Consider the following 129,053-nt stretch of genomic DNA (forward strand, 5'->3'; position numbering starts at 1 on the left):
TTGCCGGCATGCCAAGCTTCGAAGCGATCTAAGTACTCTTCAAAACCGCCTTGGCCTTCATACAAACACTGCCAAATATGTTGGTCACTTCTTTGACAGCCGCAGCGCTCACAAGTTGCCTCCCAATATTCCCTATCTTCCCACCTTACGCCTTCGACGCAGTCAAACTCCGCAAAGCGCTGGTCAATTTCCTTCTTCTGGCGCGTTAACTTCCTTTGGGTTTCCTTTGGGCAACATCGTGCGGCAACGTCGCCGTGCTCCTCGCAAGCCACGCTTAGCAGGTCGTAATTACCGCGGCATCGATGTCGGTGCCATTCATCGTTCTTATCCTCCTCGCATCGCTCACATACGTTCTTTAGACAAACGCGGTTTTCTACGTGGTAATCCAACATTTGCGCGCTGCTAAAGAGGCGATTACACTCCTTACAACGCCTTTCGCGTGCCTTCTTAGCGCATACCTTTTTTTCAACGTGGTATTTTAACATTTGCTTCGAGCTGAACTCCTTGTTGCAGTGCACGCACTCCATATATAATAAGGATTTAATAACCACTATAAGGGATACCGCATGAAGTCCTCAACGGCCAGAAACTATTCCAAAGAGTGTCTCAGAATGTTGACGTTTAGGTTAAATCTTTGTTAAGGATACCTGGAAACTATTCCAAAGAGTGTCTCAGAATGTTAACAATAAGGTTAAATCTTTGTTAAGGATGCCTGGAAAGCCCGTAATGGTTAGTAGGCGGCTTAAAATAGTAAAGTAGGGTTTGCGCAAAGAGTCTCAAATCCCATTCTTATTTTTATTTATTATTATTAAGAATAATTAAGGATATTTAATAATAATAAATAAAAATAAGGACCCCCTTTAAAGGGCGCTTGCAGGATTCAAAATAGTAAAGCTAAGACACTCTTTGGAATAGTTTCCAGGTATCCTTAACAAAGATTTAACCTTATTGTTAACATTCTACGGGGGATATCGCATGAAGTCCTTAACGGACTCTTTTGCCCAACCGGCCATCGTCAACAGCGCGCCAAACCGTTCTGCGCGCTTCAGGCCGCACATTTCATCGTACAGTTCCTGCACGCGCTCTTTTAACCGATCTATCTCCTCCCTTTGCATTTCTATGGTGTCTCTTTTATCCTTTGCGTCGCCGGCAATCCTTCTTACTGCGTCCACTGGGTCCATCGTATATATAATGGATCCGAACCATATTCCCTGCAATGCTCTGATAGTAGGACCAACCGGCTGCGGATAGACCCAATTCGTAGTGGAGCAGCTATTAGGACCCTTTAGATACCGTTTCGACTACATCGTGCTATTATGCCCCACCTACGTGAATAACCGCACCTGGACGGGCATAGGAGTGAACGATGACGACTTCTTCGTAGATATCTTAGACCCTAACGAGTTATCCAGCCATTTGAAGTTCTGGCACAAGCAATTCCCTAAAGATACACAGACTTTACTCATATTGGATGACATTGCCTGTGGGGACGACGTAAAAAGACGCACCTCCGAATTAGTGAAGCTCGCCTTCAGCGGTAGGCATGACAATATCAGCGTTTGGTTGCTCTCGCAGCAGCTTACCAGCGTCTCTAAGCCCTTCAGGGAAAACATAGGTTCACTTGTCGTATTTTATACTCCGAGCAAGTCTGACCTGGAAACCATCTTAAGCGACTACGGCGGTGAGATATCCAAGGAACAGTTACACGAATACATGCGGCACCTAAAAACGCACCAACATTCCAAGATGATCTTCTCTTTGAGGTTTCCGTATTCCATTAACATATATGGACATTGAGCAGCTCTTAGATGAAGTCCCCACGCAGTTAGATGAAAGTAACCTCAAGGAACAACTCAACATCCTTGTGTCATCTGGGAAGTGCAAAGAAATGATAGGCAAGGAACTTACCCATGAGCAGGTTAATAAGTTGTCGGAAGAGGAAGTCAAAAAGTTCCATAAGAGGTATGAGGCTGCCCTTGCAAGTAAAACCACGGACGCCGTAGCAGACTCCGCTATCCGACTTGCCACTAAATTGCTTGGACTTGCACTGCCCATAGACGACGTGGAGCAACTGCGGAAGGACATAAGCGAGGACTATGTTATCGCCCAAGAACTTAAGATAACCTGTGGGTGGTTGTCTTTGAAGTGCGGTAAGTTAATGGCAGTCGCCTCTGCGGCACTTCACGTAGCTCAGCACGTTGACTTGAAGGAACTTACGATGTCTTGGAAGGACTTCAAAAAGGACAGAGAAGTCGAAAAGGTCTTCCAGGCAGCACTTGCTGAGGTACCTGATCAAGTCGCCTCAAGTACTTAGTCAAGTCGTTGTCAAGTCACCTCAAGTACTTAGTCAAGTCGTTGTCAAGTCACCTCAAGTACTTAGTCAAGTCGTTGTCAAGTCATTGTCAAGTCGTCATTAGGTTACTTGTCAAGTCCTTCAAGTCCCTTAATATAAGATGAGTGGCACCGAAGAACAACCACCCGTAGAAGATACCAAGATTACCAAGGCTAAATCTCCGGGCAGAGTCGCTGCCGGAAAGAAGCTCGCGGAGATGAACAGGAAAAACAAAGCCAAAAAGGAAGAAAAGGTGGAGGAAAAAGAAGAGGAATCCTTTATTAATCCGGGATACGTCATTGGCGCGTTAGGAGTCGCTATAGCAGCAGGCAGCCTCTACTTACAATGGCGGGCAACGAAAAAGGTAGAACCACCAACATATCGCGCACCTGTGGAACCGGCTGTTAGAAAAAGTAAGATCCCTGAAATGGAGTAATAACCTTCTCGCTTTGTAATATAATGTCAACCGCGTTATTGAAAACTGTTGAAGAAGCAGCTATCATTACTTCCATCGTTGCGGGTATTGGTTGGGTAGGTAAGAAAGTGCTCAAAGAAGACTTTACTGAAGACCCAAGCAAGAGCTTCGCTAATTTTGCTAAAATGACCGCTGCCGTAGGCGGGGCTATCATGGCAAAGAATTACCTACAGAAGGAAAAGTACATTCCTAATGTATAAATGGCTAGCGTGGTCGCAGGTGGAGTTATTGCAGCTTTAGCATTCACTGGAGCTAATTATGGTGGTCAGTATTTGGATAGATTAGTCAGAGGCGACAAAAGCGGAGATTTAGCCGCCGAAAGGAAGAGACACGACTTAGCGCTGGAGAAATATCAGCGAGACGTGGCAGCTTGGAATGAAAAAAGACAAGCTTACAGGGATTGGTTGGATAAGAACTACCAAGACAAGATGCAGGCGGATAAGAACTTCGAAAACACGGACTACGCCTTTAAGCTCTATGCGCAAGCACACCCCGCGGCATTAACGGGGTTAAAAAGGCCTCAGTTTAAGAATTACTATCAGCCTTCTAAGAAACAAAAAGACAATGAGTTGGTCTTCGTAGGAGTCGCAGGGCTGGCCGGAGGCGTAGCTTTGGCGTATCTAATATAATGATCGTCTTTTTGGAAAGCGACAAGAATGACTTTACCACTTATCTGAATCCCCCCATTAAAGCCCATAAAGTTCGGTTGGTTAGTTGCTCTTTGTACAATTCTTGGTATAATTTAGTCAATGCCTTGGTCACTGAGCATAAAGGCGGCGGCAATTATCAAGGCGTATTGCTGCCCGATGGACATTACACACCAATCACCCTTGCTAAGGAATTAGCAAAACACGGTTATACGCTCACCACAGGATTGCCGCACGAAATGACCTTCAAACATAATATGCCAAACTATTCAGTAACTTTTGGAAAGTCTGACCCATTGGGATCTTTATTATGTGCCTCGGGCAAGACAATTACCGACACAGCCATACCCGTGAAATGGAAAGTCGCATCCTCTTACGAAGTCTATTGCGACTTGGTCCATAGTTACAACAATGGAGAAAAGTCTTCTCTTATGTCCAAGTTTCTGCCCAAAGGTAATCCATTTGACCCAGTAGAATACACTCCCATTTCTTTGAGCTATGACTTGTCTAATTTGGTAGAAAGCATAAACATCACCATTAAAGTGGACGGAGAGACGGTGGATTTCAACGGGCGAAAGATCAATCTCGTCCTGGAATTCATATAATGGGCCGCGTAGAGGACAAACTCAAGAGGATTTACTATGGGCCTGAAGGCTATTGGAAAGGAGCGTCGGCCATCAAGAAACTCGCGACCGCGGCCAGGGTATCAGATGAAACGGCTAAGAACTGGCTAAGAAAACAAACCCTCTGGCAGGTTTATCGTCCCGTGCCCAAGTACATTCCCAGGCCCAGCTTTACCGTAAATACCCCCAATGAAGTTCATCAGGCGGATTTGCTTTTCTTGCCGCACGACAAGGTGAGAAAGAAGACATATAGATACGCTTTGATCGTAGTTGATATCGCAAGCAGATACAAGGACGCCGAACCCATAACCAGCAAGGATTCTGGGGAAGTCGCAGAAGCCCTGAGTAGGATTTATAAGCGCGTTTTGAAATGGCCCAAGCTGCTGCAAGTGGATGCGGGGAAAGAGTTCATGGGCGTGGTTACTAAGACCCTGAAAGACCACGACACTAAGATTAGGAGAGCCGAAGCTGAGTACCACAGGGGTCAGAGCATCGTCGAAAGATTCAATAAGACCCTGGCCGAGCGTCTCTTTGGGTACCAGTATTGGAAAGAGCTGGAAGATCCCTCCAAACGCAACAGGGAATGGACTCAGAGGCTCCCCCAGGTTATCGCGGCTTTGAATACCGAGGCGGCCAGGGCTACGGGGATGAAACCCAAGGATGCCATAAAAAAGAAACACGTGGAACACAAGTCCTATGTCAGAAGTTCGAGGGCGGTCGGACTGAAGGAAAAAAAGCTACCCCGCGACATAGTGGTCAGATACCTCTATCAGCCGGGGGAACTCGAAGGTGGCAGTAAGAGAGCCACGGATCCTAACTGGTCCCTGGAAACGTATGAGATTTCGAAGTCCGTCACCAAGGAAGGGCAACCCGTGTTGTATTACCTAAATGGCCCAAGTCGCGGATTTGTCATGGAAGAGCTGCTCATAGTCCCCAAAGACTCAGAGTAGCGCAGCACCACGCGCCCGATTGCACTCTAGGCATGTCAGCCTTACGTTGCCTCTGCAATGCCCGCGTTTATTATTTATGCCATCCACGGAGAACTGCTGATCGTCATTCGGGTCAAACCTCCATAGTAGAGGTATGTTACACTTGGCACACCGCGCCCCTTTCTTATAGACGTCGTCCACGCATAGGTCGAACGTCATATCTTTTTCTTCGTCGTGCCGCTTGTAGCGAAGGAGTTTCTTCGTAATGTTCTCTTTGGCTACGTCCTCTGGGGTGCGGTCGTAGCGCAGTTGCGGACCCCAGGCTCTTTTTAACTGCTTGGCATATTCTACGCGGCTTACGGCAGTGTAGATAAGGTTGCTCCAACACAGCCGCTGGTCTATGATCCATAAGGTTTCTTTTATGGTAAGCCCTTGCGCGCTGTGGACTGTCATGCAATAGCCTAAGCGCCAATCTGGATGGGAGGTTATTTTTTCCACCTTTTCTATGGGTACCCAGGCTTTGTCATGCGTTACCGCGTTCTGCAGTTGGATGTCGGTACCAGGTACCCAGACGTCTCTTTTTTGCATGCGGGTGTCGTGGGGTTTATAACAAACAGGTACGGGATGCGTAGGGAAGCGCTCTCGGTGTATATTGAGTAAGTCTTTCTTTATGCGAGACTGTGCTGCGCGTTTGCTGCTCAGCACCAGATCCTTTGGATGCCATGCGTAAAGGAAGTCCTCGTATTTCTTCGCTCGTACCCTCTTGCGTAGTATCTTGTTTTGTTCCGCGTCACTAAGGCCCCGAAGTTCTGCTTTCAGGTTTCTTATTTGATCCTTACTGCGGTAGTCGGTGTTAATTTCTTCGGAGTGGTCTACCATTTCTTTTAACCATTTATGGGGCATCTCTCCGGTTATTGGAGGAGGCTGGCAAGGATCTCCGGCGAATATCACTTGACACTTTCCACGGAGGAATTCTACAAATTCCTGCAGGATTTCTAAAGGAACGGTGCAAATCTCATCCCAAAGTATCACCGGGGGTATGTCGTGGATGGCTTCTGGTACCCACTTTTGACCATTCCAGCGGAAGAAGCTGTGGTAGGTCTGCGCGTCGTAACCCATCTCCGTTAATTCTCTTTCCAGACGGTGCGTTGGCGTTAACACCTTTATTTTTGGAAAGAGTTCCAAAACCCTGGTAGTTTTACCACTGCCTCCCGTTCCGTAAAGGTAAGAGAAGCGTTGGTAAGAGATTGGGTCCGCAACCGACGGTAGAGGCTCCCCGGTTGGTTCCACGCTACCGTAAAGATGTTCTCCGTGATATTCTACACGGCCTCTCCATGCTTTTATCTCCTCATCTTTGACGCGCCATTGGCCACTTTCTGCGAGTTCGTCGGCAGTGTAGAACTCCTGCATCTTCTCTAACACTTCTGGCTTTACATACAAGGAATCCGTGGCTACGCGTGGGATGTCCTCTTTGTCAAACCGTAGCAGCATCGCAAGTAGGTTAATGTGCGCATAGGCTAACATACTGGCACGCAGATGGTAATACTGCGGTCTGTGGTCTTGGTAATAACACAGCGCATTCCATTTCTGTTCTTTTTGGCCTTCTATGAAGTAGTCCCATTTCTCTACGGATACCATCGTTCCTTGGTCATGCGCGCGTTTGATGAGGAAGTTTAACTCACCGACGTCTGTTATTAGGCGCCGTTGCATGTGTTTTTCTCCTTCTTTTGCGCCCTGGGTAAATTTGCCTATGACAATTCGGGCGGTTGGGTTGTGCTCTGGGAGCCACTTCGTGTAGGCGCTATGGCAAAGTATGGCTTCATGCGCTGTGTATTTCAGGAGTTTACGCTCTTCAAAGAACTTTAACAATGGCACTGGTATCCATTCTTTCTCTTGTAGATGCTTCCCGTACCACGCGTAAATTATGGGATGTAAGTCTTTTGCTAACTCCCAGGTGGTCAGTCTGACGAATCCTGTTGCTGGGGCGTCGTAGTGGCCGTCTAACGCAACGCGAAAGAATTGGGAGTCTGGATGTCCGTAACGGTCATAATACTCCTTACAATCCCCAAGGCCTTTGAAACTGGCGGGGTAACAGTGTTTCATATCTAAGGAGACGTATTGGTCTTCGTTGTACTCCATATTCCAAAGACCACCGTGACCGTGTTCTACACAGGCTTTGGAGATATCTTTGAACTCCTTTGGGGTAGGTTTCCAGCCATTTCTCTTTTTGGCAGCTAAGAAGTCCAAGCTGCGGGAGCTGAGCACTTCGTCTGAAAAGTCTTCCCCTAAAGTCTCACATGCACTTTTAATGCGTTGATGTTCCACTTCTGGTCGGTATAAAGTACCATCTTGAGTCATGAACTGACACCCCTCCGCGTCCATTAACCAAATAGAATTCTCATAAACTAATCCTGTTAATGGCGACTCCTTATAGACCTTTGTCTCCATCTTCCTTGGGAACCTTAACTCCCTCCATGCGTGTGCGTTGTGTTGGTAAATTACGATAGGAGCACCTCTGCCTCCATACTTCTTCGTTCCTGGGTAAATAAAACCGTCGGTTATGCCTTTCACATGTATGCGCCTTTCTAACGCGGTTTCTAACTTTTTGATGTTTTCGATGGTTCCTCCAGTCTTACGAGTAGAATGCTCCCATTTCCTGATGGCTTCTCTTCTCTTTGGCGTAAGCTTACCACCCCGAGAGGAATCCTCGAAGAACTCCCTAACCAGCTTCCCAACGCAGTTACCAGGATGGCGCATTGGTCTTAACTTTTTAACATCCGGCTTCTTGATTTCATATGCGCCATAGATGACCACGGTAACCGGGTAAGCGACCTCATAGAACAACATGTCTATTCCCTCCAATGCTCCCGGTCGCGTGTGCTTGTTTAAAACGAACAGGTTCTGCTTACCAGACGCTCTGATAGGATTACGACCCTTTTCTATTATCCATTCGCCGTCTAAGTACTTTACGAATGTCAACTCCAAACGGTAATCGCCGGCTGGCATTCTGTTGATTATCTTTTCAGCCATTTTGTAATTCATGGTTTTGTCTGTCTTTCCCTCCATAAATGTAGCGAAGACAAAGTCAGCGTCTGAGTTATCCATCACCTGATTTCCGAGCTTGCGCACAGTCTTGTTTTGAATGTCGTTGATGGTGGCCATGTATATCTAAGGAATATTTTAACCTCCGTTTGCGATACCAAAATAACTTTAGGGCTTGGTAAAATACCCGTAAATCTGCTGTACCCATCTTCGTAAATCCGCGAGTTAAACCCGTATATCTTTGGCATCGATCGCGAGTCCCCCTACCTGCTGCTTATCGTATGGATACCATCATCACACATCCACCTCTTACCGTCAAATGCAGACAGTGACACCTTCTCCTGTGTAACGTTGTGTATTTGATGTCCGTAGCTGCGCAGGCTGTTCATTTTATGTCGCTGTTCCTTACGCGTACGCAGGACCTTTAAGTAGGACTCGTGGGTTATGTCCTTCTTAACCACGTATTTTTTTACGCCTTTAGCTTTCTTTTCTACACCGTCCAGCTTCAGCACGCTGTACATCTTGGGTTTCAGGCCCACGTATTCCACGATGGGTTTTCCTTTCATCTCATCCTTCATTTTCCCGATTACTTTCTTGTTTTTAGGGGAGTAAAGGAAGTGGTCGCGTGGGTAATCGCTGGTGTCGTATTCATCGATGTCGGGAACACAGTCTTCGTAAATGTCTTCCGTCTGCACCTCTAGTATCAAGGAATCGGTGTCGGTGTATAAGAGGCGGCACTTATCACCGTATTTCGGTTTTAGCTTGTCGTAGTAAAACTCATACATGAGCAGCTTTGATAGGTCTAACACTGCAAACCCCGTGTATACAGGTTTATTCAGGAATAGATTCGCTTTCTTCATGTGAATCACGTAGAAGTTTAACATTTCTACGTATCTAACGAATCCAGGCTGTGACACGTATGCTTCTGCTTCCTCTCTGGTGCTGGCTATCTTTATGCTTACGCGCTTGCGGATGTTCTCCATTGTCTTACCAAATACGCTATTGTTCATTAGTTTAAACAGGTTCTTTTCGAAGTCATTCTTTGCCTGCGTACGTTTTTGTGTGTTAAAGTCAATGTAGGAGCGCATCCATGGTTCCTGCGTGAACTTCAAAACGCGGTGAATCTTCTTCACGCGTAAGCCGTGGCGCACATAGAACTGCAGGTTGCGGTAATGCACCACGTACTTTCGCTTGTCCATCAGGTTCATCGTTAGCTTCCTGTAGGGTTTGTAGCCAGGACACATTTCCCTCTGCAGCGGACTCAGCTGCTTAAATGGTATTTCTATTGCTTCTGGTGCTAATGGGAACTCATTGTGCGCGTCGTGCAAGTGCTCTGGGTATTCCAGGTCCACCTCCAGCACGTAACCTTTGTCGTCTTCTTTACCTACGTTTAGGTAAAACTCTATGGGCTTTATGTTGTCCCATTCGAAGTCGCGTACAGGTAAGTACTGCGACATTGCCCAACCGTAGAGGTTGTTTGCGTCTAAGTAGAAGATGTATGTGGTTGGCTTCTCCGGGTCGTACTCCACCGTGGGATTGTTCGCTTTTGCGTAACGTCTGCTGGGTCCGCAAACACCGCCGCGGATACCGTCTTCCATAAAGCGGTACATGTCGTATTCCGTTAGGAGATCCAATTGCGCGTTTGTCTTCTTTAGCAGCGCACTCCAACTAAGCCCAGGAGCCGTGTAGAAGTTCGCTGGATCCAACCCGTAGTATTCTATTGCCATCTTTCGAAAGCTTTGGAAAACATCTGCGAGCAGCACTACGTCTGAACGTAGGTAGATGTCGTGGTATTCTCCCATATTCTCACAGGAGTACTTTTCCCACACATCTAACGCATGCTGGTACTCCTCGTCCTTTATACCAGACTCGTTTAGGGTGCTGTAGAATCTCTCTTTGGGTGGTAGGGGTTCTTCGAATCGCTCCCAGGAGTCCATGTATTCGTATGGGTAGACTCCTTTCCTTTCCGCGCCGTATTGACTGGAAATGGGGAACTCCGTGTTGTATTTAACCAAGTTTGCTAAGGAGTCCGCCATGAACTGCTGCGAGTCTAAGAACTTTAGCTTGCCCACAGTTACGGACATGTACCTTTCTTTGTTGTTGGGTATACACTTTACTTCTGAGCCGTCTGTTCCTTGTAGTAGCAAATGGGAGTCGTAACCCCTTAAATTGTGAAAGAATACGGGTATTTCCATTTCTGGGTCTACTTTGAAGTTTATATTGCATTTCCAATGAGCCGCTCCTCTGTATTTACCCGTGATGTGGCAGTGATCTCTAACCTTATCCACATAGAAATCCTCAACAAATGCTTTGTGGCAGTGAATGCAATGCGTGGAGGGCTTTCCCGGCTTCTCACCCTTCTTAGCATACTTCCCGCATTTAAAATGAGCTTCTCCTAAATACTTTCCATCTTCATCCCACGCTTTCTTGGCTCGTCTTCCAAACTGGAGAAGCGTATGTTGACAAATGTGGCATTTCTTTGCCTTGGTAAAAGCCTCCTGGTTCTCTTTGGTAAATACCATCTTCTTTGGGTGTCTTAATTGTTCTCTTATCTCTTCCTCCTCTTCTCGCAATGCTTTTAGAAACTCATTAGCTGCGTTCTTACCTCGGTAAATTACAGGAGGGTCGGCCTTACCGTCTGATCTGACTACTATGTAACCAAAGGAGCAGATCTCGTGTAATCCCACCTTATTCGTAGCACCACTTTTCTGCTCTTCCTTAGTTATCAACGCTTCAAAGTCTGCATATATCACGTAAGGCACCTGCATCTGCTTTTGATGGTCTGAGTAGGATAGGTTCTTATCTGTAGGCATCTGGATCCGTTGCGCCACTTCTTCGACTCCGCGACATATTTCGTCGTGATCCTTTAGAGCTTTAACGCTGGTAAAGGATAGCAAACAACAGTCGCAGAAGTATTTCTTACCTTTGTGCTTGGTGTGTCTGTAAAATAGTCTGCTAATATGTTTAACCCACGAATAATGTCCGCCGTGGTAGAAAAGGTGTATTCGTTCTCCTTTACTCTTTGACAACACTAGTGGTACTATCGTTTGGTCTCTGACTCCGTAAACGTTAATTGCTAAATCGTTTATTTCCTCAAATATGGGGATGTCTATCAACTGCATAGGAAATTCCACACCATCCCACTCTAAATCGTCTGTGGGATACTTACTTATCCTACATGGATCCTTATCTACTGGATACAGTGCGGATCGTATTGCCCACATAAAGCATCTGTTGTCGTCATTCTTTACGTTCACTATGGCTTTCTTCCTTTCTACCCACGTTGGTAGGGGCACGTAACTTCCTCCTCGTATTGGTACGTACCTTGCCATGCTAACCTCCATACCTTCTACCTCCTCCACTGTCCAACCTGATCCTTCTTTCGCGTAGTTAGACAGCGACTCCATTATTGCTTCTAAGGCTTCGCTGAGTGACCTATCCAAATTCGTGGACTCTAATATGACCAGTGACTTTGATCGCAACATTGCTGTCGTCGTTACCTCATCTTTTGACAAACTTACTTCTACCATTATACTCGCTTTCAGGGCTCCTAATTCTTCTATGCCTTTTCGAAGCGTTCTCTTGACCTTCCTTTCTGACTGACGCCAAAACTGTCTAACGTCAATCTCACCGTTGCCGGGTATTGACACCGTTTCGAAATTGCTTTGGGATTCCATCTATATAATAGGAAATATCTTATACCTAATTCCAGACCCTTTTCAGATCGTCGTAGTCATACTCACAATCCTGACAATGCCAAAACAATTTAACCTTAGTCTCAAACTTCTTACCACATCCACAATCATAGCTGCTCATACATTTCGTCTTCATCTTCAAATGCTTCTTCAAGTCCACTTCTTTCTTAAAAGTTCTCTTACAATCTTCGCACTCCATATATAGACTAACATATTTTACATAAACACGGGATGCGGGTAATCGCGGTACGAATCGAGGGGGGTACTTTAGACGGGTAATCCTCTGGTGGTCGTTGCGCTGGAACCCCCATCCCCTATACTACTCAATCATGACTCAACGATATTATCACATTGATTATAGAATGACACCTTTCATAGAATTATTATAAATAGAGCTAAATCATGTAATTAGTTCATATCATAAAGGTCCCGAAGACCTTACCTAAAGCGGCTTTGCCCATAACACTATTATTCAGTAGAATTTATTATTTAAAGGTATTCATCAAGTGCCCTTTAACGGGAATATTCATATGATTAGGTTTGTAAAAACTGAAGCGCAGTGTATTTTATGTCCTATTGTTTATAAATTCCAAATATCATCTGAAAATCATGCATCCAAAATTGTGATGCTTTCTGGTTACTTACCTTTACAATCTACATGAGGCTTTAGGTGAACACTTGTGAAATGATCCTTCAATTTGCAGAGTTTGGAAGGTTGTTTTGAATCCGTGCAAAGTGGGCAATGAAACAGCTTTCCATTACACTGACATTCTTTCCCTTTATTACATCGACGAAAAGACAAAGCTATATCGCTAACGCTTGTTCGTATTGAACAACGGAGATATGCTAAAAATAGGAAGGAACGATGTATCACAGTTTGCCTACAAACAACTGAAATAACACTGATCAAATGTTACTCACAAGGTCGTCATGATCATGGTTGCCTTCACCATCCTCCATACTTATGCGTGACTAGACCAACGAAACATGCCGATTTAGTGTGAAGCTGTTATCTAAATCAGCTTAATACCAGGACCAGTATTTGGAAACCAACTTAAACAAGACTAAAATTGTTCTATCTTGCTGCGGTCCGAATAACAGGAGTAAGTGACAGACCGTGTTTTATATTATTTTGTAAATAGTGTAACGGGACCGAGAAATGGCTAGCAAAGACTCGAGACAGCTTCACTCAAGAGGCCCATAAGCTTGTTCTGCGAACCCCCAACTGAATAGCACGATTATATGTAGTTCGCTCTCGTGAGGAGTGTCGATGACATGTTCAAATAGGAACTAATTGATTATCACATAAGGTCACGTAAACTAACTTACGAGAACAAGGTGGTTATAATGTCAATTGTCAACCATCAGTCAGATTTCTGTCAACATGATCTACAAAACAAGGTTTCAAGTGAACACAACACAATAGACGCATCGTTTCAATTCAATAAAGTTATGTTTATTGCATGTCGATAAGAGGCTTCAAAAGTGACATAGTAAAACTGTGTTCTTTACTAATGGTAACCACAGTGATCCCCTTTGACCTTTCACATAAAAATCATTAATTTTACACTTTGGCCTTAATGTACGTTATAGGAGCAAGGATGGTGTAGTTGGTCAGGGACGGCCCCCCCCCCCTCCCCCCTCCCACGAAATTTCGTGGGGGGACCAAAATATTCAGTCAAACAAAACTGCGGTCATTATCACATAACGTTGAATATAATATTTCAGTGCCCCCCTCCCCTCCCCAAAGATTTTCAGCTCCCGCTGTCCCTATTGATTAGGTCTTCGATTCAGTGACCACACAGATAGGCCAACAGATAGTATAACCTAAATTTTAACAAATTACTATGAATTATAGACCAAAATGTTCAGGAAAGCCCGGGGTTTTCAGATCTACTTCTGTTTTTTTTTGACAGGTTCTGTTTTATTTCAAGGAGAGACGATTTTCTAGCTTGACCACGGTTATGTCATGCATTTTCTCTTGTAAAATACATCCAATAGCGTACATTCAACTCAAAAAGTACGGTGGTTTTTTTTCAATAGAATTGAATCTAATCCATATAATACAGTCCATAAGGTCCGTGAATAGTTAAATTAACTGAATCCACTTCTGTTTTTTGCCTAGATAGTCATTAAAGATTAAAAACCGTGTTTTTGAGACATGAACTTTATGGCGATAATGTTATCTCAACAAGTCACGTGATATGTGACGTCATACACCTAAAGTCGTCGGGGTGAATGACAGGGCACGTGACTACATCCCTGCCAAGTTTCGTAATCACAGGTTGTATTGCCGCGGAGAAACTGGGACAGGGGCCACCAGACGTGGGGCCACCAGACGTTGATGGAACGTGCCAAGCTTACTTGAACTAGTCACCCATCTTGGGTTTGGCCGAAAAAGGACTGGAAATGTGTAGGGAGGGGAGCGTGGTTTGTCACCACAGGAAACCCGCGAACGACAACAATTGTTTGATACGTATTTAGCAAATATGTCCTTGAGCCCTAATGGGCTATGAGTCAATAGCTCATTAGGCAGAAGGCCCGCGGATTGGTTATTTACTAATATTGTCTCATAGGCCATTAGAGCGAGAGCACTAATTGTTAGTCAAATCCAACTAGTCAGTCAAATATATGTATACATACAACCCAAATGGTCTATTGACTCATAGGCCATGAGGGTGAGAGCACTAATTGTTAGTCAAATCCAACTAGTAGGTCTAATATATGTATACATACAACCCAAATGGGCTATTGTCTCATAGGCCATGAGGGTGGGAGCACTAATTGTTTTAGTCAATTCCAACTAGTAGGTCTAATATATGTATACATACAACCCAAATGGTCTATTCACTCATAGGCCATAAGGACGAGAGCACTAATTGTTAGTCACATCCAACTAGTAGGTCTAATATATGTATACATACAACCCAAATGGGCTATTGTCTCATAGGCCATGAGGGTGGGAGCACTAATTGTTTTAGTCAATTCCAACTAGTAGGTCTAATATATGTATACATACAACCCAAATGGTCTATTCACTCATAGGCCATAAGGACGAGAGCACTAATTGTTAGTCACATCCAACTAGTAGGTCTAATATATATATACATACAACCCAAATGGTCTATTCACTCATAGGCCATAAGGACGAGAGCACTAATTGTTAGTCAAATCATACTAGTAGGTCTAATATATGTATACATACAACCCAAATGGGCTATTCACTCATAGGCCATAAGGACGAGAGCACTAATTGTTAGTCAAATCCAACTAGTAGGTCAAATATATGTATACATACAACCCAAATGGGCTATTCACTCATAGGCCATAAGGACGAGAGGACTCATTGTTTTAGTCAAATCCAACTAGTAGGTCTAATATATGTATACATACAACCCAAATGGGCTGTTGACTCATAGGACATGCATGTATGTCCAGAATACACGAACTGATACGGATGCAATCTCGTACCCAGAGCCCTTATTTCTTACTGCGCATGCTCGACGAAATAATTGGGCTCTGGAAAACTCCAAACCGGAAGACCCAGATTCTGGGTTTCTCGCACATGCGCATTATGACAGACTAGGTAAATTCAAAATGGCGGACGATGTTCAACGAGCATGTGAATTTGCCCTTGGAAAATTAGGTTTAGAAGATAGTTTTCAATCAAATTAACTCCGAAAATACCTAATGGATGGACATCAATACAATTCCCATTAAAAAACCGGCAAAACTTTGAAAAATCCGGCCCTACACGCTTTTTTGGTGTACTTAATTCGAGACGCCATCTTGTTTATTTTCCCTAGTACTGTAATTTTTACTTCCGGTGTCTTCCTTTGTTCTCGAGAACCAATCACAGCACAAAGCTTATGTCAGAATGTTTTTATTGTATACTTATACCCTTATGTCATTATCAAATCATGAAGATATATTTCATTACTTCGTTCGCATCTGTGTGTGTCACATAATCTAAAATATATGTCCTACACTTATTACTAGTATGTCATAATTGCGCCGTTTTCAATACGCTTTAATGTGCTCGCTTTAAAAAATTTCAACAAACGATTACTTCTTTTATTACGGGGGTAAAATTCAGGTTTTCATTTAACATTTTAAATGTTTACAAACTCAATTTTCAAAAGAATTAAGAAAAAATCGTCTTACTGCCAAATAACCCGGTTTTTACATATAAATATGGTATCACTTTCTCGTAAACATATCTCAAACTTTCTCGTAAACATACTTCAAACTTTCTCGTAAACATATTTCAAACTTTCTCGTAAACATATCTCAAACTTTCTCGTAAGCATATCTCAAACTTTCTCGTAAACATATCTCAAACTTTCTCGTAAGCATATCTCAAACTTCCTCGTAAACATATCTCAAACTTTCTCGTAAACATATCTCAAACTTTCTCGTAAACATATCTCAAACTTTCTCGTAAACATATCTCAAACTTTCTCGTAAACATATCTCAAACTTTCTCGTAAACATATATCAAACTTTCTCGTAAACATATCTCAAACTTTCTCGTAAACATATATCAAACTTTCTCGTAAACATATATCAAACTTTCTCGTAAACATATCTCAAACTTTCTCGTAAACATATATCAAACTTTCTCGTAAACATATCTCAAGCTTTCTCGTAAACATATCTCAAACTTTCTCGTAAACATATTTCAAACTTTCTCGTAAACATATATCAAACTTTCTCGTAAACATATTTCAAACTTTCTCGTAAACATATCTCAAACTTTCTCGTAAACATATCTCAAACTTTCTCGTAAACATATTTCAAACTTTCTCGTAAACATATTTCAAACTTTCTCGTAAACATATCTCAAACTTTCTCGTAAACATATTTCAAACTTTCTCGTAAACATATCTCAAACTTTCTCCTAAGCATATCTCAAACTTTCTCGTAAACATATATCAAACTTTCTCGTAAACATATATCAAACTTTCTCGTAAACATATCTCAAACTTCAAAGCCTGCGTTTTAAAACAAGTCAATATTAGCCCCCATTCTAGCCTCATTAATTCACTGCTGGATAAATTTTTTTTTATATCCAATGTCAATCCACATATTCCTTACCGTACTGTCATTCATATTTTTCCTTTGTTTGTTGTTGTTGTTGCATGTATGGACTAATGTCTGATGTTGAGTTTAAGATTGAGTGAATGATTTCTCAAAGTTTGGTGTTTTTTTCCAAAAATGACTGGGAACCTTGCCACGAAAAGCTTTCTTAATTGCCGTGTCCATTAAATCAATATTAATTCTGAAACCATAGCCTTGTAAGTCCTCTTTTGTCTTTAAGAAGACCTTGCTATGTAAAAATAAGGCAGTTATCCACCTTCAGCTCGTGGCTATGTGTGTATTCGCCTCGGGCTTTGCCCTCGGTGAATAATTATATCACACAACCCCTTATTCAGGCCACTAACCCTCACTTATTTTTTTTTCCTTCTTTCTCAATTCTTTCTTGCATCATTTGTTTTTTTTTTGCATAACATTTTCAATAATAGTACTTTTGCTCAAAAATTGGAGAGGTCTCTCTGGGTAACATACAAAGTAATTTTGAGAAAAATGGAACAGTTTCTATGAGAGCAAAAAGAAGAAAACTATAAAAAAAGCAATATACACCTAGTTGCAAGAAGGTTGTCATAGGTAGACTGTGTGAACAGTCCCACTTTTCCCTCCTAATTCTGTGAGCACATACACAGGAATCCCAACAGACAACTGCTCACAGAATTCAAGGGAAAAGTAGGGCTGTTCGCAGTCTATGTCATAGGAAGAAATAACAGTAATTTAGTGAGAAACGAATAGATTAAAAAGCCGTAAGAAAATCACTGGAGCTGAACTCTTTCTTTCTTTTTTTTTTCTTAATATATTCCTTTCTCACTATATATAAATAATTACAAAAGTTCTTTCTCTCTATGACAACCTTGCAACTAGATGTGTATATATTTATAAAACCATTAATAATTCATGAGGAAAACACAACAGAAATCACTACCGTGAAGAGTGTTGTAAATCTGATACAAAACTGTGTTCATTTGCAGAAACTTTAAGTTGGATTTTCTTGGCCAGATTCACTTTAATTTTGAAAACTTTAGTGAAACACAAAGGAACTAACCTAGGCGTTTGATAAGTCATATACAGTATTCATGTCCGTGTTGTATCATGCAGATATACAATCACTTGGCTACGTCTCAAGGTCGTATATCTGATACAACACGGACATGAATACTGTATATATTACTTACAAAAAAACGAAAAAAATGTGTCTCATTAAGTATGTACACTTTAGCACAGGGTAACCAATTCTATTTTTCACCAAACGTACCAACTGTACCAATGGTAATACATTTGGTGAGGGGACCCTGTCTTCGTAGGCTACAGCTACTTTGGCATTGGGATACAAAGACAGGGCCCCCTTCACCAAATGTATTACCATTGGTACAGTTGGTACGTTTGGTGAAAAATAGAATTGGTTACCCTGTGATAATAAGTGTGCATACATAATGATACACGAAGACAGGGCCCCCTTCACCAAATGTATTACCATTGGTACAGTTGGTACGTTTGGTGATTATTTATTGATCATGTCTTTTACCATCCGTATCAGTTCGTCTATTTTGGACAACCCTCAGGTTTCAAGTCGAGGTTGAACTTGATGAATAAAAGAATCAAGTTCAATCTCGACTTCAAACAAACCATTTTTTCGTGAGGCGTGGTCAGTCAAGCGAATTCGGGATAGGTCTATTAGAGTTAAATCTAATGTTTTGGTTTTCGGAGCCGGCACTTTTCATTACTAGCAGGATATAACTTATGGCTTAATACCGCCTCATCCAAACAAAACGCCATTAAGTGGTTATCACCGAGCCAACTGAAAGTCTAACCATTTGTAGATGTAATTACATAAGTACAAAGGCAGCACTTAGCCTCCTTCGCAGGCTACTCGCTAAGGTTTTTGTTGGTTTGGTTTTTGTTGCTGTTCGAGAGGGTTGGGTTTCCTGTGGTGAAAAGGAGGTTGGTCAATTCTCAGCCAACACAGGAAGTCCAGTACAGGAAAGAGAGAGAAGAGAGAAAACTAGACGCCTGCGGAAGAGACTAGGCAGCAATTTCTATTCAGTCATTTTAAGACCCTGAGTGTTGGTTCGGCTGCCAAAGTGTGAAGGAAAAAATACTAGGAAATAACCAAATAACTAGTTAGCATCTGAAATATGTGTCAATAATTATAAATATAAAATGTAAAATGTTGTCTTTTCCAATTAAACACAGAATATGTAATTTCGATTTGAACCCATTTACAGATTCTTTACTTTTTCCTTTAAAGTTAGGTATTACAGAGTACTTTCAACAACAAAAAAAAAAAAAAGGAAATAAAAACGGGGTTACCCGACTTAGCTTTAGAGCTTAGATAGATTAAAAGACATTCCCAGTTCTTAAGATACTATTTTCGCAGACGCCAGAAAAATGTCGAATCCCAGCTCCCTTTTTACCCCTCCAGGACTAGCCAGCGTAGCGGCTCTTGGGGGACTGGAGAGGAAAAGGGGAGGGGAAAACTTGGGTTTGTTTCCAATTAGAATGCAGTATGTGATCGATGGTGTTCAAACGGCAGTTTTAAAGCGTGAGCGGGTCATGTTACATACTGCATTCTGATTGGAAACAAACCCAAGTTTGTCGGGGAAGGGGAATTTGTTTCGAGCGTGGTATCACGTTCGGCCAATCAGAATGCAGTATGTAACATGACCAGCTCACGCTTTACAACTGCCGTTTGAACACCATCGATCACACGCTGTAGAAGAAATAAAATATTCGACTTGAAGCCAGGATTTTTCTGGAAATATTTGGTGTGGTGGCATTCAGAATATATGTCATAATAGAGAAATTATCGTTCCTTTGACATGTTGCATTTTTATTGCGGTTGAAAGGGGGAGAGAAAATGTTTTTAAAGGTTTTCTAACGTGATGTAGTCGATATCGGGTGATAAGTCTCCAGCCTTCCCATTATTTAGGTAGAGAAGAGTGGATTTGAAAAAAAACACTAAACGGACTCAAATCGCGGTTAAAATTCGCCAGAAGACTGAACAAAGTAAAAGCAACAACTGTAACAAGTTTTGAAGCAAATTGTTGAGTGGAAGATTTAATTTTCGTAACTTTATCATAACTCCCATACATTACCTTACAAACCATTCACAGGAACCTTGTTTGGGCTGCCTGTGCTTACAACATGTTCATACATTTCACGTGACTCTACGTTTTGACATTTAATTAGCATATCCCGCGAATTCGCGACAAGTACATCAAAATTTTAAAGTTTCTGGAATTTCAAGATTTAGGGTTTCATATTTATCTGTTGCGCAGCAACCTCCCAAACATCTCAAAAATTACAAAGAAATGTAAGGTACGGTTACTGGGGACGCTTGTCTCCAGCTAGTAAACAAAATTTCTTTGTAATTTTTGATGCTTATAATTTAGCTGTTATTTAGCCAATCAAAGCCAAACTACAGAAACCTGTTAATTTTGACGTGCTCTTACTCTTTATGGAAATGTATATCTATAATCTTCCTAATATTGTCCGCCATTCTCAAGTATCCCTATACGTTGATGATACAGTCTTGTACTATTTCTCCTCCTCAGTTCCTGACATAGAAGATATAAGCTTAATGAAGATCTCAAGCTGGTTGGTAATTGGTTTAAGATCAATCATTTGACCCTGAATGCAACCAAAACTAAAGCCATGCTGTTTGGAAGCAAGAGAAAGACCAACATCTCCACCATCTCCATACAGGTCCACCTCAAAGACATCGGGAGAGTTCAAGAATTCAAGTACCTTGGTGTGGTCTTTTACAGCAATATGACTTGGTCTGCTCATGCTGAAAAACAGATGACCAAAATCAACAAACGCCTTGGTCTCTTGAAGCGAATCAAACATCTTTTGCCTAAATTCACTAGACTCTTGTACTTCAACAGCTTGGTCCTACCGCTTTTTGATTATGGTGATATTGTTTGGGGAGATAAAGATAATATCACGCTTATGAAATTTCTTCAAACCCTGCGCAACAAAGCGGCCAAGATCATACTGGATCGTCCTCCACCCTCCTCAGCATCTGATGCTCGGAAAGAACGTAATTGGATGGAATTCAGTAAGCTCAGATACTACCATCGATGTTTACATATATTCAAATGTAAAAACAGATTATCATCATCAAATCTAAAGCTGATTAAGCTCAATGAGCATGGCTACAACACGAGGCATGGAAGCCGGCTTCGCTTACCACGACCCAAAACTAACTGGGAAAAGCAAACATTGCAGTATAGTCAAGCAATGAAAGAATGGAACAATCTGAGTGACACACTTAAACAGTGTTCTAAGATTAGCCATTTTAATCATTTTGTTTTATGGCTTGCTTTTTAGTAGTATAGGGAATGGGGGTTCCAGCGCAATCTCAACACGGGCAAGACCCGTGTCAAAAATCCACCTACGGAAACAACCCACTCCAAGTGTGGTTGGGGGCAACAGCGCAAATATGTTAGTCTATATATGGAGTGCGAAGAATGTAAAGAGTTTGTTTATGATTTCTGTGTAAAGTGCTTGAAACCCAAGTTTGTACCTACTAAACCAAATAAGTATATTTGTTGTGGTAAGAAAATGCAAATAGAAGACGACACGTCAGCACAGTGTTACGAGTGCGGTAAAAATATTCGTAATGCCGTGCCTTGTGCTACCAGGGAACAATATTATTCCAACGGAGGTCGTAAGAAGACGCCATACAAAAGAATAAAATACTTCAGGGACTGGATGAGTCATATCCAAGGTTATCGACCGGTATATTTAGACAACGAAGTAAAGAAGAAAATCATAGACCATTTAGAAGAGCCAACCCCGCAAAGTCTACGGAAAACGCTGAAAAAATTAAAACTAGGGAAATATTACAAAGCTATTCCCTATCTTTTGTCTGAAATTACCGGTAAGTCTATTCCCGAGGTTTCTGATATGACAAAAGCCGAGTGGATGTTTTGTCGGCTGGATAAGGATATTCCTTATTACCCTGACGTAATCTACGAAATATTTCACGAAATCGACCCCAACCACCCCCTCTTAGGATGGATTCCAAGAAGATAGTGAATCTTATGGCATAAGATGAGAAATTACGCGTAATAATTCGCCAAATAAGGTCATGCAAATAATTTATATTACGCGTAATAATTCGCTAAATAATTTATATTACGCGTAATAATTTACTAAATAAGGTCATGCCGTGTATTATGGTATAAATCTTATGCCATAAGATTACGCGTAATTTCCAGACTGTCGTTCGATATGTAAACGAAATCCTGTCACGCTCTTTTCAAAGCAGATGTTTACTGAGCAAGCTTTCTTTGAAGCTCTTCTTTCGCTTCTTGGTAGATCTTTTTGCGAGATTCCTCGGAAAGATCTTTTACGACTGTTTTTTTATTCCTTATGTCCGACTTTAGTTTCTCGTATTTGTCTTCTTCAGCTAAGATAAGCGAGAATTCTGCGTTGTCTATCTTTCTGTCACGCAAAGCCTTTGAGACAAGGTCAATGATCGTATTTACTTTAGCCCTTGACAGAGCTATTGTCGTGTCATGCTTGGATATTTTGCTTGACAACTGTTTCATAACGCCTGTTGTAACAGCCGAAATAATACCGCAGACGGCGCCGACGCTAGCCAAAGGAACTCCAACGATTATTCCCGGTCCAGTAAGCGAAGTAGCAACGCCAGAGCCTGTTAACGCCACGGACATGGAGCCGGAAGTTATCGCGATTTTATGTAATATGCTTCGGGCTCTAGCATACTTTTTCCTGACCTCCTCATAGTGCTTCGTTTGACCCTCTAAGTAAGCGAGGATTAGATTTGCCTTATTCAAGCGGAAGTTCTCGGCATTCAATTCATTGGGTTTTGTAGGTAAATCAGGATAGAGTGGAGGTGCTGATGGTATAACATCCATTATATATACTAATGTACGACGCTTTTGGGAATGATATACAGGAGCAGCCACATCACGACAACAGGGATTACTGGAATTGGAGGGCCTTCAGGAAGATGTTTCCGCACGCGGATGCTAGTAAGTTCGAAAGAAGGCCCGATGGTATTTACTATAACGGCTCCAGAATGTACAGTAATGAGGATTTGAAACCTACGCTGGTTAATCAGATAGACGATCAACTGAAGAATTCTGGTTATGTTGAACATAAGCCTAAGCCAACATATGTTGAACATAAGCCCGTGCAAGGTTGGTCAAAGGAATTATTGCTGGGTACCAGTACTTATCCGATACCCGCAGTTTCATTTGATAAACACCCAAGCTTGGACCTAACGCTGAACATGCGGATCTCTAACAAGCATTCCTTTCCGTTAAAGGTGCGAGATATCTTCAAAAACGTACCCATTGTTCATACCACCGCTAAGGAATCTCATGAATGGTTAAGTGGTCCTAACATGCGTTATTGGCCGCAGCAACTAAACTTTGCAGTTTGGTGTGCCACTAGCGGCTGTGGGGTAAGCGCAAACTTGATGAAGAATTCAATATTTATGTTTCATTTTCACTTCACGGTTAGGAGAATACTACATGAGATGGGCGTTACTGCATTACCGGGAGATGCTGCGTTTTATCCTAGAGATAACAAATACGACGTTCCAGCCTATAACAGGCTTTGTAAGGAGTTCGGTGTTGTAGGGAAGGATTTTAGATGCACTACCGGTGCTAACAATGGTTTGGGACATATTTGGGCTTATTGGGGGATTGGTGGGCATGTGCTAAGTGATAAGGAAGTTCATGCGCTGCAGTTGCGATGGGACACGGGATATCACAAAGAAACTCACGACAGTAGCACCTTCTTTGAACCAAATACCAAAACCACTAAGGAAGTCAGAGACGGACCTATGTTCAAAGATGAGGGCGGTAAGTATGCAGGGGCCAATCCACTGATTATTAAGATTACCAACGACGAGCAAACGAAGCAATACTTTAATTTCATACCCCCAGAAGGTAAAGGACTAACCAAAGCCGGCCTTGCCCGTTTGAACCGCAGCATAGAAGCTTACGTGTATTCCATCCTTGGAGCTCAGGTAAACACCCGATCCAGCATAGTGGGAAATACGGGCGCCGCAGAAGAAACGCGAGCCGAAGCTTTGATTCTATTCGAAAGTTCGATTTTGGAGGGCGACATTAGCAAGGGCGTACAGCGTTACCAACTAGCTATACAAAATTCTAAGGCCCGACTGGACTATGCCGTAGCCCCGGGTTGTTGGTTAATGCCCAGTAATTTATCTATAAATACTGGCTCTGTAGTAGGATACAACAACAAACTTCAACGAGCTACCAAGGACATGAAGTTTGGGGTGAACGACGTGAACTCTGACACTCTTAGGAACATTCCTCACTTCGTGGAGAAGCCAAAAAAGGAACACGCAGAAAAACCCGAACCAAAGAAGAAGCCCCAAAAGAAGGTCCTGCCTACGATACCCGAGGAATATGACCATAACTTACTAAAGGCCGGCGTAGCAGCTGCAAGCGTTGGTCTAAGCTATTATATATGGCGATGAACAACCCCTACGTAACTGGAGTAGATTGTGTTTATACGACTTACACAGGCGAGAAAAAATACACCCAGGCATCTTGGGTTGATGTCACGGGCATGTCCGTGAATTTGAATTACTCAGGAAAGAAATTGATATTATGCAGCATTTCTTTGGGGGCCGTTAGCAGTGCGAATGTAGGATTTCGTTTCTGTGACGACAATGGAGTATTGCAACCCATGCGCGCGAAGACAAACAACAGGGAGCCTACGCATTTCTCAGTAGAGCCGCCAACGAATAGCTCTGAGAATCTTTCCGTTTGGACTTTCCACATGGTTGCTGATTGCCACGGGAAGGTAAAGCTGCAGATAAGAGTAGATGACACCGGGAGTGTTTGCATAAATAGCATAGAAAATCAAAGGAATACTGTCTATAACCACATGACCATCAGCACTTTGACGGTAATGAGCCTCTAGAAGGGAACTTGTTCCCTGTAATATATGAATCCATACGTGAGGGAAACGCGTTATACCCACCGCTTAGATGAAGAGGGATATGACAACGGCGCTTGGCATGACGTTGGACTGTGGGTTGAGGTTGGGGGCACTGCATTGGTCATTTGCACTATTAGCATTAATGCAAATACGCATGCGAATGTGGGGTTTAGGCTTATCGATGAGAATAATAAGCCCCTGCTTCCTTATCGAACTTCAACGAACACCAGGAAAGTTACCCATTTTTCGATGGAGCCCTACACTGGATCCACTGAAGACCTAACGCCAGTGACTTTTCATATGCTAGCCAATTGTAAATATGCTAAGTTGCAAGTCACTTCTGATGACGGCAAGTTTGGGATAAATCGCATAGGTCGCAGGCCCGCTAATGCAGCCTGGAGTCATAAGCCCATTTCTACCATGAGTGTGTTGCCGTTGGTTCCAAATTACCAGGGCGGTGCTAATACCGTCTTTCATTATCCTCAAAGCAGGACACCGTCCGATGAGAAGGATAAGATCAAGCCTTCATCTTCTTCAGGAGGACCACCCCAATAGCGACGACCAAGATCCAGATGTTATTCCCTACAAACTTTAACAGTTCTCCGCCGGCCCTAAGTGCCAGACCAAGAACACTACCAAGCAGCCCAGGAAGACCGGCTGCCATCTTTTTTCCCAAGTCCGTTAGTCCATTGCCTAATTTCTTTACGCCTGCGCCTGTAGCCTTAAGCGCGGATAGGATAACTCCTACTACGCTTGAAATAGCGACCGCAAATGCCAGCGGAATGCCATACTTCAAAAGGGCTCTTTTTACCTTTTCCTTGGTAGTAAGCCCCAATTCTCTTTCCAGGTTGTCCTTTTGCGCCTGTAATTCCGCAACTCTTTCCTGAAGGGTTTCTACTTCCTTTTGAGCTGCTTCCCTTTCCTCTTCGGGGCGAGTTTGGTCATTGAGTATTTCCTGCTTTTCGGATATGTTTTTTTCTAGGTCTTCGATGGCCTGAGTTCTTTGCTGGATTTGATCTTCTTTAATGTTGATTTCGGCAGCTAACTGCCGCCGCTCCACCAAAGAACCCTCTATGGTGGCACGTAAGTCCTTGGCTTCTTCCTTGCTTATATCCAGGTCTTGCAGGGCGAGCTCGAAGGTCTTTTTGGGCTTGGTCTCTATCGCGTAGGGCATTGTCTCTTTGTTCTCTAAGTTCTAATATGCGTTGATTCTTGTCATCAACTTCTCTCTTTTGAGCATCGAGAAGTAGTTGGTTTTGCCGCATGTAATCTGCCTCCCTTTCCTCCATCGCTTGCTTTAGCTCTTCTACTTCCCTTATCACCTCAAGACCTTTTTGTTGCCGCTGCATTATGGCCTTAACTCTTTCGACGGCTTCGTCAATATTCTCACTATTTTCCCTCATTCTTTCGGGTAAGTTGGGCTCTCCTAATGCCTTTCTAAGGGTTGAAGGAATATTTTTATCTGCGTAGTATTTACCATTTATGTCCCTGATGACATATGGATGAGCATTAGACCTATTTAACCTTGCTACTACGACTTCCCTGCCCCATTCGTTATCCGCGTCAAACATTACTTGGACTTTGTTTGGATCCCAGTTTGGGAATTCTTCCTTGATCCTATCAAAGTCGTCCGGGGTTTCTTCCATGGATTCGCTCATTTGTTCCTGAACCTTACTAAGCCATGCAGCGCTGGGGGCTTCAGGAATGTCGCCGCCTGGACCTACTACGTAATCCATCTGCAAAAATTCTGGAATGGGTTTATATGGATTTTTTTGTGTGAACATACGATTTAACGTGGCCTTGACCCTCCTCCACCTACTACCAAACTTGTCTCTTAAGGCTGCGTCGTAAACTAGGGGGTCGGTATCCGCGCCTTTAGTCCATGCGTCGAATTCGTCGTCGTTAATATCTGCTTGACCTTCTTCGGTAAGGGGATCGAAATCCGTTCCTTCTACTTCCATTATATATGATAAGCTCAAAGTTAAACCCCAACATATTACCTAAGCAGGTTGGCGGACTGAAAGCAGAACGCACCTTTCACCGGGTCACCTTTACCCCCAGCAGCGCTAAGCCAGGGGAAACCCTGTACGTAGGCGTGCCCCGCCTAACGGATAACCTAGTGTTGGTTCCTGGCACCCTGGCGCTAAGGTTTGACCTAGCAATACAACCAAGCACTGCGGACGCGCGTCACGTTGTCAACGACCTTGGTCGCAACATTGTCTCAAAGATGCGGGTGAAGTTCGCAGGGGAATCCTTGCTGGACTTAAACAGGTATGATTTGTATACCACGTACAAAGACTTATGGTTGACTGCATTTGACCGCGCGCAAAGGATAGAGCAGGGAATCGCCAGTGATGCCATACGCAAGGTAAGAAGCGCAACCTCTGGCGCCTCAGGAGAAGACGAAATAAAGACGGCTTATGGTACTAAATATGTCGTTCCATTAGATTTCGAAATTATCACGAACCACGGTGCATACTACCCAAGGCAGCTAAGCGAACTACAGTTCGAAGTAACCCTAGCAGACACTACGAACATCCTACAGGGAAAGGACGTAAGTTCCTCAGCCGTCCACCCATACTCCGTTACTAACTTAGAGCTGCAGTATGAAACGGTATACAGCGAAGACTTAGCACGTAGCGCCGGTATGGAATACAGCTCCGGGAAGGCTTTCCTTTACGATCACGTCGTGATGTACAAGACGTTCAGCTTTACAAATAACGTCGAAGAGGTCATCAACCAAAGCATTAACCTTCCCAGGCGCAGCCTTACAGGGATAATGTTGCTGTTCGCAAAGACATACACGGCAGGATTGCGTGACTCCGAGGCGTTCTTTAATCCTAACATCACTAACGTAGGCGTTAGCATTAACGGAGTGCCTAATAAGGTTTACTCACAAGGGATAAAGCCCGCGGATATGTACCGGGAAGTCGCACGTAAGTTTGGCGACCAAATTAGCCCCGAGGAATTCTTTAAGGATAAGTATGCGCTGTGGATCGACATGCGCACGACGAACGACGAAGACCTACATGGACAGGGATTGCGGCTGGTAAATACCCAGGACGGCATTACGTTGGAGATCAAGCGCACCAAAGACGCCAGCGACACTACTAAGATCAACGCATATATCTTCGTAGTCTCAGACGCGCAACTGAGTGTAGAAATGAATCAGCTAAAGAGCGTTGCATATTGATGACTCATCCTTTTGATAAAAAATATCGTTGGTATATAATGCTTCGCGTATTTGAAAACAACGAAACTAAACTGCAATGCATAGTGCAAGGCGACAAGCTGTACTTTAAAGCAAAGTCAGTAGCAGGAGCCTTGGGCTACGCTAACTCTCGGGACGCAGTTAGAGCACACGTTTCAGAGGAAAACAAGGTAACACTGGGGTCTATAAAGGGTGTAGGGCTGACCGACACCCTTAATGCACAACCCAATGCTGTATACTTGACGGAGGAGGGCTTGTATGAATTAGTATTCGGGTCAGAGAAGGTAGCAGCTAAGGAGTTCAAAAAGTGGGTGTTAGGCGACGTCCTACCCACCCTCAGAAAGACAGGTAAATATGACATGGAGAAGCGATTCGACGGCTCAAACCCAATGAAGTTTAAGATAGAAACTGAGGCAGACATACACGACAGAACCGTACACAGGGTGCGTAGGTTTCACCCGCACGTAATCATAGTCCCAGGTCTTGGAGAACTGCAGGACACCGTAAGTAAGCGCATTAAAAGCTGGCGGAAAGGCTACCAGGCAGGTCAACCTGATCTGCTGATCCTTAACAATCACAACAAATACAATGGATTATGCATAGAATTGAAGACACCCAAAGGCACCGGCGTATTGTCCGAGAAACAAAAGGTAATGTTGGAACGATATGAAGAAAATGGATATTTAACCATCGTAAGCAATGATTATGATCTACTTTGCAGGGAAATAGATGAATATGTTGCCGGCATTCGCATTCCTTGTCCTTGGTGCATTAAGGCATTCAAAGGTCAAGACACTTTAAGCACGCACCTTAAAATATTTCATAGGTATAATGATTCTTAAACAAACATACTGGCGAGATCTGCTGCAAGGCGTTTCATACCGAATAAAAAACTACGTCGCATTCGAAGACATCGACCGTTTGAGGTTGGTCTTAGAACGCGACGGTCAGGAATACAGCCTTTGGGCGCCTGACTGTGTGAGATACATACTGCAGGGTGAAGAATATACACACCTACGCAGTCATGGTAAGGTAAACGGCCGATGGAAGTTTGACATCGAACGTAGAGCCGAAGCTAATCCATTGTGTGATTAATCAAGTATTGGTCTGCTTCGACGGACCTCATTTTTTCTGTTATCTGGTAAGCGGATACGGTAATCAAGGCTCCCCCTATGAATGCTGCGATTTGAGGAATCATATATCTTTCTCATTTTTCCAAGCCTTTCGTATCGCCAGGTAATGGTCTAAAGGCTTGGGACCGTCATACAGGCAACACCAAATATGCTGACCGCTGCGTTGACAGCCACATTTATCGCAGATGCCGTCCCAGTGTTCCCTATTCTCCCATTTTACTCCTTCGTAGTCGTCAAAGCATACGAAATCTTGGTCTATTTCCTTCTTACGTCGCGTGAGCGCCCGGCTGGTTTCAAGGGGGCAACATCGCTCTGCTAAATCGCCGTGGGTTTCACAGACAACTTCTTCGAGGTGGTAACGCCGGCAGCGGTATTTATGCCAGTTCTCTTCAAAGAGGGGTTCATCGCATCGGTGGCAATGGCCTTTAAGGCAGACTCTATGCTCGCGGTGATATCGTAAGGCCTGTACGGTGGACAATTCCTTACCGCAGTCGCCACAAACAGTGCTGATGGTCTTTTGACAGACTTTCTTGGAAAGGTGGTATTGTAATCGTTGCTTGGAGCTGAAAGTTCTATCACATTGCATGCACTTCATTATATAGGTCTTATTTTTTATTGTTAAATTGTTAAGATACGGTAAGAGACAATTACATAGATCTTATTCTTTATTGTTAAATTGTTAAGATACGTAGGTTTTATTAGTATGATGAAAGACATAAACCATTCTTTGCAGCATTTAACGATAATGAAAAATAGACTATCCTTAATGTCATTTTTACAGCATTTAACAAGATAACAATAATTATGAAGACCTAACCCTAGAGCATCCTGCAGGCCTTAACAAAATAACAATAAGAAATAAGGTCTATGCTAATTCCTTTGGTGGAAATCAGTAAGACCTTCTTTACGACCTTTTCATCGAGCATCTTCTAAAGTCCTTCGTGCTTTAGTATCCACCAAGCACCGATGCCCAACGAAATCTCCTTCGACGAATACCTTGTTACAATGACGACAGGCGTATTCTTTACGCGGCGTAGCGACTATACAGTCATCGGATGGTTCAGTAGGCTCCTTAGGAGGGAAAATGCAGTCGGTAGGTATTTCACACGTAATGCAGTCCATATATTGAAGGTCTTACAGCCAATCTAAGTGATGGTTTAACTCACTTTGGGTTTCGAATGCTTGTCCACACTCCATGCAAATGTAATCCATATATCTATGGGGGATATCGAATGAAGTCCTTAATGGACTCCTTAGCCCAGCCCGCCATTGTCCAGAGCGCAGCAAGCCTCTCTGCACGCTTCAGACCACACATTTCATCGTACAATTCCTGTACGCGCTCTTTTAACCGGTCTATCTCTTCCCTTTGCATTTCTATGGTGTCTCTTTTATCCTTTGCGTCGGCGGTAATCCTTCTTACTGCTTCCACTGGTTCCATCTATATATGAACCCAGATCACATGCCTTGTAACGCTCTGATAGTAGGACCCACCGGCTGCGGAAAGACCCAGTTCGTGGTAGAGCAGCTATTAGGACCCTTTAGATACCGCTTTGACTACATAGTGCTATTATGCCCCACCTACGTGAACAACCGCACCTGGACTGGTATAGGCGCGAACGATGACGACTTCTTCGTAGATATCTTAGACCCTAACGAGTTATCCAGCCATCTTAAGTTCTGGCACAAGCAATTCCCTAAAGATACACAGACTTTACTCATACTGGATGACATTGCCTGTGGGGACGACGTAAAAAAGCGCACCTCCGAATTAGTGAAGCTCGCCTTCAGCGGTAGACACGACAATATCAGCGTTTGGTTGCTCTCGCAGCAGCTTACCAGTGTCTCTAAACCCTTCAGGGAAAACATAGGCTCCCTGGTCGTATTTTATACTCCAAGTAAGTCTGACCTGGAAACCATCTTAAGCGACTACGGCGGTGAGATAAGCAAGGAACAGCTGCACGAATACATGCGGCATTTAAAAACGCACCAACATTCCAAAATGATCTTCTCTTTGAGGTTTCCGTATGACGTTAACATATATGGACATTGAGCAGCTCATAGATGAAGTCCCCACACAGTTAGATGAAAGTAACCTCAAGGAACAACTTAACATTCTTGTGTCTTCGGGGAAGTGTAAAGAAATGATAGGTAAGGAACTTACCCATGAGCAGGTTAATAAGCTGTCAGAAGAGGAGGTTAAGAAGTTCCATAAGAGGTACGAGGCTGCCCTTGCAAGTAAGACCACGGACGCCGTAGCAGACTCCGCTATCCGACTTGCCACTAAATTGCTTGGACTTGCACTGCCCATAGACGACGTGGAGCAACTACAGAAGGACATAAGAGATGACTATGTCATATCCCAAGAACTTAAGATAACCTGCGGGTGGTTGTCTTTGAAGTGCGGTAAGTTAATGGCAGTCGCCTCTGCGGCTTTGCACGTAGCTCAGCATGTCGACTTGAAGGAGGTACTAGGTTCCTTCGGAACATCTTGGAAGGACTTCAAGAAGGACAGAGAAGTCGAAAAGGTCTTCCAGGCGGCACTTGCTGATGATCAAGTCGCCTCAAGTACCTAGTCAAGTCGTTGTCAAGTCACCTCAAGTACTTAGTCAAGTCGTCCTTAAGTCATTCTCAAGTACTTAGTCAAGTCGTTGTCAAGTCGTCCTTAAGTCATTCTCAAGTACTTAGTCAAGTCGTTGTCAAGTCATTGCCAAGTCATTGTCAAGTCGTCATCAAGTTACTTGTCAAGTCCTTCAAGTCCCTTAATATAAGATGAGTGACACCGAAGAACAACCACCCGTAGAAGATACCAAGATTACCAAGCCTAAATCTGCAGGCAGAGTTGCCGCGGGAAAGAAGCTCGCGGAGATGAACAGAAAGAATAAAGCCAAAAAAGAAGAAAAGGTGGAGGACGAAAGCGAATCCTTTATCAATCCTGGGTACGTCATTGGCGCGTTAGGAGTCGCTATAGCAGCAGGCAGCCTCTACTTACAATGGCGGGCTACGAAGCCAAAAGTAAAGTGGGAGGCCGCAACATATCACGCACCTGTGGAGGTTAGAAAAAGTAAGATCCCTGAAATGGAATAACCTTCTCGCTTTGTAATATAATGTCGACCGCGTTGTTGAAAACTGTTGAAGAAGCAGCTATCATTACTTCTATTGTTGCGGGTATTGGTTGGGTAGGTAAGAAAGTGCTCAAAGAAGACTTTACTGAAGACCCAAGCAAGAGCTTCGCTAACTTTGCTAAGATGACCGCTGCCGTAGGCGGGGCTATCATGGTAAAGGATTATCTACGGAAGGAAAAGTACCTACCTAATGTATAATGGTTAGCTTAGTCGCAGGTGGAGTCATTGCAGCTTTAGCATTTACAGGAGCTAATTATGGCGGTAGATATCTGGATAAATTAGTTGGCGGTGATAAAAACGCAGAATCTAACGCCGAAAGGAAAAGACACGACTTAGCGCTGGAGAAATATCAAAGGGACGTGGAGGCTTGGAATAAGAAGAGACAAGCCTACAGGGATTGGTTGGACAAGAACTACCAAGACAAAATGCAGGCGGATAAGAACTTCGAAAACACAGACTACGCCTTCAAACTTTATGCGCAAGCACACCCAACAGTGGTGTTAAAGAAGCCTGACTTTAAGAATTACTACCAGCCTTCTAAGAAACAAAAAAATAGTGAGTTGGTCTTCGTAGGAGTCGCAGGGCTGGCAGGAGGCGTGGCCTTGGCGTATCTAATATAATGATCGTCTTTTTGGAAAGCGACAAGAATAACTTTACTACTTATCTGAATCCTCCCATCCGCGCGGAAAGGGTTCGGCTGGTTAGTTGCTCTTTGTACAATTCTTGGTATAATTTAATTAATGGCTTTGTCGTCGTGACTTCCGGCACCAAACCAAAAATACCAGATTCCCATTACACCCCCATAACACTGGCTAAGGAGCTAGCAAAGCATGGATATACTCTTACCACAGGATTACCCCATGAAATGACATTCAAGAAAAATAATGGGAGCGCTAATTTAAAGGACAGTTCATTGGTAGAACTCCTGGGCCTTACTAGTACCACGATAAATAGCGGCAGTACATATGATGTGAAATGGAAAGTCGCATCCTCTTATGAAGTCTATTGCGACTTGGTCCATAGTTACAATAATGGAGAAAAGTCTTCTCTTATGTCCAAGTTTCTGCCCCAAGGTAATCCATTTGACCCAGTAGAATACACTCCCATTTCTTTGAGCTATGACTTGTCTAATTTGGTAGAAAGCATAAACATCACCATTAAAGTGGACGGAAAGACGGTGGATTTTAACGGACGCAAGATCAATCTCGTCCTGGAATTCATATAATGGGCCGCGTAGAGGACAAACTCAAAAGGATTTACTATGGGCCTGAAGGCTATTGGAAAGGAGCGTCGGCCATCAAGAAACTCGCGACCGCGGCCAGGGTATCAGAAGAAACGGCTAAGAACTGGTTAAGAAAACAAACCCTCTGGCAGGTTTATCTTCCCGTGCCCAAGTACATTCCCAGGCCCAGCTTCACCGTAAATACCCCCAATGAAGTTCATCAGGCGGATTTGCTTTTCTTGCCGCACGATAAGGTGAGAAGAAAGACCTATAGGTACGCTTTGACCGTAGTCGATATCGCAAGCAGATACAAGGACGCCGAACCTATAACCAGCAAGGATTCTGGGGAAGTCGCAGAAGCCCTAGGTAGGGTTTATAAGCGCGTCTTGAAATGGCCTAAGCTGCTGCAAGTGGATGCGGGGACGGAGTTTATGGGCGTGGTTACCAAGACCCTGAAAGACCACGACACTAAGATTAGAAGAGCTAAAGCAGAGTACCACAGGGGTCAGAGCATTGTCGAAAGATTCAATAAAACCCTGGCCGAGCGTCTCTTTGGATACCAGTATTGGAAAGAGCTGGAAGATCCCTCCAAACGCAACAGGGAATGGACTCAGAGGCTCCCCCAGGTCGTCGCAGCTTCGAACAACGAGGCGGCCAGGGCTACGGGAATGAAACCCAGGGATGCCATAAAAAAGAAACACGTGGAACACAAGTCCTTCATCAGAAGTTCGAGGGCGGTCTTCCCCCATGAAAAGAAATTAGGTAATGTCACGGTTCGATATCTCTATGAGCCGGGTGAATTAGAAGGAGGATCCAAAAGAGCTACGGATCCTAATTGGTCTTTGGAAACTTACCAGATCCGAAGTGCGATAGCTAAGAAGGGTCAACCCATCTTGTATTATCTTTATGATGGTCCCACTCGTGGGTTCGTCAAAGAAGAACTGCTTATCGTGTGATGTCCGAATGCTATCGTATGCACTCCGTCATCACACATCCACCTCTTACCGTCAAATGCAGACAGTGACACCTTCTCCTGCGTGACGTTATGTATCTGATGACCATAGCTACGCAGGCTGTTCATCTTATGCCGCTGTTCCTTGCGTGTTCGTAATACGTTGAGGTAGGACTCGTGCGTAATGTCCTTCTTAACCACGTACTTTTTTACGCCTTTAGCTTTCTTTTCTACGCCGTCTAACTTTAGCACGCTGTACATCTTTGGTTTCAGACCCACGTATTCCACGATGGGTTTTCCTAACATTTCGTCTTTCATCTTCCCAATTACCTTCTTATTCTTCGCAGAGTAAAGGAAGTGCTCCTTCGGGTAATCGCTGGTGTCGTACTCGTCTATGTCGGGGAGGCAGTCTTTGTAAACGTCTTCCGTTTGCACTTCTAGAATTAGGGAGTCGGTGTCTGTGTACAGGAGGCGACAGCGGTCTCCGTACTTTGGCTTAAGCTTATCGTAGTAGAACTCGTACATAAGCAGCTTCGATAGATCCAGCACCGTAAAGCCTGTGTAAACGGGCTTGTTTAGTAAGAGGTTTGCCCTTTTCATGTGAATCACGTAGAAGTTCAGCATTTCTACGTATCTAACGAAGCCTGGCTGTGACACGTATGCTTCTGCTTCCTCTTTGGTGCTGACTATTTTTACGCTTACGCGCTTGCGGATGTTCTCCATTGTCTTTCCGAACACGCTGTTGTTCATCAGTTTGAAGAGGTTTTTCTCGAAGTCATTTTTCGCTGCGGTACGCTTTTGCGTGTTAAAGTCAATGTAGGGGCGCATCCAGGGTTCCTGCGTGAATTTTAGGACTCTGTGGATCTTCTCTACGCGCATTCCGTGTCGCACGTAGAACTGCAGGTTGCGGTAATGTACCACATACTTCTTCTTATCCATCAGGTTCATAGTTAGTTTCCTGTACGGTTTGTAACCAGGGCACATTTGCTTTTGCAGCGGACTTAGCTGCTTAAATGGTATCTCTATCGCTTCTGGTGCTAGGGGGAACTCATTGTGTTCGTCGTGCAGGCGCTCTGGGTACTCCAGATCCACTTCTAAAACGTAACCCTTGTCTTCCTCCTTTCCTACCTGCATGTAGAAGTCTATCGGCTTCACTGGATCCCATTCGAAGTCTCTCACAGGTAGGTACTGTGACATTGCCCAACCATAAAGGTTATTCGCATCCAGGTAGTAAATGTATGTGGTTGGTTTCTCTGGGTCGTGCTCTACTAAGGGGTTGTTTGCGCGGGCGTAACGTCGGCTGGGCCCGCATACGCCGCCACGAATACCGTCTTCCATAAACCGATACATGTCGTACTCCGTTAGGAGATCCAACTGCGCATTTGTCTTCTTTAACAAAGCACTCCAGCTGAGCCCAGGAGCCGTGTAGAAATTAGCGGGATCCAATCCGTAATATTCCATAGCCATCTTTCTGAAGCTTTGGAAAACATCTGCGAGCAGCACTACGTCAGACCTTAGGTAGATGTCGTGGTAGTCACCCATGTTCTCACAGGAGTACTTTTCCCACACGTCTAACGCATGCTGGTACTCCTCATCCTTTATACCAGACTCGTTTAGGGTGCTGTAGAAGCGATCTTTGGGTGGTAGGGGTTCTTTGAATCGATCCCAGGAGTCCATGTATTCGTATGGGTAGACTCCTTTCCTTTCCGCGCCGTATTGACTGGAAATGGGAAAGTTGGTGTTATACTTTACGAGGTTTGCTAAGGAGTCCGCCATAAACTGCTGCGAATCTAAGAACTTTAGCTTACCCACAGTTACGGACATGTAGCGCTCTTTGTTGTTGGGTATGCATTTGACGTCGGAGCCGTCTGTTCCTTGTAGTAGCAAATGGGAGTCGTAACCGCGGAGGTTGTGAAAGAACACCGGAATCTCCATGTCTGGATTTACTTTGAAGTTTATATTGCATTTCCAATGAGCCGCTCCTCTGTATTTACCCGTGATGTGGCAGTGATCCCTAACCTTATCCACATAGAAATCCTCAACAAATGCTTTGTGACAGTGAATGCAGTGCGTGGAGGGCTTTCCCGGCTTCTCACCTTTCTTAGCATACTTCCCGCATTTAAAATGAGCTTCTCCTAGATACTTTCCATCTTCATCCCACGCTTTCTTGGCTCGTCTTCCAAACTGAAGAAGCGTATGTTGGCAAATGTAGCATTTTTTTGCCTTGTTAAAAGCCTCCTGGTTCTCTTTGGTAAATTCCATCTTCTTTGGACATCTTAATTGTTCTCTAATCTCTCCCTCCTCTTCTCGCAATGCTTCTAGAAACTCATTAGCTGCGTTCTTACCTCGGTAAATCACAGGAGGGTTTGCTTTACCGTCTGATCTGACTACTATGTAACCAAAGGAGCAGATCTCGTGTAATCCTACCTTATTCGTGGCGCCACGTTTCTGCTCTTCCTTAGTTATCAACGCTTCGAAGTCTGCATATATCACGTAAGGCACTTGCATCTGCTTTTGATGGTCTGCGTATGAAAGCTCTTTGTTGGTGGGTATCTGGATCCGTTGCGCCACTTCTTCGACTCCGCGGCAGATCTCATCGTGTTTCTTTAGGGTATTTAAGGATGTAAATGGCAGCAAGCAGCAGTCACAGAAGTACTTTTTGCCTTTGTGCTTAGTATGTCTGTAGAATAGTCTGCTAATGTGTTTAACCCATGAGTAGTGTCCGCCGTGGTAGAATAAATGTACGCGCTCTCCTTTACTTTTTGACAGAACTAACGGTACTATCGTCTGCTCTCTGACTCCGTAAACGTTAATTGCTAGATCGTTTATTTCCTCAAATATGGGGATGTCTATCAACTGCATGGGAAATTCCACACCATCCCACTCTAAATCATCTGTGGGATACTTACTTGTCCTACAGGGATCCTTCTCTGCTGGATACAGTGCAGACCTGATTGCCCACATAAAGCATCGATTGTCTTCATTCTTCACGTTTACAATAGCCTTCTTCCTTTCTACCCACGTTGGTAGCGGTACGTAACTCCCCCCTCGTATGGGTACGTACCTGGCTATACTTATCTCTATTCCTTCAACCTCCTCTACTGTCCAACCCGATCCTTCTTTCGTGTAGTTAGACAGCGACTCCATTATTGCTTCTAAGGCTTCACTGAGTGACCTATCCAGATTCGTGGATTCTAATATCACTAACGACTTTGATCGCAACATTGCTGTCGTCATTACCTCGTCTTTTGATAAACTTACTTCTACCATTATGCTCGCTTTCAGGGCTCCTAATTCTTCTATACCTTTTCGGAGAGTCCTTTTAACCTTCCTTTCTGACTGACGCCAAAACTGTCTAACATCAATCTCACCGTTACCGGGTATTGGCACCGTGCTGAAGTTGCTTTGGGATTCCATCTATATAATAGGAAATATTTTATACCTAATACCAAGCACTTTTTAAGTCGTCGTAGTCGTACTCACAGTCCTGACAATGCCAAAACAATTTAACCTTAGTCTCAAACTTCTTACCACATCCACAATCATAACTGCTCATACACTTCGTCTTCATTTTCAAATGCTTTTTCAAATCCGCTTCTTTCTTAAAAGTTCTCTTACATTCTTCGCACTCCATATATAGACTAACATATTTGCGCTGTTGCCCCCAACCACACTTGGAGTGGGTTGTTTCCGTAGGTGGATTTTTGACACGGGTCTTGCCCGTGTTGAGATTGCGCTGGAACCCCCATTCCCTATACTACTTTTTTTCTTATTGGTTTGTTTTCTCTCTCTTCTACTATATAAACATCTCTCTCACTCTTACTTTCTATTGACTCCGACGAAGGACTAACGTCCGAAACGTCAGTTTCCATTTTCACTACGGTGTTAAACTTATAATTCTACGATAACTTGTTTCATTAGAAACACCGACGCAGTCCACGCTAGTGTTCACTAGCCATCATCTACATCTTTTTCTTGTTTTGTTCCTCGGTGAATCATTCAAAAAACGTCTCGTTGATTATGATTTAAAAAGGAAGAGAACTGACCTAACAGCTTCTACTGATATCCTAAATGGCGCATACAAACAAAGTAGGTTCGAAATTTTTTTTTTATTCACAAATATGACCTGCACATAATACATAATGAAATAATCATAGTACAGGGTGCAAAAATACAACCCAAGAAAGTTATGAAAACCTTAATTGCGCAAGATTAGTCTTCAAACGGAATAAAAGAAAGACAGACTTGAACAATGAAGTTTACATTCGAGTTGTTTAAGTTGTATGTTGCCTTAATAATTCTATGAATATGAGAGTTATAAAGTGTAGTTGTATCAGATTATTGTAATGAATTTACAGTAATATTGTAAATAAATAAAGTATTGAAGTAATAAATTGTTGTTGGTGGTGTTAAAAAAACCTGTTAAAAAACTAGTTTTTTAACCTGTTAAAAAACTGCTAACTGGTAATGCTGAAAGAAGAAATATGTATGTATAAGGACATTTGTCACTTATTCAAAATCCTTAGTCTAAACTTACTTATTGCGGTAACTACAAGTCAATCTTTGCTTTAGCTGCAAGATAGCAATAATTATTATTGTTATAAGGACCTGATTATAAGACATTGAAGTTCTTACATGTAAGGGTTAGACAAGTCTTTATATGGGATAGCCGTACTTTAATTTTATATCCCCCCCTTGTTGTTATATGTAATTCTTTTGCTCCAACCTGGCCATTCATAGAAGTATGAGAAATCCTCATTAATAGTGTAATGCAATATTGCAAACAGTAATCATAATGAACAAGAACTTTTACAAGTTATGGTCTACCCCAAAAAAGGATAGACCAAAGACGGGTATACAGAAGGGTGCCACTTGATATTGTTTCAACATTCATCCTATTGCCTAAAACATGATAAATCACTGACAGTAACAAAAATTTTGTAAGGAAGCACATACTTGTTTATTAATGAGTCCTTTTAGAGATAGTTTTTTTTTTTCCATTTTTAAATACAGCAGAAATTCTAAAGTTTTAGGGTTAGTACATATACATTATTCAGTATATATTGAAAGACACAATTGGCCATAGACAACGCGTCAATAGCAGACACAGTTATAACACTAGACTTGCAGCCAATTCAAACTTCTTTACCATATGCGAGAACTAATTATGGTTTATTCAATGTTATTATAACTTTGCTGCTACAAAATATTGGAATTCTTTGAGTGAACATTTAAAGAACTCGACTAAGAAAAATTTCAAGAAAAAACTTTTTAATGGTATATTTCTGTCATAAACAAGACACTCTAATGTAATTCTTTTACTTGCATTCTATTTATGAGCTCTCTTTATCTTATCTTTTGATTTTACCCCTTTGTCTCCCCACTCCTCTTTTTGTATTTTACTACTTTTTCAGTGCCTGACCTTAAAATGTAAATTTTCAAATTTTCAGCTAATTGCTTAAATCAGTATATCTGTCGCAATTAGCTCGTGCTTTTAACTTGGTAAATGTCTTTAGGTGCAATAATTTACAATAATACATAAAGTTAAAGATATATTTACCTAGTTAAAAACGCAAGCTAATTGCGACAAATAAACTGATTTAAAACATTGTTTGCGGTGCTCGTTCACAGTCTTACACTCTTTTTCATATGTGGTGTATATGGAAAACGCTAGTTTCCTGCATGTACTTTGATTAACATAGGATAGTAAAATTTGACCATATTAGCACTTTCCACTCTTTTATGAGTGACATCATTGAAACCATGCACTTGGCTGATTACAGTTAATCTGGTAAAAAGTTTTACTAAATGGCATGGGAAAAAAAAACATTTACTTCAAAAAGTTTGTTTGGGTGGCGTAGTGGTTTACCGCTCACCTCTCACCACTTTGGTCCGGTTTTCGAGCCCTGGCTCAGACTGGATTATATGTGAGTTGAGTTTGTTTGTTGTGTTGCTCTCTCTATTGCTACCAGGGTTTTCTCCGGGATCTCCTGTTTCCTCCCTGCGTACATGTGAGTTTGAGTGTTGTATGTTGTAAATATAGGATGTAGTGGTAGTGCATGTGGAGGGAACCTCACAGAAGAGCCCCTCATGGGGAGTGGTGGTTGTAAAATATAAGTTGTTTGTTATAGGTGTCTCCTTTGATTGGGTTTTCTCTGGATTCTCAGGTTTTTACTCCCTCCTTATAAACCTAGACATGATAAACTCACATTCAAATTCAATGAGTTGACCATGCCCAAATTTTGATCAGCCAAGAAATTGTTTCCCAGTTTCATTTGGAAGTTAGCCATGCCCGACTTTGATCAGCCCAGAGGTTGTTTGAGGGCTCGATTTTTGAGTTAGCTATGCCCTGACTTAGATCAGCCCAGAGGTTGTTTTAAGGTTGAGTCTGCCCTGCCATCCATAAGAATGTCCACATGCGACTCATTGGTGTGTCAAGTCTAAAAGAGGCATTTGGCCAGATAAGTGCCAATGTTGGACAGACAGACATTGTCTGCTGAAACGCTGGTGTATATTTTTTTAGCTTTTGATATTTATCGACAATATAACCCATGCAGGTTGATTGGGTTTTAGTTTGATTGGGTTTCCTCTGGATTCTCAGTTTTTTACTACCTCTTTATAAACCTAGACATGAAAATTCAAATTCAATGAGTTGACTGTGCCATGACTTAGATCAGCACAGAGATTGTTTCAGGGTTCAATTTGTGAGTTTATTAGCCATGCCCTGACTTTGATCAGCCCAGAGGTTGTTTTATGGTTGAATCTTTGAGTTGGCTGTGCCCTGACTTAGATTTGTCCAGAGGTTTTTTCAGGGTTCGACCTTTGACTAGGACACGCATAATGAGTGGCCACATGTGACTCATTGGTGTGTCCAGTCTAAAAGAGGCTGATTTGAACAATGTTGGACAGACATTGTCTGCTGAGAAGCTGGTATATCTCATGCCCCACGTTAAAAGGCAGGTTTGGATACCTGTGGGTGTGTGGCACTACCTGAAACTTATAGTGGCTCCACTGCTGGATACCACATGAACATCACCAGAAGTCTGCAAATGGTCTTCGCATAATCTTAGGTATAAAGAGAGGAATGAACGACTTGTTTCTCTATTATCTCCATTAGGGGATACTGATAATCTAAGTCTGTAACCACATAACCAGAAAAAAGGGCTTTGGAAGCTTGAGGTATAGGTATACTTCTTGCATGAAGAAGGGTAGTCAGGAATTGTCCATGTGTAACTATTGGCACTGCCAAGTTGATCTTTAAAAGTTTTCTGAGAAACAACGATAAACAATAATCATCAAAAATGAATAAAATAAGTTTTAACTTAAAGATATTATTAGTAATTCAGATTGATAAAAATCTACAGATAATACATTTTGTATGTCAAGTTCACACGCTATTGATGATTGACTAATTGATCTTAGCCAGTCAGAGGCAACTTACTGAGTACAATGTATATTTTAAAAAGAAATTTCAAAAGAAAAGGGGGATTTATTTCTATATTTATATACTTATCAAACCAATTCAGAAATTAATTTCATTTAAGGACAGACGAACTGTGATTCATTTTACAAAATATGAACAAGCAAAAATGCCGAGATTTGAATTCTATATCTTAGAAAATACTTGAAAAAATTAGGGAATGAAAGATTGTGAATGGCTGAGGTCAACTTAGGATCTCCTGCCTGATTGGCTACATTTATCACTCTATGAAGTGATTGGTTAGCTTTGTAAAAGTGGTCCTAGTTAGAGTGTCTGCACTGCAAACACAGTGAGAAAGAAAACGACCAAAGATTAACAGGGCCGTAACCAGAACTTTTACAGTGAGGGTGCACATTGAATATAATCGGACCATTGATTGTTTCTTTTAAGAAAGCAGAACCAAAACAAATAATAATAATAAAGGTAACCAAAAGATAGCAGAAACAAAAAAGGAGGGGTGGATGTGCAGACCTTAAGCTCTTATGGAGGATGCACGTGCTAACTGTGCTTCCCCCTAGTTACGGCCCTGATTAAGGTTACAAATCAATGTATTAATGCATAGGTACCTTTACATCAAACAAAGTAGACTTCAATGTCTTCAAATCCTCCTTGATTGCAACTACTCCATTTATCAACCTGTCACATCTCTGGGCAAAGCAAGACTTTAATTTGTAATGTGTGCTGTAAGCGAAGACATCTTATCCTGCAAAAGCAATTGATAATCATTTTAATATTTACTTGTGGTATTTTTCTCGACTTTTCGAAAGCCTTCAATCGATACAGTAAGACATCAGATACTATTGCAAAAACTTGAAAGATATGGCACACAAGGTATTTTCATTTCCCTGAGAATGGCCAAGTAGGCCAAAAGCTCGGAACATATGTATGAAGTCTATGGTTGATAAGACAAATTATCATGAATGTAACAAAAACCAACAAGGAACTATTTGCTTTAGATTGGTTTACAAATTATTTATCTAACAGGATGCAATACATGTATGTAAGAACAGAAGATGTGGAATCCTCCAAACAAGAAATGAAATGTGGAATTCCGCAGATATCTGCACTAGGGCCATTACTATTCCTCCTTTATAGAATAAATGGTCTACCAAATTGTTCTAGTCTGCTATCATTCAAAATATTTGAAGATGACACAATTATTCTTGCCTCCTCAAAAAATATTTCTCAACTACAAAAAACCCTAGTTAATACAGAATCAATTGAAGTATAAAAAAAATGGTGTGATACAAACAAATAATTATCCATCAATTTTAAAAAGACTAACTTTATGATAGAGTGCTCACACTAAATCCGTGAAACAAATACTAATTTTTAGCACTAAATAGTGATGATTAAACAATAGGAAACAAAGGATTCTGCATGAAAGAGTACTAATTAGTACTATTTCATGTTCATGGTTTTAGAGTGTGCACTCTAATACCAAAATCATCAAGAAAAAAATATGGAAATGTTGGCATAAAAATATCAAATCAATCTATTACAAAAACTGACCATATTACGACACCTTATCATGGAATTATCACATCTCCTATGTACCGTAAGGTCAAACATTTCAAGAAATACTGCTATAATCTCTAGATTAAGGTATTATCTACCCCTTGTACAGTTAAGAAAGTTATATGATGATCTTATATGCATGTACCCTTATCTTTCCTATGCTATTATAGCATGGGGCAGTGCTTATCAAACACATATCAAAAAGCTTCAAACAAAACAGAACCATCTTATAAGAATCATGTTCTTTGCCACACTTTATGGTCCAAATGCTGATAGTACTCTTACACTTCTTTTAAGAAGTGTAAGAGTAAAATCTATTAAAATCTATTAAAAAGTATTAAAATCTATTAGACATTCTTATCCTTCAAAATATCTATAAACTCCATATTCTTACATTCACTCATGACTGGCTTGGGAAAATCTTTATCTCCTGCTTTAATTTACTTCAAACTTCACTTTATTCTAACTTTTTATGTGTATTGAATCTATTTTAGTTTGCTACTTTCCCCCTTATAAGTTCTTATTTGAAAGTATTATATAGTTTCAAGATGCAGAATTATTCTCTTAACCTTTTTGGGTTGTTTTCTTCTGCTCCTCCCAGTTAAATTTCTTAATAGTGATGTAAAGTATAAAATTCTTATTCTGGGAAATAAAAAAACTTTGAAAACTTTGTTTTGAAGTGTATTCTATTTTTTTTTTAATTGATGTACCTCCCTATAACACTAGATATGCATCAAAACAATATTTACACAAACCAAAAGTTAAAATAAATACTGGAAAGAAAACAGTTTGTTATATAGCAACAGAATTAAGGAAAGATATTCCTAACCATTTAAAAAACCTTCATTTTTTAAAAAAAGTTAAAAACCATCTTTTGAGAGACCAATGAACATGAATTTTAATTCCTCATAAAAGTATTTATTATTTTTTTTCCTTCTTTTCTTAACACTGTAATATGTATTTCCTTAACTTATCTATTTATGTCCTTATAGTACACTCAACAAAATTACTCAACTCCGATTGGTCAAGAGGAGTACAATTATAGAGTTAATTGTACTTCGTAGGAGTACCAAATTAAGTCACTATGACAACACAGCCAAAACAACTTCAAAACAATTATTTTCTATCATTTTGAACATAAAAACATATAAATAAAATTTTAAAGCCGTAAGAATTAATCTTTTTTAGGCATTTCAGTTGCATGATGGACTGAAAATCGGCCGCCAAATTGACAAAGATGAAACGCGTCGCTTCACATTTTTTACTGAAATTTTGTTGAGTGAACTATAAACAAAGAATTGCACTATGGTTGGCCAAATGTTGCAAAATTCAACAGCATGTATATTTATATTCAACAAAATATAATTACATTCAACAATAAAATTGTGTTCAAATTCAACCTTCGTTATTCATATTCAACACTTATATTTGCATTCAACTACAAAATTGTGTTCAAATTCAACCTTCGTTATTCATATTCAACACTTATATTTGCATTCAACTACAAAATTGTGTTCAAATTCTACCTTCGTTATTTATGTTCAGCACATCATATCTATTCAACTTCAATGATACATATTTCTATTCAAGGCTGCCTTCGTTTATCTATACACATTATATAATTCGGCATGCAACAACAACTTGTATCCAACTTCAACCTTCGATTTATGTTCAAGACCAAGACCTAAATACTCGTTCAAGATTTCTTACGTAAGTTCCCGGACATGAACGCAAAGAAGAGATGAGCGAAGTTGCTAGGAATCTTAAGATTTTGTTTCACAGATGGTGTCGTAAATTGCAAGAACTCGAGCTAAGAAGCACCCCGAACTGTACACATTTAGCTGTCTACTCAGTTCAGCCACCCGAGAGATGTGAAAATACTGGACCAGGGAGACCTAAGTTCAAAATCGAAGAAGACACCCTACTGCAGTTCAGAAAGCTAGGCTTCACTTGGAAAGATATAGCTCGACTCTTACTCGTGTCACGTTGGACTCTATGGCGACGAGTACGAGAGCTTGGTATTGAGAAGAAAATTGGCTTTACTGATATCGAAAATGAATATTCGCCAATGTCCGGGAACTTACGTAAGAAGTCTTGAACGAGTATTTAGGTCTTGGTCTTGAACATAAATCGAAGGTTGAAGTTGGATACAAGTTGTTGTTGCATGCCGAATTATATAATGTGTATAGATAAACGAAGGCAGCCTTGAATAGAAATATGTATCATTGAAGTTGAATAGATATGATGTGCTGAACATAAATAACGAAGGTAGAATTTGAACACAATTTTGTAGTTGAATGCAAATATAAGTGTTGAATATGAATAACGAAGGTTGAATTTGAACACAATTTTGTAGTTGAATGCAAATATAAGTGTTGAATATGAATAACGAAGGTTGAATTTGAACACAATTTTGTAGTTGAATGCAAATATAAGTGTTGAATATGAATAACGAAGGTTGAATTTGAACACAATTTTATTGTTGAATGTAATTATATTTTGTTGAATATAAATATACATGCTGTTGAATTTTGCAACATTTGGCCAACCATATTGCACGATCTTCTCGTACAATTTAAAATTAATAGACACTCGTAATGTTTTGAAAGTTCTTTAATTGCACTCCGCTAAAGGCTCGCGCAATTAAAAGAACTTTCAAAACATTACTCGTGTCTATTAATTTCCAAATTGTGAGAGATCATGCGATTTCCTATACTAATTTCATTTTTTCTTTGTTTTCATTGTTTGTTACAATCCCATCCTTATATTTTCTATGCAATTATATACCTACTGAATTAATTTGTCGTGGCCTGATTACCAAAAAGTATCTTCAAATGGCTAGAGCCTAACTTCCCAGTTTATTTAGGTTCTAGGCATAATTTACATGCATCATAAAATTTATTAAACTTTAAAATTTTATGTAATTTATGATGGTAATTGAACTGAGTGGAGTGAAATTTGGACTGAAATCAAACGCCCGATTACAAAATCGCACAACCGCGTAGCCGTGATTTGCAATTGCAAGTTTGATTTCAGACCAAAATTGCACCCAACAAAGTTCAGTTACCATGCACTTAATCATATCCTTTTTGTGATCATACACAAGAAAAAGACACAAGAAAGAATGCAGAATAATCAATTTAATTTAGTAGAAGAACTAAATTTTTTTGTTGATTTTTTGTTTTATTTTGGTTTTATCTTATTGTTTAAAATTTTTTTTTTGTTTAAAAAAATTCGATTGCAGGATTTGGTAGTGATAGTAATAATAGTTCACTTTTTATAAATATAATTACAGTAATTGTAATAATAATTGTACAAAAATAAAAAAATTGGAATTGAACAAATTTCTCATAATACTGTACCTTAAATTTAGTTTGTAACTTGCTTGTTTCATAATTTGTATAAAACCTATTAGGCCATGTAAAGTCTTCTCTGCATCATGCCTATACAGTTTGCATGAGAACATGGTACTTGGTAGAAAGCACAAATCTCTTAGCATTTTTTAAGCTATTGCAGCTTGTGGTTCAAGTCATCACATACATCTTTTGTGACTCCCTCATCTATACAAATCATAAATAAGAATAATAATGTGAATAAAAGAAATGTAACTACAGGTATAAACATCAATATATTGTTATTCTGTTTAGCTACATGTGAACCAAACCCCAGTGTTCAATCTCTAAAACAACCTCTGGGCCTCTTAGTCAGGGCACGGCTAACTCACAGATTGAACCCTGAAACGACCTCTAGGCTGATCTAAGTCAGGGCACAGCTAACTCACAGATTGAACCCTGAAACAATCTCTGGGCTGATCTAAGTCAGGGCACAGCTAACTCACAGATTGAGAAGTGCATTCAAACCTTGGCAAAAAGACAAAAGGTGATTCAAGCCAGATGGGAGCTCACAGACCAATAACAACAAGTGTGCTGTAAGAATTAATTAGCATACAGCCAATCACAGTCTATTATATATAAGCATTCAACGACGCTGGGGGTCAGCACAAGGAATCCTGTGTGCTGTTTCGCTTGGCAATGGGCTATTAAGCCTAGGAATCCAGGAGTCCAGCAGAATAATCTGATTAGTCCAGATATTAAGTAATCCAAAAACTCTAGTAACGATTTTCACTAGCCCAGAGGAAAGATTTGCTATAAAAAATATTAATAATAATAAACTTATATTTTACAACCACCACTCCCCATGAGGGGCTCTTTCATGAGGTTACCTCCACACGCACTACCACTACATTCTATATTTACAACATACAACACTCAACTTATATGTTGCTTTTTATGGAGGAAGGAAACCGGAGATCCTGGAGAAAACCCTCGTGGCAATTAGGGAGAAAACAACACAACAAACGAACTCAACTCACATATGATCCAGTTTAAGCTGGGGCTCGAACCCGGACCACAGTGGTGAGAGGCGAGCGGTAAACCACTACGCCAACCATGCCACCCATATATAGTCCCAGACTAGTGGACCAGCATTAGTGTTGAGCAATGAAACAACTTCTGGGCTGATCAAAGTCAGGGCATGCATATGCTACCATTTACAGATGGAACCCTGAAACCTCAAGTCAGAAGAACATGCAGAAAAATCCTTGAGTAAAGGGGCATACTGTATGTAACCACTTCAACACACATGTGATGCCGAGACCAGGAATCAAAACTGAGACAGTTTCCTGTCAGTTACAAGAATAGTAGCCATGGAAACAGTACTGTAGTTCTCTCTATCAGTACTGTCTTAAGATACCAATAAGCTACACCTCACCTAGAAGGCAGGGGCTATTTCACCTTGTACTACAATTTATACTTAAAATATATACTTAGATACATTTCTGTAATGAACTTATACCCCTGACAAGAAACTCCAGAAATAATCACAACAGATCCTTTAAAATTCCTCTCGAGAAAAAAAACATTATATACAATACAGCTTTCTAACATAGACAAAACAATGGAACAATCTGAATTAGTCACAGCCCAAAATGTTAATGCATTTAAAAGTGGGGTCTGTAAATTAAAACCATGACTTTGAGATTGGCCTACCCAAGCACTTACGCCTCGAAGAGAGGGATGCTTGTAATTTGGTAAATATAAATAAATGTGAGGCCAATTAGGGGGGTTTGATTCCTGGACTGTCCATCCTATGAGAGGTTCTCTCCTGTGCTTGGAGGGTTTTTTCATGGTTCTATTGTTACCTACCTAAATATTTTCAACTTGCAAAATTCAAATTCAAATTCTATCAAGGTCAAAAGTGCAAACATGAACTCCTAAAACCTGGAGTCGACCTCATTTGAGGCTTATTAAAACATACAAAGACTTAACTGGTTAACACCCACCGCATTTGAAAAATATTTTAATCACGAGAAGGTTGGTGCGATTTTGTTTCTACTAATGTCCAGCATTTATGTATTATTAGTTACTACAACTACACTAGCTCAAACACTTAATGCAAATAATGTTTTATCATTGAACTATTCACTTTATATAGACTCGATACTGGGAATATTAAAACAGGGGTTATCTGTACTTTAAGATTGAATGACAATACAAATGCCCCTCCCCCTTCCCCCTCCAAACCTAGCAGTTAAAGATTAGATTGATGATGGCTCGATATCCTAACCCCTCTAAAAATGAATCCTCTGATAACAAACTGAAAAAGAAAGTCTTACTTACAAGTTTTCCTCTTTGCTTTTGATTCACCCTTCTCCTTATTCTCCTCATCTTGAGCAAAACAGTAGACGTAAAGATTATTCACGATGTTATAAACAGTCAGGTTGTGATCAGAGTGTTATCCAATGGACAATTCTTGCTCGTCTTCAGCCACAGTTCAATACACTCACTGCAGAATGTGTGACCATTTTTCCAACTCACAGGGTCTTGGGATACTCCATGGCTAGAAATAAAGTAAAAATAGAGTACATTTAGTGAATTTTGAGACGAGGTATTCAACTCTAGTCTCGTTTTGCTCACCATATTGGACAGTTTTCATCACATGAATTCACAAATTTCTCGAATTAAACCCCATTTTTCAAGCTGCTAGAGGTAGATATATATCTTATTGACCTATCTTGGAGTGAATTGAAGGTTTTTAGTGGATATATTTGGATGAAAGATGAAGGTTTTTGTGGACCTCACTGTTTTTTGAAATCCTGAATGCATTGCTCAGACTGAACTGTGGCGGGAAATCCCTTGCGCCTTTGCGTGCTCACTACTCACCAGGGAGGTGAGGGGACAATTTGTTCTTTCTTTCAAAACTTTAGAAATCTTTAAATATCAAGAGAATATGTATCTTAATAAAAACACCGAAAACCTTAGAGATTTTATTTTGATAGAAAAGTATGAAAGCATCAAAAGAGTCTTAAGATAGACAGTAATAACATTTAAAGAAAGACTACCTATGTTTAGTGTGAGCTGAGGTCTTACAGTAAGCACAGTTCTGGACAGAAATGCAAACAAGCATCATTTATCGGACTGAAGAACTAGTACCTATACTAAAAGCTATGACAACCATTTCTGACGATGAAATCACTACCTTTCAAGACCAATAAAAAAAGCACTACAGCAATGTTTAACACACGCAGCAAGGGAAAAGGCATCGAAAGTTAATTACTAATAAATAACGATTTGTAGAATAAACTGAATTCAAAACTAGATAGGTCTAACATGCATCCCATCCCCCCAAAGATATGCCACTGTATTTTAAGTGTCAAACAAACTAAGGCAGCACAGTCTGCCATAAAGGGAATGAATTCCTATGATTTTGGAGGGTGTTGCAGGCCATATTAGTGAAGACATCGTTCAAGGATGAACTCCAAAGTGAAAAAAAAGTGCTACAAGCAGTGATAATGGAAGTGATAGAGACAGTACATAGTTAACTAATTCATACACTGATGCTGTTTCAAAAGAGAGAAAATTAAAAGAAAATCACGACCAACAATAATCGATCATGCCAATATGCTAGAAATATTGTGTGGTCCTGCTGCAATACTGATTTTTCAATGTTTTTTTTCTACTTCGGTATTAAATGTCCAGACATTGCACGAAAAATAGTAAACCCCTCAAAAGCTTGTACACATTTTTGTGACTCCCCTTTGAGTTTGCATGCAGGAAAACTAATGGACATTCCTTCCCCAATTGAACCATATCTCACACCTCTATAATTAATGACCGGATCCTTATTTGTTGTTCTTTGCATCACTTACACATGAGTCAACTGGAGAAACAAGTTAACTACTATAGTAAAACAACGAGCTAACTACAAATTTGGTCCTTCTAACTACTATAGTGATGTTCATTGTTAAAAATGCGTAATGTTTCATGATTCAGGCAACCTGTGAAGTATGCCAAATACCACATATTTATAGAATATAAAGAAATAGACCACTGAAGAGTATTACTGTAAAATTATTCAAAGTTAAGTTGTGTTGCTTAGACGTCACACCCAAGACGGCATTTTATTGGCTGATGTATACGCGTGCGCATAGCAGCCCCTCCAACGTCTTCGCTAATTCAGAAGAACAAAGATGAAAAAAACAATGGTTTTTCTGAAGATTCTGCTCAGCGCATGCATTATCAGTAAATGTAAGTATATTTCAAGTACTTATCAAGCACTTGCTCTATATTCTTTTATATATTCTTGTATGCCACTCTATATTATCATGATTGGACACGAAGTAACATCGTGTTTCAAGCGCTACTTTACGAAAATTCGGTTAACGTTCAGACGCTGAATCTTCACGAGCATGTGTACTGATTTCCGTGGGAATACGTCAAGGGAGGAAATCAAGGTTAAAAGTATTTTTAATTCTTAATTCCAATCAGTAGTAATACTTGTACAGTATTTTACGTCTAACGGACGGCACACTGAACTAATTACAAAATGGCGGTTTCTTCAACGACATATCATCCCGTATTTCAAAAGCGTAATTTCGCATTATACAGTCAAATTAAAGTTTCGAAATCTTGAATTACTTAAAACCAAATATAAACTGGTCAAATTTAAAGACTGTAGAACATTTGGTTGTAGAATTATGGGCGAGTTGCGATCCAAGCCATGGCGGCCATCTCGCCTTCTTGTAAAACACGTGATAGAACACAGCATTACTACCACAGGCAGCCCATAACAAGGTTCCTGTGTATGGATGAGAATATGTGTGTATGGTTTATAAGGGAATGAATAGGAGTTATGATAAAGTTACGAAAATAAAATGTTTTACTCAACAATATGCCTCAAAATTTACTGCAGTTGTTAATTTAACTTTATTCAGACTTCTGGCGAAGTTTCAGCGCGATTTGAGGCCGTCTATTTATTTTTTTCTTTTTCAAAATTATTCAGGTAGAGAAGAGCGGGTTTTGAGAAAAAAACACTAAACGGCCTCAACACACATATTCTCATCCATACACAGGAACCTTGTTTGGGCTGCCTGTGCAGTACCAGGGTCTTCTCCCCGACGACCGCCATTTTGTTTTGGAGTCGGGCCGAGAGGGCCCTGGAAACGAGGTTGGGAGCTCGAGTCGATGGGCTGAGCTGATGGGGCTGATGGGTATTACCCATCAGCCCCGCGACTCGAGCTCCAGCATGGTCCGGCCCGACATCGGCAAGGCTTCGGCCCCGGCCAGGTTCGTCCCGATTTCACTCTGACTTAAGCCTTGTCGCTTTGCATGTTTAGTACTCTAGCCTCCGTCACCATTAACCGGGACTAATGGCGTACTGGCATGGGTCTTATTTCATGATCATCAAATAAATTTCAGCTGTATCTTAATAAACAGTATTAAATTAAATTTTATTAAATTTTCAGAATCTTATAATCTAGTAAGATTGCAGCCCGTGCATAAAATTTGGATGGAAAGCCTTGGCCCAAAAAAAATTATAACGCCGCTTAAAAATTCGATCCAAAATTTTAGCATATGAAACATCGCGCAGAAGATTCTGAAAATTTCAGAAAATTCGTACCTGAGGATGAGGAGAAAAAATTCCAAACACTAAAAATATCACTGTAGGTTTGATTTTTGGCCGTAATAGGCTAAACATTTAAATCTGTTAGAATCTAGGATAATCCAAGCACATTATATGAAAAATACAGTTTGACACATTTGTTTTGCGAAGCGAGCGAGAATAAAATTGTCCAAAATTCGCTCTGAATTAGTTTGGTTCCACAATAACTTAAACAACTTACAATAAATTTTGAACCTGATGGTGTACAGTATTAGATATAACGTACACAGTGACGTTACGTTGAGAACTCAAATTTTATTTCTCAACGAGGATTTTTAGTAACAAACATGTCGCTTCGATTCAATTGACGGAATAATTTTCTTGAATCAGTAAGCAATCCATGGCAAGGCTACATATGTTTCTTTCGAGCTTTTATGATTACAACGAAAATGTGAGCTAAAAACTGTAAATCACCTGCCTGTCTCTTCGGGAACAGAGGTCTTTGCTACTCGGCCGGCTTAGATCTTCCAAGAAGCAGATGATATGTAAAACTTAAGTTTTCATGGTCTAGTTTTTATCACAAAAAAATATCTGCTAGACTTACTTGGCGTTATAAATTTAATGATACGGAACGAATTTGTCTATGAGTCCCAGAAACTTCTTTCCAAAAACAAACCTTTTTCCCCCTTGTTTAGCGCAAGAACCGCATTGGGAGAAAAAACATCTAGGAATGATTTTTTATGCTAGTGTTTGCGGATTGGTTAGCAGGTGGCTGAGGAAAATCCACTGATTTCTTTCAATCAAACGGGAATTCAAAAGCTCATTGTCACAGTATTGTTTTAGAAAATTTAAAAACATTATTATTTCATAATAGCCGGGTTTTAGTATGAGTGAACCAAAGTACTGCACGTAACTTATCATGAGCACCAATTCTGAAACTCTTAATAAAGGCTATAAGCATTATATATATATTATTTACCTTGGTGTATTGTCGGGTGGAACTTCATATGGCACAAGTCGATCATCAGAATATTGCCAACTAAAAATATTCTAAAAATTTCAAAGTCCTAATAACGCCGCACTCAGTGAAGCAATGATATTAAAAATCATGGATTACATTTATGTAAATTTTTCTAATTGATATCGAGTATTTTTTTCTTTCTTACTGCATTAATAGCTTTTTTCATTCTATATAATTTCCATAACAGGATTTTGTTTTCTTTATTTTCTAGCCATGGATGTAAAGCGCTTTAGAATATTTTAATAACTTGAGCGCTTTATAAATTATATATTATTCATTATTATTATTTGCGAAAATAATAATATTTCTAAAATGGTCTCACTTCATTGGGTACAATGATTAGTTCCTGTTGGGTAGTTCTGTGGAACCAATCACTTCCATTTTTGGAAAGAATAATAGTACCATGCAACGACTTTAATAGAGTACCGAAGTGGTGACGTCACGAAATATTATTTTCACTGTATCATAATTTCGATCCTCGATTTCGATGCAGGAAATCAAGAAAGACGCTATAACACGACAAATTTTAGGAGAATTGGTTGAATAGCTATATGTAATTTCCACATACAAATCTATGTATTTTTGTTTAGGGCGAAAATACAGTGATTTGTATGAGGATATTATATATCCAAACGGCCATATCTCCGTGTTCGTTTTTAACCGATATTCTTGAAATTGGCTTGTTAACGTCTTTCTTGATGTTCTATCGAAATTGAGGATCAAAAATCGTCAAAAGCAAAATTTTGGTATTCGTGCCGTCACACTTCGGTTCCTATATTTAAACAAGCATATTCATTTGCATAAGTTGACATACGCGCAATGGGAAGTAACCTCAAGAACTAAACATTTCCGTCAAATCTTTGTTTGAAACTCGCAAGGGAGGATTCAGGGAAGGGATAGATTGAGTGTCAGTTCATCCTCCTTGTGAGTAAATATAATATGCAATTTCAGCATTATGCTAGGTGCGAGGCTGTTTGGAAAATACCACAAAAGATGTAACACTTTTTTACCCGAAGGCCTCGTAAATTATGAAAGGGGTCTACACCTAACTGAAAAAACGTAGTTGGGTTTGAGAAGGTCATATCATCGACGCTAAGACCGAAAAGGATTGTGGGTACTCCAAAATGTGTATTATATTTGTATATAGACATGTAATAATGCACAGTAGAGCAATGTCGGTCGACCTAGATTAACAACATGCCAAAGCCATGATGCATAAAATGTGCACAGAAAAGGAAAACTGCAAGCGTGAAATTAGCATAATTGTTTGTCTTCCCATGCTCCCCTTCGGTCTTAGCTTTAGTGATATAACCTTGTTTTAAACCATAGTCAATTAACTATGTTTAAACCCGACAACGTTTTTTTCAATAAGGTGTATAAAATCTAGTAAAAGCTGGATTTGGATATAATGGTTCCAATTGGCTTGCTACACATTGAGAGGATTTAATGAAAAAAATTATTCAGGAAAAAAAACTTTTAGTATTACTTCTGATTTGGTAAACTTGGAATCTGGAAAACCGCATGATCACCATAGAAGCGGTGATTATGGTCTCCGAGTCACTGGTCGCTCGACTAGTCACAACTCGAGAAACGCTATATTCAAGTCCAAAATTATACTAATTACTATTATTTTCATAGTTTTATTTTACTATTATTTAAGTATAACTTGTGATCTGGAAAACTTGGAAAACCGCATAATCGCCGCTCCAGCGGTGACTATCGTTTAAGAATCACTGTTCGCTCAACCAATCACAGCTCGAGAAAGTCTATATTAAGTCCATAATTATTACTTTTATGACCAAGTAAACAACACGTACGAGTTTCGTCTTTTCTGTAACTCAGTTTATTACCACAACGAAACGGCGAGAACTACGATAAGTAATCGATAGAAATATTTATTAATATGCCGCAAGGTTCTGTTCTAGGGCCTATTCTTTTCATATTGTATACCTCACCAATTGGTGACATTGTTCGTAGCTATGACGTAAATTTCCACTTATATGCCGATGACTCTCAATTGTATATTACCTTTTCCTCATCTTCTCTGTCCCAGCTTGATCTTGCAAAATCAAAGCTTGAAGCTTGTGTGGGTGAGATTGACAGATGGATGATGCAGAATAGCTTGAAGATGAATGGTGATGAGACTGAAGTGATTTTACTATCTTCTTCTTACCGTCCCAGGCCTGCTATTGACTCGATTGAAATCTCGGGTCATAATATTTCAATGGCCGCTAAAGCACGCAATATTGGCATTATATTTGATGAGAATATGTCTCTTGAACACCACATTGCATCAATGTGTAAATCCTGCTTTTTCCACTTAAGAAACATCTGTAAAATCAGGAAACACATTAGTGGTAAGGCCTGTGGAGACACTCATACATGCATTCATCTCTTCTAAATTAGATTTCTGCAACTCCTTTCTCTATGGTCTGCCTAAATCCTCTCTGCAAAAATTACAACTGGTACAGAATGCTGCAGCCAGAGTCCTTACATTCTCTCGCAAATCTGAACATATCACGCCTATTCTTTGTAGCCTTCATTGGCTACCTGTCGAACAGCGAATTCAATACAAGATCTTGCTCCTAACTTTCAAAATCTTAAATAACTGTGCACCATCCTATCTTTCCGACTTACTTACGTCTTATAAACCGCCAAGATCTTTAAGATCTTCTGGACTTAACCTCCTGTCAAAGCCCTCTTATAATCTTAAGTCCTATGGAAAGAGAGCTTTTTCTTGCGCAGCCCCTGAACTATGGAATTCACTTCCTTCAAATATTCGTCTGTGTACCTCTTTGTCTACTTTTAAACATTCACTGAAAACCTGGCTCTTCAAACAAGCATACCCTGATCTTTAAGATGTAGCCTGTATATAAGAATATGAACCAGAATTGTTTAATTATTTGATTTAATTTACTATAACTTTTCAACTTCATTCATTCACTCACTCATTCACTCACTCACTCATTCACTCATTCTTTCGTTCATCCATTTACTTATTTATGTATTTTCATTCATTCATTCACTCACTCACTCATTAACACTCACTCACTCATTCACTCATTCCTTCGTTCGTTCGTCCATTCCATTTACTTATTTATGTATTTTCATTCACCCACTCACTCATTAACACTCACTCACTCATTCATTCGTTCATTCATCCATTCCATTTACTTATTTATATAAATTGTTAGCATAAACTGTAGAGTAGTTGTAGATGGTTTTCTTAATTAGTTTTATGTATATTATTGTAAAGCGGTTTTGAACTATACGGAAACATCGCTATATAAAATAAAGTTTGATAGATGTGTTGATCATCACAGTGAATGAGCGATCTAAGCGAACGCTGTAAAGAAAGACTTGAAAAAGTGATTTCAAGCTTCAACGGGAATCGAACCCATGACCTCCGCGATGCCGGTGCGATGCTCTGCCAACTGAGCTATGAAGCCAATCATGTTGGCGAGCGGTCATTTTTGTTGGGTTCTTCAAGCCCCCATAAATAATGAGTGTGGAAATTGAATGGGCAGAACTGTGGTGGAATAATGATAGACAGTGAATGAGCGATCTAAGCGAACGCTGTAAAGAAAGACTTGAAAAAGTGATTTCAAGCTTCAACGGGAATCGAACCCATGACCTCCGCGATGCCGGTGCGATGCTCTGCCAACTGAGCTATGAAGCCAATCATGTTGGCGAGCGGTCATTTTTGGTTGGTTCTTCAAGCCCCCATCATTATTCCACCACAGTTCTGCCCATTCAATTTCCACACTTATTATTTATGGGGACGTGAAGAACCCAACAAAAATGACCGCTCGCCAACATGATTGGCTTCATAGCTCAGTTGGCAGAGCATCGCACCGGCATCGCGGAGGTCATGGGTTCGATTCCCGTTGAAGCTTGAAATCACTTTTTCAAGTCTTTCTTTACAGCGTTCGCTTAGATCGTTCATTCACTGTGATGATCAACACATCTATCATTATTCCACCACAGTTCTGCCCATTCAATTTCCACAAAATAAAGTTTATTATTATTATTATTATTATTATTATTATTATTATTATTATTATTATTATTATTATTATTATTATTAATTACACATGTGTAATTATACAATGTTGTTTTTCAATTGACTATAAGTATTTCTGTAATCTTACACTATATACACTGCAACTAGTGTAAAGTTCTGACTTAATCATTTCTTGGTTTATTTAGGACATAATTAACTGGGAACTTGATCGTATAAATGTAAAGTCCTAAAAATCCAACACGGTCACGCCACGTGTCTATCTAGACCATAATATTTCGCTATACACAGGGATCCCGACACTACAATCCCTCCTTCCTTAGAAAAGATTAAACTATATCAATAAACAACAAAATGTGAAATGTCTGATTGAACTACTAGACTTTAGTTGAAAAGTGTCACTTATATAAATGGTAGTCTTTCAAATATTCTGGTGACCTTCTCTCTCTCTTGGGTCTTGCTGGAGTACTAGGAACCTCCTGTTTCGTGCCTTGCGGCTGTAAAACAATCTCCGCACTAGTCCCTGTACCATAGTTCTCCTGTTGGGTCTCGATGCTCCCAAAACTAGGCTGAACGTGGACTGGGTCTTCACTATCACCATCTTTGAAGAACCTCTTTATCTCTGTGACATTCTTCCTGTAACTTCCTCTTTCAGGATTGGTTACTACCACCTCACTGCCGCTCTTGCTGGTAACTTCATATGGAATCTTTCCAAAAGTTGTAGACAGTTTGTTCTCTTTTCTTTTTTTTAACAAAACTGTATCACCTGCTACGATGTTGCTTTCTTGAGCTCCTCTTCTGGTATCAGCATAATCAGCTCTCTTTTGCTAGTTTTCTGTGTCCTTGTCTCTTGCTTCACTGTAGGCTGGTAGTGTTTCTTTTAACTCTGGTAACTTTGATCTCATTTCCCTATTGAAGAGTAGCTTGGCTGGTGTACTACCCGTACTGCTGTGAAGTGTTGTCCTGTAGGCCATGAGAAACTTTCTTAGCTCAGAATGCATGTTCTTCCCTTCTGCATGTGCAATCTTAAGTACTTTAAGTAGACTTCTATTCTGTCTCTCTACCTCACCGTTGGCTTGGGGCCACAAAGGTGTTGATGTTTTGTGGACTACCCCATTCTCAGCTAGATATGATGTAAACTGTTCCGACACGAATTGTGGACCATTGTCTGTCCTTAAGGTCATGGGTAGACCATGAGTACAGAAAATTTTATCTAGACTTTCGATGATCTTCGTTGCTGTAGTAGACTTCAATATGTCCACTTCAAAATATCTGCTGAAGTAGTCAACAACGACAAAAACATATTCACCTGCAGGGAGAGGACCCATCAAGTCTGCTGCCAGGTCCTGCCAAGGTTCGTTTGGAAAGGGTGTTGACTTCAAGGGTTCTGGTGGGGATGGTTGAGCAACTAGTTGGCATCCTTGACATACTTTACACTTGTCTTCAACCTCCTTGTCCATTCCTGCCCACCACACCTTGGTACGGAGTCTTTGCTTTGTCTTTACTACACCCTGGTGTTCTTCATGTGCAAGACTGAGGACTCTCTTTCTCAAATCCTTTGGTATTACTAACCTCGTCCCCCTTAGTATAAGCTTACCCAAAGGTAGACAGTTCATATCTTACTGCTTTGTATTGAGAGGGGACGTCATCCCACTCACCTGTGAGTATACATCTTCTCAACTGTGACATCTCAGGGTCTGATGCACACTCTTCCTCGATTTCTTCGAGGCTCATAGCAACTGGTGTTGCCATAGTAACAACGTGACGAATGTATTCCTCTGCATCTTTATCAATGCAGTGTCCCTTAATGTTTGTCAATCTCGACAGAGTGTCAGCAATGTTTTGCTTCCCTGGAATATACCTTACTGTGAACTTATAAGGCTGGAGCCTGAGAACCCATCTTTCAATCCTTGCTGGTGCTGCTGTTGTCCTGGCTGAGTAGATTATCTCCAGGGGTTTGTGGTCTGTCAAGAGTGTAAACTCAACTCCATAGAGATACATGTGGAATCTCTCACAGCCCCAAACAATGCCAAGAGCCTCCTTTTCCGTTTGCGAGTATCTTTGTTCTACATCTGTTAGGCTGCGGCTGGCATAAGCTACAACACGCTCTGTTCCACTCTTAACTTGGGTGAGTACAGCCCCAAGTCCTACTGGGCTGGCATCTGCGATCAGCTTGGTTTCTTCTGTATCTCTATCAAAATATGCTAGTGTGTTTGAGCCAGCTAAAGCCTCTTTAAGAGCATTGAATGCCACTTGTTGAGCTTTACCCCACTTGAAGGTTACTCCTTTCTTCGTTAGACTCCGGAGTGGCTCAGCAACCGTTGCAAGGTCTGGGATAAATCTAGCACTAAAGTTCACTAATCCTAGGAAGCTGCGTACTTCTTCAGCATCTTGTGGCTCTCGAGCATTAACTATTGCTTCAATCCTGGACTCTGTTGGGCCAATTCCTTTTCCAGAAAGCAAATACCCCATAAAGGTAAGTTCTGACATCCTGAATTCGCACTTTTCTCTGTTAAGGGTCAGCCCCTTGTTCCTGATGCAGTTCAGTGTCTCTCGTAGCCTTTTGTGATGTTCTTCAACTGAGCTCCCATACACAATTATATCATCATAAATGTTATCAGCACCTTCAGAGCCAGCTAGGACTTGTCTAATTATGTGATTGTATAATTCTGGTGCAGAGCTGATACCGAACATAAGTCTCTTATAGCGGTACAGTCCCTTGTGTGTAACGAAGGTGGTGATATCCCTGGAATTCTCGTCCAATTCAATTTGATGGAAGCCCCACTTCAGGTCTAGCTTGCTAAACACTTTACTGCCATTTAGGTTGTATAGAATTTCATCTACTGAAGGTATAGGGTGACGTTCCCTTACAATAGCCTCGTTCGCCTTTCTCATGTCTACACAAAGTCTAATGTCATCCCCTTTCTTTGGCACTACTACAACTGGATTTACCCATGGTGTTGGACCTGTAACTGGTTCAATAATATCAGCATCCACAAGTTCCTTGAGTTTCTTTTCCACTTTCAGTCTTACACCAAAAGGTACTGGTCTCTGCCGCTGGGCTACTGGTTTAACACTATCATCTATGTGGAGTTTGGCCTTGAAATCTCTGAGTTTTCCAACTCCCTCAAAGCACTCCTTGAACTCAGTAAATATAGAGGACTGCTCATCAACACTATTTATAACAATCTTTAGGACTTCCAGTTTTTCACAGGTTTCTCTACTCAATATTGGAATTGCTCTCTCTTTAACTACAACAAAACAAACAGTTATTGTCTTATCCTTGTAACAAAGTTCAGCTTCAAACTCACCAACAGTACTGAGGGGTTTTTCTGAACCATAAGAAAACAGCTTTCTATCAGACTTCTTTGCCTTGCAAACAATTCCTTCACTCTTGAGTTTCTCCCATGTTTGTCTGTCAATAACATTACATGTAGATCCAGAATCCAATAATACTCCTTCAAGTTGAATTCCCCCAATGACAATGTCAATCTTTAATTTGGTATCTCCTTGTCTGCTGTAGTGACTGCAAATGGATAATCTGGCTGCTCAGTTACTTGACGAACTCCTTTACCTCCTTGATTGGAAGTACCTTCCTTTGACTTGGTCTTGCAACAGTTTGCAAAATGTCCCGTTTGCTTACATTTATTGGGCATACCTTGTTTTTGGCTGGACAGTTAACATCTTTTGCCAAATGTCCTTGTCTTCCACATCTGTAGCACGAACCTTTACTCGGTTTCTCTTCCTCTTTCTTCTCTTTTGACCTGGGTGGTTGTTGTCCTGTTCCCCTTCCTTTGAATGGTTTCTTACCAATCCAATTTACATGGCTTGGGCCTTGGTCTGAAGGGTTGCACATATTCCTTGCCTGTCGTTTTACGGCCTCAAATGTTCTTGCTGTATCTTGTAATTCCTTCAGAGTGAGGGCCTGTCCCTTCTCAAGAAGTTTGCGTCCAAGCTCGTTCGAACGGCAAGTTGAAATTATTTGATCTCTGATCTGGTCATTGGTCTGGTCGGCGTAGTTACATGCTTCTGCCTTACGCTTTAATCGTACTACATACTGGTCGATGGTTTCTTCTTCTTTCTGGGTCATTTCCCGAAACTGGTGTCGCTCGTAAGGAATATTTACCTGAGTCACAAAGTAGTCGCTCAGGGCTTTCTCTGCCTTCGCGTAATCCTTCGGTCTTCCGGTATCTGGTAAAACGTAAAAAATATCTTGAACATCCGGTCCTGCTGAATGAAGAAGTAAAGCCCTACGTTGTATCTTGTTGTCATCTTTATCTGGAGCGATAATCAGCCCTTTTCCATCTGCATAAAGTTGAAAACTTCGAAGCCATCGCTTCCATTCCAGCGCCAAACTATTCGGGTCACTGTGTACATCAAACGGTTTTAATCCACCAATTTCTAGACTTGAAGATGCCATTTAAAAAAAAAAAATCCCAATTGAATGTTTATCATCCTCGCTCGTCGCCAATTGTAAAGTTCTGACTTAATCATTTCTTGGTTTATTTAGGACATAATTAACTGGGAACTTGATCGTATAAATGTAAAGTCCTAAAAATCCAACACGGTCACGCCACGTGTCTATCTAGACCATAATATTTCGCTATACACAGGGATCCCGACACTACAACTAGGATTAGCTTAGATTGGTGTTTGACCATCCTAAATTACCTATTTACAAACATAGCGACTTCGGCTATCTGGCAACTTACGATATAACTTATAAGACATTACTATTGAAACAATAACTAAACAATCTTGAGATTTGAGCCCACGATGTGCGCGCGCTCAAAAACCGCTGAAAAATCTACAAGATTTTATTGAAGAACTATACGCGTTTTGAGCTTTCAATGGGGCAAAGCAAAGCCTCAAATTTTGTACGGGACTCTATATTTTTTATAGCTCATTCGAAAAAACTCTTAAAAATCTAGGTGATATTAACATTTTAGGAAAAGTTGAAATCAGGAACACATGAAAAAATAGATTTTTGTAGGGATTTTTGTTCGACTTTATGAGATTTTTTAAGAGCACCGAAACTACAAAATACGACAAATCAATGTATTTTTTTGTCTTTTTGTCAAACATTTCCATGTATTATTGTAGAAGGATTAACTAGCCTTCGTTCGTGCAATCATATAGTCTGCAAATAACTATTATCTTATGTATCTTAATGTTTTTCTAATCACTTCCGGTGGCGCAATTTTTACTCTAAAAGCTAGTGCGTAGGCTTCTATTAAAAGCTGATTAGATAGATGCTAGATGTGTTTTGACCGTCACAATATGATGATACATAGTCACTTAAAGATTAAAGAATTTTGGCAACGAACCTAAGGTAGATTTCGAAAGAGGGTTGTCTAACTGTTGGACGACCGAAAAATCATAATTTCACAAAGAGAGTCATTCTGAAAACTTCAACCTACTTGCTGTGGAATGAACAAGGAAGGAAACTTTGGGAAATTGAGGACACTAGTGCAGAAGTTTAATCCAACGGTGTATGGAAGATCGAGCTTTGAGAACGTTGCAGGAGAACGATGTAAACAATAACACAGGAGCGCAGTCAGCATCGTAGTTGACTAGGATTCTTTTAAACGCTTTGCAACGTTCTCAAAGCTCGATCTTCCATACACCGTTGGATTAAACTTCTGCACTAGTGTCCTCAACTTCCCAAAGTTTCCTTCCTTGTTCATTCCACAGCAAGTAGGTTGAATTTTTCAGAATGACTCTCTTTGTGAAATTATGATTTTAAAAGATTTTTCAAATGATATGCGCAGTTTCATGTAGTGCGAAGTTTCACAGTTTGGCGATTTCTATGTTTCCTGGTGGTTGTTTGACATTCCTACCTAAGCACTGATTTGTGAGGCCTAGTGCCCCAATAACGATGCCCGGTATAGCATTCGTTTCCATTCCCCACATTTTTCTCACCAACTTCGATCTCAAGATCCTTATATACTTAAACAGTTTTCCAATTTGTTTCAAGCTCACATTCTTTTCTGATGAAATTGACATATCAACAAAGAAAGAAAATTTGTCTATGATCTTCTCCTTAACAATTATATACTGGTCTGTTTGCCGGTGTCGTCTTGCAGATCCCATAAGATTACCACTGTCCATTACTTTCCGGCTCTGGTTGGTGTTCATACTAACTGTTCGAAACTTGAAATTCATAGTGCTTACAGAGTTTCCAGTGGATGAAGTTGCCACGTCTGTCGTGTCCTTTTCTATGAATTCACTTCCTGCGAGTCGGTACTGGGCACCCAGCAACAATATGATGAATGGTTTTGTCATACTCGTTACACATTCTACATCCATAGTATCAACATATTTACTAAGGATGTGTTTTTCGTAGTATCTCGCAGGAGGCACTCGGTGTTGTGCGGCAATTATGAGTCCCTCCGATTCAGACTTTAGATCTGTTCCGCGCAGCCACTTGTGTGTGTTTTTGTTTGTTTGTTTGTTTATCGACATCCGATTTACTTGTTTGTCTTTTATATTGGCCATGCAGAGGTTTAAGTTTAAATCTTGTTCGTAGTTCTACTTGCAGATTATCTGTTAAGGCTTTTCCTTTGTTCTTTAGACTATTCTGGTGGGCTTTCATTTTCCTTTGATGTTATCCCTTGTAGGTTGGATCCCAGTTTTAATTTGTGCTGTCATAGTTAATCTATTAACTATGGTGCTGTCTTTGTATGTTGTGTACCTGCCCTAGTTATTCAAAATTTGGATTTCTTTTATCTATGTTTTGCAGGCTACGCGGTTCCAAGTTCACTTACTTATACCGAAGGCGACAACGCTACATTCAGTAAGCTCAACAACGCAAACGAGAGGATACGTCGTTTTGAATTCGGTGTTTGGTGGAATAGTAGCAATTGGATTCCATGCTTTGTCATAGCTATTAACGATACAGAAGTACTGTATAAGCCGTATAACGAAAGCGCTATATGCAAACCTTTCCTTTCTCGTCTGAAATTCCCAACAAAAGAAAACTTACAGGAAGGAAAATCGGCCACGGTATTGCAAGACATATCCTTGAATGACGAAAAGATCTACTACACTGCTGTTTGTCTTGAAGGAAAGCACGAAAATGAGGATCGTGTAATACAAGAGCTCATAGTATTGCCTAGTAAGTATGGCATGCTATGCTATGCTATGCTATGCTATGCTATGCTATGCTATGCTATGCTATGCTATGCTATGCTATGCTATGCTATGCTATGCTATGCTATGCTATGCTATGCTATGCTATGCTATGCTATGCTATGCTATGCTATGCTATGCTATGCTATGCTATGCTATGCTATGCTATGCTATGCTGCTTATAATTATAATGAGAGGCTAAGTTGACTAACTAACTTAATATCTTATTATCAGGGCAAGTGTCGGTAAACACACCAAAATCAACGATGGTCACCTTAAAAACTAACAGTAAGTATACTATTTCATGTACCGATAAATAAGTGTTATAAACAGAGACAAATATGACTAACAAACTTGTAATCTTTTGTTACAGGACCAACCACGGTCAATACAAAATCCAATAGTAAGTATGCCCTCTTCTTATAATAACAGAAATAAAATTATACATTTCTTTTTTCAGCAGAACTTAATCAAGAGAACAGCTCAGTTCGCCTCTAGGGAACGGGCTGCTTTTCAGGGACTACATCTGTTTCACTCAGCATAATTTCCATTGGATAAACAAGTTAAATATCGTATATACTTACATAGCTTTTTTAACCTTTTTTTCAATATCAGGCGCTGCAACGAAATTAGAGTACCAGAAGATTGTAGTACTTTTCAGCGTGTGCTTGGTGCTTTTGATGACACTGCCTTAAATTTAATCACAGGGCCGCAACATTTTTTCAGTGATAATTTAAAGTATCTAAGGTTAGGTAAGGTTAAAAAACAAGTCCGTCGAAAAGAGTCAGTTTAATATTCGGACGGGTTTCAAAACCCGTTTGTCTTTCCCCCGTACATATCAAACTTTCCACATAGAAAAGTTGTCGTTCCGCTCGAGCCGTTTCTTTTACCATATAAGGAATGTACTTACCATATTTGGAAATTGGAATATAATTTTTATCACTAAATAGGCGAATTTCTTGCTCAAAACTGCTCAAACTTACAGTAAATCGAGTGAAACATTACTAACTAGTCACCCATCTTGGTTTTGGCCGAAAAAGGACTGGAAATGTGTAGGGAGGGGAGCGTGGTTTGTCACCACAGGAAACCCGCGAACGACAACAATTGTTTGATACGTATTTAGCAAATATGTCCTTGAGCCCTAATGGGTAATGAGTCAATAGCTCATGAGGCAGAAGGCCCGCGGATTGGTTATTTACTAATATTGTCTCATAGGCCATTAGAGCGAGAGCACTAATTGTTAGTCAAATCCAACTAGTCAGTCAAATATATGTATACATACAACCCAAATGGTCTATTGACTCATAGGCCATGAGGGCGAGAGGACTAGTTGTTAGTCAAATCCAACTAGTCAGTCAAATATATGTATACATACAACCCAAATGGTCTATTGACTCATAGGCCATGAGGGCGAGAGGACTAATTGTTAGTCAAATCCAACTAGTCAGTCAAATATATGTATACATACAACCCAAATGGTCTATTGACTCATAGGCCATGAGGGCGAGAGGACTAATTGTTAGTCAAATCCAACTAGTCAGTCAAATATATGTATACATACAACTCAAATGGGCTATCGTCTCATAGGACATGAGGGCAAGAGGACTAGTTGTTTTAGTCAAATCCAACTAGTAGGTCTAATATATGTATACATACAACCCAAATGGGCTGTTGACTCATAGGACATGCATGTATGTCCAGAATACACCAACTGATACGGATGGTAAAAGCTGGTTTACCATCGGTACAGTTGGTGAAAGTAATTAATATGCAAGATTCACGAATTCATTATCAAAGTCATCAAAATTCAGATGCACACGTCAATCAGTTTAATTGGTCACCCTTTGGTAAAGCTTGCGTGTTCATATTAGAACTGGTCACCCTTTGGTAAAGCTTGCGTGTTCATATTAGAACTGGTCACCCTTTGGTAAATCTTGCGTGTTCATATTAGAACTGGTCACCCTTTGGTAAACATAAATATTCATAAGACACCAAACCACACATCACCCTGTTTCAAGGCTTACCAATGGTACCCTTGGTACAGTTGGTACCATTGGTGGTACCGTTCGTGCTTTCCCTTCATCTATACGCTCAACATTCTCAACAAATTCATCAACCTCGAATTTTTGAATGTTATATATGTGATTTTGTGGATGTTTAATAAAAAAGAACTGTCTGCGGTCGCCAAGAATCGAATATAACTATGTACTCGAGAACGATAAAATATACCTACCGTCGGCTCCCGTACGAAAACATTATTATGTGTGATACGCCGTTTTCAAATCACGAAGACACTACGAAAATATGCGAACGGATCCCGTAGTATAGAAACTAACATTATATGTAATGCGCCGTTTTCAAATCACGAAGACAGATCTAATCGCACGTCCTTGTTTATGGAAAGGGCTGTCGTCAGAAGACAGAAGGTGATATGTTAATTGAAGCTCGTTTACCACTTCACACCACAAAGCTTATGTCAGAATGTTTTTATATTAATACAAGGAAAACCTCATACTCTTATGTAATATTGTATACTTATACCCTTATGTCATTATCAAATCATGAAGATATATTTCATTACTTCGTTCGCATCTGTGTGTGTCACATAATCTAAAATATATGTTCTACACTTATTACTAGTATGTCATAATTGCGCCGTTTTCAATACGCTTTAATGTGCTCGCTTTAAAAAATTTCAACAAACGATTACTTCTTTTATTACGGGGGTAAAATTCAGGTTTTCATTTAACATTTTAAATGTTTACAACATTTTCAAAGGAATTAAGAAAAAATCGTCTTACTGCCAAATAACCCGGTGTTTACATATAAATATGGTATCACTTTCTCGTAAACATATATCAAACTTTCTCGTAAACATATCTCAAACTTTCTCGTAAACATATCTCAAACTTTCTCGTAAACATATATCAAACTTTCTCGTAAACATATCTCAAACTTTCTCGTAAACATATTTCAAACTTTCTCGTAAACATATCTCAAACTTCCTCGTAAACATATTTCAAACTTTCTCGTAAGCATATCTCAAACTTTCTCGTAAACATATTTCAAACTTTCTCGTAAACATATCTCAAACTTTCTCGTAAACATATTTCAAACTTTCTCGTAAACATATCTCAAACTTTCTCGTAAACATATCTCAAACTTTCTCGTAAACATATCTCAAACTTTCTCGTAAACATATCTCAAACTTTCTCGTAAACATATATCAAACTTTCTCGTAAACATATCTCAAACTTCAAAGCCTGCGTTTTAAAACAAGTCAATATTAGCCCCCATTCTAGCCTCATTAATTGACTGCTGGATAAATTTTTTTTCATATCCAATGTCAATCCACATATTCCTTACCGTACTGTCATTCATATTTTTCCTTTGTTTGTTGTTGTTGTTGCATGTATGGACTAATGTCTGATGTTGAGTTTAAGATTGAGTGAATGATTTCTCAAAGTTTGGTGTTTTTTTCCAAAAATGACTGGGAACCTTGCCACGAAAAGCTTTCTTAATTGCCGTGTCCATTAAATCAATATTAATTCTGAAACCATAGCCTTGTAAGTCCTCTTTTGTCTTTAAGAAGACCTTGCTATGTAAAAATAAGGCAGTTATCCACCTTCAGCTCGTGGCTATGTGTGTATTCGCCTCGGGCTTTGCCCTAGGTGAATAATTATATCACACAACCCCTTATTCAGGCCACTAACCCTCACTTATTTTTTTTTTCCTTCTTTCTCAATTCTTTCTTGCATCATTTGTTTTTTTTGCATAACATTTTCAATAATAGTACTTTTGCTCAAAAATTGGAGAGGTCTCTCTGGGTAACATACAAAGTAATTTTGAGAAAAATGGAACAGTTTCTATGAGAGCAAAAAGAAGAAAACTATAAAAAAAGCAATATACACCTAGTTGCAAGAAGGTTGTCATAGGTAGACTGTGTGAACAGTCCCACTTTTCCCTCCTAATTCTGTGAGCACATACACAGGAATCCCAACAGACAACTGCTCACAGAATTCAAGGGAAAAGTAGGGCTGTTCGCAGTCTATGTCATAGGAAGAAATAACAGTAATTTAGTGAGAAACGAATAGATTAAAAAGCCGTAAGAAAATCACTGGAGCTGAACTCTTTCTTTCTTTTTTTTTTTCTTAATATATTCCTTTCTCACTATATATAAATAATTACAAAAGTTCTTTCTCTCTATGACAACCTTGCAACTAGATGTGTATATATTTATAAAACCATTAATAATTCATGAGGAAAACACAACAGAAATCACTACCGTGAAGAGTGTTGTAAATCTGATACAAAACTGTGTTCATTTGCAGAAACTTTAAGTTGGATTTTCTTGGCCAGATTCACTTTAATTTTGAAAACTTTAGTGAAACACAAAGGAACTAACCTAGGCGTTTGATAAGTCATATACAGTATTCATGTCCGTGTTGTATCATGCAGATATACAATCACTTGGCTACGTCTCAAGGTCGTATATCTGATACAACACGGACATGAATACTGTATATATTACTTACAAAAAAACGAAAAAAATGTGTCTCATTAATTATGTACACTTTAGCACAGGATAACCAATTCTATTTTTCACCAAACGTACCAAGTGTACCAATGGTAATACATTTGGTGAGGGGACCCTGTCTTCGTAGGCTACAGCTACTTTAGCATTGGGATACAAAGACAGGGCCCCCTTCACCAAATGTATTACCATTGGTACAGTTGGTACGTTTGGTGAAAAATAGAATTGGTTACCCTGTGATAATAAGTGTGCATACATAATGATACACGAAGACAGGGCCCCCTTCACCAAATGTATTACCATTGGTACAGTTGGTACGTTTGGTGATTATTTATTGATCATGTCTTGTCATGAAAACCCAAATGTACCATTGGTAATATATTTGGTGATGGGAGGGTTCTAAATTTTTTATTTTTTCCAAGTCCTTTTTTACTTAATATTCTAAATGACGACGTCATTCATAACCACGTCATGTAAATATTTAGCATACACACATTAAACAAGTTAATGATATGCACAAATTTTGCATGTTAATTACTTTCACCAACTGTACCAATGGTAAACCAACTTTTACCATCCGTATCAGTTCGTCTATTTTGGACAACCCTCAGGTTTCAAGTCGAGGTTGAACTTGATGAATAAAAGAATCAAGTTCAATCTCGACTTCAAACAAACCATTGTTTCGTGAGGCGTGGTCAGTCAAGCGAATTCGGGATAGGTCTATTAGAGTTATGTTATTAATGTTTTGGTTTTCGGAGCCGGCACTTTTCGTTACTAGCAGGATATAACTTATGGCTTAATACCGCCTCATCCAAACAAAACGCCATTAAGTGGTTATCACCGAGCCAACTGAAAGTCTAACCATTTGTAGATGTAATTACGTAAGTACAAAGGCAGCACTTAGCCTCCTTCGCAGGCTACTCGCTAAGGTTTTTGTTGGTTTGGTTTTTGTTGCTGTTCGAGAGGGTTGGGTTTCCTGTGGTGAAAAGGAGGTTGGTCAATTCTCAGCCAACACAGGAAGTCCAGTACAGGAAAGAGAGAGAAGAGAGAAAACTAGACGCCTGCGGAAGAGACTAGGCAGCAATTTCTATTCAGTCATTTTAAGACCCTGAGTGTTGGTTCGGCTGCCAAAGTGTGAAGGAAAAAATACTAGGAAATAACCAAATAACTAGTTAGCATCTGAAATATGTGTCAATAATTATAAATATAAAATGTAAAATGTTGTCTTTTCCAATTAAACACAGAATATGTAATTTCGATTTGAACCCATTTACAGATTCTTTACTTTTTCCTTTAAAGTTAGGTATTACAGAGTACTTTCAACAACAAAAAAAAAACGAAATAAAAACGGGGTTACTCGACTTAGCTTTAGAGCTTAGATAGATTAAAAGACATTCCCAGTTCTTAAGATACTATTTTCGCAGACGCCAGAAAAATGTCGAATCCCAGCTCCCTTTTTACCCCTCCAGGACTAGCCAGCGTAGCGGCTCTTGGGGGACTGGAGAGGAAAAGGAGAGGGAAAAACTTGGGTTTGTTTCCAATTAGAATGCAGTATGTGATCGATGGTGTTCAAACGGCAGTTTTAAAGCGTGAGCGGGTCATGTTACATACTGCATTCTGATTGGAAACAAACCCAAGTTTGTCGGGGAAGGGAAATTTGTTTCGAGCGTGGTATCACGTTCGGCCAATCAGAATGCAGTATGTAACATGACCCGCTTCACGCTTTACAACTGCCGTTTGAACACCATCGATCACACGCTGTAGAAGAAATAAAATATTCGACTTGAAGCCAGGATTTTTCTGGAAATATTTGGTGTGGTGGCATTCAGAATACATGTTATAATAGAGAAATTATCGTTCCTTTGACATGTTGCATTTTTATTGCGGTTGAAAGGGGGAGAGAAAATGTTTTTAAAGGTTTTTTAAAGTGATGTAGTCGATATCGGGTGATAAGTCTCCAGCCTTCCCATTATTTAGGTAGAGAAGAGTGGATTTGAAAAAAAAAACACTAAACGGACTCAAATCGCGGTTAAAATTCGCCAGAAGACTGAACAAAGTAAAAGCAACAACTGTAACAAGTTTTGAAGCAAATTGTTGAGTGGAAGATTTTATTTTCGTAACTTTATCATAACTCCCATACATTACCTTACAAACCATTCACAGGAATCTTGTTTGGGCTGCCTGTGCTTACAACATGTTCATACATGTCACGTGACTCTACGTTTTGACATTTAATTAGCATATCCCGTGAATTCGCGACAAGTACATCAACATTTTAAAGTTTCTGGAATTTCAAGATTTAGGGTTTCATCTTATCTGTTGCGCAGCAACCTCCCAAACATCTCAAAAATTACAAAGAAATGTAAGGTACGGTTACTGGGGACGCTTGTCTCCAGCTAGTAAACAAAATTTCTTTGTAATTTTTGGTGTTTTTGATGCTTATAATTTAGCTGTTATTTAGCCAATCAAAGCCAAACTACAGAAACCTGTTAATTTTGACGTGCTCTTACTCTTTATGGAAATGTATATCTATAATCTTCCTAATATTGTCCGCCATTCTCAAGTATCCCTATACGCTGATGATACAGTCTTGTACTATTTCTCCTCCTCAGTTCCTGACATAGAAAATATAAGCTTAATGAAGATCTCAAGCTGGTTGGTGATTGGTTTAAGATCAATCATTTGACCCTGAATGCAACCAAAACTAAAGCCATGCTGTTTGGAAGCAAGAGAAAGACCAACATCTCCACCATCTCCATACAGGTCCACCTCAAAGACATCGGGAGAGTTCAAGAATTCAAGTACCTTGGTGTGGTCTTTTACAGCAATATGACTTGGTCTGCTCATGCTGAAAAACAGATGACCAAAATCAACAAACGCCTTGGTCTCTTGAAGCGAATCAAACATCTTTTGCCTAAATTCACTAGACTCTTGTACTTCAACAGCTTGGTCCTACCGCTTTTTGATTATGGTGATATTGTTTGGGGAGATAAAGATAATATCACGCTTATGAAATTTCTTCAAACCCTGCGCAACAAAGCGGCCAAGATCATACTGGATCGTCCTCCACCCTCCTCAGCATCTGATGCTCGGAAAGAACGTAATTGGATGGAATTCAGTAAGCTCAGATACTACCATCGATGTTTACATATATTCAAATGTAAAAACAGATTATCATCATCAAATCTAAAGCTGATTAAGCTCAATGAGCATGGCTACAACACGAGGCATGGAAGCGAGTTTGGTTTACCACGACCCAAAACTAACTGGGAAAAGCAAACATTGCAGTATAAAGCAATGAAAGAATGGAACAATCTGAGTGACACACTTAAACAGTGTTCTAAGATTAGCCATTTTAATCATTTTGTTTTATGGCTTGCTTTTTTCTTATTGGTTTGTTTTCTCTCTCTTCTACTATATAAACATCTCTCTCACTCTTACTTTCTATTGACTCCGACGAAGGACTAACGTCCGAAACGTCAGTTTCCATTTTCACTACGGTGTTAAACTTATAATTCTACGATAACTTGTTTCATTAGAAACACCGACGCAGTCCACGCTAGTGTTCACTAGCCATCATCTACATATTTTTCTTGTTTTGTTCCTCGGTGAATCATTCAAAAAAAGTCGCGTTGATTATGATTTAAAAAGGAAGAGAGTGACTGACCTAACAGCTTCTACTGATATCCTAAATGGCGCATACAAGGTTTTAATGATTGGTACAGCTTAGTTCGATGTTAAAAACTGTCATGAAACAAAGTAGGTTCGAATTATTTTTTTTTATTCACAAATATGACCTGCACATAATACATAATGAAATAATCATAGTACAGGGTGCAAAAATACAACCCAAGAAAGTTATGAAAACCTTAATTGCGCACGATTAGTCTTCAAACGGAATAAAAGAAAGACAGACTTGAACAATGAAGTTTACATTCGAGTTGTTTAAGTTGTCTGTTGCCTTAATAATTCTATGAATATGAGAGTTATAAAGTGTAGTTGTATCAGATTATTGTAATGAATTTACAGTAATATTGTAAATAAATAAAGTATTGAAGTAATAAATTGTTGTTGGTGGTGTTAAAAAAACCTGTTAAAAAACTAGTTTTTTAACCTGTTAAAAAACTGCTAACTGGCAATGCTGAAAGAAGAAATATGTATGTATAAGGACATTTGTCACTTATTCAAAATCCTTAGTCTAAACTTATTTATTGCGGTAACTACAAGTCAATCTTTGCTTTAGCTGCAAGATAGCAATAATTATTATTGTTATAAGGACCTGATTATAAGACATTGAAGTTCTTACATGTAAGGGTTAGACAAGTCTTTATATGGGATAGCCGTACTTTAATTTTATATCCCCCCCTTGTTGTTATATGTAATTCTTTTGCTCCAACCTGGCCATTCATAGAAGCATGAGAAATCCTCATTAATAGTGTAATGCAATATTGCAAACAGTAATCATAATGAACAAGAACTTTTACAAGTTATGGTCTACCCCAAAAAAGGATAGACCAAAGACGGGTATACAGAAGGGTGCCACTTGATATTGTTTCAACATTCATCCTATTGCCTAAAACATGATAAATCACTGACAGTAACAAAAATTTTGCAAGGAAGCACATACTTGTTCATTAATGAATCCTTTTAGAGATAGTTTTTTTTTTTTCATTTTTAAATACAGCAGAAATTCTAAAGTTTTAGGGTTAGTACATATACATTATTCAGTATATATTGAAAGACACAATTGGCCATAGACAACGCGTCAATAGCAGACACAGTTATAACACTAGACTTGCAGCCAATTCAAACTTCTTTACCATATGCGAGAACTAATTATGGTTTATTCAATGATATTATAACTTTGCTGCTACAAAATATTGGAATTCTTTGAGTGAACATTTAAAGAACTCGACTACGAAAAATTTCAAGAAAAAACTTTTTAATGAGATATATTTCTGTCATAAACAAGACACTCTAATGTAATTCTTTTACTTGCATTCTATTTATGAGCTCTCTTTATCTTATCTTTTGTTTTTACCCCTTTGTCTCCCCACTCCTCTTTTTGTATTTTACTACTTTTTCAGTGCCTGACCTAAAAATGTAAATTTTCAGCTAATTGCTTAAATCAGTATATCTGTCGCAATTAGCTCGTGCTTTTAACTTGGTAAATGTCTTTAGGTGCAATAATTTACAATAATACATAAAGTTAAAGATATTTACCTAGTTAAAAACGCAAGCTAATTGCGACAAATAAACTGATTTAAAACATTGTTTGCGGTGCTCGTTCACAGTCTTACACTCTTTTTCATATGTGGTGTATATGGAAAACGCTAGTTTCCTGCATGTACTTTGATTAACATAGGATAGTAAAATTTGACCATATTAGCACTTTCCACTCTTTTATGAGTGACATCATTGAAACCATGCACTTGGCTGATTACAGTTAATCTGGTAAAAAGTTTTACTAAATGGCATGGAAAAAAAAACATTTACTTCAAAAAGTTTGTTTGGGTGGCGTAGTGGTTTACCGCTCACCTCTCACCACTTTGGTCCGGTTTTCGAGCCCTGGCTCAGACTGGATCATATGTGAGTTGAGTTTGTTTGTTGTGTTGCTCTCTCTATTGCTACCAGGGTTTTCTCCGGGATCTCCGGTTTCCTCCCTGCGTACATGTGAGTTTGAGTGTTGTATGTTGTAAATGTAGAATGTAGTGGTAGTGCGTGTGGAGGGAACCTTATTGAAGAGCCCCGCATGAGGAGTGGTGGTTGTAAAATATGAGTTGTTTGTTATAGGTGTCTCCTTTGATTGGGTTTTCTCTAGATTCTCAGGTTTTTACTCCCTCCTTATAAACCTAGACATGATAAACTCACATTCAAATTCAATGAGTTGACCATGCCAAAATTTTGATCAGCCAAGAAATTGTTTCCCAGTTTCATTTGGAAGTTAGCCATGCCCGACTTTGATCAGCCCAGAGGTTGTTTGAGGGCTCGATTTTTGAGTTAGCTATGCCCTGACTTAGATCAGCCCAGAGGTTGTTTTAAGGTTGAGTCTGCCCTGCCATCCATAAGAATGTCCACATGCGACTCATTGGTGTGTCAAGTCTAAAAGAGGCATTTGGCCAGATAAGTGCCAATGTTGGACAGACAGACATTGTCTGCTGAAACGCTGGTGTATATTTTTTTAGCTTTTGATATTTATCGACAATATAACCCATGCAGGTTGATTGGGTTTTAGTTTGATTGGGTTTCCTCTGGATTCTCAGTTTTTTACTACCTCTTTATAAACCTAGACATGAAAATTCAAATTCAATGAGTTGACTGTGCCATGACTTAGATCAGCACAGAGATTGTTTCAGGGTTCAATTTGTGAGTTTATTAGCCATGCCCTGACTTAGATCAGCCCAGAGGTTGTTTTATGGTTGAATCTTTGAGTTGGCTGTGCCCTGACTTAGATTTGTCCAGAGGTTTTTTCAGGGTTCAACCTTTGACTAGGCCATGCATAATGAGTGGCCACATGTGACTCATTTGTGTGTCCTGTCTAAAAGAGGCATTTGACCAATGTTGGACAGACATTGTCTGCTGAGAAGCTGGTATATCTCATGCCCCACGTTAAAAGGCAGGTTTGGATACTGGCGGGTGAGTGGCACGACCTGAAACCTATAGTGGCTTCACTGCTGGGCACCACATGAACAACACCAGAAGTCTGCAAATGGTCTTTATATAATCTTAGGTATAAAGAGAGGAATGAATGACTTGTTTCTCTATCTCCATTAGGGGATACTGATAATCTAAGTCTGTAACCACATAACCAGGAAAAACTACACGTACTTTGGAAGCTTGAGGCATAGGTATACTTCCTGCATAAAGTAGGGTAGTCAGGAATTGTCCATGTGTAACTATTGGCACTGCCAAGTTGATCTTTAAAAGTTTTCTGAGAAACAACGATGAACAATAATCATCAAAAATGAATAAAATAAGTTAAATATTATCATTAATTCAGATTGATAACAATCTGCAGATAATACATTTATTATGTCAAGTTCACACGCTATTGGGAATTGGCTAATTGATCTCAGCCAAAAGGGGCAACCTAGCAAGTACAATGTATATTTTAAAAAGAAATTTTAAAAGGAAAGGGGGATTTATTTCTATATTCATATATTTATCATACCAATTTAGAAATTAATTTCATTTAAGGACAGACTAACTGTGATTCATTTTACAAAATATGAACAAGCAAAAACACCTAGATCTGAATTCTATATCATAAAAAATACTTAGGGAATGAAAGATTGTGATTGGCGGAGGTCAACTTAGGATCTCCTGCCTGATTGGCTACAGTTGTCACTATGTAGTGATCTTGGTTAACTTTGTAAAAGTGGTCCTAGTTAGAGTGTCTGCACTGCAAACGCAGTGAGAAAGAAAACGACCAAAGATTAACAGGGCCATAACCAGAACTTTTACAGGGAGGGTGCACATCGAATAAAATTGGACCATTGATCATTTCTTTTAAGAAAACAGAACCAAAACAAAAAAATAATAATAATAATAAAGGTAACCAAAAGAAAGCAGAACCAAAAAAAATGGGGGGGGGGGGGGGGGGGGGGGGTGGATGTGCAGACCTTAAGCTTTTATGGGGCCCAGGTTGAGCATCTTGATAAGATCATGGAAGATCTTGCAAGATCATGAAAGATCTGGCAAGATCTTGTATTAAGTTATTCAAGATCTTAGGTATTCAAGATCTTGGCAAGATCTTGTTAAGATCTTGTCAAGATCCTGATAAGTTCTTGGTATTTCTTAACAGAGGTTTTAAAATCATAAACTCATAAAATCTTGCCAAGATCATGTGATGATCTTAACAAGATCTTAATAAGATCTTTGTCAAGATCTTAGTATGATCTTATCAAGATCTTTCCAAGATCTTGTCATTATCTTTGCAAGATCTTGTACAATAGTTTAAAAGATCTTATCAAATTCTTGTCAAGATCTTTACAAGATCTTTTCAAGATATTTTAAAGATCTTGTCAAGATCCTGATAAGATCTTGCATTTCTTAACAGAGTTTTTAAAATTATAAACTTATAAAATCTTGCCAAGATCATGCCATGATCTTAACATGATCTTAACAAGATCTTAATAAGATCTTTGTCAAGATCTTAGTATGATCTTATCAAGATCTTTCCAAATCTTGTAATTATCTTTGCAAGATCTTTCATCATCAGAACTGACTTCATCACTTGGACTGGAGCCTGTAGAAGTCCCTGATTCAGTATCTGATTCACAACATTGGAAGGCAAAATGATTGCAAATATTGTTTCGGTGAAGTGAAGCAGTATCACAAACATACTCGTCAGAACTGCTTGAACTGCTCAGTTTGTTGTCATGTTCGTCGGAATTGCTTGAACTGCTTGGTTGGTTGCCTTTGTCGATATCCCTAACATCTTTTTCGGAATCCCTTTGACTGCTGGGTTCTTTTTCTTCAAAGACATCATGATTTTTTTGTCGGGGTAGGTTGAACTGATCAATTCTTTCTTTTTATGGCCATCACAAACATCTTCGTCTGAATCGCTTGAGCTGCTCAAGACATCACTTGAACAGCTCAGTTCTTTATCAGCAATATGCAAGTTCATGCTTTTTTGCCTAAGTAACTGTTTAATTAATTGCCCTATTTCACTATGACGTCACTGCTTGTTTATGTGGGGGATAGAATCACCAAATTCAATAGAAAATTCAACAAAATTTGCTCCTAGCGAAATAGTTTAATATAAAATAGCCTGGTTTTCAGATATAATATGTGTTAATATGCACTAAAAATATTCTGAGCATTTGCTGGTTATTCTACTTGTCTTCGTGGATTGATACAGGTTTTAGAACAATTTTCAGTGAATTTGCATTGATTTGACCCCGTCGGACGACCATGATCCTTTGCGTTTAAACCCAGGGGTGGGGGTACTCTTGCCAGTTTAGGGTACGGATGTGCCGCTGAGCCCTCTGAACCCTGACCCTCAGTTCCAGAGTAAAATCGCTGAAATTCATACCCTGTTCCAGAGCAAGATCGCTGAAAACCATAACCTTTTCTGGTAGCGCGAAAATCGATACCCTGTTCCAGAGAGGAGAGAGCGTGATTTCGTATACCCTGTCCCAGAGCGAGCGCGATTTCATATACCCTGTTCCATACCCTGTTTGGCGGCACGTACCCGCATAGCGAAAATAGGGGAGTACCCCCCCCCCCCCCCCCCCCCCCGGGCGTTCAAACAATAGATTGTTTTGATGTGACGTTATAGTGAAATAGGGCAATTCAAACTGTTCCTTCCTCTGCCTTTCATATTTTTGAATAATAAAAAGTCACGAACTTTACTCTCGATTCTCCACTATTTATGTAATCGTTGGTCAGTGTTAGGCATTTCCCGCGCATCCCAATCGCAGGAAACATTTTGTACAATTTCTCGTGTGTGAGCCAATCAGAAAAGGGCATCAAATAACAAGAAAAATTTCATTGGTCTACAGAGTCACGTGTATTTTTCAAAGATTAAGAGTCCTCACGTGCTTGTTGTATTTCAAATAGTTTCAAGCGTCAAAGAAGGTTAACGGAAAAAAAACGGAAAACTATCTCGCTACCATGACTTCAAGAACAGTTATAAACGAACAAAGGTAAGTTTTGTCTTCCCATTATTCCAAAATATAGTTGATACAACTTTTACGATTTAAAAAAGCGATATATTGATCTCTATGAGAATAACGCACAAACTTTGAAATTTAGACTTTGATCTTCCCTTCGAGAACGCCGCGCTTATTCTTTCAAAAATGTTGGACCGTATAGTGTGATCGTCCCTTCGATATGCCACGCTATTAAACTTAGAGTTCTTACAAAAGTGTTGGATCGCATAGTAATCTTCTCTTCGAGAATGCCGCGCTAACTTGGAATTCTTTCAAAAGTGCTCAATCGTACGGTGATCTTCTCTTCGAGAATGCCGCGCTAAATTCAAAAGCTTGGAATTCTTTCAAAAGTGCTCAATCGTACGGTGATCTTCTCTTCGAGAATGCCGCGCTAAATTCAAAAGCTTGGAATTCTTTCAAAAGTGCTCAATCGTACGGTGATCTTCTCTTCGAGAATGCCGCGCTAAATTCAAAATCTTGGAATTCTTTCAAAAGTGCTCAATCGTACGGTGATCTTCTCTTCGAGAATGCCGCGCTAAATTCAAAAGCTTGGAATTCTTTCAAAAGTGTTGAATCGTACGGTGATCTTCTCTTCGAGAATGCCGCGCTAAATTCAAAAGCTTGGAATTCTTTCAAAAGTGTTCAATCGTACGGTGATCTTCTCTTCGAGAATGCCGCGCTAAATTCAAAAGCTTGGAATTCTTTCAAAAGTGCTCAATCGTACGGTGATCTTCTCTTCGAGAATGCTGCGCTAACTTAGAATTCTTCCAAAGGTGTTGGATCTCATCTGATCGTCTCTTCGAAAATGCCGTGCTAACTTAGAATTCTTTCAAAGGTGTTGGATCGACCTGATCTTCTCTTCGAGAATGCCGTACTAACTTAGAATTCTTTCAAAAGTGTTGGATCGTATAATGATCTTCTCTTCGAGAATGCCGCGCTTATTCTTTCAGAAGTGTTGGACCGTATAGTGTGATCGTCCCTTCGATATGCCGCGCTAACTTTCAAAAGTGTTGGATCGTATAATGATCTTCTCTTCGAGAATGCCGCGCTAACTTAGAATTCTTTTAAAGTGTTGGATCGTATAGTGATCTTCTCTTCGAGATGCCACTTAGATTTTTTTCTTCAAAATACGTGTTGGATCTGAATTTCTCTTGGAGAATGCCGCGCTAAATTTCAAAAACCCTAATTAATCAGTACTTGATGGCCAAACTTTATTTTCACTGGTTTGAGATTTAACGAGTTATTAGAAAATATAAGCTATTTTGTGATTTGATAAAAAAACCTAGCCTTAAAGTGCTACTACGACGAAAATCGCTCAAACTTGGATTCAGCTGAAACTTCCTAAAAATACTCTTTTAAGGTCCAATACTCACTGTATGAAGTGTTTTCTCGATATTCAGGACGAAAGTATGATATTTTTACGATTATTTTTTGGAGTCTGTGACGTCATACACTCAACATCAAACATTGCTACATATATTTCTTTGTATATAAATCCTTAATTTATTTTATTCCTATGAAGCCCAAAGGGTGGCTAATGTGCTTATTTCACATTACTTGTGACTATGATTTATATTTTGGGGTGTTTGGGTATTTCTTTCTCCCTTTACTACTGATATTTTGATCATAAACTACAAAGAAATGTATGGAGCGATGTTCGATGTTGAGTGTATGACGTCACAGACTCCAAAAAATAATCGTAAAAATATCATACTTTCGTCCTGAATATCGAGAAAACACTTCATACAGTGATTATTGGACCTTTAAAGAGTATTCTTAGGAAGTTTCAGCTGAATCCAAGTTTGAGCGATTTTCGTCGTAGTAGCACTTTAACATACTTGAGCAGATAAAAATGTAAATTTGTATCAGCGCAATATAAGTGTACTTTAGTTAAGGTTACTGGAGACCTTCAGGGGTATGTTTGTCTTAAACTCTCTCTACGCAACACGTTCAACAAGACCCCCTAATACTATGTATCGTTTGAAAGGTCGTTTTGTGATTTTCTAATTTGAAACAATGCTGGAGCCTTAAACACAAATCGGGCACGTTTCGTAGAGGTGAATTAATGGCATTAGCGTTAGCGTGTATAGCCAAAAGAACCTCACTATGTTAATAAGCAAAAGATAATATACAAAAGGGTATGAGCGATTTTTGATATTTTTCGTCTTTTATGCAGTAAAACATTAACCGGCATTGAAATTTTTCGACGTTACAACTTTAAAATTTGATAACTTTTTAAAGAAGCAAAATATCAAAAATCGCACACACCCTTTTGTAGTTTATCTTTTGCTTATTCACATGGTGAAACTCTTTTGGCTATATGCGCCAAATCAATGTCCAATAGTTCACCTCTATTGAACGTGCCCGATTTGTGTTTAAGGCTCCAGCATTGTTTCAAATTAAAAATTCTTTTTTAAATAATATCATTTTCTGAATCATTAGTATATGACCTTTAAAACGATATATAGTTTTATGGGGTTTTATTTAAAGTGTTGCGTAGAGAGTCTTAAATGAAACATATCCCTGAAGGTCTCCAGTAACCTTAATAATATTTCCATGGCTTTGAAATAAAGGCTGACTCAGATCAATCTAAGAATTCGAAAATGAAGCATTCGCTTCAATTTTTCTAAGGCAATACTGTAATTCTTAAGAAATTATTTCCTTTGCAATATTGATACATGAATAAGGTTTATGTAACTCAAAAATAAAATTAAAAAATATTTTTCTGAAATAGAACCTAATCATTCAGAAAACAAACTAATTTTCTTTTTTTTCTGTTTTAGAGGTCACCTGCATGCCAATTATGGCAGAGACAAAGTTCAGAGAAGCAACAAATTGTAAATTGTCAGGAAATTGTCAGGGAAAATGAGTACACTATCTTACAATTATTCAGGGTGTTCTATTCAATTTTGTGCTATATCCACTCAATTCCTCAATTATGAAATGAAAGAGTTAGTTACTAGTTAATTTTTCACTATCAAATGAGAAGGTCACTTATATTAACTATTTCAATAGTCATTGTCGTAACAAATCTTTATAAACTGTACTGTATCTGTCATTATACAGTTATGATAAATTTGATCATAGTTTTAATAGCAAATTAAAATTAGAATCAAAATGGTGGTAACCATGCTTTAATCAAGATTCACATTTTGCATTTTCGACTTTTCATTTCTTGTTTGTTTAGCTCAATATGACTCACACATTACTTCAAAGTGTTTAAAACATTTCTTCTTCCTGTGTTTAAAACATTTAAGCAATGTGTATGGAATATTGTTGAACATAGAATATTGTCAGTAGAGATTTGCATGAAATTTAAGTTTAATCTAAGATAGCTTTTAAATTTTCATGTACTTTATCAGTATTTGATACATTTGTTTTCAATAAAGTTTACATAATTATAATAAAGCCTTACAAGTTTCATCATTACCTGAAATCAGAAATCATGTTTGCAAGCCATTAGAACTTGTTATAACCTCCTGCAGAAGACCCTGAAAGATCTTTAAAATATCCTGTATATCCTGAAAAGAGCCTGTAACATCTAGGCATGGCTATGAAAGAAGACTTTGTTCAAGATCCTGTAAGATCTTGCCATGGCCATAAAAGATCTTGTCCAAGATCTTATAAGATCTTGCCATGACTAAATAAGATCTTGCCATAACAATAAAAGATCTTGTCCAACTTCCTGTAAGATCATGCCATGATTAAATAAGATCTTGCCATGATTAAATAAGATCTTGCCATGATTAAATAAGATCTTGCCATGATTAAATAAGATCTTGCCATGATTAAATAAGATCTTGCCATGATTAAATAAGATCTTGCCATGATTAAATAAGATCTTGCCATGATTAAATAAGATCTTGCCATGATTAAATAAGATCTTGCCATGATTAAATAAGATCTTGCCATGATTAAATAAGATCTTGCCATGATCATGACAGATCTTACTAGGACTATGAAAGATCATGTAAGATATTGCCAAGATCATGTAAGATCTTATCAAAAGCATGAAAGATCATGCCAAGATAATGAATAAACTTGCCAAGTTCATGCATAAACTTGCCAAGATCATGTAAGATCAGGCCTGATCTTGCATGATCTTGGACAAGATCATGTAAGATCAGGCCTGATCTTACATGATCTTGGCAAGTTTATGCATGAACTTGGCAAGTTTATTCATTATCTTGGAATGATCTTGGACAAGATCTTGTAAGATCCTATTTAAGATCTTGCAAGATTCTTATAAGATCTTAACAAGATCTTAGCAAGATGTTCAACCTGGGGGGATGCACGTACTAACTGTGCTCCCCCTAGTTACGGCCCTGATTAAGGTTACAAATCAATGTATTAACGCATAGTTACCTTTACATCTCTCAAAGTAGACTTCAATGTCTTCAAATCCTCCTTGATTGCAACTACTCCATTTATCAACCTGTCACTTCTCTGGGCAAAGCAAGACTTACTTTAATTTGTAATGTGTACTGTAAGTGAAGACATCTTATCCTGCAAAAGCAATTGATGATAATTTACTTGTGGTATTTTTCTCTACTTTTCGAAAGCCTTCAATCGATACAGTAAGACATCAGATAATATTGCAAAAACTTGAAAGATATGGCACACAAGGTATTTTCATTTCCCTAAGGATGGCCGAGTAGGCTGAAAGCTCGGAACATATGTATTAAATCTATGGCTGATAAGACAAATTATCATGAATGTAACAAAAACCAACAAGGAACTACTGTAGATTGGTTTATAAATTATTTATCTAACAGGATGCAATACATGTATGTAAGGACAGAAGATGTGGAATCCTCCAAACAAGAAATGAAATGTGGAATTCCGCAGATATCTGCACTAGGGCCATTACTATTCCTCCTTTATAGAATAAATGGTCTACCAAATTGTTCTAGTCTGGTATCATTCAAAATATTTGAAGATGACAACAATTATTCTTGCCTCCTCAAAAAATATTTCCCAACTATAAAAAACCCTAGTTAATACAGAATCAATTGAAGTAAAAAAAATGGTGTGATACAAACAAATAATTATCCATCAATTTTAAAAAGACCAACTTTATGATAGAGTGCTCACACTAAATCTGTAAAACAAATACTAATTTTTAGCACTAAATAGTGATGATTAAACAATAGGAAACAAAGAATTCTGCATGAAATAGTACTAATTAGTACTATTTCATGTTCATGGTTTCAGAGTGTGCACTCTAATACCAAAATCATCAAAAAAAAATGTGGAAATGTTGGCATAAAAATATCAAATCAATCTATTACAAAAACTGACCATATTACGACCCCTTATCATGGAATTATTACATCTTCTATGTACTGTAAGGTCAAACATTTCAAGAAATACTGGTATAATCTCTAAATTAAGGTATTATCTACCCCTTGTACAGTTAAGAAAGTTATGCACATATCAAAAAGCTTCAAACAAAACAGAACCATCTTATAAGAATCGTGTTCTTTGCCACACTTTATGGTCCAAATGCTGATAGTACTCTTACACTTCTTTTAAGAAGTGTAAGAGTAAATTTTATTAAAATCTATTAAAAAGTATTAAAATCTATTAGACATTCTTATCCTTCAAAATATCTATAAACTCCATATTCTTACATTCACTCATGACTGGCTTGGGAAAATCTTTATTTCCTGCTTTAATTTACTTCAAACTTCACTTTATTCTAACTTTTTATGTGTATTGAATCTATTTTAGTTTGCTACTTTCCCCCTTATGAGTTCTTATTTGAAAGTTATATAGTTTCAAGATGCAGAATTATTCTCTTAACCCTTTTGGGTTGTTTTCTTCTGCTCCTCCCAGTTAAATTTCTTAATAGTGATGTAAAGTATAAAATTCTTATTCTGTATATGAATAATCGAGTTAAGTATATTTTTTGAATTTTTAACACTTTTCTCTTATGAAAAAAGGATAAGAAAATTAGCTAAACTTACTATGTTTTTATCCCGCCATTTTGAGGAGTCTTCGTACCTTGAGCCCGCGATGACGACATGTAAAGTGGATTGCGGTTGGATATTCATAAGTTGAATGTTCAATACTCTGAACTTGAATGTCCAATCGTACAAACCAACAAGAATACTTCAGCTACAATATCGACATACTCTTAACTACAAAGTAGAATTGTGAAAACGCCGTAAAAAATATCTAACCTTGAATGTCCAATCGTACAAACCAAGAAGAATACTTAAACTACAATATCGAATGTCAACTATGAATTTTGGCATGGATGGAACGCCATAGAAATTTGAGTTGAAAAATAATTTGTTGTCTATTTCTTTACAGTTGACAGAGTGACTATACAGTGCATATGCAAGTAGTGCGTTCAAATCTTGGCAAAAAGGTGATTCAAGCCAGATGGGAGCTCACAGACCAATAACAACAAGTGTGCTGTAAGAATTAATTAGCATACAGCCAATCACAGTCTATTATATATAAGCATACAATGACGCAGGGGGTCAGCACAAGGAATCCTGTGTGCTGTTTCGCTTGGCAATGGGCTATTAAGCCTAGGAATCCAATCCTAATCACAACAGATCCTTTAAAATTCCTCTCGAGAAAAAAAACAATATATACAATACAGCTTTCTACCATGGACAAAACAATGGAAAAATCTGAATTAGTCACAGCCCAAAATGTTAATGCATTTAAAAGTGGGGTCTGTAAATTAAAACCATGACTTTGATCCTGGCCTACCCAAGCACTTATGCCTCAAAGAGAGGGATGCTTGTATTTTGGTAAATATAAATAAATGAGAGGCCAATTAGGGGGGTTTGATTCCTGGACTGTTCATCCTATGAGAGGTTCTCTCCTGTGCTTGGAGGGTTTTTTCATGGTTCTATTGTTACCTACCTAAATATTTTCAACTTGCAAAATTCAAATTCAAATTCTATCAAGGTCAAAAGTGCAAACATGAACTCCTAAAACCTGGAGGTGACCTCATTTGAGGCTTATTAAAACATACAAAGACTTAACTGGTTAACACAAACCGCATTTGAAAAATATTTTAATCACGAGAAGGTTGGTGCGATTTTGTTTCTACTAATGTCCAATATTTATGCATTATTAGTTACTACACTACACTAGCTCAAACACTTAATGCAAATAATGTTTTATCATTGAACTATTCACTTTATATAGACTCGATACTGGGAATATTAAAACAGGGGTTATCTGTACTTTAAGATTGAATGACAATACAAATGCCCCCCCCCCCCCCCCCCCCTTCCCCCTCCAAACCTAGCAGTTAAAGATTACATTGATGATGGCTCGATATCCTAACCCTCTAAAATGAATCCTCTGATAACAAACTGAAAAAGAAAGTCTTACTTACAAGTTTTCCTCTTTGCTTTTGATTCACCGTTCTCCTTATTCTCCTCATCTTGAGCAAAACAGTAGACGTAAAGATTATTCACGATGTTATAAACAGTCAGGTTGTGATCAGAGTGTTATCCAATGGACAATTCTTGCTCGTCTTCAGCCACAGTTCAATACACTCACTGCAGAATGTGTGACCATTTTTCCAACTCACAGGGTCTTGGGATACTCCATGGCTAGGAATAAAGTAAAAATAGAGTACATTTAGTGATTTTTGAGACGAGGTATTCAACTCTAGTCTCGTTTTGCTCACCATATTGGACAGTGAAGGTTTTCATCACATGAATTCACAAACGTCTCGGATTAAACCCCATTTTTCAAGTAGCTAGAGGTAGATATATATCTTATTGACCTATCTTGGAGTGAATTGAAGGTTTTTAGTGGATATATTTGGATGAAAGATGAAGGTTTTTGTGGACCTCACTGTTTTTTGAAATCCTGAATGCATTGCTCAGACTGAACTGTGGCTGGAGATCCCTTTAGCCTTTGCGTGCTCACTACTCACCAGGGAGGTGAGGGGATAATTTGTTCTTTCTTTCAAAACTTTAGAATATTCTTATTGGGTAAATATCAAGAGAATATGTATCTTAATAAAAACACCGAAAACCTTAGAGATTTTATTTTGATAGAAAAGTATGAAAGCATTAAAAGAGTCTTAAGATAGACAGTAATAACATTTAAAAAAAGACTACCTATGTTTAGTGTGAGCATAGTTAATTGGTGTGAGCTGAGGTCTTACAGTAAGCACAGTTCTGGACAGAAATGCAAAAAGCATCATTTATCGAAATGAAGAACTAGTACCTATACTAAAAGCTATGACAACCATTTCTGACGATGAAATCACTACCTTTCAAGACCAATAAAAAAAGCACTACAGCAATGTTTAACACACGCAGCAAGGAAAAAGGCATCGAAAGTTAATTACTAATAAATAACGATTTGTAGAATAAACTGAATTCAAAACTAGATAGGTCTAACATGCATCCCATCCCCCCAAAGAAATGCCACTGTATTTTAAGTGTCAAACAAACTAAGGCAGCACAGTCTGCCATAAATAAGGGAATGAATTCCTATAATTATGGAGGGTGTTGCAGGCCATATTAGTGAAGAAATTGTTCAAGGATGAACTCCCCAGTGAAAAAAAAATGCTACAAGCGAAGGAGACAGTACATAGTTAACTATGTCATACTCTGATGCTGTTTCAAAAGAGTGAAAATTAATAAGAAAATCTCGATCAAAATAATCGATCATGCCAACATGCTAGAAGTATGGTGTGGCTCTACTGATACTGATTTTTCTATGTTTTTTTTTCCTGTTTCGATATTAAATATCCAGACGACGTTGCACGAAAAATAGTAAACCCCTCAAACGTTTGTACACATTTTTGTGACTCCCCTTTGAGTTTGCATGCAGAAAAACTAATGACATTCCTACCCAATTGAACCATATCTCACACCTCTAATTAATGACCGGCTCCTTATTTGTAGTTCTTTGCATCACCTACACATGAGTCAACTGAAGAAACAAGTTAACTACTATAGTAAAACAACGAGCTAACTACAAATATGGTCCTTCTAACTACTATAGTGATGTTCATTGTTAAAAATACATAATGTTTCATGCAAGTCTTTTGATTCAGGCAACCTGTGAAGTATGCCAAATACCACATATTAATAGAATATAAAGAAATAAACTAACTGAAGAGTATTACTGTAAAATTATTCAAAATTAAGTTGAGTTTGCTTAGTTTCAAAATGGTAGAATGCTGAGCCACAAACTCAGTGTGTCCATGCATTGTGATGACCACCCAAGACGGCATTTTATTGGCTGATGTATACGCATGCGCATGCGCATGCGCATTTTAGTATATTTGTAAACAGATTTTGCATAATCATTCAGTCGTTCAGATGAGGGAACAAACAATGGTTTTTCTGAAGATATTACTCAGCGCATGCATCATCAGTAAATGTAAGTATATTTCAAGTACTTATCAAGCACTTGCTCTATATTCTTTTATATATTCTTGTATGCCACACCGTACCCTCGTGTACGACCCAAGCGCTTTTTGACGAAACTTCGGTTAACGTATGGAATGCCGTTACTGCCAAAAGCCTTTCAGTTTTCACCACCTTGTTCAAATGGTCATACTAGATATTGAATTATGCACACCATAGATTGAGTTTCTTAATTGTACTTTCATGTTCCATACCAAGTATGTCGAGAAATATTTTTAGTTTTAGTTTTTTGACAAAAAGTCGACGAGAACTCGACGAGATGTCTATGTATCTCGACGAGATCTCCTCTGTTTCTCGACGAGATTTCTCTGTTTCTCGACGAGATTTATGATTTCTCTGTTTTTCTCAGTTAACCGATGTCACATGGATTTGTGTTCCCCCGAGTTATGTGTTCCCCCGAACACTGGGCACTAGTGTTTTGTGTTTCCCCCTCCTCTCCCTATGAAACATCTTTTGGCACGATTCTCTCCCCCAGAACGAGGAATCTCTATAAATGATTGGTTTTCGGTTGTGACAAACTGGCTAAATCTGAGAATTTTCTTCAAATCTAAATTCAACGAACGAATTCAAAAAATCATGAAAGCTTCACAGTATGATAATGTTTTTACCTATTTATGCCGAAAGGAACATCCTCTTGATTTTGTGAATAAAGAAAAATATTTTTTACAAGAAGTTCTTGCTCGAAATAATTGCACACGAAGAAACTCATTAGCATCTCGTACTATGGTACGTAGAAAAAGGAGGGAAAAAGAGAGTGGTAATCAGAGGACGTGAAGAGAAGCAAAGCTAGGTTCTTTGAGGAGTGCCATTCATCTGTTTTCGGCGCCCATGTAGGGCTAGATAATATTGAGCAAAGAAATTTTGCATATGAATTTTGCCGAAAGACCAAGAAAAGAACTCGCTTGAATTATAGCATTCGGTAAATACAATTTTATCTCTCAAAATACCAACGGCAGTAGAGGATCACGCGGTTATACGGTAAAGATGTACAATAGAAACAGTCCACTGATTTATTTTTCGAATTTAGAGTTAAAATGTCCTTGTTCTGGAGGAGAGAACCGTGTCAAAAGATGTTTCATAGGGAGAGGAGGGGGGAACACAAAACACTAGTGCCCAGTGTTCGGGGGAACACATAACTCGGGGGAACACAAATCCCTGTGACACCGATCTGGTATTACCCATCAGCCGCGCGACTCGAGCTCCAGCACGGTTCGGCCCGACTTCGGCACGGCTTCGGTCCCGGCCAGGTTCGTCCCGATTTCACTCTGACTTCAGCCCTGTGTCTTTGCATGTTTAGTACTCTAGCCTCCGTCACCATTAACCGGGACTAATGGCGTACTGGCATGGATCTTATTTCATGATCATCAAATAAATTTCAGCTGTATCTTAATAAACAGTATTAAATTAAATTTTATTAAATTTTCAGAATCTTATAATTTAGTAATATTGCAGCCCGTGCATAAAATTTGGATGGAAAGCCTTGGGCAGAAAAAAAGTTATAACGCCGCTTAAAAATTCGATCCAAAATTTGAAGCATATGAAACATCGCGCAGAAGATTCTGAAAATTTCAGAAAAATCGTACCTGAGGATGAGGAGAAAAAAGCTAAAAACTAAAAATAGCACTGTTTGATTTTCGGCCGTAATACGCTAAACATTTAAATAATCTTAAAATAAAATACTTTGTTAGAACCTTTCCTACCTTGTTCTCATTGGTTTCTTTTGTCTTATTCAATCTTATATACACTCCTTTCTACCACCTCTTTCTCTTTTACTCCGACGAAGGACTAGCGTCCGAAACGTCAGTAAGTTTTTTCATCTTTTTGACGGTGTTATCATTACTGTTAGAATCTAGGATAATCCAAGCACGTTATATGAAAAATACAGTTAAATTGACACATTTGTTTTGTGAAGCGAGCGAGAATAAAATTGTCCAAAATTCGCTCTGAAATAACGATTTTGAGACGGCAATACCACAAAATATTGACGGCTAGTTGGGAGAAAATATATTCCGTATTGTGGCGGAGTCGCGTAGCGACGGAGCCCAATACGAGAATATATTTTCTACCAATGCCGTCAATATTTTGTGGTATTGCCGTCTCAAAATCGTAATTAGTTTTGTATCGCGATTCCTGTAATTTTTTGGGGTTTTTTTGCATGAAAATGTTCAGTTTTCATGATGAAACAATAAATTCTCTCAACGTGAAAATTCCTGTTTCTATGACAATAATCGATCACGCAGGCACTTTTTCAATGCAGTCGTTTTGAACAGAATTTTTTTTTACTTTCAAAAACGTAGCAAGAAAACTTGAAAGAGATGTAAAATGTATATGTTTCCGAAACCAAAAGTCAAATTCAGATAACTGTTAACAAAGAATGACTTTGTAAATCATTGTAAAAAGAGTAATTTTATGGATGTAAGTTAAAGGTTTAAAACTATGAATATTTGAAGCTCATTTGCTCAGTACCAAATTAATGTAAACGATTGTAAACCGTTTTTGAAATTTACTCGCTTTTGAAAGCACAACAACATTGCTGCTTTTAAAGATAAATATTTTGAAGCGAACATTTTTTTATCGAGAAAAACTTACCTTATTTTAGCTTCCCTCCTTTTTTTCCAGTGATAAACTTGAATTTTCATGAGTTTGATGAAGAACGTTCAAAATGTAAACGAATTTGATTTCAACTTTGCTTGAATAAAATATTTTTCACTCAGCACCATCTTGTTTCGTATTGGCTGCATGACAAGAACAATGAGCTGTCAAAACACGCGCGTAATAGCCAATCAAAACACTTGATTTGAGACGTCAATACCACAAAATATTGTCGTCTCAAAAATATAAGAAACTTTTTACAATAACTTAGACATTTCTCGCGCGCTGATTGGCTATTTTTTATCATCAATAAGAGGACAGACAGATAAAGCTGACGTCAACGAGCGCGCGCTCTTTCCGTTGGTTGTTTTGATGGCTAAAAATGAGAAGTTTTGATCGTTTTTGTTATTGTAAAAAACAAATTGACATCAGATTTTTATGTGTCTGTCCTCATAATTTGACAAAGAGTCACTCTGAAAAATTCAACTTCTTGCTGTGGAATGAACAACGAAGGAAACTTTGGAAAATTGAGGACATTTGTGTAGACGTTTGCTCCAACGGTGTATGGAAGAAGCTTCGAGAACGTTGCAGGCGAACGATGTAAACAATAACACATGAGCGCAGTGCATCGTAGTTGACTAGGATTCTTTAAGATTTTTCAAATGATATGTGCAGTTCAATGTGGTGCGAATTTTTGCAGTTTGGCGATTTCTATGTTTCCTGGTAGTTGTTTGACATTCCTAAAATTTGTCTATGATCTTCTCCTTAACAATTATATACTGGTCTGTTTGCCGTTGTCGTCTTGCAGATCCCATAAGATTACCACTGTCCATTACTTTCCGGCTCTGGTTGGTGTTCATACTAACTGTTCGCAACTTGAAATTCATAGTGCATACAGAGTTTCCAGTGGATGTAGGTGCCACGTCTGTCGTGTCTTTTTCTATGAATTCACTTCTTGGAAGTCGGTACTGGGCACCCAGCAACAATATGATGAATGGTTTTGTCATACTCGTTACACATTCTACATACATAGTATCAACATATTTACCAAGGATGTGTTTTTCGTAGTATCTCGCAGGAGGCACTCGGTGTTGTGCGGCAATTATGAGTCCCTCCGATTCAGAATTTAGATCTGTTCCGCGCAGCCAGCTGTGTGTGTTTTTGTTTGTTTGTTTGTTTATCGACATCTGATTTACTTGTTTGTCTTTTATATTGGCCATGCAGAGGTTTAAGTTTAAATCTTGTTCGTAGTTCTACTTGCAGATTATCTTTTGAGGCTTTTCCTTTGTTCTTTTCGACTATTCTGGTGGGCTTTCATTTTCCTTTGATGTTATCCCTTGTAGGTTGGATCCCAGTTTGAATTTGTGCTGTCATAGTTAATCTGTTAACTATGGTGCTGTCTTTGTATGTTGTGTACCTGCCCAAGTTATTCAAAATTTGGATTTCTTTTATCTATGTTTTGCAGGCTACGCGGTTCCAAGTTCACTTACTTATACCGAAGGCGACAACGCTACATTCAGTGAGCTCAACAACGCAAGCGAGAGTATACGTCGTTTTGAATTCGGTGTTTGGAGGAATAGTAGCAATTGGAATCCATGCGGTGTCATAGCTATACACGATACACAATTGCTGTATAAGCCGTATGACAAAGACGCTATGTGCAAACCTTTCCTTTCTCGTCTGAAATTCCCAACAAAAGAAAACCTAGAGCAAGGAAAATCGGCCACGGTTTTGCAAGACATATCCTTGAATGACGAAAAGATCTACTACACTGCTGTTTGTCTTGAAGGAAAGCACGAAAATGAGGATCCTGTAATACAAGAGCTCAAAGTATTGCCTAGTAAGTATGGCTATGCTATGCCATGCTATGCCATGCTATGCCATGCTATGCCATGCTATGCCATGCCATGCCATGCCATGCTATGCCATGCTATGCCATGCTATGCCATGCTATGCCATGCTATGCCATGCTATGCCATGCTATGCCATGCTATGCCATGCTATGCCATGCTATGCCATGCTATGCCATGCTATGCCATGCTATGCCATGCTATGCCATGCTATGCCATGCTGCTTATAACTATGAGAGGCTAAGTTGACTAACTAACGTAATATCTTATTATCAGGGCAAGTGACGGTAAACACACCAAAATCAACGACGGTCAACGCAAAAACCAACAGTAAGTATGCTATCTACTTATAATAACAGACTGTGTCGTGTCGTGTTGCTTTCTGCACCGATAAATAAGTGTTAATCCAGAGACAAAGCTGACTAACAAACTTGTAATCTTTGTTACAGGAACAACGATGGTCACCGCAAAACCCAACAGTAAGTATGCTCTCTTCTTCTAATAACAGAAATCAAATTATACATTTCTTTTTTCAGCAGACCTTAATAAAGAGAACAGCTCAGTTCGACTCTAGGGAACGGGCTGCTTTTCAGGGACTAAGCCTGTTTCACTCAGCATAATTTCCATTGGATAAACAAGTTGAATATCGTCTACTTACATAGCTTTTTTTTTTAACTTTTCTTACCTTTTTTTTCAATATCAGGCGCTGCAGCGAAATCAGAGTACCAGAAGATTGTAGTACTTTTCGTGTGCTTCGCGCTTCTGATGACACTGACTTCAATTTAATCACAGGGCCTCAACATTTTTTCAGTGATAACTTAAAGTAGCTAAGGTTAGGTAAGGTCAAAAACGAATCAAAAAGAGTCAGTTTAATATTCGGACGGGCTTTGAAAACCCGTTTGTCTTTTCCCCGTCTTTTTAGCAATATATGTCCTTGAGCCCTAATGGGCTATGATTCAAAAGCTCATAAGGCAGAAGGCACGCGGATTGGTTATTGACTAATATTGACTCATAGGCCATTAGAGCGAGAGGGATCGTTTTTTTAGTCAAATCCAACTAGTCGGTCAAATATATAAATGCAAATATGTTTTGAATAGACCTATCCCGAATTCGCTTGACTGATCACGAAACAATGGTTTTAAGTCGAGGTTGAACTTGATGAATAAAAGAATCAAGTTCAGTCTCGACTTCAAACCATTGTTTTGTGGTCAGTCAAACGAATTCGGGATAGGTCTATTAAAGTTAAATCTAATGTTTGGGTTTTCGGAGCCGGCACTTTTCGCTACTAGTAGGACATAACTTATCAGATTTTTCAAATTTTTGCTCTAAAGTTAGGTATTACCGAGTACTTTCAAAAAAAAAAAAAAAAAAAAAACGAAATGAAAAAGGGGTTACCCGACTTAGTTTTAGAGCTTAAGGAGAATAAAAGACGTTTTTATGAGATTTTGAATGACGTCATCACGATGAACGCGCGCTCACTAAATTAATGCGTAGGAAGGATGCGCATGAGCATTGCCATGAACGTCCTTAAGATTGTACTGAAGTATAGGACGCTATCACATTGTAAGTCGATAAATTAGTCAGTTCAGTAGAGAAGCGACGAGAGAATCATTACCGAAGGAGTAAAGCTGAGAACCTCTTCAACTATTCAAAGACGTAGTGGGTTAATCTGCAGCGCTACGTGGGGAAGGGAAAATAAGTCAGAATTGGACAGAAAGTTTCTTAGAGCAAGTCAAGTAAGGTGCAAGCAAGTAAAGTTGAACTTTGAGCGTGAACATTTATATTAAGTAATTCCTTTCTTGAGTCTAGTTGCAGTTTATATTTGATCTATAACTTTACGAGTTTATCGTTAATCAAGTTTCTAAATAAATGTTGTCATTAGTGTATTGTTACTCGTTGTTGTGCATAGCTTTTCTTGGAAGGAAGGTAGGATATTCGGGGAGGATAACGGTATTGGTATCCTAGAGCGTCACACAATGCTTGAACCCACGACCTCCTGCACAACAGTCTGATGCTTAACCAACTGAGCCAACCGTGTGATGGTTTTGGTCTTCAAGGCACGTAAGCCTAACGAGGGTCCTGAAGAGGGTTAATAATCCCATTTACCAGCGACCCCATTTTGACCAAATCCCATAGTCCCAGCTATGTTTTGCTCAAATCTCAATCCCATTTTCTGATTGTTTCTCTCTCTGTCTCTTTTTTCTTTTTCTTTTTTCTTTTTTTAAGAATGTTTGTAAACCCTATTCCCAGTGCATAAAATCCCATTTCCCAGACCAAAAAAAGAGGCGAATCCCAGCTTCCATTCTACCCCTTGAGGACCTTATCCACATTTTGTAGTGCGGTACAAACTATAAAAATCTAATTTCCTATAATTTTTTTGGGATGGTAACTGACCTTGGAAAGATAGACAGATCTGATACAGGAATGCATTAAAGCTAGAGATTTAAAGCGAACGTCTTGGCATGGCATCGCCAGTGACACCAAATGAGTAACCAGAACTAGAGTCGTAGTAAAGTTCTCGAAGGATAACAATTTTGAAGGAGCAGCTTGAACTTGTTCTGCACGTCTTTTGCTTCAGCTGAAAAACGAAAACTAACCACATGAAAGGTTTTAATTACCTAAAAGGTGGCCGTAATATTTGATTGTCCAATAGAACTCTGATTGACAACTTACATATCAAGCTTATATTGCCCACTTTAGAAACGAGTTGAGGACTGGGAACGAAATTTTAGAATAAACCTAATTAAAAAGTCAAACATAATAACATGAAAGATTACATTGAAATTAGTAAATTTCTGGAGTTTCAAGATTTTGGGTTTCATACCTTATTCAATTTTGTGCAGCAGCCTCCCAAACATCTCAAAAATTACTGGGGACGCTTGTCCCTTAGTTAACATTCACAATCTTTGTAATTTTTTAATGTTTTTGATGGCTTGTAATTTAGCTGTTACTTAGCCAATCGAAGCCAAACTGCAGAAATTTGTTAATTTTGATGTGACCTTTTTTGTCCTCTCTAATTTTTTAATAAGATAACATCAGAAAAAAAAACTGTTAACATTTGGTCAGCTACGATTTCAAGCTCACGCCCCCTCATGTAAGCCCATACAAATTATGTCTCAGAAACACGGTTTTTGGATCTTTTCTCAAAATAATGACTATCTAGGCAAAAAACAGAAGTGGATGCAGTTTATTCAACTATTCACGGACTGTATTATATGGTTTAGATTGAATTCTGTTGAAAAAAAACACCGTACTTTTTGAGTTGAATGTACTCTATTGGACGTATTTTACAAGAGAAAATGCATGACATAACCGGGGTCAAGCTAGAAAATCGTCTCTCCTTGATATAAAAAAGAACCTGTCAAAAAAACAGAAGTGGATTTGAAAACCCCAGGCTTTCCTGAACATTTTCGTATATAATTCTTAGGAATTTGTTAAAATTTAGAACCGTATTTTTGCTGATTTTATAAGCTCATTCTATCTGTTGGCCTATACATTCGCCTCTTATGGTTTCTTAAGTTTCGTAGCCTCGAAAACAGAGTTGCGAAAACACACTAACTACTAGTTAGCGAAAGAACAGAAGACTTACGGGTCATTTAGGATGTTTTGTCACGCAGTTTACTTGTGCTATATAACTTTACTTTTAAGAACAACCTTTTGCTTTGGAAAGAGAGGAAAAAGACCAAAAAGAGCAAATATTCCAAATGTATGGGCAATTTTTTCCAATGATATCAATACCTTCTATATACTCGTTCCCTTTCCTTCACTTGTTTCTAAAGTGGCCAATTGTCTTTTTTCGTGGGATCCCTGAGGTTTTAGTTTTACGAAGGGTGGATAGCAATATGGCCAACAGATAAATTCTTATCCAGAGGATAAGTTAATGCTGTTATTCAATAAATTTATCCGCAGGATAATATTTGACCAAGGGATAGCGCTATTCATCCTTCCTACAACCGGGTCCAGGTTTCTAAGCTAGATTTAAGATGGTGGACAATTTTAAGGTGACTGCGTACTTTTGAAAAAAAATTAAAACTTGTTTTAAAACTACATCATTTTAAAGTGAAATTTAGAGGTGGTGGATCACCTCTACCATGGAGAAGTGCATGTTTTCTGGCAACACTATAACGATATCTAGTTAGCTCTGGGATCCACGTCTTCAGTGCACCAAATGTCACCTTATCACTGAGTCATTATCGAGAGGATTTGTCGCCTAGTTCTCCACGTACTTGCATTCTGGTAGCATTCTGCTAAAGCCTCCATAAGCGCTTATTCACTGTCATCTTCTTCCAAAACCGTTCATTTCATAGTCATCTGATTCCACATCAGAGCTGTTTTCAGAAGAATCAGAGTCGCATTCGGAATCACTACACAGGAACTGTTCTGTACTACTATCACTGGAATTAATTATTTCATCCCTAGGTGTTTCAGCAAGAGCAAAATTAAGGACACGTGCTACCAGCTCTGACTTCGTGTTCATCTTTCCAGTTAATGTTTGGAAGGGTGTTTCGTTCAGCTTTCCTTTTTTGAGCTTTCAATTTAAGAAACTCAAGATGTTGAACAAAGCATTTAAGAGTGGTTTCATCAACCATCAATTTCTGGCACACCTCCTGCATTTCATTCATGTTGCTTTTATACACTTATTTCAATAAAGTTAGTCGCCTGAAAAACTACGAAGCTGAGACCAACAAGGATTATGGGTAGTTACATTTTACAACCGCTTTGATAACTTTTGATGGACTTGAGATCTTTTACCAGTTACAGTCTCACCTCTCCTGAGCAACCACAAGCTGCAAATCGTATCAAAAGTTTTACTTGTTTGATATTTGCCCCTCTGATTTTTTCAGCCCCCCCCCTCCTGATAATTATTGCACAGTCCCTTACAAAAAAAGTGTTTCTACGCTTTTAAATTTATTGAATTTAAACGTTAAACTGATATGAATAAAAAATATGTTAAATTTGCAATCTATCAAAATTGGGTGAGCGGTTGCCAATAAATTATAGCTGCTTTGTTACCGAGAACAAGTTTTTGTAACCCTAGCTAGCGTTATCCGCTGGTACTGACGTCGCAGCTATGTTTAGACCAGCGACAAGCGGAAATCGTTTTTTTCGATTTTTTCAAGGATTTCTTTATAAATTGTCAAATAAACCCCAACACGTTGCTAAACTCACTAAAACCTTTCTACAAGCCAAAAATTAAGGTATTTGATTGTTAGACTGCGTGGCCACGAATTTTTGATTTTGCTTCATTTTTCTTGGCCGGCATCGCCTCTTAAGTGAACTTGGCTACAGTGTCCTAGAAAGATAGCCAATGTTAGCGAGCGTTTTTCAACCGTGTCGCGAACGTATTCATGTTTCCATTAAGAATATCTCAAAGTCACGATCAAAAGCTTTTGGGAATCTTCATGGAAGGATGAACACGTTCACGACACGGCTGAAAAACCTCTCGCTAATTGGCTTGTCATGACGAGATTTTCTAATATAATTGCTGCGAGCGAAGCGAGGAGCAACACAAATTTTGACGGGTATCCTGTTTATACACGAACGAGAGGACTGGACACTGGAGACGTTAGGTAGAAAAAATCTCGATGCGTTTGCGATAATGGATTTTTACGTCATCAGTTCCGAAACATGCGCACACAACACACTTGGGCAGCGGTCTGTTTTATTACATTATGCACAGATGACCACTGCGCAGCGTCATGGTCTTTCTTCGTACGACCAACGTGGAGTTTGAGGTAAATTTGTAATGTTTATTTCTACGAACAATGCAGCTCTATATATTCATGGAACTATTCATCAAGGTCATGAACAGTTCAGTTACATTTCTCGGGGGAGGCAATGTTCATTTATGAGTTTTTCGGTGTATGTATGTGCGCAATTCTGTCCTAGCTATTCGTGAATGGAGCCTTTCTAATATAGATAACATACTAATCGAAGGTGACTAGATGCATGTATCTAAATGCTTTTGAAAGCCATGCAATGCCAGATCAATAGCATATATCTCTAAACTATTTGCCTAATACTGTTTGTTCGCCTTTTGCTTTCGATAGCAGTACAGTATCTTCGAGTCAAACGTCTTTGAGGACAACAAATTGTTATACGTTTTGTTACTGTTCAGCGTGCTAATATGGACTGTCAAATACAATAAAAGATATTACAAATGATCCAAAGATTGTTGCATTTAACTAATAAACACTCTACTGAATACGAGTAAAAAGCAATCCAACGGCTCTGTAGGTCTATTTTTTCGATGATTTTACTATATTAATATATTTAGCCCATGAAAAATAGAAAAATTAATAGTTGTGGGTTGTAAAACAACATAATTTACTGTTTTCTCTCACGAGGGAGATGAATCAATTGAAATTATAAACTTAATTTGCTTTATTCCAATTATAATTTCACTTATTGTTATATAAACATTTTACTATTGAAGATATGACATAAACTTACAGTCCTTTGACTAAACGTTGTCGTTTGATCGGCTTCATCCCTACGCGCCTAGACCAAATAGGATCATGGGGATAATTAATTCACAGTTACTAGCTGCCGCATATGTTATCTAACACGTCTTGGGCAAGTTGTACTGGACTGGAAATATTAAATTTTTGGCTCTCATCCCCAAAGTAACCTATTTCGAAGCTACTATCTTTAGCCGGCGATAACTCGTCTGAACAGCGCTCAAGCAGATAATCTTTTAGCGCCTGCACGTTGTCGATATTTGGGACATCCTTGATGGAATATGATGTGAAGCTGTGCTCTTGTTTTCCTTGCGTAATACGCGAAGACAAACGTGCATTTTGCTCTCCATTGTGCTATTGTCACCGACTGATAGAGAACAATTAATTATTCATGTTAATTTACCCGTTATCCTTTTCGGTCTAGGCGCGTAGGGATGATCCGATCAACGACAACGTTTTGTCAAAGGACTGTATATTCTTGCTGTTTATAACTTGATTCCATGGAAACAAGTTAAAAGAATTTCCCTTTCCAATACCATCTTGCTATATTGACTCTCCCATAACACAATATGAAGGAAATACAATACAAAGGACGAATCAATCCGCAGCACTTCACTTTCAATCTGAAATAATAATAGTAATAGTAATAATAATAAATGGGTGCCATTTTACTGTACACAAAACAAGCTCACATGGAAGCTGATAAATAATAGAGACTGAGTTTAAGATTCTTGTTAAGGCAAACGTGAAACGTCAGTTGACCATTAAAAAATTCTTTAAAATTAGTGAAAAGGAATCGCAAAAATCTCCAAGTAGTAGATAAACAAAAGAATATCAGATTCTCGTTTTTCTTCGTTCCCTACATTTCACTTTACCTTTCGCAAACCTTCTCGACAAAGACAAGTATCCTTTTATTTATCTACTACTTGGAGATTTTTGCAATTCCTTTTCACTAATTTTAAAGAATTTTTTAATGGTCAACTGATCAGTCATTGTGTCCAGTGCTGTGATGTAGTAGCATCAATACTCTTCGATAAAAGTCTGGCGGTGTGTTATGTTTCTACTACGATGTGAATAGACAGTACTGCCCGAAAGTGATGTTCCCATTGGTTGAAGATTACACGCATCAGCAATCATCTGTGTCGCTTACTGATGTCGCTTACTTGTCACTCTCTGAATTCAACCTGCCTGCCAGTGCCCGCCCAGTGGGGACGTAGTTCCTAGTCTAGTCAGTAAGAGAGAAAAAATATTGTGACGTAGGACGTAGGCAATCAGTCATTGGTTGAGACACGCGTTAATATATATATAGAGTTGACAGCGATTTATATTTTACTCTTAAGCTTAGTTTTGACGATTCACCTTCTAAACTTCTTTTCGAAATCAATTTATTTTCCATACATCATGGACTTAGTAGAAGGAATGCACGAGATAATTGAGATGATCGTCTGCATTTTATACTTGATTTACGTGAACCGTTTAGAGGCTGACAGGAGAGAAGAGAGGCCTACAAGGGGAAAAGAACCCGTGGAACATGATGAGGAGGAAGACTGATAAAAAGGTACAAGAAACGTGAAGCAACAGTATGATAACAGCACAAAATTTCGATTGTTTTATCTTCAATATTTCCTTTAAAAATGTTATAAGAATTTATGCATAGTCCATACCAAATGTTTTTACCATGCGCTACATACCCATGAACGAAACTGACAAGAAACTGTAACAGGGAAGGGTTCCTTATAATTTTTACTAACTGTTTTTTCGGAGCCTTGAAGATTTTAGAAAAATATGTTTTGGCCATCAAATCTTTTAATTCAGTTTTGTTTCATATTTAATGCCGAATTATCAGAAGTGTTCAACATATTATTTGATTTTCTTTGGATAGAAAAACATAGACAATACCCTACCCCGGTCAGGCTTGCCCGCACTGTAAAGTTAATTATGTGACAAATGTTTAAGACGCAATGTCCACAAGAATCGAACAAATGGTGGCAAGGGTCAAAAAATCAAGTTCGCTGTTCTTTTGAAGTTAGATATGAATCCCTGGGTAGTTAGTTTTCGAAAATATTATTTTATTTTCGAGAAAACGGCCACAGAAGAGGTTCGACCGAAACCCAAGCAAGAGACGCTCAAGAGGAGTGAAAATGGACAAACTTTGAACAGAGCGCGCGTAAAGAATAAACCATCTATGACAATTTTTGAACTTTCTTCTTAATGTATCACTCTTTTTCGTTCATTGGACTGGATTTCAAACTTATTGGGAAAGGGAAGAATTTTGGCGAGGGAAAATAGGAGGCCTGTGTTTACATATGCTAATTAGTTGCCTCAAAAGAAAAAAAGATTTAACTATGGGCAAGTTCTCCGATTGAAATAATATTTATGCTGCAAGTTGAGGAAGAATAGATCTTTTCAAAACTTTAAAGATTGATTTGGGAAAATTAATTCTGACTGCATAGAAACCTGTTGAATTTGGTTGAAATATATGCGAAAATCACGCTTCCCGAATCAACGCAGGACTAAGGATTTTCGTAAAGATTGCCATGAAATTTACCCTGAAAACTAAGAAATTATTGTTCGTGCCGTTGTTTGAAAGTTCAATGTGGTTTGGTAAATTTAAGCTCCATTGGAAAGGTTTTGGGATTGTCGGTATATGAGCAAAAAACGCGATCTTTGGTGATTGCGTGATTGAGGTTCCACTTTACGTTTAGAAGTTCGATTACTGTAAAATTGACGCTAAAAATTACGATTCAGTACTGATCACGGCACGGTCACGCAATTAATCAGATAATTTTTGAAATATATAAACTAGCTAGGATTATTTATTCATTAATTTATCTAATTAATTAATTAATTAATTAATTAATTTTTTTATTTTAATTGTATATATTATTTTATATGTGTATTCTTATCTTTATTATGGTATACGTATTTTTGTATTAGGAGAGCATTTTTCAGTTATATATATGTCGTTATATGTCATAATTATAGTAGTTAGTTTGCATATCCAAATCAGGATTTATGTCTTGCCAACCTTTTAACCAGTTTTAACAAATAAACTATGTATGTATCTAAAATAAACCATGATTACAATCGTAATTCCTTCGTATAAACATCCCATCAACAATAGCACTGATGATTCAAAGCTTCAGTGACATGTTTACTACAAACATAATTCAGTAGGTATTACCCTTCTTACTAGTATTCTATTTGAACTTTTGATTTCTTTGCAGACCGAGAACAGCCAACCACTAGATATTATTAGAGCAATAACCAGACGATGTACACAGCATGTATTAAAAGTATAAATGTACCTGACATCCGTGGGAAGTACACTAGAACTGTGAAAACTCTATTGAACGATATATTAGATGTAACGGTTGGCTTTAATCTTGATAGATTTATCCTACAGGATTTGTATTTTGATATATTGTATTTAGTTTAGGGCAAAGCAGTAGTATTTTGATATATTGTAATTTTAGAATTTTCAGCGCTTATCTATTTTAAGTAATAGATAAAATATGAGCGGGAGACCTTTATGGGCAATTAAAACGGCGAGCCGCAGGCGAGCCGTTTTAAAGCCCATAAAGGTCGGACGCGAATATTTTATCTTACTTGTGAAATGAATTAATAATTCATGAGTTTTGAAATGTTATTAACAAATGAGGACTTAGTTGATTGTATGACGAAATTGAATAGCATATTATTCATTGATAATAACAAAATTCTTTCATGGCTTAGTTGCCGGAATGAGTTCTCCCAAAGGAGTTTCGAAATATTGAACACTGAATTTAACAGTTCATTTTCATAGAGAGGTTGTAGTAGAAACATGGCTGATCGGTTTCGCTCTGCAAAGAGTAAAGAAGAAGAGTCCAGTTTAGTGTCGGAAGCTACTCCAAAAGCTACTCAATACAACACTAAATGGGGCATAAAAGTTTTCGAGGAATGGCAGGAACAACGGCCAAATAAATTAGCAATGTTAGAACACGTTGGAGTGGCCGGTCTCAAAGGTGATGACGTTCAAGATCTGACCGTTAATCTGGAGCACATGTTGCCAAATACCTTAAACTTTTGGTTGTGTAAGTTCGTTGGCGAAGTGGCCAAGAAAAATGGAGAGCGTTATCCACCTAAAACGCTTTATTTGGTAATGTGTGCGATTAACCGACATTTAAGTGAGACGAGAGGAGAGAATGCATTGAACGTTCTCAATAAAGCTGACAAGAGGCAAGTAAATTTATTGGGTGTTTTAAATGAATTGCCTTAAATCGCATTTTATATTTAGGTGGAAAAATATTTATTTCAGAGGATTCGTTGAGCAGTAATATTAATAATTTTTGTGCAAGCTCAGTATTTAACAACTGCAATATCAACTTTGGGTACGCGAATAAGTAATATCTATAATATTGGCATGTATTCATGTACAAACTTATTGATTAATAAACCTTGTAGAATTCCAAAGAACACGACTATTTATAAAAGTTAAGCATACTAATTAGGCGGGTTAGAGATCTTTATAAAAGTTAAGAATACTAATTAGGCGGGTTAGAGATCTTTTTATAAAAGTTAATCATATTAATAAGCATACTATTTACAATTCATCAACCCCAGCCTTTCCCTGCTGACTATTCAACCCTCCCCGTGCTTTAAGTTTCACACGTTCTGTATCGAGAATTACAAACCATCCACGTGACCTGAATCCAGGTCTTTCACTGGGTAATTACCTCATGCATTATTAATGAATTTTACAATAGCTTTTATTATTTTAATAGCGTTAAACGCTGTACTCTCGTATGATTGAAATTGTAATTTTTACGATGCTCAAAACAATTGCATATAATTATATCTCTTTTTGTCACATAAGGACACATCGTATTATAAAAATCAACTGAATCTCTTAAATCAACATTGTGGTTCGAAGTCGAATTAGAAGAAAAAAATATATCCCAACGAAAGAGATTTTTTTCTGTAGTTACATTTTTGCTAATTTTGCCAGAAATACAGGATATTGGTGTGAATAAAAACAAGAAAAGGACACAAACTATGATATCTGGATGAAAATGAACCTCAAACGAGAGATTCAAAATATTAAATGGCGTTTTGTCTGAAGCTATACAACACGGATTCCATTCACTTCTAATGAAACGATTACAAAAATCGTCCTTGTTTTTATACAGTCGCTAACAACTGTGAGGTTCACATTCCACAATCAAATTGGAGTTTAGAAGTTGGTTAGTACGGTGGGAGGGAAACCTGAGAACCCAGAGAAACCTCTGCAAGAACAGAACGAACAGTAGCTAGGTCAAGAATGTAAATTTTTGTGCAAGAAGCTAGCAATTCTTCTCCGTCTCGATTTCTGTCCACAAGTCGCACTTCCATCTCGATTCCGCATGAGATAAAAGATATAATTCATTAACCGAGTAAAGCCAGGGAATAATTGAACGATCAAAATAGTACCTTCAGACGGTTTGTTTGGATACAATGCCTTGCCTCAAAAAGGTGGTCGCACAAGTTTTCATCTCCTCAATTCAAGACATACAAGATGGATCGCGAGGACTCAGGTGGATTGAAAGGCTGTCAAGTAGTTAGCCGACTAGATCATCTCGTTTGATTACATGGTGCCTTTCAGTTAGAAAACTTAACACGGCCAAAAATCCATCATTTTGAGATTGTTATTCAACCATCGCAGACAACAACTTATATTTCCTTGTTTAAATGATCAGATTTGCATATCATTCATGCACTGCGTGACAAGTGGAACGTGATAGGACGATAACCAATAGAGATAGGGGGTTCCCCTAAATATGTCAGTATTAATGATATTAGCCCAAGGCTATTTATAAAGAACATAGACCACGATCATGACTTGTTGAATATGATAGCGTGTTATGATATGGTCTTGCTATATTCTGTATATTATATGCCAGAATAACGTAACAGAAAAGCGGTTCTCTCAAACACTAGAAGCTGAGTAAACTCATAAGTTCAGTTAGAAAGTTGTCTCATTGGGGAAAGCATGGTTCTTGTGATATTTAATGAGCGATGAACATTGTCACCTTAGTGCTCTTCGCTCTTTTTATTGTGGTCAAATGTTCTGTATCTCAACCGGCTTACAGGGAAAGGCATACAGGGTGCCTGGGGAGAGGTTAGGGGCCTGGGGAGACCTTTAATCTTGGTCAAAAATGTTGAGAAATTTTTGGTTTTGATGGTGTTTTCATGAAAAGCATGAGAAATTCCCCTTAAGACGACCCCCTCCCCCCCTAAACAATGTTCGGTTTCGAGGGATACAGGGCTGCTTTACCTACTGGGACCAACATTGTCCTGGGGGAGAGGGGGTACGGACAATATTTTTTTTAATAAGGGAAATTCTACTATTTCATGATTAGATGAAAAATTCTCAACTCCTTTTATCCAAGATTGTTGATACTCAGCTTAGTATCCCTGAGCCTGTTCACACTTAGCTAGTCACCTGACCTTTGACCTGTTGTAGTTAGACAACGGATGCTGAGTTGCAAGTCCTTCTTCGCGCCAAAACGAAACAAATCATAGCAACTAATCTACCAATAAGGGATCGGATCACGCCTCTTATAACCGGTATATAAAGAATATGGGGAACACAACACAGCAGGCTTTGGGCTTTTCCATTTTTATCGTACGTACAGTATTAATGCCACTACACCACAGCAGTAAACGCGATGACTGATCCAAACGAAGCTGTTATTGTACCACTGATGAACCTACTGAGAGCCTTGCACGAGTTGTTTAGAATGGTGTACGACATCATACAACTGCTGCTATTGAACCAAGTACAGGAAAGAGACGAGGGTAATGAGAAAGTACCTGAAGAAAATGAAGAAAACATCTAAGATACGGGTAAGGAAAAAATCATTATATACACCCGTCAATAATTCCAGTAAATAATCTTTTATTCAACTGAACCTGCTACAGTTTTCAGTCAGTGCGCAACTTGTGATGAGCTGCTCGCCACAAGATATAAAGTGAAGGGAAATACCATAAAGGCCAGATTAAAGATACAGGCCCCAGTAATGAAAAAATATCAAAATTGTCAGAACGCGTTTTTATATCTAGTAGTGAACTACAACATGTTTCATTAGAAATTTTTTTAATTTCTTGAAAATTTTGGATTTCTTATATAATGGTTTTTTAATATTACACTGACCTTCACTGCAAGGAATTACGAGCCGTGTTTTCTGTGTAAATATAACAAAGGTAAAAGAAATCAAATCTAACCAACCAACTCAGATCACATGGGCGACTGGCATAAACAGTTCCTAGAATATTTCTAGGTGCCCACGGTTTTTCGATTCGCACTGTCATCAGATAATTTTTGAAATATATAAACAAGCCATGATTATTTATTTATTCATTCATTTATCTATTTAATACCATGATCACCTCAGGATCCATTGTTTTTGGAGGGACGTTTAATCACTAACAACCCTCCCTCATGAATAACATGAAGGAAATTTAGAAACTAAATATCCCTCATGTTATTCATGAGAGGTTGTCCCTCATGTAACGTAATCATCGGGACACCGAGTCTAAAATGACCCGGTTCGAAATCTGATGCATTTTTAATGAGGATGTATACCACCCTGCCACAGGCTTTATTCAATGTGGGATAGAGAAATTGGTCTTACAGTCGGATTCTACACGCTAGGACAAACTTTGCGCATGCGTTATAATGGACTAAAATTACCAACTTAATCTAATGTTTTACAATCTAATGTTTTACACAAATTTTTAATTTTCTCGGTGCAAGGGTAGCCTTCACGCATGCGCAAAGCCATTTTGAAACAAAAAGCAAGAAGTTAACGTTTATTCAACCACTTTATTGATTTTTCACACGTCTTATTTAGAACTGATTGTAATAATAATTGTTTAATTTTTCCAATTGAACGTTACTTGTTAATATTAATGTTTATGCTAAAATTGGTTAAATTCGCTCCTTGCATATTAATGCCACCCAATTTAATTGGTGGTATCGATACAAACTCCTTGTTCTCAGGCTCAAAGTCCTTAAATTCATTGTCTCTTGCTTGAGCCCATTGTTTGCATACATTAGTACTCCATGCAGTGTGTCTTTTAGTGTTCTCTGGAACTGTAGTTTCCATGGCGAAAAATTACGTACAGTCAGCGTTTCGGTACCGCGGGCGCGTATTCATTGTTTAATATTGTACTAAGATGGCTGCCAGTACCAATCGAAAAACGATGCCAGGATTCTACAGACGGCTTAATGAGTCTGCAACCTGGTTTTTAGAGACAGTAAAGGTGATGAAAAGAAACAGGATGACAAGTGGCCCATATTTTGCAGTAGAAAGGTTAATTTCGAAGCGAAACTACAAGGGAAATGTAAGGGGACATTTAATCACTAATATCCCTCATTGCCATGGTATTACTTATAATGATTAATCAATCGATTGTTTTTTTTCAATTTAATTGTATATATTTATTTTGTATGTGTATTCTTATCTTTATTATGGTATACGTATTTTGTAATAGGAGAGCCATTTTTCAGTTATACGTATCATAATTATAGTAGTTAGTTTGCATATCCACATCAGGATTTATGTCTTGCCAATGCTTCCGTGATCTGTTTACTACGAACATTAGGTACTACACTTTTTACTAGTATTCTATTTGAACTTTTGATTTCTTTGCAGACCGAGAACAACCAGCCACTAGATATTATTAGAGCAATAACCAGACGATGTACACAGCATGTATTAAAAGTATATATGGACCTGACATCCATGGGAAGTACACTAGAACTGTAAAAAAGTTGAACGATGCATTAGATGTAACGGTTGGCTTTAATCTTGATATATTTATCCTTCAGGATTTGTATTTTGATATATCGTATTTTTAGTGCAAACCCGTAGTATTTTTACAGTATTGTAATTTTAGAATGTTCAGCGCTTATTTATTTTAATAGCTTTTAATATTTTAATAACGTTAAAACGCTGTGCTTTCGTATGATTGAAATTGTAATTTTTACGATGCTCAAAACAATTGCATATAAATATATCTCTTTTTGTCACATAAGGACACATCGTATTTTAAAAATCAACTGAATCACTTAAATTAACATTGTAGTTCGAAGTCGAATTAAAAGAAAAAAAAATATCCCAACGAAAGAGATTTTTTTGTGTAGTTACATTTTTGCAAATTTTGCCAGAAATACAGAATGTTGGGGTAAATGAAAACAAGAAAAGGACACAAACTGCTATGATATCTGGATGAAAATGACCCTCAAACGAGAGATTCAAAATATTAAATGGCGTTTCGTCTGAAACTATACAACACGGATTCCATTCACTTCTAACGAAACGATTACAAAAATCGTCCTTGTTTTACCTTGGGCACTAGGACACCGAATGTGGTTGGATTTCTATAGTTTTTTTTCTCCTTTCGATTATTTGAATTAAATCAACGTTATACTTGTTTACTTATCTTGTGTCCGTGTTCCTTCGTCCGTTGTTATAATGTAAGTAAGGAGCATCACGCGGTCGCGTTGTTGTTGGTATAGTACAAACAGAGTCAAGTACGGAACGGCCGTTAAAGAAGTAACGCTCATAGGCTATTCAAACCGTTTGACCTTTGGAATGAAAACGTCTGCATTATGACAGCGGACGAAGGAACACGGACACAAGATAAGTAAACAAGTATAACGTTGATTTAAATCAAATAATCGAAAGGAAAAAAAACCTATAGAAATCCAACCACATTCGGTGTCCTAGTGTCCTTGGTTTTACCAAGTCGCTAACAACTCTGAGGTTCATATTCCACAATCAAATTGGAGTTTAGAAGTTGATTAGTACGGAGGGAGGGAAACCTGAGAACCCAGAGAAAACCCTGCAAGAACAGAACGAACAGTAAACTAGGTCAAGAATGTAAATTTTTGTGCAAGAACCGAGCAATTCTTCTCCGTCTCGATTTCTGTTCACAAGTCGCACTTTCATCTCGATTCCGCACGAGATAAAAGATATAATCCATTAACCGAGTAAAGCCAGGGAATAATTAAACGATCAAAATAGTACCTTCAGACGGTTTGTTTGGATACAATGCCTTGCCTCAAAAAGGTGGTCGCACAAGTTTGCATCCTCAATCGAAGACATACAAGACGGATCGCGAGGACTCAGGTGGATTGAAAGGCTGTCAAGTAGTTAGCCGACTAGATCATCTCGTTTGATTCCATGGTGTTCGGTTAGGAAACTTAGCACGGCCAAAAAACTATCATTTTGAGCTTGTTATTCAACCATCGCAGACAACAACTTATATTTCCTTGTTTAAATGATCAGATTTGCATATCATTCATGCACTGCGTGACAAGTAAAATGTGACAGGATGATAACCAATAGAGATAGGGGATTCCACTAAATATGTCAGTATATGATATTAGCCCCAGGCTATTTATTATAAAGAACATAGACCATACTTATGACTTGTTGAATATGATAGCGTATTATGATATGGTCTTGCTATATCCTGTATATTATATGCCAGAATAACGTAACAGAAAAGCGGTTCTCTCAAACACTATAAGCTGAGTAAACTCTTAAGTTCAGTTAGAAAGATGTCTCATTGGGAAAAGCATAGTTCTTGTGAGATTTAATAAGCAATGAACATTGTCACCTTAGTGCTCTTCGCTCTTTATTGTGCTCAAATGTTCTGTATCTGTGTAACCTGAGTATCAGGCCTACAGGGAGAGGCCTACAGGGTGCCTGGGGAGAGGTTAGGGGCCTGGGGAGAGCCTGATACTCAGCTTAGTATCTGTGAGCCCGTTCACACGTACTCTCCCCACTGCCGGTTTCAGTGTCGTCACGCAAGGCTTTCTCCCCTGAGTAGCAGTTGGATCAGTCTGAATGAAATTGATCTGAGATCGATCTACCAATAACCTATACAAAACGTTTGCCAACGGTGAACACAAGTACACAACAATCAACATATATACGTCACACACAACAGATGTATTGCGTGTTGAGAACCATACTTGCGTATTGCCTATTTATTGAAGTAGCTTTCAAAGTCCCTCTCTTAGGTTTTCGAACCGAAAAAAATAGAATTTTCGCTGACGTTTGCTAGTGTTTAAAAAAATTAATCAACAACGAATGGCAGTTCATCCATTGCCATGCTAGTTTGGCTAATAAAACATTTCTATTTTACTTATTGGAAGCCAAGTCGTTCTTGTTGTGACGTCATTCGACGCAAACTAGGTACCAGACCTCGCAATCCCGTCCAAATCGATAGGGCGTGGCAAAACTGCGTACTTTACGACGTTATATCTCCGAGAATATTTAGTCAATCGAAAAAAAAAAATTTTTTTTTTTGTTTATTCATCTCCAACACACAGAAAATCAAAATTGATCATGATAAAGGTTATAGGCACTTTAAAGCAAAATAACTAGAGTTTCTAAACCAGAAATCAGTTTCAACACATTTTTGTTCATGCTAACACATAGATTTTAATCATCTATTGTCGGTTTTCACCCACGTGACTCGGTGCATGACAACGGTTGCTAACCGCCATATTGGTGCACAACTAAGCGTAAACAAAAGATATTCATCACAAGCGAGCGACAAAACGTCAATATTTTTAGCAAATTTTCTATAATGGTTCTTTGTTTAATGGTCAATTGTCATATCAGGAGTGTTCGTGATAAGGGAATTTCCCTCTTTCGTGTTCCATCGGTTAGAAAAAGTCAAGGAGAGGAAGCAGAAGAGCTGTCGATTGAACGACGTAGAAAGTGGTTGGCCGCCATTAGTAGGGTTGGGTTAACCGAAGAGATCATCAACAGTGGGAGAATTTGCAGCCGTCACTTCGTTTCTGGAAAACCTGCTGCCAACTGGGATAAGTTTAACGTCGATTGGGTGCCTACATTAAATTTGGGACACAACAAAACGGAAGTAAGTGAGAAAAACTCTGACATTCAAGCCGCGCGAAGCGAACGTGCAAAAGTGAGGAGTCAGCTGCAAAGGTAGCGAAGCTGGATGAAGATGGCGCTACAATCGACAATATTTCTTTTGACTCTCCTTCTTTAACTGAGGAAATCAGCCAGATCGCAAATGACCTTCAATCAGCGAGTGAGAAATCAAAGTTGCACTGCCAAGATGGCGATTTATTGGACGGGATTACTTCGAAGCTGGATGAACTTTGTAAGATCACTGACTCTAGCACGCAAATAAACGATGTAAATCCAGAAATGACCGAGTCAAGCACACAAACTGAGGAGTTAGATTACATGTTTTCTCAGCCAAAGAAAGCCCCTTTCGATCGCGAAGATATGCTGGAAGATGGGAAGGTACTATTTTACAAGCTGTGTATGAACATGTAGCCCCTCATGTGTCAAGAAAGTCGTTGACCTTAACAAAGTTCCAGGAACTTGTCATGGTCTTGATGAAACTCCGACTTAATGTGCCATACTTGGATCTTGCATACCGTTTTGAAGTGTCTGCACCAACTGTTTCCAGGATATTTTTTACCTGGATAACAATCATGGACATACGACTCTCTCAACTAATATACTGGCCTGAGCGGGATGAACTATGGAGAACAATGCCTCAATGCTTCGAATTTTCGTTTGGAAAGAAGACAACGGTGATTATTGATTGTTTTGAGGTCTTCACCAGTCATTGATAGAATTTTAAGGGTGTGTTCTGGTCTTGTTAACCTTTGTCCACCAATCATTCCATTTGACTAGATTATAAACATAATAATTATTACCAAAATTTAAGATTTTGAATTTATTTATAAAGATAAAAATGAAATACCAGAATATTCTTGTATTCAAAACTTCAAAAGGTATTGGTGACAAAAGCAACATTTTTCTGCTTTATTCCTGTTAGAGTAGCTATTTTGTCTTTGGACACTGCTGATGAAAACTAGTGTAATCTTAATTGTTTATTATTAATTCTAAAATTTACTACCATAATTGTTGCATTTAAATCACAATAGAATATAGTGGTCTCTTGTATACACTGCACCTATCTCAAAACTCATAAAAAAAGAAAAACAAGTGATTCCAGAAATTGTTGGAACTATGAATAACCTATCACCTTTCTCCTTTAGTGATGACAACCTTTCTTAAATGAAATAGGTGTATAGGTTTGTCTTTGCGTAATGAATATTCTAGTAGATCGAAACTAACACTGTTATTTGCTAAATAGCTACTATGTTTTTTAACAACTTTGTATTTCTTTCATGGTATAAATGCATTTGCTCTTCTAAACCAACGTTACTGTTTCAAATAAACACATTCTAAACTGATGGAAACATTGTAATTTTACCAATTTCCAAACACTGAGCCAGATGTTGGCGCATTTTGGGTATGTCAAATGTAAAGTCTCCTGGGTTGAAACCATGAACCAAACATGTAGCAATGCTATGGCAAAAACTCCACAGTCACTCCCATTCAGTTGTTGCTGGACTGTTACATTTTCTATGCCTATGTAGCTGTCTGCCATTAAACTCTCTACCTGTTCTTCAACCTCTTTGGCAATGATATCATGGTAGAGACTATCATAAAGGTTGACCATGCCTGGTCTACATCCAATAGAGCTTATGCAGACCCAGTGCATATGTCCTGTGTGTAATATTTGAACAAATTCTGAAGTGCCAAAATCAAAGTTCCTAATGGGGCCAAGGGTTGTTTTTTGAAAGCTCTCTATCAGAGGATTGACTTTTTGTAGATATACTTGCGCTTGCTGAATTATTGTACAGTCCAGCCATCCAGTAGGTGAATTAATGATGTCAAAATGACTGTCATCGAGGCTACCAAGGGAAGCCCTCTTGTCTAATACCCCTTTAGTCACTTGTGTTATTTTGACATCCAATTCATCATCACTGGAATCAATAATTGATGAATAACTTGTAGATACAGCACTAGCATTTTTACCAAGGAGTGTACTTTCCTTTTTGTCCATTTTAGCTGCTTGCATCTGTGGAATACTGTTTTCACATTTTCATTGGCTTGTTGATGCAGCACTAACAGTGTTGGCTGTCGAAGAAGAAGAACAAGTGGTAGGACCAATAGAACTAGAAGCAGTTACTTTGCTGCTTGAGACACCTTGCATTTGCTGCACACCCACGTAGTTTGACTATTGTTTGGCATTCTTTTATAGTCCAGACACTGGAGATGGAAAACTTTCCATTTTGGCAATTTTCACTGTAACATTTGAGAAGCCTTTCATTCATTTTTGGTGATGAGCCACATACACAAATACTGTCCAGTTTCAAAGCTTGATCATTATGTGTGCACTTAGTAGAACTTGCCTTTGATGCTTTTCTTGGCTTTTTGCATTGAAATTCTGCTAGCAAGCGGCAGTTAGGACAGTACCAAACATTGGGGACTGAATCTGATAAATGCAAACATGTCTGGTGAAATTCCTTTATTAGGCACTTTGGGTTACTGCAGTGAATAGTTCTTCCTTGAGAAGGCATTCCACAGTAACAAATACCAGAGGACTTGTTTGCTGGTTTCATTTCAGGTAAATGCTGTTTTCTTGTATACCATCGAACAAGAATCTCGGGTAGTATGCATGTCTGCCATACTTTTGTAACTTTGGGAACGATAGCTTCCCAGTGACTTGTATCTGGGAAAATTCTTTCAATGAAGATTTGCGGTTTGTTGTCGCTGAATGCACACACAACAAAGTCACAAAATTGGCGACCAGTTATAGACAATTGTTGCTGCACTTGGTAATAATACTGGTGCTTTCTCTTTAGTCGAAATATTCCATTCACTTTCTCTAAGCAAGAACTTTTCTTAAGCACATAACTTTCAAAGTCCCAGTTTTCAATAATGTAAGGACACTACTTCTCCACACCCATCACCACAACAGGAGCAGGAACAGAGGAAATCAGGCGTAGCATGCATCCAGGGATGTTGCTTATCAATGAAAACTCCACACTTTATCAGTACAAAATCTTTATGGTTTGCAGACATGAGATGGTTGTAAGCCTTTATGGCTTTGCCTTCATTTTTGATTCCATGATTGATTGCTTTAGATTGCACACTAAACAACTGTGGATAGCAAATGTTTTTAATAAGTGAGATAGATGGTTGGTCAGGATTTGTATTGGCAACAGAATAACTCATTGAAGCCCCAACACGACCAGCTCTATGTTTATAAAACGCGGAATCAGATAGAGATAGTTCGACTTTGCAGCACTTTTGTAGCTCTGGGTAGTTTAGCTTCAGATTATCATGATTATATAGGGATGGTATCGCTGGAACACGCCGACTTTTTAGTACGAATTGATCAGCATATGGAGCCACTAGAGAAAGAATGACAGGCTTTTTTTGCTCTCATTTAGTTTTACAAAAAAGGTTTTCATATCCGTTTCTGTAGGGGTGACATTTGGGAAGGACTTCGTTTTCCCTATCGGAGTGCTAGTCGAAGGTTGTACACCATCAATTTTATCGTCTAATTCACCTTTCAACTTTCGAGCTGATTTAAAATTGATGTCTTCAACTTGAGCATACGGTACTTCGTTTACGTAAGTTGGGAGTAGCCACGTACATTTCACTTGTGTGCAGGCCAACTTTCCATGTATACGATTCCACGCCTCAATATAAAACAGTACGCTCCCTACATGAGAGCAGCACTCTGCTAGACCTGCTTTGCAACCCAGGCAGTGGGCAGATAATATCGTTCCTTCTCCATTAGTGATAATCCAAATTGGTATTGGCGGTTCATTCATTCGCTGCGAATGACGAACTTTTCCTAACACCACGAACTTATTTCCAATGGTTTTTCCTTGGACGCTCGTTATGAAGGTTTATGGGGTTTCACCTGTATTTCTCCAAAACAACCATGGCTGTCTTTGTATTAGAGAGAACACATCCCTGCCATCAAATCCACTTCCACGGTAGCCTGGAAGAAGACTCTATTTAACGGCACGTTTTGTATGTCAAACGGAGGCTGGAAAGCAGACAGAAGTATCAAAATTGCTAGTATTTGCAAAAGCAGCACACGTATATCCTGAATCTGCTTCTCAAGTTTACAGTGACTACCAGTCAAACTTCTATTTTTTGAATAATTAAGATCGAATTGTGCAAGTAACACCGGTATTGTAATTAGTCCAGGCTGTTTAGAGTTTTGCACTTCGGAATTTTCTGAGCATTCCATATCAAATAATTGTATGTCATTCGTCTTAATATTTTGGGGAGCCTGGGAACTAGTAATGAAGTCCATATTTGGAAGGTATGTGAGTTTTCCCTCGGTCACACGTTAAAACAAAATGGCGTCTCGTAGATCGACAAGAAGCGGCAGAGTGGCAAAATCTCCACCAAAATATGTAGATTTTGCCAAAGATATTGATCTCCCTTCTTCCCCTCCAAAAAAAAGAGGCCGAAGGCAAAAACTTTGGAAGGTGGAGAAGATTTTAAAGTGTGAAGATGGCCAAGCATTCGTGAAATGGCTGGGATACGGCGAGGAGTACAACAGCTGGGTCTGCCTTGCAGACAATCCTGAATTGGCGGGCTTTATATCTGCTAATTCGGGAAATCCATCCAGCAGTGCTTTGGCAAATGTAGACCTGCCAGCCCTTGACCCAGAGGAGCACGAATTTTGGCTTGTCAAACACGCTGTGTTTGATGAGTTGAAATTCCGCTGTACTCCCGAGCAAGACACTGGTCTTGATCGGCGGGTACAAGTGAAAGTTCCCTTTTCGAAGAAAGCTTTTTCGTCTTACTTCGACAAAGGAACTTTCCCTCTAGCCAAGGAACGAGAACTTGATTTTTCGGGTGCTCGAAATATCAAGTTCTCGTGCACTGCTGATGAAATTTCATCCGTTTTTGGAGCAGATATATTGTCTCGCCAATTAGATGATTCTAGCACAGTTTGCGAGGTGGACCCATCCTCTAAATTATATGTATCGTGGGGATATGAACTGAGGGAGAATTTCGATCACAGCTCGTGTCCTCGTTGTACATATCATTTAGAGGACGAAAATAAAAGACCATCACTGTGTCCTCCGAGGAAAATAGTACTGCCTCCCATTGCATACCTGCAAGTTACATTTAAAAAAACAAGAAGAAACCTTATTCACACTCATGGACTGGTAAAGTAAATTTTATTCCATTTCTATAAATAAGTTAGTGAATAGAAGTAAAAAGGGATGCTTGTCAAATGTATATGTATAATAGAATGGACCTGTGAAAGATTGAATGAATGATCCAGCAAATGAATAAATGGTTAAAAGACTAGAAAGAATACGATGAAAAAATGGGTACAGTAATTAGATAAATAATAACTAGAATACACTTTTATATGATAACCTATTGCTCACTCTTTGTCATACTCAAAAAACGTTCTCAGAAAAATACGAGAAATGTGATACTTGCATGGCAATAGCACAACTGAAAGTTTTTTGGGAAAACATTTTTTAAGTCTTTTAAATAAGTCTTTTAAAAAAATAGACCACTGCAGATAATATACAAACCATTATCATCTGTTAGACTTTATATGCAGCCAGCATTATTAATTTGCATGTATTACTGCAAAATTCATAGTTCCTTTCGGTCTGGCTATCGCCTTTCACTTCTTGGCATTCAGTATTCTCCCCAAAAACGTTTTTTGAAATAGCAGTATACTTCTAAAAGCTGAAGAATACCTTGGGTGGGGTTATCCTGGGATACTACAGAAACTGTTACTCTGTTCATATCACAAATTACCATTATACAATAATGTTATTGATGATATTTATATGTCATAATGTATTTTATTTTCAGTTGCAGTAGTAACTGACTTTGGATGAGTGAATCAAGAAAACAAAAAAAAAACAACAACAAAAAAACAAAAAAAAACAAAAAAAAACAAAACACACACACACAAAAAAAAAACCAGATCAAGCCTCAAGGTCATCATCAAGGTCCATGGTTTGAAACAACCAAAACGGCTCTTTTGAGAGCCCCCAAATATACAAAAGTGAATGGTATTACATGCTTCCAACACTGAGGGTTTTGAATAAATGCTAAATGACCTTGCAAACACAAAAGATTGATTTTAGTCCAATCCAGGATAATACTCCCCATAATAATCAACTTTATTCGGTACTGCAATAAAAGTCTTTTCTGGTTAATTTACAATATCAACTTGAATCATAAAAATATAAATATACATGTAAAATATTTAATACTCTCTTAAAGGTAGACACTGCTTTTTTGAAGTTGGTAATGTCTACTATGCTTTTGATTTCCTCTGGTACACTGTTCTAAATCATTACAGCTCTACAGAGAAAGCTTTGTTAACCTGTTGTATTTTTGCAAAATAGGATTGGATGTCCAGCTGAATAACCAGCAAAATTTCCTTTTTAAAAAAAATCTCTTATTCCTAGGGGAAGCAATTTCATTTACAATTCCAAAATCGATATGATATTTGTTAAGGAAGCCCGACAGTTCCATGTCTTGACATGATAGGTTTTTTTCATGATTTCTTTCAATTTATAATTTATAAGAGCTAGAACATACTGATGAAGATAATTTATAGACTAACTAACCATATGAAAATATGTCACTGTAAATAGACTGGATATGAGAACCATTAACAACTTCAGGAACTATGTGCTTGTACCTATCTAGATAGGTAGCTTGCTCTTCCTGGTTTAGCTGTTTTCTGTGTCTGTCCTTTATCTTGCAACTTTTTCCAAAGTCAATTAACATTGGCAAATAATGCTCACCATTCTGGTAAATGACAACGTTATCAGACTTTATATCATTGTGTAAGTACCCACAACAATGAATGTGATGTATTCCTTTAGCAAGTTTATTGAACAGGCAATGCCACTGATCTTCATTGAGCTCAAAAGCTATTTCCCCATTAATATTGCATATTGAGTATAATGTTATTGATGTTTTCGGTATACCATAAAACTGAAATACAATCTTCAAAGGGTGTTTGTCAACACTAACACCAACAAGCGATGGAATACTTTCATTACACTTTAAGTTCAATAGAATCCTGGCTTCATGAAACAATGCTCTTTTAAGTTCTTCAGTGCTCTGCAGGTTATTCACATTTTTAAGATACTTTACAACCACATAATTTCCCTTATACTTACATAACTTAACAGTTCCAAAAACACCACAGCCAAGGACAATGTCTTTTCTGCCGTCAAATTCAGTCTGTAGCAATTCACTGGGGATAAAAAGTGAATTGGGCGACACACCAACGGATGTTTTATGTGACTGAGTTGAAATTGCTCTATCTTTTTCTGCTCTCTCTGATCTCCATTCTTTGTAATAAGTATTTGCAATCCTTTCAGCATGTTTTCTCTTTCTTGTTTCTAATTTACATAGATTTTTCATTTCTTCAACTTCTTTCTCCAAATTATGTTTGTTAGCAATACACCTTACACCACAATAAACATATTTCCTTTCCTTTCCTTTTCTTTTCCTTGTTGTTGATCTAAATGCTTCTTTTACTGCAAACCACTGTTCAGAATAACTTATATTCCCAAAGTTTGCAGTAAGTTCTCCTCTTACATCACTTGTAAAGACACATTCTTGGTGATGTAAGTCACTACATGGAAATTCTTCAAACATTGAGGTAAGCCTAGAAGAATGTAAAAAAATAACCGCTCCCTTAGCAATATTATTATTAAATTCCTTTCACTGTGCAAGAAATAAAAGTAAAACAATTTCTTGACTTCTAATGAATGTGATCTTTAATTTACTTTTTACTATAAAAACCATAAAAAATTATAGATAAAATATGCTTAACTAATCTACAAAATACTGTATACACTCACCATAAACAAGACGGGTCTTACAAGTTGGCCGGACATTATAATGTATCATTCTATTTTAATATTTAAAAATATTAAAAGGAGAAACCATTTCTTGGATCGTGTTAGGGTGCAAACAATAGAACCGTGAAACTTTAGTAATACTAAATAGCACAATTTCATGAAAATTCCATTGTTTTCTATTGTTTCATTAGCACTATTTTGTACTATTTAGTAATTAGTTTTTCACGGATTAATTGTTTGCAATCTATTACACTTTCGACGCTCCTTTACTATTCTAAACATCTTCATGGCTCGCAAAGCACCTTGGGCCGGGGACAAATGTCCTCTGCCCAAGGTGCTTCAGGAGCAGAGATCAAATCCACCTCACGTCAGCCGAGACATGATGACGACAAAAAATACCAGGGAAAGACCGACACACACCATATAAAGGATTTAGGTTTCCTTATAAGGGAAAAGAGTTTTCCCTCACTAAAGATGGCGACAAGAAGCTTCGCGCGCGCGAGAGTTTTTAAAATACAAATTCAGGGCTTTTAAATGAAAAGTTAAATAAAGCTTTTTGCTCATTTGCTTAAATTATCACTACTTTCGCAAATTTAAGGAAAAAGAAACCACTTATTTGAATTAAAACACTAGAAAAAACGTGTACATTTCTCGACATTGAACATGTCCACTCGAGAAGCTGGAAACCACTCCGCTACGCGTCGTGGTTTCCTACGCTCCTCTCGTGTTCTCCCAACATCCCGCGTGTTTTGATCAGAGTATCAAACACGGTAAACTGTTTTTGATCTGTTAAGTCAAAATTCGAATATTATCTCATCAATGTCAATTTTCAATTTTCGAATTCAAAAATTAAAAATTAAAATAAATATTTGAAATGACTTTTCGAAATTTTGATTTTGTACTCTGAAAACGAACTTTGGAAAAATATCCTGTAGACAGGGGGAGGTGAAGATTAGGCGGACTGAGGGTAGGTGGGTCCACTTCCGCTTTCATCATCGTACAAATTGGTCGAAAATTCTTCCATGGTTTTCTCTCAAGGTTTACATGTTGTTATAACACCCTCCTTGGTGCCTCCCCTCCCTCTATGTTTTTTTTTTATTATTGTCGTTGTTAGTGGACCCACCTACCCTCAGTCCGCCTAATCTTCCCCTCCCCCTGTCTACAGGATATTTTTCCAAAGTTCGTTTTCAGAGGACAAAATCAAAATATCGAAAAGTCATTTAGCAGCAGTAAGGGGGACTCGCGGTCACCATTCGGAATCGCCCGAGAATTACCCGTGTTTATGCACTAGCGTCCCCCGCGGGAATTACCCGTGTCCCGTTATATGTTGCGCGAATGTTAGGAATATTTGTCTTATATATGCATGAATGTAAAAAGTTCGCAAATGACTTCTGTATAATTTGCCTAAGATCCAAAGTTAACATACCCAAGCCTCGGGGTTTCTGGTGTTGTGGTAAGAAAATGCAAATAGAAGACGACACGTCAGCACAGTGTTACGAGTGTGGTAAAAATATTCGCAATGCCGTACCAAATGCTACCAGAGAGCAGTATTACGCCAATGGAGGTCGTAAGAAGACCCCATACAAAAGAATAAAATACTTCCGAGACTGGATGAGTCATATCCAAGGTTTACGACCGGTATATTTAGACAACGAAGTAAAGAAGAAAATCATAGACCACTTAGAAGAGCCAACCCCACAAAGTCTACGGAAAACGCTGAAAAAATTAAAACTAGGGAAATATTACAAAGCTATTCCCTACCTTTTGTCTGAAATTACCGGTAAGTCTATTCCCGAGGTTTCTGATATGAGCAGAGCCGAGTGGATGTTTTGTCGGCTGGATAAGGATATTCCTTATTACCCTGACGTAATTTACGAAATATTTTACAAAATAGACCCCAACCACCCCCTGTTAGGATGGATTCCGAGAAAATAAAAATGCAAAACTGGCGTTTATTTTGCCAGAAACCCCACTGGGGAACGCATCGCGCAGAACACCAAGCTATCCCCAGTGGGGTTTTTTGCATTTTGGGCTTACGGGGCTTATTTCATCCCGCGCCAGAGGCCCTCTAGTACATACACATATATCTTTCTTTCCACCAGAGGGTGAACTCCGGACAGCGTCCCGAGACACCCCCTGACTTTTCCAATCGCGAAACCCCCCATCGCGGGGTTGAATCGCACTTTCTACCCCTCCCCCCACGGTTGCTGTGAGTGGGGGAGGCTTTTTTTTTCACTCACAGCAACCGGTCCAAATGCGTCTACAGCGAGACTTGAACTCGGGACTTTAGGCCTCCCCAGCTCCAAAGTCCACGATCACAAGCGAACGCCAGACACATCTGGACGCTTATGTATGTGAAACTTATTATATTTAATTTGCATATGAACCAGACAGCCGGCGTTCGATATGTAAATAGAATCCTGTCACGATATTTACTGAGCAAGCCTTCTTTGAAGCTCTTCTTTTGCCTCCTGGTAGATCTTTTTGCGAGATTCCTCGGAAAGATCTTTTACGACTGTTTTTTTATTCCTTATGTCCGACTTTAATTTCTCGTACTTTTCCTCTTCGGTCAGAATAAGCGAGAATTCTACGTCGTCTATCTTTCTGTCACGCAAAGCCTTTGAGACAAGATCGGTAATTGTATTTACTTTAGCCCTTGACAGAGCTATTGTCGTGTCATGCTTGGATATTTTGCTTGACAACTGCTTCATAATGCCCGTAGCAACAGCAGAAATAATACCACAGGCTGCCCCAACGCCGGCCAAAGGAACTCCAACAATTATTCCCGGCCCAGTAAGCGAAGTAGCAACGCCGGAGCCCGTTAACACAACAGATATGGACCCTGAAGTTATCGCAATCTTATGTAGCGTACTCCGGGCTCTAACGTATTTCTTCCTAACTTTTTCGTAGTGTTTTGCCTGCCCTTCCAAGTAAGCCAAGATTAAATTTGCTTTATTGAGCCTAAAGTTTTCGGCGTTTAGTTCGTTAGGTGTAGTATAGGGAACATCTGGGTACAACTGAGGTGCTGATGGTATAACATCCATTATATATACTAATGTACGACGCTTTTGGGAATGATATCGAGGAGCAGCCACATCACGATAATCGAGATTACTGGAATTGGAGAGCATTTAGGAAGATGTTTCCGCATGCAGACCCTAGTAAGTTCGAAAGAAGGCCCGATGGTATTTACTATAACGGCTCTAGGATGTACAGCAATGCGGACTTGGAGCCAAAGCATCCTAAGATTTTACAACCAAAACCCGAGCATAAAGAAAGGCAACCTAATTTTCCAGAGAATCTATTACCGGCAACCCAGAATTACCCATTTTACGACAACAAAGGTGGAGCGTATGACTTTGCTAAGATGGTTACCTCCTTAGAAATCCCCGTGGGTCCTACGACTTTCAAGACAAAGGTCAGAGACATCTTTAGAGAAACTGCCATGAAACATAACTCAGGGAAAGAATCCAGAGAATGGTTATCAGGTCCCAACATGCGGTATTGGCCGCAGCAGTTGAACTTTGCTGTCTGGGCTGCTACTAAAGGATGCGGTATAGCCGCGGATATGTTCCATATTCCTTTCCTGCGATTTCATGTTGCTTTTACTATTTGTAGGATATTGTTTGAGTTAGGAGCGCCGCTTCCTAGTGACACTATCTTTAACCCGAAGGATAACAAATATGACAAAGTCGCATGGGAGCGATTAAGGAATGAGTTTAAACTTACCAACCCTGATTTTCGCAACAAAGAGGGTGCCGCCCATGGTTTAGGAGAGACTTACACCTATGCTTCGTATGTTGGTGCCAGCATAGAAACGCCGGGCATGGGGTATCCTAGCTCTTACGAATTCTCGGACTTAGGAGGCAGCGGAACGAAGGGTAATTTAATTTACTACATAGAAAGCAAAGAAAAGTATCCTTGGGCGCCTTTCTTTGCCGCAAAGGGCATTGGACTGAAAAACCTAGCAAGGATTAATCGAAGCATCGAAGCCTTTGTTTACTGCATTCTAGGAGCACAGGTTAGCACTCGCAGCCCCATCGTAGATGCCTCCGGTGCGTCACAGGAAACGCAACAAGTATTCCTTGTCCTCTTCGAAAGCGCTGTTATCGAGAATGAGATCTCTAAGTCGGTGCAGAGATATCAACTTGCAGTGCAGCAGTCTAAAGTGCGACTGGATTACGCTTTGTCGCCTGGTTGTTGGTTGATGCCAAGTAATTTGGTTATCAACGCCAATTCCGTCGTGGGTTACAACAATAAGCTGCAGCGAGCTACCAAGGACATGAAGTTTGGGGTGAACGACGTGAACTCTGACACTCTTAGAAGCATCCCCCATTTCGTGGAGAAGCCTAAGAAGGAGCACGTAGAAAAGCCCGCACCAAAGAACGTAAAGAAGAAGGTCCTGCCTACGATACCCGAGGAATATGACCATAACCTGCTAAAGGCCGGCTTAGCCGCCGCGGGCGTTGGTCTGAGCTATTATATATGGCGATGAACAACCCCTACGTAGCTGGAGTAGATTGTGTTTATACGACTTACACAGGCGAGAAAAAATACACCCAGGCATCTTGGGTTGATGTCACGGGCATGTCCGTGAATTTGAACTACTCAGGAAAGAAGTTAATAATATGCAGCATTTGCATTGGCACGAGCAGCCATGCCAACGTGGGCTTCAGGTTCCTGGATGAGAATGGCGTACTGCAGCCTATGAGAAATAAGACAAACAACAGGGAGCCTGCGCATTTCTCCGTAGAGCCCAACCCAGCCAGCGCCGAAAATCTATCGGTTTGGACTTTCCATATGGTTGCTGATTGCCATGGGAAGGTAAAGCTGCAAATGCGCGTAGATGACACCGGGAGCGTTTGCATAAATAGCATAGAAAATCAAAGGGATACGGTTTATAATCACAAGACCATTAGCACTCTTACGGTGGTGAGCCTTTAGGAGGATCTTTGATTCTTGAAATATATGAACCCACACGCGAAGGAAGATTGGTTTCTACATTTTTTGGAGGAGAAGGACTACTTAGAACAGCATTGGCATGACACCGGGCTGTGGGTGAAGGTTGGGGGCCTGGGATTGATCATGTGTACCATTAGCATTTCGACGGGGTATTCGTGTAATGTCGGGTTTAGGATTGTCGATGAGGATAACTACCCATTACTACCCTACAGAAAAAAAGATAATAATAGGAACCCAGCTCATTTCTCGTCGGAGCCCCCACCGTTAAGCACAGAAGACTTAACGCCGGTAACTTTTCACATGATAGCCAATTGTCAATATGCGAAGCTTCAGGTTCTTCCCAACGACGTTGCCTACCTTCGGATAAATGCCGCCCCGTCAAAAGATCCTCCAACGAATGCTGTTTGGAATCATAAGCCCATTAGCACCATGAGCGTGCTGCCGCTAGTTCCGCATTATCAAGGCGGCGCGAATACTATCTTTACTTATCCCCAGTCGAGGACGCCTCGGATGCCTGACGACGATAAGCCACCAGTAATACACAAGGATAAGATCAACCCCTCATCTTCTTCAGGAGTACCACTCCAATAGCGACGACCAAGATCCAAACGTTATTACCCACGAACTTCAACAGTTCTCCGCCGGCCCTAAGTGCCAAGGAAACAACCGAACCCAGCAGCCCAGGAAGACCGGCTGCCATCTTTTTTCCCAAGTCCGTTAGTCCCTTACCTAACTTGCTTACGCCCGCGCCCGTAGCCTTAAGCGCGGATAGGATAACTCCTACTACGGTGCTAATTGCAACCGCAAATGCCAGCGGAATACCATACTTCAAAAGGGCTCTTTTTACCTTTTCCTTGGTGGTAAGCCCCAACTCCTTTTCCAGGTTTTCCTTTTGCGCCCGTAATTCCGCAACTCTCTCCTGAAGGGTTTCTACTTCCTTTTGGGCTGCCTCCCTTTCCTCTTCGGGGCGAGCTTGGTCCGCAACTGCTTCTTGCTGCCGCTCTATTTGCCCCTCCAGGTCTTCGATGGCCTGATCTCTTTGCCGGATTTGTTCCTCCTTAGTATTGATTTCAGCCATTAACCGCCGCCTTTCCACCAAAGAGCCAGCTATGGTGGTTTGTAGGTCCTTAGCATCGTCTCTAGTTAAGTCTAACTCTTGCAGTGCGAGGTTAAGAGCCCTTTGTGCTTGATTTCTTTCACGCCGAACTCGGGTTCTTTGGTCTACCAGCTCACTTATTTCTTGATTTTTAAATTCGACCTCCCTCCTATGCGCGTCGGCAAGCAGTCGGTTTTGCTTCATGTATTCCTCCTCCCTTTCTTCCAACGTTTCTCGTAGCGCGTCCACCGAGGCGCCTGAGTTTTTAGCCTCCTCCAAGTCCCTTTGTGCTTTATCCCTTTCGCGCAAAGCTTTATCCAACTGGTTCCTCATTTCTACCATTCTTTCGTTACCGAACTTTTTTTCGGTATCGACAATTAGCTGAGTTTGCTTTGCGTATTCTTCCTCCCTTTCTTTTAACGTTTTTTGCAGTTCGATAGCGCGTTTTTCTAGCGCGACCTTTTCGTTCAGGGTCTCCAGCCGCTCTAAAGCGCTCCGGGTAGCCACTTGGAAGCCTTTTAATCTTGAGACGTCACCCCTAACGTCACCATTCTCATCAAAGAGGGGTTGTGGTTTCGTCCAGCGGTCTTTGTCAGGAAATCTCAGGTCTTGAACGCTTATGAGGACTCTGTTTCCGCGTTCTGTGAGCCTTACGTCGTCAGCATCGAAACGGGAATAACGCTGCGTTAGCTCTTGCATTGCCCACTCTACGGTTTCCCGCGCGGCTGCTTCCGGCTCGCCCATGTTTTGAAGCTCTATGTGCTCACGCGGAAACGTGTACTCGCGTGCTTTGGGATGTCTTAGGGCCTTTGCAATTCTATTCCTTAGGGAATCGTCAGGTTGTTGGGTGGGAAGCAGCGGTTCTTCGTCACCGTCGTTGATATCAGCCTGACCTTCCTCAGTGGTGGGATCGAAGTCGGGGTCTGTTCCTTCTACTTCCATTATATATGATAAGCTCAAAGTTAAATCCCAACGTATTACCTAAGCAGGTTGGCGGGCTGAAAGCAGAACGCACCTTTCACCGGGTTACATTCACACCTTCTAGCGCAAAGCCAGGAGAAACCCTGTACGTGGGCGTGCCCCGTCCAACGGATAACCTAGTCTTAGTTCCTGGCACCCTGGCTTTAAGGTTCGACCTAGCAATACAACCAAGCACCAAGGACAAGCGCTATACCGTCAATAATGTGGGTAGGAACCTCGTCTCTAAGATGAGAATCAAGTTCGCAGGGGAATCCCTCTTGGATTTGAATAGGTACGATTTGTACACCACGTATAAGGATCTGTGGCTAACAGCCTTCGACCGTGCACAAAAGATAGAGCAGGGAATTGGAAGCGTTATTCTTCGTAAGCTTCGCAGCGATACTAACCCCGCGCCTACGGACTCCAGCGGAGCAACCGCAGTAGCAGACGCAACGAGGGTAAAGAGCGCCTATGGTAGCAAGTACGTTATCCCTTTGGATTTCGAAGTGATTACGAGTCATGGCGTGTACTACCCCAGACAGTTATCCGAGTTACAGTTTGAAGTAACCTTGGCGGACACTACGAATGTCATAGGAGGCATGGACAGCGCAATCAGTGGAGCCGTGGATCCCTATTCTATCACCAACTTAGAGCTGCAGTATGAGACCGTGTACAGCGAAGAGCTGGCCCGTAGCGCCGGCATGGAATACAGCGCCGGCAAGGCATTCCTTTATGACCACGTAGTGATGTATAAGACATTTAGCTTCTTGGATAAGACGGATGAGGTTATCAACCAAAGCATTAACCTCCCCCGAAGAAGTCTTACGGGGCTGATGCTGGTGTTTGCCAAACCCTACGAAGCCGGTAAGCGCGACTCCGAGGCCTTTCACAACCCCAACATTACTAAAGTCGGCGTGAACATAAACGGCGTTCCAAACAAGGTCTACTCGCAGGGAATAAAGCCCGAAGACATCTACAGGGAAGCAAAGCGTAAGTTTGGCGACCAGGTAAGTCCCGAGGAATTCTTTAAGGATAAATATGCGCTGTGGATTGATGTGCGCACCATTAACGACGAAGACCTACATGGCCAGGGTTTACGTCTAGTAAATACGCAGGATGGCATAACGTTGGAGATTAAGCGCACCAAGAACGCCAGTGCGAGCGACGGCGACAAGATAAACTGCTACATTTTCGTCGTGTCTGACGCGCAGTTAAGCGTGGAAATGAATCAGCTAAAGAGCGTTGCTTATTAAAATATTTGTCTAATATACCATGTTGCGCGTATTTGAAAATAACGACACCAAACTGCAATGCATAGTGCAAGGCGACAAACTGTACTTCAAAGCAAAGGAGGTGGCTTTGGCGTTGGGCTATGAGCGCCCTAGAGATGCAATTAGAGCACACGTATCTGAGAAATACCAGAAAAGATGGGTTGATCTACAAGGGGCTTCAAATCACCGCTCCCCTACTACGCAACCACATTCCGTGTTTATATCCGAACCTGGTTTGTACGAACTGATATTTAGCTCCAAACTACCCAAAGCTGTGGAGTTTCGTGATTGGGTCTTTGAGGAAGTCCTACCCGCGCTGCGTAAGACGGGTAAATATGCAATAGACAAGCGCTTCGACGGTCCAAACAAGTTGGTATTTAAGATCGAAAATGAATTCGACCTGCATAAAAAGGTAGTGGATTACATCCGCAGGTTTTACCCCAAAATGCTCGTGACCCCTGGTCTAGGCGAACTGCAGGACGGCGACGGTAAACGCATAAAGTGCTGGCAGAAAGGATATCAGCGAGGGCAACCCGACCTGCTCATCTTGAATGCGCACACCCATTACCGTGGATTCTGCATCGAGCTGAAGACTCCAAAAGGCAACGGGGTATTATCCGAGGATCAGCGACTACTCTTACAGAGGTATGAAGAAAACGGTTATAAGGTAATGATTAGCAGCGACTACGATGTCATTTGCAGGGAGATCACGGAGTATGCAGAGCGCCTACGAATTCCTTGCAGGTGGTGCTGTAAGGCCTTCAAGACCTCGGAGACCTTGGCAACGCACTTAAGGATATTCCATAGGTATAATGAGCCTGCGGCAAATACATTGGCGAGATCTAATAGAAGGTATTGCGTATGAAATAAAAAATTATGTCGTCTTCGAGGATATCAACCGCTTGCGGCTGGTCCTCAAAGACAGTGACGGCATAGAGTATTCCCTGTGGGCGCCTGATAGGGTCAGGTACGTCATACAGGGCGAGGAATTCACCCATCTGCGCTCGCATGGTAAGAAGAATGGGAGGTGGGAGTTCGACATTGAAAGGAGGGTCACTCCATCTCCTCTTTGTAGTTAAGCGCGTCTGCTAAAGTCCGCTGCGCTTTAGGATCCGCGGAGCACCAATGCCCCACAAAGGATTCTTCGGGGAATACCTTGCCGCAATGAAGGCAGGCGTATTTTTTCTCCTCACGAATTGCGGGGGTTTCAGGGATTATGCAGTCGCTTGGTAGTTCGCACGTAATACAGTCCATATATTGAAAGGGCGATTAGGAATCCTCCAAAGAATGCGGCTGCGTAGGCTAGCATATATCTTTAAAAGGGGTCCTTATTTTTATTGTTGTTTTGTTGAGGTATTGTTGATCCCTAACAAACAACAAGAAAAATAAGATCAGGATTTGAGACTCTTTGCACAAACCCTGCTTTACTATTAAAGGCCCCAAGAAATGCTATTGTGTATCATATATTTCAAAGAGTGTCTCAGAATGTTGACAATAAGGTTAAATCTTTGTTAAGACACCCCGGAAACTATTTCAAAAGTGTCTCAGAATGTTGACGTTTAGGTTAAATCTTTGTTAAGACACCCCGGAAACTATTTCAAAAGTGTCTCAGAATGTTGACGTTTAGGTTAAATCTTTGTTAAGACAGTTGAAGATATGTTCCTCTTCTCTAACACAACCACAACGATCGCACTCCTGCCTCCAATACTCCCTTTTAGTCCACGGAACGCCTTCGGCGCGTTCAAAAGAGGGGAAAGTACGGACTATCTTCTTATGGTAATCTATGCGATTCCTTAAGTAATCCTCTTTATGCGGGCAGCGACACATCAAATCCGCACATTGGTAGCAATCCACGCCTTCCAAGTCGTAAGCGCGGGAGAGAAACCTATAATTCACTTCATGCGTTCTCCGGTGCGTCTGTAAACGTTGACGACTACTAAGTA

At 39.3% G+C, this 129,053-nt stretch overlaps 3 protein-coding genes, 4 long non-coding RNA genes and 3 other non-coding genes across 16 annotated transcripts; 4 read left to right on the plus strand and 6 right to left on the minus strand.

Moving 5' to 3' along the window:
- Nucleotides 1–39,681: 39,681 nt before the first annotated feature.
- LOC148913414 (uncharacterized) lies at nt 39,682–53,447 on the minus strand. 2 transcript variants are annotated; one of them, XR_016119685.1, is made up of 5 exons: nt 53,345–53,447; nt 49,104–49,323; nt 46,788–46,985; nt 42,474–42,610; nt 39,682–41,695 (listed from the first exon to the last, which is right to left on the minus strand). It is a non-coding gene; the product is annotated as an uncharacterized LOC148913414 (long non-coding RNA). The 2 variants fall into 2 exon arrangements; XR_016119686.1 differs by lacking the exon at nt 53,345–53,447 and adding an exon at nt 49,401–49,597.
- Nucleotides 53,448–56,762: 3,315 nt separating this feature from the next.
- On the minus strand, nt 56,763–56,835 carry Trnaa-ggc (transfer RNA alanine (anticodon GGC)). The gene has a single exon. It is a non-coding gene; the product is annotated as a tRNA-Ala (tRNA).
- A 157-nt stretch (nt 56,836–56,992) lies between these two features.
- Nucleotides 56,993–57,065, minus strand: Trnaa-ggc (transfer RNA alanine (anticodon GGC)). The gene has a single exon. It is a non-coding gene; the product is annotated as a tRNA-Ala (tRNA).
- Nucleotides 57,066–57,209: 144 nt separating this feature from the next.
- Nucleotides 57,210–57,282, plus strand: Trnaa-ggc (transfer RNA alanine (anticodon GGC)). Its single transcript has one exon. It is a non-coding gene; the product is annotated as a tRNA-Ala (tRNA).
- Nucleotides 57,283–71,163: 13,881 nt separating this feature from the next.
- On the minus strand, nt 71,164–90,808 carry LOC148913417 (uncharacterized). 3 transcript variants are annotated; one of them, XR_016119691.1, is made up of 5 exons: nt 90,743–90,808; nt 86,095–86,314; nt 83,094–83,234; nt 75,901–76,003; nt 71,164–71,920 (listed from the first exon to the last, which is right to left on the minus strand). It is a non-coding gene; the product is annotated as an uncharacterized LOC148913417 (long non-coding RNA). The 3 variants fall into 3 exon arrangements; XR_016119690.1 differs by lacking the exon at nt 90,743–90,808 and adding an exon at nt 89,854–89,984; XR_016119689.1 differs by lacking the exon at nt 90,743–90,808 and adding an exon at nt 86,392–86,633.
- Nucleotides 82,739–94,464, plus strand: LOC116291009 (uncharacterized). The gene is made up of 6 exons (XM_089031974.1): nt 82,739–82,803; nt 91,554–91,657; nt 92,211–92,585; nt 92,872–92,925; nt 93,045–93,074; nt 93,299–94,464. Exons 1-6 carry the CDS (start codon nt 82,739–82,741, stop codon nt 93,379–93,381), a joined length of 711 nt encoding a protein of 236 aa, XP_088888100.1. The 3' UTR covers nt 93,382–94,464.
- A 3,860-nt stretch (nt 94,465–98,324) lies between these two features.
- Nucleotides 98,325–109,376, minus strand: LOC116288409 (uncharacterized). Of its 4 annotated transcripts, none has more exons than XR_004196183.2 (4): nt 109,109–109,376; nt 106,228–106,258; nt 105,789–105,887; nt 98,325–99,679 (listed from the first exon to the last, which is right to left on the minus strand). It is a non-coding gene; the product is annotated as an uncharacterized LOC116288409 (long non-coding RNA). The 4 variants fall into 4 exon arrangements; XR_004196182.2 differs by having other exon boundaries at nt 105,708–105,887; XR_016119695.1 differs by having other exon boundaries at nt 104,505–105,887.
- LOC148913418 (uncharacterized) lies at nt 107,262–107,945 on the plus strand. Its single transcript, XR_016119699.1, has 2 exons — nt 107,262–107,420; nt 107,732–107,945. It is a non-coding gene; the product is annotated as an uncharacterized LOC148913418 (long non-coding RNA).
- A 5,935-nt stretch (nt 109,377–115,311) lies between the features above and the next one.
- Nucleotides 115,312–116,142, plus strand: LOC148913419 (uncharacterized). Its single transcript, XM_089032035.1, has one exon. The coding sequence runs from the start codon at nt 115,312–115,314 to the stop codon at nt 116,140–116,142; it is 831 nt and encodes a 276-aa protein (XP_088888161.1).
- A 554-nt stretch (nt 116,143–116,696) lies between these two features.
- On the minus strand, nt 116,697–120,646 carry LOC148913420 (misshapen-like kinase 1). The gene is made up of 2 exons (XM_089025975.1): nt 120,583–120,646; nt 116,697–118,625 (listed from the first exon to the last, which is right to left on the minus strand). Exon 2 carries the CDS (start codon nt 118,613–118,615, stop codon nt 117,566–117,568), a length of 1,050 nt encoding a protein of 349 aa, XP_088882101.1. The 5' UTR covers nt 118,616–118,625; nt 120,583–120,646; the 3' UTR covers nt 116,697–117,565.
- Between the last annotated feature and the right edge of the window lie 8,407 nt (nt 120,647–129,053).

The sequence above is a fragment of the Actinia tenebrosa genome, unplaced genomic scaffold, assembly GCF_029948245.1.
Source record: "Actinia tenebrosa isolate PJP-AT-01 unplaced genomic scaffold, QUT_ActTen_1.0 PGA_scaffold0__85_contigs__length_37466705, whole genome shotgun sequence".
Lineage (NCBI taxonomy): Eukaryota > Metazoa > Cnidaria > Anthozoa > Actiniaria > Actiniidae > Actinia > Actinia tenebrosa.

Excerpts from the sequence above, each read along its gene's own strand:
- LOC148913419 (XM_089032035.1), top strand. The coding sequence starts at position 115,312 with ATGGCGTCTCGTAGATCGACAAGAAGCGGCAGAGTGGCAAAATCTCCA.
- LOC148913420 (XM_089025975.1), bottom strand. The coding sequence starts at position 118,615 with ATGTTTGAAGAATTTCCATGTAGTGACTTACATCACCAAGAATGTGTC.
- LOC116291009 (XM_089031974.1), top strand. The coding sequence starts at position 82,739 with ATGAAAGATCATGCCAAGATAATGAATAAACTTGCCAAGTTCATGCAT. Across the intron at positions 91,658-92,210 it reads ATACAGAGTTTCCAGTGGAT|GCTACGCGGTTCCAAGTTCA; the intron begins GTAGGTGCCACG and ends TATGTTTTGCAG. Across the intron at positions 92,926-93,044 it reads GGTCAACGCAAAAACCAACA|GAACAACGATGGTCACCGCA; the intron begins GTAAGTATGCTA and ends TCTTTGTTACAG.